Source organism: Rhinoderma darwinii, chromosome 3 (genome assembly GCF_050947455.1).
Source record: "Rhinoderma darwinii isolate aRhiDar2 chromosome 3, aRhiDar2.hap1, whole genome shotgun sequence".
In the NCBI taxonomy this organism is placed as follows: Eukaryota; Metazoa; Chordata; class Amphibia; order Anura; family Rhinodermatidae; genus Rhinoderma; species Rhinoderma darwinii.
This window is the reverse complement of record NC_134689.1, coordinates 828228-972406: the sequence shown is the minus strand read 5'-3', so window position 1 is coordinate 972406 and position 144179 is coordinate 828228. Positions and strand designations below refer to the sequence as shown.

General features: G+C 46.7%; 3 protein-coding genes across 3 annotated transcripts; 2 read left to right on the top strand and 1 right to left on the bottom strand.

Annotated features, from left to right (window-relative positions):
• Positions 1–9874: 9874 nt before the first annotated feature.
• On the top strand, positions 9875–34249 carry LOC142750803 (sulfotransferase 6B1-like). Its single transcript, XM_075859779.1, has 6 exons — positions 9875–10013; positions 27018–27202; positions 28063–28189; positions 32899–32993; positions 33397–33583; positions 34052–34249. Exons 1-6 carry the CDS (start codon positions 9875–9877, stop codon positions 34168–34170), a joined length of 852 nt encoding a protein of 283 aa, XP_075715894.1. The 3' UTR covers positions 34171–34249.
• A 2772-nt stretch (positions 34250–37021) lies between these two features.
• CMAS (cytidine monophosphate N-acetylneuraminic acid synthetase) lies at positions 37022–41779 on the bottom strand. Its single transcript, XM_075855635.1, has 8 exons — positions 41573–41779; positions 41095–41237; positions 40242–40397; positions 39897–40027; positions 39487–39581; positions 38561–38729; positions 38168–38321; positions 37022–37624 (listed from the first exon to the last, which is right to left on the bottom strand). Exons 1-8 carry the CDS (start codon positions 41737–41739, stop codon positions 37449–37451), a joined length of 1191 nt encoding a protein of 396 aa, XP_075711750.1. The 5' UTR covers positions 41740–41779; the 3' UTR covers positions 37022–37448.
• Positions 41780–46335: 4556 nt separating this feature from the next.
• On the top strand, positions 46336–130132 carry ABCC9 (ATP binding cassette subfamily C member 9). The gene is made up of 18 exons (XM_075855596.1): positions 46336–46414; positions 68158–68308; positions 78450–78591; positions 78950–79077; positions 81224–81390; positions 81468–81710; positions 84240–84428; positions 84558–84734; positions 106815–106970; positions 115083–115217; positions 115297–115459; positions 118026–118066; positions 119211–119353; positions 126518–126626; positions 127386–127493; positions 127700–127772; positions 128815–128920; positions 130084–130132. Exons 2-18 carry the CDS (start codon positions 68164–68166, stop codon positions 130130–130132), a joined length of 2274 nt encoding a protein of 757 aa, XP_075711711.1. The 5' UTR covers positions 46336–46414; positions 68158–68163.
• The last annotated feature ends 14047 nt before the right edge of the window (positions 130133–144179 follow it).

Below are 144179 nucleotides of genomic sequence, written 5' to 3'. Positions count from 1 at the left end.
TGGTTGGGAGAAGTTACTCCTGAATGGTTGGGAGAAGTTGCTCCTGGATGTTTGGGAGAAGTTGCTCCCGGATGGTTTGGAGAAGTTGCTCCCGGATGGTTGGGAGAAGTTGCTCCCGGATGGTTGGGAGAAGTTGCTCCCGGATGTTTGGTAGAAGTTACTCCTGAATGGTTGGGAGAAGTTGCTCTTGGAGGATGTTTAGATCCCATTCTTTGTTCATGAAGGTGTTCTTAGGTATAATTGTGAGCCCACTCCCTGGATGAAAACCACCCCCAGACATGAATGGTCTCAGGGTGCTTAACTGGTGACATGACACAGGACTCATGGTAGCGATCACCTTTTCTTCTCCGGACAATTATTCTTCCAGATGTTCCAAACAGTCTGAAGGTGGCTCCATCAGAGAAGATCACTTTACCCCAGTCCTCTGCAGTCCCTGCGGAATGTCACTCTGTCCTTGTTTTTTGGAGAGGTGTTTTTTTGCTGCTTATCTTGACACCAGGCCGGCCTCCAAAAACCCTCACCTCACTGTGCGGTCAGATGCATTAACAACTGCCTGCTGCCATTCCTGAGCACGCTCTGCACTCCTGTTCTACTGATCCCATAGCCTAATCCTCTTTAGGAGATTGTCCTGGCACTTGCTGGACTTTCTTGGGCGCCCTGAAGCTTCTTCACAGCAATTGTACCTCTCTCCTTGAAGTTCTTGATGATCATATAAATGGTTGATTTAGGGGCAGTCTTACCAGTAGCAATGTCCTTGCCTATAAAGTCCTTCTGACGTAAAGCAATGATGACTGCACGTGTTTCCTTGCAGGTAACCATGGTTAACAGAAGAAGACAATGATTTCAGGCACCATCCCCTTTTAAAGCAGTCTGCTCTTATAATTCAATCAGCATGACAGAGTGATATCAGCCACCTTGTCCTCGTTAACCCTTTCTCCTGAGCAAATGAGAAGATCACTGAAATGATGTCAGCAGCTCAGGTTGTGGCTGGGATGAAATGCAGTGGAAATTGGGTTTTTGTGATTGAGTTAATATTCATGGCAAGGAACGAATTTACAATTAATTACAATTCATCAGATCACTCTTCATAACAATCTAGACATAATGCAAACTGGCACTAAAAAAACTTGAATCAGCAAACTCCCATGGTGACTCAGTGGTGTAATGTATACTCCATGGTGCAGGGGTAAGCAACCTTTTTTTGTATGGTGTGCCAATGAAAAAAAAAATCAATGATGAAGTACTGAGTGTGCCACGTGTGTGACAGAAACCAATGAATCAGTTAATTAAAATTACATTTCAGTGTGACCCTTGTCCCTGACTTTTCTATGGAAAGATGATCTATCTGTGCTGCATACGAGGTTACAGAACACCAGCTGGGGGGGCACATAAGAGAGGCTGCGGCTACTGACCACCAGCTGGGGGCACATAAGAGAGACCGCGGCTACTGATCACCAGCTGGGGGGTACATAGGAGAGACTGAGGCTACAGAACTCCAGCTGGGGGCACATAAGAGAGACCACGGCTACTGACCACCAGCAGGGGGGCACATAAGAGAGACTGACGCTACTGACCACCACCTGGGGGGCACATAAGAGAGACTGAGGCTACAGCACACCAGCTGGGGGGAGGCACATAACAGAGACTGAGGCTACTGACCACCAGCTGGGGGGGCACATAGGAGAGACTGAGGCTATAGAACACCTTGCTGGGGTGGCACATAGGAGAGACTGAGGCATCTGAACACCAGTGGGGGGGGGGGGAGCACATAAGAGAGACCATGGCTACTGAACACCAGCTGGGGGGCACATAGGAGAGACTGAGGCTACTGAACACCAGCTGGGGGGCACATAGGAGAGACTGTGGCTACTGAACACCAGCTGGGGGGAACATAGGAGAGACTGAGGCTACAGAACACCAGCTGGGGGGCACATAAGAGAGACCGTGGCTGCTGAACACCAGCTGGGGGGCACATAGGAGAGACTGAGGCTATAGAACACCAGCTGGGGGGGGGGGCACATAGGAGAGACTGTGGCTACTGAACACCAGCTGGGGGGGGGCACATAAGAGAGACCATGGCTACTGAACACCAGCTGGGGGGTGCATAGGAGAAACCGTGGCTACTGAACACCAGCTGGGGGGCAAATAGGAGAGACTGAGGCTACAGAACACCAGCTAGGGGGTACACAGGAGAGACTGTAACTGATGAGCACCAGCTGGGGGGGGGGGGGGTACGTAGGAGAGACAGCGGCTACTGAACACTAGCTCGGGGGAGGGGGAACATACGAGAGACCACAGCTACCGAACACCAGCTGGGGGGCACATAAGTGAGACTGAGGCTACAGAACACCAGCTGGGGGGGGGGGCACATAGGAGAGACCGTCGCTACTGAACACCAGCTGGGGGCGGGCACATTGGAGAGACTGAGGCTACAGGACACCAGCTGGGGGTACATAGGAGGGACTGAGGCTACTGAACACCAGCTGGGGGGGGCACATAGGAGAGACTGAGGCTACAGGACACCAGCTGGGGGGTACATAGGAGAGACTGAGGCTACTGAAACCAGCTGGGGGGGGGGGGCACATGGGAGATACTGAGGCTACAGGACACCAGCTGGGGGGTACATAGGAGAGACTGTGGCTACTCAACACCAGCTGGGGGGCACATAGGAGAGACTGAGGCTACAGAACACCAGCTGGGGGGGGCACATAAGAGAGACCATGGCTACAGAACACTAGCTCGGGGCACATAAGTGAGACTGAGACTACAGAACACCATCTGGGGGGGAAATAGGAGAGACCGTGGCTACTGAACACCAGCTAGGAGGGTACATAGGAGGGTCTGCAGCTACAGAACACCAGCTGGGGGGGCACATAGGAGAGACCGTGGCTACTGAACACCAGCTGGGGGAGTACATAGGGGAGACCGTGGCTACTGAACACCAGCTGGGGGAGTACATAGGGGAGACCATGGCTACTGAACACCAGCTGGTGGGGTACGTAGGAGACACTGTGGCTATTGAACACCAGCTGGGGGGGCACATAGGAGAGACCACGGCTACTGACCACTAGCTGGGGGGTACATAAGTGAGACTGAGGCTACAGAACACCAGCTGGGGGCACATAGGAGAGACCATGGCTACTGAACACCAGCGAGGAGGGTACATAGGAGGGACTGCAGCTACAGAACACCAGTTGGGGGATACAAAGGAGACACCGCGGCTACTGAACCCCAGCTGGAGGGGCACATAAGAGAGACCTTTGCTACTGAACACCAACTGGGGGGTACACAGGAGAAACTGACTGCTGAGCACCAGCTGGAGGGGTACGTAGGACAGACAGCGGCTACTGAACACCAGCTGAGGGGTACATAAGTGAGACTGAGGCTACAGAACACCAGCTGGGGGCACATAGGAGAGATCGTGGCTGCTGAACAAAAGCTGGAAGGGGGCGCTGCACACAGGACAGAGAGCAACTACTGAACAACATTTAGGAGGCGCTGCATACAGGGGAGAACGACTATTGAACAGCTGCTGGGGGGTGCACATAGGAGAGACCGTGGCTACTGAACACAAGAAAGGAGGGGGAGCACATAGGAGGGACTGCGGCTACAAAACAGCAGATTTAGGAGCCTCTGTCCTTGCAGCGCTGATCACCAGGAGAGAGCGGTGCTGCATTGTGTGTTTGCCAAGTGTTCAATAGCGACAAGCACGATGAAGCGCTGCTCTGTTTCCTGGTTATCAGCGCCGCTAAGCATATAATGAAGCTCCGCTCTCTCCCTGTGTTCAGCGCAGCCGAGCACACAACAGGGCTGGACCCCGGAAGAAGTGTGCCAACAAACCATGCCCCAGGTGACGGCTGTGGCACTGGTGCCATTGGTTGCTGACCCCTGCCCTGGTGACTCAGTGGTGTAATGTATAGTCCCTGGTGACTCAGTGGTGTAATGTATAGTCCGTGGACACTCAGTGGTGTAATGTATAGTCCGTGGTCACTCAGTGGTGTAATGCATAGTCCGTGGTCACTCAGTGGTGTAATGTATAGTCCGTGGTCACTCAGTGGTGTAATGTATAGTCCGTGGTCACTCAGTGGTGTAATGTATAGTCTCTGGTCACTCAGTGGTGTAATGTATAGTCCCTGATGTCTCAGTGGTGTAATGTAGAATCCCTGGTGACTCAGTGGTGCAATGTATAGTCCCTGGTGCCTCAGGGGTCCAATGTATAGTCCGTGGTGATTCAGTGGTGTAATGTATAGTCCGTGGTGATTCAGTGGTGTAATGTATAGACTCTGGTTTCACAGTGGTGTAATGTATAGTTCCTGGTGACTCAGTGGTGAAATGTATAGTCCCTGGTGACTCAGGGGTGCAATGTATAGTCCCTAGTATTTCAGGGGTGTAATGTATAGTCTCTGGTGTCTCAGGGGTGTAATGTATAGTCCCTGGTGTCTCAGGGGTGTAATGTATAGTCCCTGGTCACTCAGTGGTATAATGTATAGTCCCTGGTCACTCAGTGGTGCAATGCATAGTACCTGGTCACTCAGTGGTGTAATGTATAGTCCCTGGTGACTCAGTGGTGTAATGTATAGTCCCTGGTGACTCAGTGGTGTAATGTATAGTCCCTGGTCACTCAGTGGTGTAATGTATAGTCCCTGGTGACTCAGGGGTGTAATGTATAGTCCCTGGCGACTCAGGGGTGTAATGTATAGTCCCTGGTGACTCAGGGGTGCAATATATAGTCTCTAGTGTCTCATGGGTGTAATGTGTAGTCCCTGGTGACTCCGGGGTGTAATGTATAGGCCATGGTGACTCAGGGGTTTAATGTATAGTCCCTGGTGACTCAGGGGTGCAATGTATACTCTCTAGTTTCTCAAGGGTGTAATGTGTAGACCCTGGTGTCTCAGTGGTGTAATGTATAGTCCCCGATGACTCAGGGGTGTAATGTGTAGTCCCTGGTAACTCAGTGGTGTAATTTGTAGTCCCTGGTGTCTCAGTTGTTTAATGTATAGTCCCTGGTGACTCAGTGGTCTAATGTATAGTCCCTGGTGACTAAGTGGTGCAATGTATAGTCCCTGATGTCTCAGGGATGCAATGTATAGTCCATGGTGTCTCTGGGGTGCAATGTATAGTCCCTGGTGGCTCAGTGGTGTAATGTATAGTCCCTGGTGACTCAGTGGTGTAATGTATAGTCCCTGGTGACTCAGGGGTGTAATGTATAGTCCCTGGTGACTCAGGGGTGTAATGTATAGTCCCTGGTGACTCAGGGGTGTAATGTATAGTCCCTGGTGACTCAGGGGTGTAATGTATAGTCCCTGGTGACTCAGGGGTGTAATGTATAGTCCCTGGTGACTCAGGGGTGTAATGTATAGTCCCTGGTGACTCAGGGGTGCAATGTATAGTCTCTAGTTTCTCAAGGGTGTAATGTGTAGTCCGTGGTGTCTCAGTGGTGTAATGTATAGTCCCTGATGACTCAGGGGTGTAATGTGTAGTCCCTGGTAACTCAGTGGTGTAATTTGTAGTCCCTGGTGTCTCAGTTGTTTAATGTATAGTCCCTGGTGACTCAGTGGTGTAATGTATAGTCCCTGGTGACTAAGTGGTGCAATGTATAGTCCCTGGTGTCTCAGGGGTGCAATGTATAGTCCCTGGTGTCTCAGGGGTGCAATGTATAGTCCATGGTGTCTCTGGGGTGCAATGTATAGTCCCTGGTGTCTCAGGGGTGTAATGTATATTCCCTTGTGAATCAGTTGTGTAATGTATACTCCCTGGTTTCTCAGTGGTGAATGTGTAATCCCTGGTCACTCAGTGGTGTAATGTATAGTCCGTCCCTGGTCACTCAGTGGTGTAATGCATAGTCCCCGGTCACTCAGTGGTGTAATGCATAGTCCCCGGTCACTCAGTGGTGTAATGTATAGTCCCTGGTGTCTTATTGGTGTAACGTACAGTCCCTGGTCTTTCAGTGGTGTATAGTCCCTGGTGGCTCAGTGGTGTAATGTATAGTCCCTGGTTACTCATTGGTGTAATGTATAGTGCCTGGTGACTCATTGGTGTAATGTATAGTCCCTGGTGACTCAGGGGTGCAATGTATAGTCTTTAGTGTCTCATGGGTGTAATGTGTAGTCCCTGGTGACTCCGGGGTGTAATGTATAGTCCCTGGTGACTCAGGGGTGTAATGTATAGTGCCTGGTGACTCATTGGTGTAATGTATAGTCCCTGATGACTCAGGGGTGCAATGTATAATCTCTAGTGTCTCATGGGTGTAATGTGTAGCTCCTGGTGACTCCGGGGTGTAATGTATAGGCCATGGTGACTCAGTGGTGTAATGTATAGTCCCTGGTGTCTTATTGGTGTAACATACAGTCCCTGGTCTTTCAGTGGTGTAATGTATAGACCCTGGTGGCTCAGTGGTGTAATCTATAGTCCCTGGTGACTCAGGGGTGCAATGTATAGTCTCTAGTGTCTCATGGGTGTAATGTGTAGTCCCTGGTGACTCAGGGGTGCAATATATAGTCTCTAGTGTCTCATGGGTGTAATGTATAGTCCCTGGTGTCTCAGGGGTGTAATATGTAGTCCCTGGTGACTCAGTAGTGTCATGTAAAGTCCCTGGTGTTTCAGTGGTGTAATGTATAGTCCCTGGTGACTCGGTGTAATGTATAGTCCCTGGTGACTCGGTGGTGTTGTGTAGTCCCTGGTGATTCAGTAGTGTAATGTAAAGTCCCTGGTGTTTCAGGGGTGTAATGTATAGTTCCTTGTGGCTCAGTGGTGTCATTTATAGTCCCTGGTGTTGCAGTGGTGTAATGTGTAGTCCCTGGTCACTCAGTGGTGTAATGTATAGTCCCTGGTGGCTCAGTGGTGTAATGTATAGTCCCTGGTTACTCAGTGGTGTAATGTATAATCCCTGGTGACTCAGGGGTGTAATGTATAGTCCCTGGTGACTAAGTGGTGCAATATATAGTCCCTGGTGTCTGAGGGTTGCAATGTATAGTCTCTAGTGTCTCATGGGTGTAATGTGTAGTCCCTGGTGACTCCGGGGTGTAATGTATAGGCCATGGTGACTCCGGGGTGTAATGTGTAGTCCCTGGTGACTCCGGGGTGTAATGTGTAGTCCCTGGTGACTCAGGGGTGTAATGTATAGTCCCTGGTCACTCAGGGGTGTAACGTATAGTCCCTGGTGACTCAGGGGTGTAATGTATAGTCCCTGGTGACTCAGGGGTGCAATATATAGTCTCTAGTGTCTCATGGGTGTAATGTGTAGTCCCTGGTGACTCCGGGGTGTAATGTATAGTCCCTGGTGACTCAGTGGTGTAATGTGTAGTCTCTGGTTTCACAGTAGTGTAATGTATAGTCCCTGGTGACTCAGTGGTGTAATGTATAGTCCCTGGTAACTCAGCAGTGTAATGTATAGTCCCTGGTAACTAAGTGGTGCAATGTATAGTCTCTAGCGTTTCATGGGAGTAATGTGTAGTCCCTGGTGACTTCGGGGTGTAATGTATAGGCCATGGTGACTCAGGGGTGTAATGTGTAGTGCCTGGTGACTCAGTGGTGTAACGTGTAGTCCCTGGTGATTTAAGGGTGTAATGTATAGTCCCTGGTGTCTCAGTGGTGTAATGTGTAGTCCCTGGTGATTCAGTAGTGTAATGTAAACTCCCTGGTGTTTCACGGGTGTAATGTATAGTTCCTTGTGGCTCAGTGGTGTAATTTATAGTCCCTGGTGTTGCAGTGGTGTAATGTATAGTCCCTGGTGACTCAGTGGTGTAATGTATTATCCCTGATGACTTAGGGGTGTAATGTATAATCCCTGCTGACTCAGGGGTGCAATGTACAGTCTCTAGTGTCTCAGGGGTGTAATGTGTAGTCCCTGGTGACTCAGGGGAGTAATGTATAGTCCATGGTGACCCAGTGGTGTAATGTATAGTCCCTGGTCACACAGTGGTGTAATGTATAGTCCCTGGTCACACAGTGGTGTAATGTATAGTCCCTGGTGTCTCAGGGGTGTAATGTATAGTCCCTGGTGTCTTAGGGGTGTAATGTATAGACACTGGTGACTCAGTGGTGTAATTTGTAGTCCCTGGTTATTCAGGGGTGTAATGTATAGTCCCTGGTGACTCAGTGGTGTAATTTATAGTCCCTGGTGACTCAGTGGTGTAATGTATAGTCCCTGGTGTCGCAGTGGTGTAATGTATAGTCCTTGGTGTCGCAGTGGTGTAATGTATTATCCCTGATGACTGAGGGGTGTAATGTATAGTCCCTGGTGACTCAGGGGAGTAATGTATAGTCCATGGTGACTCAGTGGTTTAACGTGTAGTCCCTGGTGACTCAGTGGTGTAATGTATAGTCCCTGGTGACTCAGTGGTGTAATGTGTAGTCCCTGGTGACTCAGTGGTGTAATGTGTAGTCCCCGGTGTTTCAGGGGTGTAATGTATAGCCCATGGTGTCTCATTGGTGTAATGTATAGTCCCTGGCGACTCAGTGGTGTAGAGTATAGTCCGTGGTCACTCAGTGGTGTAATGTATAGTCCCTAGTGACTCAGTGGTGTAATGTATAGTCCCTGGTGACTCAGGGGTGCAATGTATAGTCTCTAGTGTCTCAAGGGTGTAATTTATAGTCCCTGGTGTTGCAGTGGTGTAATGTATAGTCCCTGGTGACTCAGTGGTGTAATGTATTATCCCTGATGACTCAGGGGTGTAATGTATAGTCCCCGGTGTCTCAGGGGAGTAATGTATAGTCCATGGTGTCTCAGTGGTGTAATGTATAGTCCCTGGTGACTTCGTGGTGTAGGTTTTGTCCCTGGTGACTTAGCGGTATAATGTACAGTCCCTGGTGTCTCTGGGGTGTAATGTATAGTCCCTGTTGATTCAGGGGTGTAATGTATAGTCCCTGGTCACTCAAGGGTGTAATGTATAGTCCCTGGTCACTCAGTGGTGTAATGTATAGTCCCTGGTGACCTAATATCTACTATATAGTGAAGTGATGAGGAGGGGGCTAGTGTATGGGTGTGAATAGTGTGATATTAGTATTTGTATATTATACAGTTTCCCCTCCCCCGTAATCCACACATTCACTTTCCCATTAATAAAAGTGTAGAAATGAAGCATCTAAAAACCAGAGGACATTGGATATTTGGATATTTGCTCCTACAAGGACTGATTCCTACAGGTCCTATTACACCGGCCGATGCAGCGATCACCGAGACAGCTGGATGATCGGCGCTCGTTTGCTCCCGTCACACGGAGCTCTGGATGGGGACGAGCGCTCGTTACTCCGGTCCCTACTTTATTATCATGTCGGCAGCGCGTCTCCTGTTTACACACCAAGATGAGCCGCCGACAACCGAAATATTTCACTTTTTTAAAACGTCACGATCAGCCGATGACCCGGCGCTCGCCCCATATTTGGCCGCTGTAAAACCCCCTTTAGAAACCCTGAAGACGCCATTTATGGGGAGTCAGCGTGACAAAGCACGAAACCAAAATCATTACAACTTCATTATTGGCTCTTCCGGGATTTCATATAAATGAATTGATTTCTGTTTTTGTTATCACTGAACCGGGGTGAAAATCCTCGTCATTGAGATAAGGGGGCCATTAGGTTCCTGAGCGTGATAAGGTCACGGGGGTTACTGTGTATAGACGTCCTACTGACGACTCGTTACATAAAGGTTCAGCAATCACCAATATGAACAACGTATCAGCGCCTTGCGGTGTTACCTCCACAGCGATCAGCGGTCATTAGCAGCCATTAAGTCCCTGATTAGTCCTGTTTATAATCAATTAACTACAAGGTAACGAGTGCAGGTGGAGGAGCCGCCCCTTCGGCTCTGCTATATTAACCGTAGTGATTGTGCCGCCGTCACTGCTGCATCCGACAACCTGCGCCAGTCCTCACCATGACTCTCCAGGCAGATCTCATCCACATCTTCAATGGCATCCCCTTCACCACGCGTTCATCTGCCGAGCTGCTCCGATCCTTGGATGGATTCCAGGCCCGGGAGGACGACCTTCTCCTCATCTCCTACCCGAAATCTGGTATTTCCAATATTTCCAGCTTATATTTGTGTAGAACGCCCCAGCTGTGACTATAGTAGACCCCAATATACCGCTCGCGCCCCACATCACAGAAGCTGAGATATAGGGAGCTGTTTGGTGGGGTCCTCACACTGTAAGGCGCCATGTACATGACCGTAACATCGCCCGTAATTGCGGACCCATTCCCTTCTATGGCTGACGGACACTTTCCCATGTATTTTTGGGAAGGTGTCCGTGCCGTAGAAACTTTCCAAAAAATCCTATTTTGTTATTTTACGGACGTGCTGCCATTCTTTATAATGTGAGCACGGCCCGTAAAAGCAAACAGTTGTCCGCGGCCAGCCGTGCCTGTATGTACAGGTACGGTCGTGTGCTGGCGCCTAAGGGTTTGTTCACACAGGGCAGATTAGCTGTGGATTTTCAGCAATGAATTTTATTTAGAAAATCGGAGGGGTATTACAGTAGTAGCAGAGGGGACGAGGGGACGAGGGGTATTACAGTAGTAGCAGAGGGGACGAGGGGTATTACAGTAGTAGCAGAGGGGACGAGGGGTATTACAGTAGTAGCAGAGGAGACGAGGGGTATTACAGTAGTAGCAGAGGAGACGAGGGGTATTACAGTAGTAGCAGAGGGGACGAGGGGTATTACAGTAGTAGCAGAGGAGACGAGGGGTATTACAGTAGTAGCAGAGGGGACGAGGGGTATTACAGTAGTAGCAGAGGAGACGAGGGGTATTACAGTAGTAGCAGAGGAGACGAGGGGTATTACAGTAGTAGCAGAGGAGACGAGGGGGACGAGGGGTATTACAGTAGTAGCAGAGGAGACGAGGGGTATTACAGTAGTAGCAGAGGGGACGAGGGGGACGAGGGGTATTACAGTAGTAGCAGAGGAGACGAGGGGTATTACAGTAGTAGCAGAGGGGACGAGGGGGACGAGGGGTATTACAGTAGTAGCAGAGGAGACGAGGGGGACGAGGGGTATTACAGTAGTAGCAGAGGAGACGAGGGGTATTACAGTAGTAGCAGAGGGGACGAGGGGTATTACAGTAGTAGCAGAGGAGACGAGGGGTATTACAGTAGTAGCAGAGGAGACGAGGGGTATTACAGTAGTAGCAGAGGGGACGAGGGGGACGAGGGGTATTACAGTAGTAGCAGAGGAGACGAGGGGGACGAGGGGTATTACAGTAGTAGCAGAGGAGACGAGGGGTATTACAGTAGTAGCAGAGGGGACGAGGGGGACGAGGGGTATTACAGTAGTAGCAGAGGAGACGAGGGGTATTACAGTAGTAGCAGAGGGGACGAGGGGGACGAGGGGTATTACAGTAGTAGCAGAGGAGACGAGGGGGACGAGGGGTATTACAGTAGTAGCAGAGGAGACGAGGGGTATTACAGTAGTAGCAGAGGGGACGAGGGGGACGAGGGGTATTACAGTAGTAGCAGAGGAGACGAGGGGTATTACAGTAGTAGCAGAGGAGACGAGGGGGACGAGGGGTATTACAGTAGTAGCAGAGGGGACGAGGGGAATTACAGTAGTAGCAGAGGGGACGAGGGGTATTACAGTAGTAGCAGAGGAGACGAGGGGTATTACAGTAGTAGCAGAGGGGACGAGGGGTATTACAGTAGTAGCAGAGGAGACGAGGGGTATTACAGTAGTAGCAGAGGGGACGAGGGGTATTACAGTAGTAGCAGAGGAGACGAGGGGGACGAGGGGTATTACAGTAGTAGCAGAGGAGACGAGGGGTATTACAGTAGTAGCAGAGGAGACGAGGGGTATTACAGTAGTAGCAGAGGGGACGAGGGGTATTACAGTAGTAGCAGAGGAGACGAGGGGTATTACAGTAGTAGCAGAGGAGACGAGGGGTATTACAGTAGTAGCAGAGGGGACGAGGGGACGAGGGGTATTACAGTAGTAGCAGAGGAGACGAGGGGTATTACAGTAGTAGCAGAGGAGACGAGGGGTATTACAGTAGTAGCAGAGGGGACGAGGGGTATTACAGTAGTAGCAGAGGAGACGAGGGGGACGAGGGGTATTACAGTAGTAGCAGAGGAGACGAGGGGTATTACAGTAGTAGCAGAGGGGACGAGGGGACGAGGGGTATTACAGTAGTAGCAGAGGGGACGAGGGGAATTACAGTAGTAGCAGAGGAGACGAGGGGGACGAGGGGTATTACAGTAGTAGCAGAGGAGACGAGGGGTATTACAGTAGTAGCAGAGGGGACGAGGGGTATTACAGTAGTAGCAGAGGGGACGAGGGGTATTACAGTAGTAGCAGAGGGGACGAGGGGTATTACAGTAGTAGCAGAGGGGACGAGGGGTATTACAGTAGTAGCAGAGGGGACGAGGGGTATTACAGTAGTAGCAGAGGAGACGAGGGGTATTACAGTAGTAGCAGAGGGGACGAGGGGTATTACAGTAGTAGCAGAGGAGACGAGGGGGACGAGGGGTATTACAGTAGTAGCAGAGGAGACGAGGGGTATTACAGTAGTAGCAGAGGGGACGAGGGGTATTACAGTAGTAGCAGAGGGGACGAGGGGTATTACAGTAGTAGCAGAGGAGACGAGGGGTATTACAGTAGTAGCAGAGGAGACGAGGGGTATTACAGTAGTAGCAGAGGGGACGAGGGGAATTACAGTAGTAGCAGAGGAGACGAGGGGGACGAGGGGTATTACAGTAGTAGCAGAGGAGACGAGGGGTATTACAGTAGTAGCAGAGGAGACGAGGGGTATTACAGTAGTAGCAGAGGAGACGAGGGGTATTACAGTAGTAGCAGAGGGGACGAGGGGTATTACAGGAGTAGCAGAGGGGACGAGGGGTATTACAGTAGTAGCAGAGGGGACGAGGGGTATTACAGTAGTAGCAGAGGAGACGAGGGGTATTACAGTAGTAGCAGAGGAGACGAGGGGGACGAGGGGTATTACAGTAGTAGCAGAGGGGATGAGGGGTATTACAGTAGTAGCAGAGGAGACGAGGGGTATTACAGTAGTAGCAGAGGAGACGAGGGGTATTACAGTAGTAGCAGAGGAGACGAGGGGTATTACAGTAGTAGCAGAGGAGACGAGGGGTATTACAGTAGTAGCAGAGGAGACGAGGGGTATTACAGTAGTAGCAGAGGGGACGAGGGGTATTACAGTAGTAGCAGAGGAGACGAGGGGTATTACAGTAGTAGCAGAGGAGACGAGGGGTATTACAGTAGTAGCAGAGGAGACGAGGGGTATTACAGTAGTAGCAGAGGAGACGAGGGGTATTACAGTAGTAGCAGAGGGGACGAGGGGAATTACAGTAGTAGCAGAGGAGACGAGGGGGACGAGGGGTATTACAGTAGTAGCAGAGGAGACGAGGGGTATTACAGTAGTAGCAGAGGAGACGAGGGGTATTACAGTAGTAGCAGAGGGGACGAGGGGTATTACAGGAGTAGCAGAGGGGACGAGGGGTATTACAGTAGTAGCAGAGGGGACGGGGGGACGAGGGGTATTACAGTAGTAGCAGAGGGGACGGGGGGACGAGGGGTATTACAGTAGTAGCAGAGGAGACGAGGGGGACGAGGGGTATTACAGTAGTAGCAGAGGGGATGAGGGGTATTACAGTAGTAGCAGAGGAGACGAGGGGTATTACAGTAGTAGCAGAGGAGACGAGGGGTATTACAGTAGTAGCAGAGGAGACGAGGGGTATTACAGTAGTAGCAGAGGAGACGAGGGGTATTACAGTAGTAGCAGAGGAGACGAGGGGTATTACAGTAGTAGCAGAGGGGACGAGGGGAATTACAGTAGTAGCAGAGGGGACGAGGGGTATTACAGTAGTAGCAGAGGGGACGAGGGGAATTACAGTAGTAGCAGAGGGGACGAGGGGTATTACAGTAGTAGCAGAGGGGACGAGGGGTATTACAGTAGTAGCAGAGGGGACGAGGGGTATTACAGTAGTAGCAGAGGGGACGAGGGGTATTACAGTAGTAGCAGAGGGGACGAGGGGTATTACAGTAGTAGCAGAGGAGACGAGGGGTATTACAGTAGTAGCAGAGGAGACGAGGGGTATTACAGTAGTAGCAGAGGGGACGAGGGGAATTACAGTAGTAGCAGAGGAGACGAGGGGGACGAGGGGTATTACAGTAGTAGCAGAGGAGACGAGGGGTATTACAGTAGTAGCAGAGGAGACGAGGGGGACGAGGGGTATTACAGTAGTAGCAGAGGGGATGAGGGGTATTACAGTAGTAGCAGAGGAGACGAGGGGTATTACAGTAGTAGCAGAGGAGACGAGGGGTATTACAGTAGTAGCAGAGGAGACGAGGGGTATTACAGTAGTAGCAGAGGAGACGAGGGGTATTACAGTAGTAGCAGAGGAGACGAGGGGTATTACAGTAGTAGCAGAGGGGACGAGGGGTATTACAGTAGTAGCAGAGGAGACGAGGGGTATTACAGTAGTAGCAGAGGAGACGAGGGGTATTACAGTAGTAGCAGAGGGGACGAGGGGAATTACAGTAGTAGCAGAGGGGACGAGGGGTATTACAGTAGTAGCAGAGGAGACGAGGGGTATTACAGTAGTAGCAGAGGAGACGAGGGGTATTACAGTAGTAGCAGAGGGGACGAGGGGAATTACAGTAGTAGCAGAGGAGACGAGGGGTATTACAGTAGTAGCAGAGGAGACGAGGGGTATTACAGTAGTAGCAGAGGGGACGAGGGGAATTACAGTAGTAGCAGAGGGGGACGAGGGGTATTACAGTAGTAGCAGAGGGGACGAGGGGTATTACAGTAGTAGCAGAGGGGACGAGGGGTATTACAGTAGTAGCAGAGGGGACGAGGGGTATTACAGTAGTAGCAGAGGAGACGAGGGGTATTACAGTAGTAGCAGAGGGGACGAGGGGTATTACAGTAGTAGCAGAGGAGACGAGGGGTATTACAGTAGTAGCAGAGGAGACGAGGGGGACGAGGGGTATTACAGGAGTAGCAGAGGGGACGAGGGGTATTACAGTAGTAGCAGAGGGGACGGGGGGACGAGGGGTATTACAGTAGTAGCAGAGGGGACGGGGGGACGAGGGGTATTACAGTAGTAGCAGAGGAGACGAGGGGGACGAGGGGTATTACAGTAGTAGCAGAGGGGATGAGGGGTATTACAGTAGTAGCAGAGGAGACGAGGGGTATTACAGTAGTAGCAGAGGAGACGAGGGGTATTACAGTAGTAGCAGAGGAGACGAGGGGTATTACAGTAGTAGCAGAGGAGACGAGGGGTATTACAGTAGTAGCAGAGGAGACGAGGGGTATTACAGTAGTAGCAGAGGGGACGAGGGGTATTACAGTAGTAGCAGAGGAGACGAGGGGTATTACAGTAGTAGCAGAGGAGACGAGGGGTATTACAGTAGTAGCAGAGGGGATGAGGGGTATTACAGTAGTAGCAGAGGAGACGAGGGGTATTACAGTAGTAGCAGAGGAGACGAGGGGTATTACAGTAGTAGCAGAGGGGACGAGGGGTATTACAGTAGTAGCAGAGGAGACGAGGGGTATTACAGTAGTAGCAGAGGAGACGAGGGGTATTACAGTAGTAGCAGAGGGGACGAGGGGTATTACAGTAGTAGCAGAGGGGACGAGGGGTATTACAGTAGTAGCAGAGGGGACGAGGGGACGAGGGGTATTACAGTAGTAGCAGAGGGGACGAGGGGATGAGGGGTATTACAGTAGTAGCAGAGGGGACGAGGGGTATTACAGTAGTGGACGAGGGGATGAGAGGACGAGGGGATGAGAGGACGAGGGGATGAGAGGACGAGGGGATGAGAGGACGAGGGGATGAGAGGACCCACGCGCCGCGGAAAAGACCCGCAGAGAAAACGTTCATAAATCGACCTGCGACGCGTATCTTCTCATTCGCAACACGTCACTTCATGCTGCGGAATCGTTGCTCTTCTGTTGCAGGTTTTCCCCATTGAATTAGATAAGACGGAAACAACTACAATAATATCAAAATGAAATAAATGTTGCGATTTTGGTGGTGGAAAAACGGTGATTCTGATGCGGAAAAAGCAAATCAGGAAAAGAACACACGTTTTTTTTTGTTTAAAATGAATGTAAAAGGCAACACTCACCCTGCGGCCGGGGTAAGAGCAGCGCCTCCCTCTGGCCTGTGATGACGTTTCATCCCATGTGACTGCACGGACAGAGGGACGGGCCGCTATGGCAACACCCGGGGGGAAGGATCTGCTCATTTTTTTGTTTTCCGCAGCAGAAATTCCATTGGAAAATCCACACCACAATTTGGGCCGTTTTTTTGTCCAGAATTCCCTTCGGATTCTAGCACGGATATGCGGTGTAGTTTTATGCAGCAGATCTGCCCCGGCTCATCGGCCCTGCTGCAAGAATTCAGTTGAGCGCCCCCTACCCCTCCCCAACACCACTAGACCCCTGCGCACACCTATGCCCAACCGACCCCATGAATGCCCCCATAGCTGACTCCACAATATAATGCCCCCATAGCTGCCACATACAGTACAATGCCCCCCATAACTGCCCCATACATTATAAAGTCCCATACAGTATAATGCCCCCCATAGCTGCCACATCAGTATAATGCCCCCCATAGATGCCACATACAGTATAATGCCCCCATATAGTATAATGCCCTTTCTACAGTATAATGCCCCATAACTGCCCCCACACAGTATAATGCCCCATAACTGCCCCCACACAGTATAATGCCCCCATAACTGCCTCCACACAGTATAATGTCCCCATAACTGCCCCCACACAGTATAATGCCCCATAACTGCCCCCACACAGTATAATGCCCCATAACTGCCCCCACAGTATAATGTCCCCATAACTGCCTCCACACAGTATAATCCCCCCATAGCTGCCCCCACACAGTATAATGCCCCCATAGCTGCCCCCACACAGTATAATGTCCCCATAGCTGCCTCCACACAGTATAATGTCCCCATAGCTGCCTCCACACAGTATAATGCCCCCATAACTGCCCCCACACAGTATAATGCCCCCATAGCTGCCTCCACAAAGTATAATGTCCTCATAGCTGCCTCCACACAGTATAATGCCCCCATAACTGCCCCCACACAGTATAATGCCCCCATAACTGCCTCCACAGTATAATGTCCCCATAGCTGCCTCCACACAGTATAATGCCCCCATAGCTGCCTCCACACAGTATAATGCCCCATAACTGCCTCCACACAGTATAATGTCCCCATAGCTGCCCCCACACAGTATAATGCCCCCATAGCTGCCTCCACACAGTATAATGTCCCCATAGCTGCCCCCACACAGTATAATGCCCCCATAACTGCCTCCACACAGTATAATGTCCTCATAGCTGCCTCCACACAGTATAATGTCCCCATAACTGTTTGCACACAGTATAATCCCCCCATAGCTGCCTCCACACAGTATAATGCCCCCATAGCTGCCTGCACACAGTATAATGCCCCCATAGCTGCCTCCACACAGTATAATGTCCCCATAGCTGCCCCCACACAGTATAATGTCCCCATAGCTGCCTCCACACAGTATAATGCTCCCATAACTGCCTCCACACAGTATAATGCCCCCATAGCTGCCTCCACACAGTATAATGTCCCCATAGCTGCCCCCACACAGTATAATGTCCCCATAGCTGCCTCCACACAGTATAATGCTCCCATAACTGCCTCCACACAGTATAATTCCCCCATAGCTGCCTCCACACAGTATAATGTCCCCATAGCTGCCCCCACACAGTATAATGTCCCCATAGCTGCCTCCACACAGTATAATGCCCCCATAGCTGCCCCCACACAGTATAATGTCCCCATAGCTGCCTCCACACAGTATAATGTCCCCATAGCTGCCCCCACACAGTATAATGCCCCCATAGCTGCCCCCACACAGTATAATGTCCCCATAGCTGCCTCCACACAGTATAATGTCCCCATAGCTGCCTCCACACAGTATAATGTCCCCATAGCTGCCCCCACACAGTATAATGCCCCCATAGCTGCCCCCACACAGTATAATGTCCCCATAGCTGCCTCCACACAGTATAATGTCCCCATAGCTGCCTCCACACAGTATAATGCCCCCATAGCTGCCTCCACAGTATAATGCCCCCATAGCTGCCCCCACACAGTATAATGTCCCCATAGCTGCCTCCACACAGTATAATGTCCCCATAGCTGCCCCCACACAGTATAATGTCCCCATAACTGCCCCCCACACAGTATAATGTCCCCATAGCTGCCTCCACACAGTATAATGTCCTCATAGCTGCCTCCACACAGTATAATGTCCCCATAACTGCCCCCACACAGTATAATGCCCCCATAACTGCCCCCACACAGTATAATGCCCCCATAACTGCCTCCACAGTATAATGTCCCCATAGCTGCCCCCACACAGTATAATGCCCCCATAACTGCCTCCACACAGTATAATGTCCTCATAGCTGCCTCCACACAGTATAATGTCCCCATAACTGCCTCCACACAGTATAATCCCCCCATAGCTGCCTCCACACAGTATAATGTCCCCATAACTGCCTCCACACAGTATAATGCCCCATAGCTGCCTCCACACAGTATAATGTCCCCATAGCTACCTCCACACAGTATAATGTCCGCATAGCTGCCCCCACACAGTATAATGTCCCCATAGCTGCCTCCACACAGTATAATGTCCCCATAGCTACCTCCACACAGTATAATGCCCCCATAGCTACCTCCACACAGAATAATGTCCCCATAGCTGCCTCCACACAGTATAATGCCCCCATAGCTACCTCCACACAGAATAATGTCCCCATAGCTGCCTCCACACAGTATAATGCCCCCATAGCTACCTCCACACAGTATAATGTCCCCATAGCTGCCTCCACACAGAATAATGTCCCCATAGCTGCCTCCACACAGTATAATGTCCCCATAGCTGCCCCCACACAGTATAATGCCCCCATAGCTGCCTCCACACAGTATAATGCCCCCATAGCTGCCTCCACACAGTATAATGTCCCCATAGCTGCCTCCACACAGTATAATGTCCCCATAGCTGCCCCCACACAGTATAATGTCCCCATAGCTGCCTCCACACAGTATAATGCCCCCATAGCTGCCCCCACACAGTATAATGCCCCCATAGCTACCTCCACACAGTATAATGTCCCCATAGCTGCCTCCACACAGTATAATGTCCCCATAGCTGCCTCCACACAGTATAATGTCCCCATAGCTGCCTCCACACAGTATAATGTCCCCATAGCTGCCTCCACACAGTATAATGTCCCCATAGCTGCCTCCACACAGTATAATGTCCCCATAGCTGCCTCCACACAGTATAATGTCCCCATAGCTGCCTCCACACAGTATAATGTCCCCATAGCTGCCTCCACACAGTATAATGCCACATAGCTGCCTCCACACAGTATAATGCCCCATAGCTGCCTCCACACAGTATAATGCCCCCATAGCTGCCTCCACACAGTATAATGTCCCCATAGCTGCCTCCACACAGTATAATGTCCCCATAGCTGCCTCCACACAGTATAATGTCCCCATAGCTGCCCCCACACAGTATAATGTCCCCATAGCTGCCCCCACACAGTATAATGCCCCCATAGCTGCCTCCACACAGTATAATGCCCCCATAACTGCCCCCACACAGTATAATGTCCCCATAACTGCCTCCACACAGTATAATGCCCCCATAGCTGCCACCACACAGTATAATGTCCCCATAGCTGCCTCCACACAGTATAATGCCCCCATAGCTGCCTCCACACAGTATAATGTCCCCATAGCTGCCTCCACACAGTATAATGTCCCCATAGCTGCCTCCACACAGTATAATGTCCCCATAGCTGCCTCCACACAGTATAATGTCCCCATAGCTGCCTCCACACAGTATAATGTCCCCATAGCTTCCCCACACAGTATAATGTCCCCATAGCTGCCTCCACACAGTATAATGCCCCCATAGCTGCCTCCACACAGTATAAGGCCCCCATAGCTGCCTCCACACAGTATAATGTCCCCATAGCTGCCTCCACACAGTATAATGCCCCCATAGCTGCCTCCACACAGTATAAAGCCCCATAGCTGCCCCCACACAGTATAATGTCCCCATAGCTGCCTCCACACAGTATAATGTCCCCATAGCTGCCTCCACACAGTATAAAGCCCCATAGCTGCCCCCACACAGTATAATGTCCCCATAGCTGCCTCCACACAGTATAATGCCCCCATAGCTGCCCCCACACAGTATAATGTCCCCATAGCTGCCCCCACACAGTATAATGTCCCCATAGCTGCCTCCACACAGTATAATGTCCCCATAGCTGCCTCCACAGTATAATGCCCCCATAGCTGCCTCCACACAGTATAATGTCCCCATAACTGCCTCCACACAGTATAATGTCCCCATAGCTGCCTCCACAGTATAATGTCCCCATAGCTGCCTCCACACAGTATAATGTCCCCATAGCTGCCTCCACACAGTATAATGTCCCCATAGCTGCCTCCACACAGTATAATGTCCCCATAGCTGCCTCCACAGTATAATGTCCCCATAGCTGCCTCCACACAGTATAATGCCGCATAGCTGCCCCCACACAGTATAATGTCACCATAACTGCCCCCACACAGTATAATGTCCCCATAACTGCCCCCACACAGTATAATGCCCCCATAGCTGTCCCCACACAGTATAATGTCTCCATAGCTGCCTCCACACAGTATAATGTCCCGATAGCTGCCCCCACACAGTATAATGTCCCCATAGCTGCCTCCACACAGTATAATGTCCCCATAACTGCCCCCACACAGTATAATGCCCCCATAGCTGCCTCCACACAGTATAATGTCCCCATAACTGCCCCCACACAGTATAATGTCCCCATAACTGCCCCCACACAGTATAATGTCCCTATAGCTGCCCCCACACAGTATAATGTCCCCATAAATGCCCCCACACAGTATAATGTCCCCATAGCTGCCTCCACACAGTATAATGTCCCCATAGCTGCCCCCACACAGTATAATGTCCCCATAGCTGCCCCCACACAGTATAATGTCCCCATAACTGCCTCCACACAGTATAATGCCCCCATAGCTGCCTCCACACAGTATAATGCCCCATAGCTGCCCTCCACACAGTATAATGCCCCCATATCTGCCTCCACACAGTATAATGTCCCCATAGCTGCCCCCACACAGTATAATGTCCCCATAGCTGCCCCCACACAGTATAATGCCCCATAGCTGCCCTCCACACAGTATAATGCCCCTATATCTGCCTCCACACAGTATAATGTCCCCGATTTGAATGGACAGCGTTGTTTTCTTTTACGTGTTTTTTAAGCCGTTGAAGCGAATGCAAAAGACGCAGGAAGAAAAAGCTCCAAACGAGCGATGCCGGAATTATCCGCCTCCTACTAATTTCCATTGGAGGTCAGAGGTAGAAACCAGTTGAAGATCATCAGCCCCCCACTCACAGTAATGACCGTCAGCCCCCCCCCACTCACAGTAATGACCGTCAGCCCCCCCCACTCACAGTAATGACCGTCAGCCCCCCCCACTCACAGTAATGACCGTCAGCCCCCCACTCACAGTAATGACCGTCAGCCCCCTCCCCACTCACAGCAATGACCGTCAGCCCCCCACTCACAGTAATGACAGTCAGCCCCCCACTCACAGTAATGACCGTCAGCCCCCCACTCACAGTAATGACCGTCAGCCCCCCACTCACAGTAATGACCGTCAGCCCCCCCCCACTCACAGTAATGACCGTCAGCCCCCCCCACTCACAGTAATGACCGTCAGCCCCCCCTACTCACAGTAATGACCGTCAGCCCCCTCCCCACTCACAGCAATGACCGTCAGCCCCCTCCCCACTCACAGCAATGACCGTCAGCCCCCCACTCACAGTAATGACAGTCAGCCCCCCACTCACAGTAATGACCGTCAGCCCCCCACTCACAGTAATGACCGTCAGCCCCCCCCACTCACAGTAATGACCGTCAGCCCCCCCCACTCACAGTAATGACCGTCAGCCCCCCCCACTCACAGTAATGACCGTCAGCCCCCCACTCACAGTAATGACCGTCAGCCCCCCCCACTCACAGTAATGACCATCAGCTCCCCACTCACAGTAATGACCGTCAGCCCCCTCCCCACTCACAGCAATGACCGTCAGCCCCCTCCCCACTCACAGCAATGACCGTCAGCCCCCTCCCCACTCACAGTAATGACCGTCAGCCCCCCACTCACAGTAATGACCGTCAGCCTCCCCACACTCACAGTAATGACCGTCAGCCCCCCACTTACAGTAATGACCGTCAGCCCCCCACTCACAGTAATGACCGTCAGCCCCCCACTCACAGTAATGACCGTCAGCCCCCCACTCCGGTAATAACCATCAGCCCCCCCCACTCACAGTAATGACCATCAGCCCCCCCACTCACAGTAATGACCGTCAGCCCCCCCACTCACAGTAATGACCGTCAGCCCCCTCCCCACTCACAGTAATGACCGTCAGCCCCCCCCACTCACAGTAATGACCGTCAGCCCCCCACTCACAGTAATGACAGTCAGCCCCCTCCCCACTCACAGCAATGACCGTCAGCCCTCTCCCCACTCACAGCAATGACCGTCAGCCCCCTCCCCACTCACAGCAATGACCGTCAGCCCCCCACTCACAGTAATGACAGTCAGCCCCCCACTCACAGCAATGACCGTCAGCCCCCCCACTCACAGCAATGACCGTCAGCCCCCCACTCACAGCAATGACCGTCAGCCCCCCACTCACAGCAATGACCGTCAGCCCCCCACTCACAGTAATGACCGTCAGCCCCCCACTCACAGTAATGACCGTCAGCCCCCCACTCACAGTAATGACCGTCAGCCCCCCACTCACAGTAATGACCGTCAGCCCCCCACACTCACAGTAATGACCATCAGCCCCCCCACTCACAGTAATGACCGTCAGCCCCCCCACTCACAGTAATGACCGTCAGCCCCCACTCACAGTAATGACCGTCAGCCCCCTCCCCACTCACAGCAATGACCGTCAGCCCTCTCCCCACTCACAGTAATGACCGTCAGCCCCCCCCACTCACAGTAATGACCGTCAGCCCCCTCCCCACTCACAGCAATGACCGTCAGCCCTCTCCCCACTCACAGCAATGACCGTCAGCCCCCTCCCCACTCACAGTAATGACCGTCAGCCCCCTCCCCACTCACAGCAATGACCGTCAGCCCCCTCCCCACTCACAGTAATGACCGTCAGCCCCCCCACTCACAGTAATGACCGTCAGCCCCCCCACTCACAGTAATGACCGTCAGCCCCCCCACTCACAGTAATGACCGTCAGCCCCCCCACTCACAGTAATGACCGTCAGCCCCCCCACTCACAGTAATGACCGTCAGCCCCCTCCCCACTCACAGCAATGACCGTCAGCCCCCTCCCCACTCACAGTAATGACCGTCAGCCCCCCCACTCACAGTAATGACCGTCAGCCCCCCACTCACAGTAATGACCGTCAGCCCCCCACTCACAGTAATGACCGTCAGCCCCCCCACTCACAGTAATGACCGTCAGCCCCCCCACTCACAGTAATGACCATCAGCCCCTCACTCACAGTAATGACCATCAGCCCCTCACTCACAGTAATGACCGTCAGCCCCCCCACTCACAGTAATGACCGTCAGCCCCCCCACTCACAGTAATGACCGTCAGCCCCCCCACTCACAGTAATGACCATCAGCTCCCCACTCACAGTAATGACCATCAGCCCCCTCCCCACTCACAGTAATGACCATCAGCCCCCCACTCACAGTAATGACCGTCAGCCCCTCCCCACTCACAGCAATGACCGTCAGCCCCCCACTCACAGTAATGACCATCAGCCCCCCACTCACAGTAATGACCATCAGCCCCCACTCACAGTAATGACCATCAGCTCCCCACTCACAGTAATGACCATCAGCCCCCTCCCCACTCACAGCAATGACCGTCAGCCCCCCACTTACAGTAATGACCATCAGCTCCCCACTCACAGTAATGACCATCAGCCCCTCCCCACTCACAGCAATGACCGTCAGCCCCCTCCCCCACTCACAGTAATGACCGTCAGCCCCCCCACTCACAGTAATGACCGTCAGCCCCCCACTCACAGTAATGACCGTCAGCCCCCCCACTCACAGTAATGACCGTCAGCCCCCCACTCACAGTAATGACCGTCAGCCCCCTCCCCACTCACAGTAATGACCGTCAGCCCCCTCCCACTCACAGTAATGACCGTCAGCCCCCCCACTCACAGTAATGACCGTCAGCCCCCCACTCACAGTAATGACCGTCAGCCCCCCCACTCACAGTAATGACCGTCAGCCCCCCCACTCACAGTAATGACCGTCAGCCCCCCCACTCACAGTAATGACCATCAGCCCCCCCACTCACAGTAATGACCGTCAGCCCCCACTCACAGTAATGACCATAAGCCCCCCCCACTCACAGTAATGACCATCAGCCCCCCCACTCACAGTAATGACCGTCAGCCCCCCACTCACAGTAATGACCATCAGCCCCCTCCCCACTCACAGCAATGTCCGTCAGCCCCCCACTTACAGTAATGACCATCAGCTCCCCACTCACAGTAATGACCGTCAGCCCCCCACTCACAGTAATGACCATCAGCCCCCCACTCACAGTAATGACCATCAGCCCCCTCCCCACTCACAGCAATGACCGTCAGCCCCCTCCCCACTCACAGTAATGACCGTCAGCCCCCCCACTCACAGTAATGTCCGTCAGCCCCCCCACTCACAGTAATGACCGTCAGCCCCCCACTCACAGTAATGACCGTCAGCCCCCCCACTCACAGTAATGACCGTCAGCCCCCCACTCACAGTAATGACCGTCAGCCCCCCACTCACAGTAATGACCGTCAGCCCCCCACTCACAGTAATGACCATCAGCCCCCCCACTCACAGTAATGACCGTCAGCCCCCCACTCACAGTAATGACCGTCAGCCCCCCCACTCACAGTAATGACCATCAGCCCCCCACTCACAGTAATGACCATCAGCCCCCCACTCACAGTAATGACCATCAGCTCCCCACTCACAGTAATGACCATCAGCCCCCTCCCCACTCACAGCCAATGACCGTCAGCCCCCCACTCACAGTAATGACCATCAGCCCCCTCCCCACTCACAGTAATGACCATCAGCCCCCCACTCACAGTAATGACCATCAGCCCCCCACTCACAGCAATGACCGTCAGCCCCCTCCCCACTCACAGCAATGACCATCAGCCCCCCACTCACAGTAATGACCATCAGCCCCCTCCCCACTCACAGTAATGACCATCAGCCCCCCACTCACAGTAATGACCATCAGCCCCCCACTCACAGTAATGACCATCAGCCCCCTCCCCACTCACAGTAATGACCATCAGCCCCCCACTCACAGTAATGACCATCAGCCCCCCCCACTCACAGTAATGACCGTCAGCCCCCCACTCACAGTAATGACCATCAGCTCCCCACTCACAGTAATGACCATCAGCCCCCTCCCACTCACAGCAATGACCGTCAGCCCCCTCCCCACTCACAGTAATGACCGTCAGCCCCCCCACTCACAGTAATGACCGTCAGCCCCCCACTCACAGTAATGACCGTCAGCCCCCCCACTCACAGTAATGACCGTCAGCCCCCCACTCACAGTAATGACAGTCAGCCCCCTCCCCACTCACAGTAATGACCGTCAGCCCCCCCACTCACAGTAATGACCGTCAGCCCCCCCACTCACAGCAATGACCATCAGCCCCCCACTCACAGCAATGACCGTCAGCTCCCCACTCACAGTAATGACCGTCAGCCCCCCACTCACAGTAATGACAGTCAGCCCCCTCCCCACTCACAGCAATGACCATCAGCCCCCCCACTCACAGTAAGGACCGTCAGCCCCCCACTCACAGTAATGACATCAGCCCCCCCACTCACAGTAATGACCGTCAGCCCCCCACTCACAGTAATGACCGTCAGCCCCCCACTCACAGTAATGACCATCAGCCCCCCCACTCACAGTAATGACCGTCAGCCCCCTCCCCACTCACAGTAATGACCATCAGCCCCCCACTCACAGTAATGACCATCAGCCCCCCACTCACAGTAATGACCGTCAGCCCCCTCCCCACTCACAGTAATGACCATCAGCCCCCCACTCACAGTAATGACCATCAGCCCCCCCCCACTCACAGTAACGACCGTCAGCCCCCCCCCACTCACAGTAATGACCGTCAGCCCCCCACTCACAGTAACGACCGTCAGCCCCCCCCACTCACAGTAACGACAGTCAGCCCCCCCACTCACAGTAATGACCGTCAGCCCCCCACTCACAGTAATGACCGTCAGCCCCCTCCCCACTCACAGTAATGACCATCAGCCCCCCACTCACAGTAATGACCGTCAGCCCCCTCCCCACTCACAGTAATGACCATCAGCCCCCCCCACTCACAGTAATGACCATCAGCCCCCCACTCACAGTAATGACCATCAGCCCCCACTCACAGTAATGACCATCAGCCCCCACTCACAGTAATGACCGTCAGCCCCCTCCCCACTCACAGTAATGACCATCAGCCCCCCCACTCACAGTAATGACCATCAGCCCCCCACTCACAGTAATGACCATCAGCCCCCCACTCACAGTAATGACCATCAGCCCCCCCACTCACAGTAATGACCGTCAGCCCCCCACTCACAGCAATGACCATCAGCCCCCCCCACTCACAGTAATGACCATCAGCCCCCCACTCACAGTAATGACCATCAGCCCCCACTCACAGTAATGACCGTCAGCCCCCCACTCACAGCAATGACCATCAGCCCCCCCCACTCACAGTAATGACCATCAGCCCCCCCACTCACAGTAATGGACCGTCAGACAGAAGTTGTCCCTCCCCCGCAGAACCCTGGGTTTAGCTCCGCCCCATCATGGTTTCCGTCCTTCGCTCGCTGACGTGTTACGTCGTCTTCCTCCAGGCACTCACTGGTTGGCTGAGATCATGAAACATCTTTACCCGTCCAAAGTCTCCCTGACGCCCCCCATTGAGTTTGGAGAAGTTTCGAAACTGGAAGAATTGAACAACATGACGACCAAGAGAATCGTCCCGACGCACCTGAACTACGCCATGCTGCCCAAAGACTTCAAAGCCAAGAAATGCAAGGTGAGGACCACGGGGGGGGGGAGACGCTGCGGGGGGGGAGAGGCTGCGGGGGGTGGGGGGGCGGTCCTTACCGCACCGCAGGCTCCTACAATATGTATAAAACCATCTCTGCATCATGAACATTTCAGCAACTTCAGAAGATACGTTTTTTAAATTCATTTTCAAGATCTCTGTTTGCTGACAGTGAATGGTAATATTAATGGTTTTCATCCAGGGACTAAAAATCACAGAGACCAAATACTTCACAGCAGAGGGTTTGTTACAATGTATCGGTGCAGACAATACTGTGAAGTAAACACATCAGCAGCAAAAATCCCTTTCCCATCCTGATAGTTTGTTACATTGTATCAGTCTGTGGTTTATATCACAAAGGATTGTCTAGACTGGATGCAATTGTAACAAACTGTCAGCAGTGAGAAGTATTAGCTCAGGGTTTTCAGTCTCTCGATATTCCCATTCACTGACAGCAAGATTTTGAGAACAGAGAGGAATTGAAACCCAAAGGCCCAGAATTCTCAATGTATTTGCACCTTTTTTTGGTGCATTTTACTCCAGAATTGCTGCGGTGCGACATTTATTAACCATTTGCGCGTCCACTTGTGAACGTGAAGTGTTAAGTGGGCGGGGCTTGCTGCTCAGACAGGATATAAACACATTTATCAAAAGCAAATTTTTTATATTTTTTTTTCAAAAAACGCCCCAAAATGCAGTAAACACGTGTTTACGATGCGGTATTAGCTGCATGGTGTGAATAGCGCCTGAGTCTACTACAGCTGCAGGGCACGTGACTCATTGTAGCGCTCAGCGAGGTGTTCAGTGGATACGGCGTATCTGACATTATATATTCCGCGTTCCCGCAGGCGATCTACATCATCCGCAATCCGAAGGACACGGCCGTCTCTTTATTTCACTACTACAGAGATAACCCCAACCTGCCGACCATCGAGGGCTGGAGCACCTACCTGGATCTGTTCCTGCAAGGAGAAGGTAACTCCCATCATCTTCATCATTTATCACTGATTCGTGACATCACATGTGGCGACTTACGGCCACGGCTGAGTGAGTGACAGCTGCAGTCCACAAGACCTCGTGTAACGTGTATATCTGGACTGCAGCTGAAGAGTTAAAAATCAATCATTAGCGCTGCAAAGTCTCAGTGAAGCCCCGGCTTTAGCGGCTGCCTCCTGACCTGGGGCTTTAGCGGCTGCCTCCTGACCTGGGGCTTTAGCGGCTGCCTCCTGACCTGGGGCTTTAGCGGCTGCCTCCTGACCTGGGGCTTTAGCGGCTGCCTCCTGACCTGGGACACGTTGCTAGAACGGCTTCTATGGGAATCCCCTGCGCCTGCGGCTTTTATGTGTGAAGGGTTTATATTTTCTTCATCCATTCTTTAGTTCTATCTGGTTCTAGGAAAGCTGGGTGACCTGACAAGCAATATAGCCGCCCGGGTGCTGTAATCTAGTAACGATCGTATGTGGGACATCAACCAACGTAACAATATGTTCAAGTGACTAAAACTGTTAAAGGGCCAGTAACCCTACATTCCGGAGCTCTTAAGGCCGAGTTCACACAGTGCAGACTTTACATGTTTTTTTTTTTTGTTTTTTTTAAGACAAAACCAGGAACGGAACCCAAACAGAAGAAACTTACAAAGGAAGGACTTCTAGTTCTGCAGCAAATCTGCCCTGTGGGATCCCAGCCTAAGAGTGTGTTCACACGGTCTATACAAACGCCCAAAAAACGGCTGAAAAATCGGAAGCGGAGCGCCTCCAAACATCTGACCATTGATTTCAATGGGAAATACGGCGTTCTGTTCCGACGGGGCGTTTTTTTACGCCTCATTTTCAAAAAAACGGCACGTATAAAGACGCCCTGTAAAAAGACGCGCATGTCAGTTCCTGAGCCGTTTTTCATTGGCTCTATAGACAAACCGCTCCAAAAACGGCCGTAAAAAACGCATCAAAAAACGCAAGTTGCTTAAAAAACGGCTGAAAATCAGAGGCGGTTTTCCCTTGAAGCTCCTCCGTATTCTCAGCCGTTTTTAGTTTAGCGCCTGAGTTCGCTCACACAGGGCTCTGAACGCCGCAGGGAATTCCAGCCCAAAAAAAACACCAAATTGTGGTGCAGTTTTTTTGTCCGGAGCGTTCGCTGCAGTAAACAGGCCGTAAAAAAAAAAAAAAGTGCTCATACTTAACCGTAGCCATGGCGACGCGTCCCACCGACGTCCAGCCGCCCGGGAGGATGTTCATCCCATGTGACCGCTGCAGCCTGTGATTGGCCTGTGATTGGCTGCAGCGGTCACATGGGCTGAAACGTCCTCCCAGGAGGCCGGGCGGCTGGACACAGGGGCAGAGAATTCTGGGTAAGCATTGGCGGTTTTTCTTTTTCTGAGTTGCGATTTTTGCCGCGGAGTCGCAGCTTTTCTGCTACAAAATAACGCAACATTTGCTATTTGTTGCGAGTTTTACCTCCATATTAAATTCAACGGGGAAAACCCGCAACAGAAAAGCTGCGATTCCACAACACAAAAGGCGTGCGGCCGATTATATAAACGCTCCGCCGGTCAATTTATGAAGGTTTTTTACGCAGCGCGCGGACGAGATTTGTGGAAATATCCGCTTCGCTGCCGATTTCCCACGATGAAAGATGTTGTAGAAAATCTGCAGAGTTCATGCGACGTGTGACGGACCGGCTACACGCGCACGCTGCAGAAAATAGGCGCCAAAACCGCAGGAAAGTAGCCGGTAAATACCGCGCCAGATTGCGCATTCATTGGTGCGGTTTTGCTGCGTTTTTGTGCTGCAGGTTTCGGGGTGAACCCCCTCAGCGCTGGGCAGATACAATTCTCAAGCGGAAACGCAAAATGAAGACATCTTAAAATGGCGCGTCCGTGGGATCCCTGGATTACCTGGTCCCGTATATAATACGCATCGTGTGCATTGACCCCGGAATCTCCTCGCCCGGGACTTTATCACGGAGCGACACATTGTAACAGAACACAAAGCCAGAATCCGTATCCCCAGCCCCCCCCCCCCCCCCCCCCGTCGGCAGAGCTGCTGGTACTTGTAGTCCCCCCGTCCTCCGGAGAACCTCACACCCTGGTCCAGGCCCCTCCATATAAATAATCATCAGCTTTCTAATAGACTTTTGTGTTTCTATTCCTCCCCATTGTCATACTCTCATGCTTGCTGTCAGTGAATTGAAACATTCTTACATCCAGAGGCTGAAAACTCCTCCTAACACTGTCTCCCAGCTGAGGGTTTGTTACATTTATCTCCAATACAATATTCTTGTGAGGAGAACTAGTCCTGCTCACACAGCAGAGGAGTTTATATAAACCGCGCCGTATGAGGCCTCACGCACACGACTGGAGCCACGAGCACGGCTGGGATTTCCGGGTCACCCGCGAGCCGCCTGCAAATCACGGGCCGCGGCTATTATTTCCTATGAGCCGTAATAAGACAGGTCCGCTCTTTCTGCGCTCCTGGGAACCACGGTCGTGTGATGGCCCCATAGAAATGAATGAGGCCGCCATTCTCCCGTGGATTTTCAGGGGAATCGCGGCCACAAAAGCGCGTTGGTGTGCACGGGGCCTGAGGCAGACTTGTGCTGCTGCCGTGTTCAGTGCAGGAAGGATTTATTAGGCCGTGTTCACACGGCTTATTTTCGGCAGTTTTTCGGGCCTCCAAACATCTGGCCAATGATTTCAATGGGAAAAATGGCGTTCTGTTCCGACAAAACGGCCGCGTAAAAAGAAGTGCATGTCACTTGAGCCGCTTTTCATGGATTATAGAAAAACCACTCCAAAAAAGGGGCGTAAAAAAAGCCACGAAAAACACGAGTTGCTAGAAAAACGGCTGAAAAAGAAAAACCGCTTCGTATTTTCAGACGGTTTTTGCGAAGCGCGTGAACAAACCCTTAGGCTGGATTCACACGAGCGTTGCGTTTTTGCGCGCGCAAACAACGCGGCGTTTTGCGAGCGCAAAAACCATTTGACAGCTGCGTGTGTCATGCGTGTCTGATGCGCGGCTGCGTGATTTTCGCGCAGCCGGCATCATAGAGATGAGGCTTGTCAACGCCCGTCACTGTCCAAGGTGCTGAAAGAGCTAAATCTTTCAGCACCCTCGACAGTGAATGCCGAACACAACAGCGAAAAACCTGTAAAAAAAAAAAGATAAAGTTCCTACTTACCGAGAACTTCCCGGCCGGTGCCTTGGTGACGCGTCCTTGGTGACGCGTCCTTGGTGACGCGCCTCTCTTGACATCGGGCCCCACCTCCCTGGATGACGCAGCAGTCCAAGTGACCGCTGCAGCCTGTGATTGGCTGCAGCCTGTGCTTGGCCTGTGATTGGCTGGAGCTGTCACTTGAACTGAAGTGTCATCCCGGGAGGTCGGACTGCAGGAAGGAGACAGGAGTAATCGGTAAGTTAGAACTTCGTCTTTTTTTTACAGGTTCATGTATTTTGGGATCGCAAGTCACTGTCCATGGTGCTGAAACAGTTTAACTCTTTCAGCACCATGGACAGTGACTGTCTCCTGACGTCGCGGACCGGAAATTTTTTGGCCGAGTTTGGCCGAACCCGGTGAAGTTAGCTTCGGTTGTCGGGGTTCACTCCGTTTGGATGCTTGGAAACAGAAAAGCACGTGGTGCTTTTCTGTTTACATTCTGAGTTTGACAGCTGTTGCGCAAACACGCAGTTCGCACGGAAGTGCTTCCGTGCGACCTGCCTGGTTTTCACGCACCCATTGACTTCAATGGGTGCGTGATGCGTGAAATACGAAGAGTTATTGAACCTGTCGCGTATTTTGCGCAGCGAACAAACGCTGCGCAAAATACACGGACTGTGTGTACTGCCCCATAGACTTCTATAGGGCATTGCGTGCCGCGCGAAAACCACGCGCCCTACACGCTGCCAAATCACGCTCGTGTGAATCCCCACTTAGGCTGGATTCACACGTAAACGTGTATTGCGTCGGCCACGCACAGTCCAATACAAGTCTATGGGGCAGTACAGACAGTCCGTGCTTTTTGCGCAGCGTTTGTCCGCTGCGCAAAAAGTGCGACATGGTCAATATCGCCGCGTTTTTTGCGCATCACGCACCCATTGAAGTCAATGGGTGCGTGAAAACCACGCAGGTCGCACTTCCGTGTGAACTGCCTGTTTCGCGCACCAGCTGTCAAAAGGATGAATGTAAACGGAAAAGCACCGCGTGCTACAAACATACAAATGGCGTGTCATAATGATGGCGGCTGCGCGAAAAGCAGGTAAGTGGCTGTTGCGCAGGCAAAACGCAGCGTGTTTTGCGTGCGCAAAAACGCCACGCACGTCTGAATCAGCCCTTAGACTGGATACAATTATAACAAACCTTCAGCTGTGAAGTATTTAAGCATCCGAATGTAAACTACACAGAAAGCAGAGATCTTATCTTAGAAAGTTGCAGAATTTTTCATATTAATTTACAGAACACTGGCCTGGCCCTATAAATATATTTCTAATCAACCAGCACTGTAATAATCTACAATAATCTGTACTGTATAATAATCCATAATATAATAATCTGTAATATAAAATGTTTAATAACCTGTAATACTGTATAATAATCTAATATAAAACAATCTGAAATCTATAATAATCTCTAATCTGTAATAATCTCTAATCTGTAATCTATAATAATCTGTAATAATGTGTACGTTGCAGTTGTCTGCGGGTCGTGGTTTGATCACGTCTTGGGGTGGGAAGAACACCGGAATGAGATGGGGACGCTCTTCCTCTATTACGAGTCCATGAAAAAGGTCAGAGGATTTATGACGCGGTTCCGAGTAACGACTACGATTCTGCGCGTTTCCAGAGAAGTCAATGGGAAAATCTCATAACATTTGCGCTGCCGCCGGTGGCCGTTCACACCTATTGTAGCGCGACTTTTACATCACCGTCTAGACGGCGCCGTAAAGTAAAGCTGCGGTCTGGAGTAAATCGCTCATACAATGCGGGTGAATGAGTCGCAGAATGCAGGCTGCTGTAAATGACCCCCCCCCACCCCTCCCCCGATATCCCCTCTGCAGGTGATCACTCATTATGTAATTCCCTAATATAGTAAAGTGGCCCCAACCTGCAGCTTCACCTCAAACTACAACTCTCACCCGGTCAGGGCATGCTGGGAGTGGTAGTTTGACGAGCTCTCGCTTCTGTCCTCAGGATCTCTTCCAGTCCGTGAGGAAGATCAGCAATTACCTGGGGATCAACATCAACGACAGCGAAATCCACGACATCTGCAAGAAAACGTCATTCTCCGAGATGAAAGACAACGTGGAGAAGGAAAACAGCGAGCCGGAGAACACGGTCTGCTCCCTGACCTCCAACAAGAGGCTGATCTTCCGGAAAGGTGAGCGCCGCATAATAACCACTGGCGGCCATGTTAGAGCCTACGGACATCTGTATTTGGTCACCCGGTCACCGAGCATAATCCTGGTAGCCGTGCCCCTACCTGGAATAGTATACGATGCGGAGACATGAACAGCCCCATCTGGCGAGACATCATCTAGAATACGGTAACGCGTGTTCTCTGCGACGCCCGAGACGTAAATCCACATCAGACGCAGAAGAAATAGCTGCAAATATCTTATAAAGGGCGTTTCATATAAAAAAAATAATCTGGGAAAGACGAGCGACAACCAACAGGGTCCATGGTAAGAAGGACGACGAGTAGAGTTACCATGCAGGACTGTAGGAAAGCTGGGTCATTAGAAGAGCGGATCAGAGGAGGGAGACGACCTCCGGGCTGACACTTATTAGAACGTTTCTTAAAGTGACAGGCGTCCAGATGGTGAGCGGTGTCGTTTTGTGTTTGCAGGGACTGTCGGGGACTGGAAACATTACTTCACCAACAAGCAGAACCGGCTGTTCGATGAGACGTGCGAAACAAAGATGGATTCCAGCAGCCTGGCCAAGCACATTCTCTACGAGGACTGAGGCCCGGCGACTCCCTCCACGTTACATAGAAAAGGCAACGCGTCAGAGGAACAAACACCTTCCTCTATGAGGCCCAAGTGTAGAGTACAAAGCAACGCTGGGGGGGCCATTAATCCGATCACACCTGGTGGGAGGGGTCAGGGGTGGAGAGCTGGGGCCAAAGGGTATCAGTGCGCTCATATGAGACCGTGTGATTACAGGGGAGGGGGCGACACCTCTCCTGCCCCCGGACCATCATTTCCGTTATTTAGCGCACTATAACAATCCATCGCACGCCGCTGCGTTTTGAGCCGTAGGGTTGACGGTTGTAGCTGCAGAGATAACTGCGCGGTTGGCGTCAGCGCCACGATCCTGACACAGCAAACACAGCTGTATCTACGGCAGAGAACCGCACAGCTCAAAACGCGGCGTCACTTTAAGACGCGATCCCATGATTATCACAGCTACAGAAGGACCGCAGGATGCAGCAAATACCCCAAAATCTGGAGCCGCGTGGACAATAATATTATATCTACATCTGGACGGCGGATGTTCTACATGACAGGACACGTGGGGGACGCCAAATAAACTAATCAATAGACTGATGCAGTTTGCAGTTCAGCCACAAGGCGGCGCCGTGGATCAAGTAGCAGGAAATTAAATAAAAAGTAAAAAGTATTTGTTTACGTTTCGTATTTTCGCCGTCCCGGTCGTGAGAACCGGTTACACGTGTGCGGACAGACTCCGGCCCCAACGATCGGATATTACGTGAAAATACAGAAAATTCCTACAGATTTGATGTTTGTGCCGTTCGTCCGGATGACGTGAATGAGCCGGCGCTGCACCTTCAGGCCGGACACGCAGCGTAAGGCGACGTTCACACGCGAGGCTGAAAGCGGCTGTAAAATATGGGGGCGAAATCAAGGGGCAGACGCTGCTTTTCAGACTTTTTTTAAACTGTTTTTCTATTGAGAATGAAAAATGTCCCCCAGAACGTCTCGCGATGTGACCGGCGCTGCTCATTTATGCTGTTTTGTAAAACCGGCGTATAAAAAAAATAAACCCCATGGGAATAAACGCCATTGAAATCAACGCGCAGATGTTTGGAGGCGTTCTGCTTCCGATTTTTCAGCCGTGTTTTGGGGCGTTTACGGCCCCGAAAACCGTCTTAAGGGTGTGTTCACACGGAGTGTTTTCAAACTCTGGAAGGAATTCTGAGGGAGTTTTTCTTCTGCATAAAACTCAGTGTGAACAGGACCTTAAACTGCACAGTGTATCCAACCGCGAGGCCACGGCACATTCCGACGTGGGTGGGGGGGCCGCAGCACATTCCACCCGTGAAGCCGCAGCACATTCCGCCGGGGGTGGGGGGGGGGCGCAGCACATTCCGCCCGTGAAGCCGCAGCACATTCCACCCAGGGTGGGGGGGCGCAGCACATTCCGCCCGGGGTGGAGGGGGCCGCAGCACATTCCGCCCGTGAAGCCGCAGCACATTCCGCCCGGGGTGGGGGGGGCGCAGCACATTCCGCCCGGGGTGGGGGGGGGGCCGCAGCACATTCCGCCCGTGAAGCCGCAGCACATTCCACCCGGGGTGGGGGGGGCGCAGCACATTCCGCCCGGGGTGGGGGGGGGGGGGCCGCAGCACATTCCGCCCGTGAAGCCGCAGCACATTCCGCCCGGGGTGGGGCCGCAGCACATTGTCACGCAGTTTTTCAGGTGAAATTTCCAATGCAGAAAAATAAATAAGTTGCCGCTCGCATCCTCGTAGTCATGACAACGCCGGGGTTCTGAGCTTTACGTTTTTTGTTTTTGCGGAGCTGCGATTTTTTGCGGCAGAATCTGAATTCCGCCGCAGAAGTCGCAACGCTCGGCTGTTTGTTGTGGGTTTTACACCCCCATGGAATTCAATGGGAAAACCCGCAACGAAAACGCCCCCTAAATAGACGAGGATTTAATATCCGCACCGCCGGTCCATTTATGAGCATTTTTTCCGCAGCGCCGGCCTCGGATTTTCATCCACTGGAAACGCAGCAGAATTTCCACACCGGTAATTCTACGTTTACGCTACGTGGGAGCCCGGCCGTGTGGTCAGACCCTGCAGAGCATTGCACCCGCACCCCCTCCTCCGCGCTGCCGGGTCATTCTCCAGGACAATACTTCGCTCTGTACATCGGCTTACAATAAACATTGGTCGCTCTTCCTCGGCCTCTTATTCGGCAGACGGTCCCGAGGTTTTCGCACTCGTGTCACAGGACAACTCCGATAATCCGGCACCCAGAGGGCCGAGCGCACGTAACACAGCGTCGCCCCCCCCCCCCCCCGATGCGTCAGCGCTCTGGTCTTCATTGTGATTTCAGGAGCCGCCAAATCAAAGATCCCTGTAAATCGTGCACGAGACGCCGGATCATCAGGAGGTGCCGGACTAGAGGACTTGTGCTGTAATCTGGACTATTTCACATTAAAGTTACAGCAGAGGGGAGAGCGGGCGACATGATGACCCGCCGTTCCTGCAGCGGATGGGGGGGGGGTCAGTGCAGTTCCAATAGTCCAGACGCCAGATTATCGGATACACCGCAGGCAGAAGATCCCACATGACCCTGAGCAACAGGCGACCTCCGCACATTGCAGTTACCATGGAGACACGATGCATGTGCGGCCTGTTCTGGGGATCGGTCAGACGGCTCAGCGATCAGGATCTGTCCGTATTACATCCCCCCCCCCGTAGTTTTGTCACTTTGGAGGCTTCTTGTACTACAATGTGTGACATCACTGGCGGGCGGCGATGATGTCATCGGATTTGCAGCAGGAACCAGAAATTTGACATAAGCAAAAGATTCAAATCCATTATAGAAAAACAAACGGCGAGCAGACGGAACGTCGTCCATTAGAAGATTTATTCCGGCCGTTATAACAACAACCGGATCCTCAGAAATAAAATCTCCAGCAAAAGAATAAATTAAAGCGAATCCCCGGAATGATCCGCCGCTTGTAAACAATTATAGAGACGAGGATTTCACAACCGCGATCATCCCACGGAACAACGGCGCACAAATAAAACGCCCTCCACATCCCGCCGTCCTATCATAAAATATACCGTATAAAAAAGGCCACAAATAAAAGGCGTCCGCCTTCCTGATCCGTGCAAATAAAACCGCCACCCACGAGCGGACCGGGCGCCGATCACCATCCGTCCGCGGCCTCGCTCAGAAATAAAACTACAATTCCTATGACCGCTCCAGAATAAAAGATCCGTAAACCATAGCGGGAGGGGCGGCCGGGGGAGGGGCGGCAGCGGCCACTTATCTCCCGCTCCTCATCAAGTCTATAATGTGTTCTGCGAACTCCTGGACCGCGCCACGGCCGCCGCCCCGCGTGCAGATGAAGCTGTCAGACATCTTGGCGGCTGTAGAGGCGTCGGCGGGGACCCCGCTGGTGCCGACGAGCTTCAGGCACTCCACATCCGAGGAGCTGCAGCCTGCAGGGGGCAGAAGAGGAGGTGAAGATTACAGCGCCACAAAGCAAAGTCACCTGCCTGTAGTGGCACTACAACTCCCAGCATGCCGGGCTCCCCGAGCAGCATCAGTCGTCACTTCCTCCATCTGTGAGGCGGCCATATTGGTTGTGGTCACTGTCAAATGTGTCTGAGGAAACGCCCGATGGGACGAGATCCACCTGCGGACGTGCGAGCATGCTGGGGGTTGTAGTTTTAGTGAAGGAGCGGAGGTCGCTGTACACGACCCCTATAAATGATCCTATAAGACGTGGAGTCAGACTGGTGAACATGTGGGTGCCCCTCCCCCAACAACACACGAGGTCCTGCGCGCTTATAGCGCCCCCCGCAGGTTTCTACACTCGTCATTCTTGTGTTTCCCTTCAACTAAAAACCATAAGAAACGGCATCACGGCCGGCACCCCTCCCCCATGTACGCGGCGCCCCTCCCCACGTACGCGGCGCCCCTCCCCCACGTACGCGGCGCCCCTCCCACTCACCCATGTACTCGGCGCCCCTCCCCCTCACCCATGTACGCGGCTTTGTTCAGGGACAGTCCCATCTCGCTCATCCAGCTCCGCAGGACCGCCATCTTGTCGGGGACGTTGGTCTGGACCTCACACTGTAGATTCAGGCTGGAGACCAGCGCGGGGCTGATGTTCCTTTCTGAGATTAAGCGAACCTGAAGGGGAGAACGATGAAGGTTTAGTAACGGGGGTCCCACTCAGCATAAGACGAGAGGGGGGTCTGAACCCCACATGAAAGGGGCTGCGCCACCCCTGAAGCCCAATCCCATCCCCCCGTAGTTCCAGGGTTTGACGCCAGGGTCGCTGCTGCTGCTAAGAGCGGATCTCGGGGTCCACAGTCATCCGCAAATGAAAAGGGGGAACCCAAACTGTACAGAGCCCCCCGAGCACTCACCGTCACCCCGTTATCCTGCAGCATCCGCATCCCGTCCAGATCCCGCACGTTGTAGGAAATGATCTCGTGTTCCTGATTGACGTAGACGCGCCCGTCCGTGAGGCAGCCGTCAATGTTACAGACCAGCAGCTTCACCTCCGTGGGGGTCCCCTTACCAAAATATCCGAACCTGCCGGAAGAGAAAAGAGGCGCGTCACCTCACCTCACCAGCAGGGGCGCGTCGCCTCACCAGCAGGGGCGCGTCGCCTCACCAGCAGGGGCGCGTCACCTCACCAGCAGGGGCGCGTCACCTCACCTCACCAGCAGGGGCGCGTCGCCTCACCAGCAGGGGCGCGTCGCCTCACCAGCAGGGGCGCGTCGCCTCACCAGCAGGGGCGCGTCGCCTCACCAGCAGGGGCGCGTCGCCTCACCAGCAGGGGCGCGTCGCCTCACCAGCAGGGGCGCGTCGCCTCACCAGCAGGGGCGCGTCGCCTCACCAGCAGGGGCGCGTCGCCTCACCAGCAGGGGCGCGTCGCCTCACCAGCAGGGGCGCGTCGCCTCACCAGCAGGGGCGCGTCGCCTCACCAGCAGGGGCGCGTCACCTCACCAGCAGGGGCGCGTCACCTCACCAGCAGGGGCGCAGCTCCATCTATTTACTCACTGTAATGGAGGATGCGCCTGCGCCATCTCTGCTGTAGCGGTAATCTGACAGAACCCGCGCACGCTGCCCTCCAGGACTGTCGCCGGCGCCATCACGTGTTCAGGGCTGAAGATCGGCTGAGGTCATGTGACTCCACAGAACCAGAAGAGCCTTCTTCACAGCAGCACCCCCCCCCCCCCCCCGTTGACACACATTTGGGGGGGGGGGGGGGGCAATAACATTCTCTCTAGTAACAAATATAAGATGATAGGAGGAGCCTGAGTTGGGGGGCGTGGTCTCATCTCACCTTTTAACTCTTTGCTCTGCGATTGGCCAGTCCAGGTCGATGTCAATGTCTATGCTGTGCTCCGGCTTCATCTCGTAATACGCCATCTTCCCGCCCTGAAAGTACGACAATAAAAGTACCGTCAACATCGCCAGCGCCTCACACGCCACGTGATTAATCCTGAGGAGAGGCCAACAACGTATGATCGGAGCGCACTGCGGGCAGTGACTGCAGCACAGCGACTCCATACAAGTGTGGCTGCGTCAGGTACTGCGGCTCAACCATGCTCCGCCCCCTTCACAGGCATGCGCTGAGCCGGTATATTTCCCCTCATATTCCATGTCCACAGCCTGAGAGGCGAGCGAGGGCTGCAGTCAGGAGGGCGCCCCCCACAGGACAGAACGTGTATGACGCTGCGCTGAGACACAGACCTGCAGGAGGCCGCGGACGATCAGCTCTTTGGTGGCGAAGTAGAAGGAGCCGTTCTCGTAGAGTTCCCCCCTCCAGTCCTGGCGACGCGGCCGACACGCTGGGTTCAAGTTCTCCGGCACCGCGGCCTCACCTGTCCGGGACATCATCAGGGGTCACATGACAGCGAGCCGCCCCCTCCCCCACCCTCTGTGTCCTATACATGCTGGGAGTTGTAGTCCTGCAGTCATCCAGGACCCACCTGTCAGCGGCCGGTCCCCGCGCTGCTCCTCCAATCACATCTGATGAAGTCTGCGGCCGTGGTCAGCGACTAATCTCCAGCTAATAACATCCCTGCCCCCGCTCACCTGCAGCTTCCACTTCTCGCCACCGGAACAGGTGATGCCGGACGACAGAAAACACCGAGTCGTAGCCTTGAGCGCGGATCATGTCCACCACCTGGATGAGGTCCTCGGGGTGCAGACACGGAGACGTGGCCTGGATGTTCCCCACGATATCGACCTCTACAGGAGAGAAGCGCGAGCGGTGAGAGATGAGGTCAAGATGGCGGCAGCAGCGACGTCTGACACAACAACATCACATGTTCAGGGGCCGCGCGGGGTCCCAGGGTCAGGGGCCGCGCGGGGTCCCAGGGTCAGGGGCCGCGCGGGGTCCCAGGGTCAGGGGCCGCGCGGGGTCCCAGGGTCAGGGGCCGCGCGGGGTCAAAGGGTCAGGGGCCGCGCGGGGTCAAAGGGTCAGGGGCCGCGCGGGGTCAAAGGGTCAGGGGCCGCGCGGGGTCAAAGGGTCAGGGGCCGCGCGGGGTCAAAGGGTCAGGGGCCGCGCGGGGTCACACAGGGTCAGGGGCCCTCGTCACATGTAAATATTAATCATCAGAGCGGTCCCCGGAGTCGTCCTCTGCGTGTGACCCCAATAATGGCCGCCACTACAGCGCGCACACGGTGGTCACCCCGCTCTCCACACACACAGGTAGCGCTGCACCCCCCCTGATCTCCACTCATGAAGCAGCAGCTCAGGATGAACCGAGTCCAGGGATCGCTGCAGCACAGGCGGGATCAGACCCCGCAGCCACTGATGGAGAGTCAGCTCTTAAGACAACACGTGAAGGAACAGAAGGAGGACGGGGGAGGGGAGCAGAGGGGGGAATAAAGCGATCACATGACAACAAGTAAACATGGCGGCCGCGCCACGGCGTCCGCAGACCTGGATGATGCTGCAGAAACTCTTGGATGGTTTCCAGGGAGGAGGTGTTGTCCTTGGAGACGTCCGCGCTCCTCCGATGGACCTGCGCCCCGTAATCTTTTGCGACTTTCTCGATTTCATCGCTGTCCGTAGAAACCCAAACGCTGCAAGAAAAACAAACAAGGTTTTCTATCAGTCGCTGACAGAACGGTCACAAACATCTCTCACGGTAAATGACTCAACGGCGGCGTTAACGGAGAACGTGCGACAATAAACACCCAGAACATCCGCAGCCACTAGGGGCGTGGTCTAACAGCGAGGACTACAACTCCCATCATCAGAACATCTACAGCGGGATCATTCTGTAAAGGATTATAGGGGGGGGGGAGGAGAAACACTGTGTCCATGGTAACGGGGGTCACATATGGGGCTGTCTAGTCAATATCGAGGTCACATAGAGCTGTCTCCATGGTAACAGGACACGGACGTTTCCTTTTACCTGTCGAACGCGTCACTGTCCAGCGCGGCCCGCAGCACCCAGGCGATGAGCGGCTTCCCGGACAACTTCTTTATGTTCTTTAGCGGAATCCCTTTACTGCCGCCCCGGGCCAGAACTACAGCAGCCAAATGTCCTCTCCTCATCCCGGAACCATTCTCCACCGCCATGTTTACCACACGTGTCAGAACATGTCTACTTCCGGCCACGTCACTTATATCCTCCATCACGTGACAAAAGAAAAGCCGGAAACACCACTTCTACACCAATCACAGGGCGACCCGCCTCCTGATCACATGATGGAGCTCTAGTCAGTAACCCTTCCCTCAAGGGGCAAGTTTTAGGCCGCTGTATCTAATCCTATCATGTGTGATACTGTCTGCTGAGCTGTGTATCTAATCCTATCATGTGTGATACTGTCTGCTGAGCTGTGTATCTAATCCTATCATGTGTGATACTGTCTGCTGAGCTGTGTATCTAATCCTATCATGTGTGATACTGTCGGCTGAGCCCTGTATCTAATCCTATCATGTGTGATACTGTCTGCTGAGCTGTGTATCTAATCCTATCATGTGTGATACTCTGCTGAGCTGTGTATCTAATCCTATCATGTGTGATACTGTCTGCTGAGCTGTGTATCTAATCCTATCATGTGTGATACTGTCTACTGAGCTGTGTATCTAATCCTATCATGTGTGATACTGTCTGCTGAGCTGTGTATCTAATCCTATCATGTGTGATACTGTCTGCTGAGCTGTGTATCTAATCCTATCATGTGTGATACTGTCTGCTGAGCTGTGTATCTAATCCTGTCATGTGTGATACTGTCTGCTCAGCTGTGTATCTAATCCTATCATGTGTGATACTGTCTGCTGAGCTGTGTATCTAATCCTATCATGTGTGATACTGTCTGCTGAGCCCTGTATCTAATCCTATCATGTGTGATACTGTCTGCTGAGCGGTGTATCTAGTCCTATCAAGTGTGATACTGTCTGCTGAGCTGTGTATCTAATCCTATCATGTGTGATACAGTCTGCTGAGCTGTGTATCTAATCCTATCATGTGTGATACTGTCTGCTGAGCTGTGTATCTAATCCTATCATGTGTGATATTGTCTGCTGAGCTGTGCATCTAATCCTATCATGTGTGATACTGCCTGCTGTGCTGTGTATCTAATCCTATCATGTGTGATACTGTCTGCTGAGCCACTGTATCTAATCCTATCATGTGTGATACTGTCTGCTGAGCTGTGTATCTAATCCTACCATGTGTGATACTGTCTGCTGAGCCGTGTATCTAATCCTATCATGTGTGATACTGACTGCTGAGCCGTGTATCTAATCCTATCATGTGTGATACTGTCTGCTGAGCCGTGTATCTAATCCTATCATGTGTGATACTGTCTGCTGAGCTGTGTATCTAATCCTATCATGTGTGATACGGTCTGCTGAGCCGTGTATCTAATCCTATCATGTGTGATACGGTCTGCTGAGCTGTGTATCTAATCCTATCATGTGTGATACTGTCGGCTGAGCCCTGTATCTAATCCTATCATGTGTGATACTGTCTGCTGAGCTGTGTATCTAATCCTATCATGTGTGATACTGTCTGCTGAGCTGTGTATCTAATCCTATCATGTGTGATACGGTCTGCTGAACGTGTATCTAATCCTATCATGTGTGATACTATCTGCTGAGCTGTGTATCTAATCCTATCATGTGTGATACTGTCGGCTGAGCCCTGTATCTAATCCTATCATGTGTGATACTGTCTGCTGAGCTGTGTATCTAATCCTATCATGTGTGATACTCTGCTGAGCTGTGTATCTAATCCTATCATGTGTGATACTGTCTGCTGAGCTGTGTATCTAATCCTATCATGTGTGATACTGTCTACTGAGCTGTGTATCTAATCCTATCATGTGTGATACTGTCTGCTGAGCTGTGTATCTAATCCTATCATGTGTGATACTGTCTGCTGAGCTGTGTATCTAATCCTATCATGTGTGATACTGTCTGATGAGCTGTGTATCTAATCCTGTCATGTGTGATACTGTCTGCTGAGCTGTGTATCTAATCCTATCATGTGTGATACTGTCTGCTGAGCTGTGTATCTAATCCTATCATGTGTGATACTGTCGGCTGAGCCCTGTATCTAATCCTATCATGTGTGATACTGTCTGCTGAGCTGTGTATCTAATCCTATCATGTGTGATACTGTCTGCTGAGCTGTGTATCTAATCCTATCATGTGTGATACGGTCTGCTGAGCCGTGTATCTAATCCTATCATGTGTGATACTGTCTGCTGAGCTGTGTATCTAATCCTATCATGTGTGATACCGTCTGCTGAGCTGTGTATCTAATCCTATCATGTGTGATACCGTCTGCTGAGCTGTGTATCTAATCCTATCATGTGTGATACCGTCTGCTGAGCTGTGTATCTAATCCTATCATGTGTGATTCTGTCTGCTGAGCTGTGTATCTAATCCTATCATGCGTAATACTGCCTGCTGAGCTGTGTATCTAATCCTATCATGTGTGATACTGTCTGCTGAGCTGTGTATCTAATCTTATCATGTGTGATACTGTGCTGAGCTGTGTATCTAATCCTATCATGTGTGATACTGTCTGCTGAGCTGTGTATCTAATCCTATTATGTGTGATTCTGTCTGCTGAGCTGTGTATCTAATCCTATCATGTGTGATACTGTCTGCTGAGTGGTGTATCTAATCCTATCATGTGTGATACTGTCTGCTGAGCTGTGTATCTAATCCTATCATGTGTGATACTGTCTGCTGAGCTGTGTATCTAATCATATCATGTGTGATACTGTCTGCTGAGCCGTGTATCTAATCCTATCATGTGTGATACTGTCTGCTGAGCCGTGTATCTAATCCTATCATGTGTGATACTGTCTGCTGAGCCCTGTATCTAATCCTATCATGTGTGATACTGTCTGCTGAGCTGTGTATCTAATCCTATCATGTGTGATACTGTCTGCTGAGCTGTGTATCTAATCCTATCATGTGTGATACTGTCTGCTGAGCTGTGTATCTAATCCTATCATGTGTGATACTGTCTGCTGAGCCGTGTATCTAATCCTATCATACTGTCTGCTGAGCTGTGTATCTAATCCTATCATGTGTGATACCGTCTGCTGAGCTGTGTATCTAATCCTATCAGGTGTGATACCGTCTGCTGAGCCGTGTATCTAATCCTATCGTGTGATACTGTCTGCTGAGCCCTGTATCTAATCCTATCATGTGTGATACTAACTGCTGAGCTGTGTATCTAATCCTATCATGTGTGATACTGTCTGCTGAGCCGCTGTATCTAATCCTATCATGTGTGATACTGTCTGCTGAGCTGGTGTATCTAATCCTATCATGTGTGGTACTGTCTGCTGAGCTGTATCTAATCCTATCATGTGTGATACTGTCTGCTGAGCTGTGTATCTAATACTATCATGTGTGATACTGTCTGCTGAGCTGTGTATCTAATCCTATCATGTGTGATACTGTCTGCTGAGCCGTGTATCTAATCCTATCATGTGTGATACTGTCTGCTGAGCCGTGTATCTAATCCTATCATGTGTGATACTGTCTGCTGAGCTGTATCTAATCCTATAATGTGTGATACTGTCTGCTGAGCTGTGTATCTAATCCTATCATGTGTGATACTGTCTGCTGAGCCGCTGTATCTAATCCTATCACGTGTTATACTGTCTGCTGAGCTGTGTATCTAATCCTATCATGTGTGATACGGTCTGCTGAGCCGTGTATCTAATCCTATCATGTGTGATACTGTCTGCTGAGCCGTGTATCTAATCCTATGATACTGTCTGCTGAGCTGTGTATCTAATCCTATCATGTGTGATACTGTCTGCTGAGCCGTGTATCTAATCCTATGATACTGTCTGCTGAGCTGTGTATCTAATCCTATCATGTGTGATACTGTCTGCTGAGCCGCTGTATCTAATCCTATCACGTGTTATACTGTCTGCTGAGCTGTGTATCTAATCCTATCATGTGTGATACGGTCTGCTGAGCCGTGTATCTAATCCTATCATGTGTGATACTGTCTGCTGAGCCGTGTATCTAATCCTATGATACTGTCTGCTGAGCTGTGTATCTAATCCTATCATGTGTGATACTGTCTGCTGAGCCGTGTATCTAATCCTATGATACTGTCTGCTGAGCTGTGTATCTAATCCTATCATGTGTGATACCGTCTGCTGAGCTGTGTATCTAACCCTATCATGTGTGATACTGTCTGCTGAGCCCTGTATCTAATCCTATCATGTGTGATACTGTCTGCTGAGCTGTGTATCTAATCCGATCATGTGTGATACTGTCAGCTGAACTGTATCTAATCCTATCATGTGTGATACTGTCTGCTAAACCGTTTATCTAATCCTATCATGTGGGATACTGTCTGCTGATCTGTGTATCTAATCCTATCATGTGTGATACTGTCTGCTGAGCTGTGTATCTAATCCTATCATGTGTGATACTGTCTGCTAAACCGTTTATCTAATCCTATCATGTGTGATACTGTCTGCTGAGCTGTGTATCTAATCCTATCATGTGTGATACGGTCTGCTGAGCTGTGTATCTAATCCTATCATGTGTGCCACTGATTTTGATTGTTATGACCACTGGAGGGCAGTAGAGCATCATCAGGAATCTTCATGGAATTTTGTGGTTCACAGACTGAACTGTCAACACAGAGAAATAAACAATATCCAGAAAGCCTCACTCTGATTGGCTGAGAGAGTCCTGAGAACCGTAACTACGCATTCCCTATCCAATCCTGTACAACACCACAGGTCACCTAATAAGTAATGTATGTACACAGTGACTCCACCAGCAGAATAGTGAGTGCAGCTCTGGAGTATAATACAGGATGTAACTCAGGGTCAGTACAGGATAAGTAATGTAATGTATGTGCACAGTGACTCCACCAGCAGAATAGTGAGTGCAGCTCTGGAGTATAATACAGGATATAACTCAGGATCAGTACAGGATAAGTAATGTAATGTATGTACACAGTGACTCCACCAGCAGAATAGTGAGTGCAGCTCTGGAGTATAATACAGGATATAACTCAGGATCAGTACAGGATATGTAATGTAATGTATGTACACAGTGACTCCACCAGCAGAATAGTGAGTGCAGCTCTGGAGTATAATACAGGATGTAACTCAGGATCAGTACAGGATAAGTAATGTCATGTATGTACACAGTGACTCCACCAGCAGAATAGTGAGTGCAGCTCTGGAGTATAATACAGGATGTAACTCAGGATCAGTACAGGATAAGTAATGTATGTACACAGTGACTCCACCAGCAGAATAGTGAGTGCAGCTCTGGAGTATAATACAGGATATAACTCAGGATCAGTACAGGATAAGTAATGTAACGTATGTACACAGTGACTCCACCAGCAGAATAGTGGGTGCAGCTCTCGGGTATAATACAGGATGTAACTCAGGATCAGTACAGGATAAGTAATGTAATGTATGTACACAGTGACTCCACCAGCAGAATAGTGAGTGCAGCTCTGGAGTATAATACAGGATATAACTCAGGATCAGTACAGGATAAGTAATGTAACGTATGTACACAGTGACTCCACCAGCAGAATAGTGAGTGCAGCTCTGGAGTATAATACAGGATGTAACTCAGGATCAGTACAGGATAAGTAATGTAATGTATGTACACAGTGACTCCACCAGCAGAATAGTGAGTGCAGCTCTGGAGTATAATACAGGATATAACTCAGGATCAGTACAGGATAAGTAATGTAATGTATGTACACAGTGACTCCACCAGCAGAATAGTGAGTGCAGCTCTGGAGTATAATACAGGATGTAACTCAGGATCAGTAGAGGATAAGTAATGTATGTACACAGTGACTCCCCCAGCAGAATAGTGAGTGCAGCTCTGGAGTATAATACAGGATGTAACTCAGGATCAGTACAGGATAAGTAATGTAATGTATGTACACAGTGACCCCACCAGCAGAATAGTGAGTGCAGCTCTGGAGTATAATACAGGATATAACTCAGGATCAGTATAGGATAAGTAATGTAATGTATGTACATAGTGACTCCACCAGCAGAATAGTGAGTGCAGCTCTGGAGTATAATACAGGATATAACTCAGGATCAGTATAGGATAAGTAATGTAATGTATGTACACAGTGACTCCACCAGCAGAATAGTGAGTGCAGCTCTGGAGTATAATACAGGATGTAACTCAGGATCAGTATAGGATAAGTAATGTAATGTATGTACACAGTGACTCCACCAGCAGAATAGTGAGTGCAGCTCTGGAGTATAATACAGGATGTAACTCAGGATCAGTACAGGATAAGTAATGTAATGTATGTACACAGTGACTCCACCAGCAGAATAGTGAGTGCAGCTCTGGAGTATAATACAGGATATAACTCAGGATCAGTACAGGATAAGTAATGTAATGTATGTACACAGTGACTCCACCAGCAGAATAGTGAGTGTAGCTCTGGAGTATAATACAGGATGTAACTCAGGATCAGTACAGGATAAGTAATGTAATGTATGTACACAGTGACTCCACCAGCAGAATAGTGAGTGCAGCTCTGGAGTATAATACAGGATGTAACTCGGGATCAGTACAGGATAAGTAATGTAATGTATGTACACAGTGACTCCACCAGCAGAATAGTGAGTGCAGCTCTGGAGTATAATACAGGATATAACTCAGGATCAGTACAGGATAAGTAATGTAATGTATGTACACAGTGACTCCACCAGCAGAATAGTGAGTGCAGCTCTGGAGTATAATACAGGATGTAACTCAGGATCAGTACAGGATAAGTAATGTCATGTATGTACACAGTGACTCCTCCAGCAGAATAGTGAGTGCAGCTCTGGAGTATAATACAGGATATAACTCAGGATCAGTACAGGATAAGTAATGTAATGTACACAGTGACTCCACCAGCAGAATAGTGAGTGCAGCTCTGGAGTATAATACAGGATGTAACTCAGGATCAGTACAGGATAAGTAATGTAATGTATGTACACAGTGACCCCACCAGCAGAATAGTGAGTGCAGCTCTGGAGTATAATACAGGATATAACTCAGGATCAGTATAGGATAAGTAATGTAATGTATGTACACAGTGACTCCACCAGCAGAATAGTGAGTGCAGCTCTGGAGTATAATACAGGATATAACTCAGGATCAGTATAGGATAAGTAATGTAATGTATGTACACAGTGACTCCACCAGCAGAATAGTGAGTGCAGCTCTGGAGTATAATACAGGATGTAACTCAGGATCAGTACAGGATAAGTAATGTAATGTATGTACACAGTGACTCCACCAGCAGAATAGTGAGTGCAGCTCTGGAGTATAATACAGGATATAACTCAGGATCAGTACAGGATAAGTAATGTAATGTATGTACACAGTGACTCCACCAGCAGAATAGTGAGTGTAGCTCTGGAGTATAATACAGGATGTAACTCAGGATCAGTACAGGATAAGTAATGTAATGTATGTACACAGTGACTCCACCAGCAGAATAGTGAGTGCAGCTCTGGAGTATAATACAGGATGTAACTCGGGATCAGTACAGGATAAGTAATGTAATGTATGTACACAGTGACTCCACCAGCAGAATAGTGAGTGCAGCTCTGGAGTATAATACAGGATATAACTCAGGATCAGTACAGGATAAGTAATGTATGTACACAGTGACTCCACCAGCAGAATAGTGAGTGCAGCTCTGGAGTATAATACAGGATGTAACTCAGGATCAGTACAGGATAAGTAATGTAATGTATGTACACAGTGACTCCACCAGCAGAATAGTGAGTGCAGCTCTGGAGTATAATACAGGATGTAACTCAGGATCAGTACAGGATAAGTAATGTAATGTATGTACACAGTGACTCCACCAGCAGAATAGTGAGTGCAGCTCTGGAGTATAATACAGGATATAACTCAGGATCAGCACAGGATAAGTAATGTATGTACACAGTGACTCCACCAGCAGAATAGTGAGTGCAGCTCTGGGGTATAATACAGGATATAACTCAGGATCAGTACAGGATAAGTAATGTAATGTATGTACACAGTGACTCCACCAGCAGAATAGTGAGTGCAGCTCTGGAGTATAATACAGGATGTAACTCAGGATCAGTACAGGATAAGTAATGTATGTACACAGTGACTCCACCAGCAGAATAGTGAGCGCAGCTCTGGAGTATAATACAGGATATAACTCAGGATCAGTACAGGATAAGTAATGTATGTACACAGTGACTCCACCAGCAGAATAGTGAGTGCAGCTCTGGAGTATAATACAGGATGTAACTCAGGATCAGTACAGGATAAGTAATGTCATGTATGTACACAGTGACTCCTCCAGCAGAATAGTGAGTGCAGCTCTGGAGTATAATACAGGATATAACTCAGGATCAGTACAGGATAAGTAATGTAATGTACACAGTGACTCCACCAGCAGAATAGTGAGTGCAGCTCTGGAGTATAATACAGGATATAACTCAGGATCAGTACAGGATAAGTAATGTAATGTATGTACACAGTGACTCCACCAGCAGAATAGTGAGTGCAGCTCTGGAGTATAATACAGGATGTAACTCAGGATCAGTACAGGATAAGTAATGTCATGTATGTACACAGTGACTCCTCCAGCAGAATAGTGAGTGCAGCTCTGGAGTATAATACAGGATATAACTCAGGATCAGTACAGGATAAGTAATGTAATGTACACAGTGACTCCACCAGCAGAATAGTGAGTGCAGCTCTGGAGTATAATACAGGATGTAACTCAGGATCAGTACAGGATAAGTAATGTAATGTATGTACACAGTGACTCCACCAGCAGAATAGTGAGTGCAGCTCTGGAGTATAATACAGGATGTAACTCAGGATCAGTACAGGATAAGTAATGTCATGTATGTACACAGTGACTCCTCCAGCAGAATAGTGAGTGCAGCTCTGGAGTATAATACAGGATATAACTCAGGATCAGTACAGGATAAGTAATGTAATGTACACAGTGACTCCACCAGCAGAATAGTGAGTGCAGCTCTGGAGTATAATACAGGATATAACTCAGGATCAGTACAGGATAAGTAATGTAATGTATGTACACAGTGACTCCACCAGCAGAATAGTGAGTGCAGCTCTGGAGTATAATACAGGATATAACTCAGGATCAGTACAGGATAAGTAATGTAATGTATGTACACAGTGACTCCACCAGCAGAATAGTGAGTGCAGCTCTGGAGTATAATACAGGATATAACTCAGGATCAGTACAGGATAAGTAATGTAATGTATGTATACAGTGACTCCACCAGCAGAATAGCGAGTGCAGCTCTGGAGTATAATACAGGATGTAACTCAGGATCAGTACAGGATAAGTAATGTAATGTATGTGCACAGTGACTCCACCAGCAGAATAGTGAGTGCAGCTCTGGAGTATAATACAGGATATAACTCAGGATCAGTACAGGATAAGTAATGTAATGTATGTACACAGTGACTCCACCAGCAGAATAGTGAGTGCAGCTCTGGAGTATAATACAGGATATAACTCGGGATCAGTACAGGATAAGTAATGTAATGTATGTACACAGTGACTTCACCAGCAGAATAGTGAGTGCAGCTCTGGAGTATAATACAGGATATAACTCAGGATACTGTAGATCTGTGACATTATATAAAGTTTACATTGAATATGTTACATTCCTTATTCTCACCTTTGCTCATGTCCTCAGTATCAGATCTTTCTTGTTCTGTATAAAGGGGGATTTACAGCGGCCAATTATGGGGCGAGCGCCGGGTCATCGGCTGATCGTGTCGTTTTAAAAAAGTGAAATATTCCGGTTGTCGACGGTTCATCTTGGCGTGTAAACAGGAGACGCGCCGCCGACATGATAATAAAGTAGGGACCGGAGTAACGAGCGCTCGTCCCCATCCAGAGCTCCGTGTGACAGGAGCAAACGAGCGCCGATCAATGATGTTTCATTGATCGCTGCATCGGCCAGAGAAATAGGGGCTATACACGGAGCGAGGGGGATGTTAATGCATTAGACATATTTGCCATTCAGATCTCTGGGAAAGTTAAATATAAGATGTAAAGTCAACATTGCCGCTCTCACAAGGGTCAGACCCAGCTTTCCCAGAGTCCAGAATGACAGATCTGCCTCATTATCCAGCGACACATTCTCCCGGGGGATCTTCACCACAGAGGAGTTTTCTGATAGGAGGCCCCGGATTGTGAGGTGCTGCTCCGGTTTTCTCCAAGGTTTCCATAGTTCACATTTATTTCCGTGGACAATCCTTTTAAGACCCTGTGACTCTCATCAGGGGGTGGACCCCACAACAGAGGGGAGATCAGGGGGTCATCCAGTGTCCGGCCGGGGGGGGACAGAGCGTCCAGTGCTGGGCCGAGGACCAGGGTCGCCCCCAAGACCACAAATATTAAATACACAGATTATCCCCGGGGTAGCAGAGATATTGGAATTATGTAACCCCGGGGTAGCAGAGATATTGGAATTATGGAGATTATGTTTTAACCAAGGAAAAAAAAAAAAAAGAAACGTCAGCGGCGAGAAACACGAAATCCTGTAAATGACGTCGACTGCGTTTACCGAAATAAAAAAAAATAACCCCCCCCCCCGTATCTCCATAGCTGCTGCCAGGGTCACATCTCACACACTGGGGGTCTCTCTCCCATCCGAGAGCAGGAAGTGTCAGCGCTTTCCCACGACCCTGACCCCAATGATGAGATTCACCGCAGGCCGCGCAGCATCTCACCCTCCGCACACCCTCTGGGGATCAGTCCTCAATAGTGGGAGGGTGGACGGGAAAAAGCCCAAATATTTACAGAGAAAAAAGTTGACATAAGCGCCAAAGTTTAAGAAAGCGCCGTGGTTAAAACAGTCGTCAGTCCCAAATACAGAACAGAGGATCACATCCCCCCGACCCACACAGACACCCCCAAATCTGAGGAGCAACCAAGAATAATAATCCAATACAAGTGATGTTATCCATAGTATATATATATATATACACTGCACAGTACCACTTCTCCTGTCCTGTATACTGGGTGTAATTCTCAGTATCTGTATTATTCTGTATATATGGACACTGCACAGTACCACTTCTCCTGTCCTGTATACTGGGTGTAATTCTCAGTCTCTGTATTATTCTGTATATATATATACACTGCACAGTACCGCTTCTCCTGTCCTGTATACTGGGTGTAATTCTAAGTATCTGTGTATATATATACACTGCACAGTACCACTCCTCCTGTCCTGTATACTGGGTGTAATTCTCAGTATCTGTATTATTCTGTATATATATACACTGCACAGTACCACTTCTCCTGTCCTGTATGCTGGGTGTAATTCTCAGTATCTGTATTATTCTGTATATATATACACTGCACAGTACCACTTCTCCTGTCCTGTATACTGGGTGTAATTCTCAGTATCTGTATTATTCTGTATATACACTGCACAGTACCACTTCTCCTGTCCTGTATACTGGGTGTAATTCTCAGTATCTGTATTATTCTGTATATACACACTGCACAGTACCACTTCTCCTGTCCTGTATACTGGGTGTAATTCTCAGTATCTGTATTATTCTGTATATATACACTGCACAGTACCACTTCTCCTGTCCTGTATACTGGGTGTAATTCTCAGTATCTGTATTATTCTGTATATATACACTGCACAGTACCACTTCTCCTGTCCTGTATACTGGGTGTAATTCTCAGTATCTGTATTATTCTGTATATATACACTGCACAGTACCGCTCCTCCTGTCCTGTATACTGGGTGTAATTCTCAGTATCTGTATTATTCTGTATATATATACACTGCACAGTACCACTTCTCCTGTCCTGTATGCTGGGTGTAATTCTCAGTATCTGTATTATTCTGTATATATGGACACTGCACAGTACCACTCCTCCTGTCCTGTATACTGGGTGTAATTCTCAGTATCTGTATTATTCTGTGTATATATGGACACTGCACAGTACCACTTCTCCTGTCCTGTATACTGGGTGTAATTCTCAGTATCTGTATTATTCTGTATATATATACACTGCACAGTACCACTTCTCCTGACCTGTATACTGGGTGTAATTCTCAGTATCTGTATTATTCTGTATATATATACACTGCACAGTACCACTTCTCCTGTCCTGTATACTGGGTGTAATTCTCAGTATCTGTATTATTCTGTATATATACACTGCACAGTATCACTTCTCCCGTCCTGTATACTGGGTGTAATTCTCAGTATCTGTATTATTCTGTATATATGGACACTGCACAGTACCACTTCTCCTGTCCTGTATACTGGGTGTAATTCTCAGTATCTGTATTATTCTGTATATAGACACTGCACAGTACCACTTCTCCTGTCCTGTATACTGGGTGTAATTCTCAGTATCTGTATTATTCTGTATATATGGACACTGCACAGTACCGCTTCTCCTGTCCTGTATACTGGGTGTAATTCTCAGTATCTGTATTATTCTGTATATATACACTGCACAGTACCACTTCTCCTGTCCTGTATACTGGGTGTAATTCTCAGTATCTGTATTATTCTGTATATATATACACTGCACAGTATCACTTCTCCCGTCCTGTATACTGGGTGTAATTCTCAGTATCTGTATTATTCTGTATATATGGACACTGCACAGTACCACTTCTCCTGTCCTGTATACTGGGTGTAATTCTCAGTATCTGTATTATTCTGTATATAGACACTGCACAGTACCACTTCTCCTGTCCTGTATACTGGGTGTAATTCTCAGTATCTGTATTATTCTGTATATAGACACTGCACAGTACCACTTCTCCTGTCCTGTATACTGGGTGTAATTCTCAGTATCTGTATATATGGACACTGCACAGTACCACTTCTCCTGTCCTGTATACTGGGTGTAATTCTCAGTATCTGTATTATTCTGTATATATATATATATATACACTGCACAGTACCACTTCTCCTGTCCTGTATACTGGGTGTAATTCTCAGTATCTGTATTATTCTGTATATATATACACTGCACAGTACCACTCCTCCTGTCCTGTATACTGGGTGTAATTCTCAGTATCTGTATTATTCTGTATATATATACACTGCACAGTACCACTTCTCCTGTCCTGTATACTGGGTGTAATTCTCAGTATCTGTATTATTCTGTATATATATACACTGCACAGTACCACTCCTCCTGTCCTGTATACTGGGTGTAATTCTCAGTATCTGTATTATTCTGTATATATGGACACTGCACAGTACCACTCCTCCTGTCCTGTATACTGGGTGTAATTCTCAGTATCTGTATTATTCTGTATATATGGACACTGCACAGTACCACTTCTCCTGTCCTGTATACTGGGTGTAATTCTCAGTATCTGTATTATTCTGTATATATACACTGCACAGTACCGCTTCTCCTGTCCTGTATACTGGGTGTAATTCTAAGTATCTGTATATATATATACACACTTCACAGTACTACTTCTCCTGTCCTGTATACTGGGTGTAATTCTCAGTATCTGTATTATTCTGTATATATATACACTGCACAGTACCACTTCTCCTGTCCTGTATACTGGGTGTAATTCTCAGTATCTGTATTATTCTGTATATATACACTGCACAGTACCGCTTCTCCTGTCCTGTATACTGGGTGTAATTCTCAGTATCTGTATATATATATATATACACTTCACAGTACTACTTCTCCTGTCCTGTATACTGGGTGTAATTCTCAGTATCTGTATTATTCTGTATATATGGACACTGCACAGTACCACTTCTCCTGTCCTGTATACTGGGTGTAATTCTCAGTATCTGTATTATTCTGTATATATATACACTGCACAGTACCACTCCTCCTGTCCTGTATACTGGGTGTAATTCTCAGTATCTGTATTATTCTGTATATACACACTGCACAGTACTACTTCTCCTGTCCTGTATACTGGGTGTAATTCTCAGTATCTGTATATATATACACTGCACAGTACCGCTTCTCCTGTCCTGTATGCTGGGTGTAATTCTCAGTATCTGTATTATTCTGTATATATATACACTGCACAGTACCACTCCTCCTGTCCTGTATACTGGGTGTAATTCTCAGTATCTGTATTATTCTGTATATATGGACACTGCACAGTACCACTTCTCCTGTCCTGTATACTGGGTGTAATTCTCAGTATCTGTATTATTCTGTATATATACACTGCACAGTACCACTCCTCCTGTCCTGTATACTGGGTGTAATCCTCAGTATCTGTATTATTCTGTATATACACTGCACAGTACCACTTCTCCTGTCCTGTATACTGGGTGTAATTCTCAGTATCTGTATTATTCTGTATATATACACTGCACAGTACCACTTCTCCTGTCCTGTATACTGGGTGTAATTCTCAGTATCTGTATTATTCTGTATATATACACTGCACAGTACTACTTCTCCTGTCCTGTATACTGGGTGTAATTCTCAGTATCTGTATTATTCTGTATATATACACACTGCACAGTACCACTTCTCCTGTCCTGTATACTGGGTGTAATTCTCAGTATCTGTATTATTCTGTATATATACACACTGCACAGTACCACTTCTCCTGTCCTGTATACTGGGTGTAATTCTCAGTATCTGTATTATTCTGTATATATGGACACTGCACAGTACCACTTCTCCTGTCCTGTATACTGGGTGTAATTCTCAGTATCTGTATTATTCTGTATATATGGACACTGCACAGTACCACTTCTCCTGTCCTGTATACTGGGTGTAATTCTCAGTATCTGTATTATTCTGTATATATACACACTGCACAGTACCACTCCTCCTGTCCTGTATACTGGGTGTAATTCTCAGTATCTGTATTATTCTGTGTATATATGGACACTGCACAGTACCACTTCTCCTGTCCTGTATACTGGGTGTAATTCTCAGTATCTGTATTATTCTGTATATATATACACTGCACAGTACCACTTCTCCTGTCCTGTATACTGGGTGTGATTCTCAGTATCTGTATTATTCTGTATATATGTACACTGCACAGTACCACTTCTCCTGTCCTGTATACTGGGTGTAATTCTCAGTGTCTGTATTATTCTGTATATATGGACACTGCACAGTACCACTTCTCCTGTCCTGTATACTGGGTGTAATTCTCAGTATCTGTATTATTCTGTATATATGGACACTGCACAGTACCACTTCTCCTGTCCTGTATACTGGGTGTAATTCTCAGTATCTGTATTATTCTGTATATATGGACACTGCACAGTACCACTTCTCCTGTCCTGTATACTGGGTGTAATTCTCAGTATCTGTATTATTCTGTATATATATACACTGCACAGTACCACTTCTCCTGTCCTGTATACTGGGTGTAATTCTCAGTATCTGTATTATTCTGTATATACACTGCACAGTACCACTTCTCCTGTCCTGTATACTGGGTGTAATTCTCAGTATCTGTATTATTCTGTATATATATATACACACACTGCACAGTACCACTTCTCCTGTCCTGTATACTGGGTGTAATTCTCAGTATCTGTATTATTCTGTATATATATATACACACACTGCACAGTACTACTTCTCTCATTCTGTATATTTATGAGCGTCTTTTATACAGATGAAGGTTTATTTTACATCCATAATGTCGTCTCACATTTCTTTTTATGACTTAAACAATTTATAGTGAGGATTATATACAAATCTCAAGTTGTCCATGTCCAGAGCGTTAAGTGGAAGAAGCAGGATCTCCAGCAGCACAGAGTATGTCAGGAGAGGAGTGTGCTGATCATGTGGGAGGTGACAGGCTGAGCGTTACATAGTGGGAGGAGCAGGATCTCCAGCAGCACAGAGTATGTCAGGAGAGGAGTGTGCTGATCATGTGGGAGGTGACAGGCTGAGAGTTACATAGTGGGAGGAGCAGGATCCCCAGCAGCACAGAGTATGTCAGGAGAGGAGTGTGCTGATCATGTGGGGGGGGGGTCACAGGCTGAGAGTTACATAGTGGGAGGAGCAGAATCTCCAGCAGCACAGAGTATGTCAGGAGAGGAGTGTGCTGATCATGTGGCGGGTCACAGGCTGAGAGTTACATAGTGGGAGGAGCAGGATCCCCAGCAGCACAGAGTATGTCAGGAGAGGAGTTTGCTGATCATGTGGGAGGTCACAGGCTGAGAGTTACATAGTGGGAGGAGCAGGATCTCCAGCAGCACAGAGTATGTCAGGAGAGGAGTGTGCTGATCATGTGGGGGGGGGGGGGTCACAGGCTGAGAGTTACATAGTGGAAGGAGCAGGATCTCCAGCAGCACAGAGTATGTCAGGAGAGGAGTGTGCGGATCATGTGGGAGGTCACAGGCTGAGAGTTACATAGTGGAAGGAGCAGGATCCCAGCAGCACAGAGTATGTCAGGAGAGGAGTGTGCGGATCATGTGGGAGGTCACAGGCTGAGAGTTACATAGTGGGAGGAGCAGGATCCACAGCAGCACAGAGTATGTCAGGAGAGGAGTGTGCGGATCATGTGGGAGGTCACAGGCTGAGAGTTACATAGTGGGAAGAGCAGGATCCCCAGCAGCACAGAGTATGTCAGGAGAGGAGTGTGCGGATCATGTGGGAGGTCACAGGCTGAGAGTTACATAGTGGGAGGAGCAGGATCTCCAGCAGCACAGAGTATGTCAGGAGAGGAGTGTGCTGATCATGTGGGGGGGGGTCACAGGCTGAGAGTTACATAGTGGGAGGAGCAGGATCCCCAGTAGCACAGAGTATATCAGGAGAGGAGTGTGCTGATCTTGTGGGGGGGGGGGGGTCACAGGCTGAGAGTTACATAGTGGGAGGAGCAGGATCTCCAGCAGCACAGAGTATGTCAGGAGAGGAGTGTACTGATCATGTGGGGGTCACAGGCTGAGAGTTACATAGTGGGAGGAGCAGGATCTCCAGCAGCACAGAGTATGTCAGGAGAGGAGTGTGCTGATCATGTGGGAGGTCACAGGCTGAGAGTTACATAGTGGGAGAAGCAGGATCTCCAGCAGCACAGAGTATGTCAGGAGAGGAGTGTGCTGATCATGTGGGGGTCACAGGCTGAGAGTTACATAGTGGGAGGGGCAGGATCCCCAGCAGCACAGAGTATGTCAGGAGAAGAGTGTGCTGATCATGTGGGGGTCACAGGCTGAGAGTTACATAGTGGGAGGGGCAGGATCCCCAGGAGCTTACACTCTATTCACATCCGTGTTGTGGCTTACCGGATATATAACGGATTTGTATATATACCTGAGGACTCCGGGCTGTATATACTGTATGTACCTGAAGACACCGGGCTGTATATACTGTATATACCTGTGGACACTGGGCTGTATATACTGTATGTACCTGAGGACACCGGGCTGTATATACTGTATGTACCTGAAGACACTGGGCTGTATATACTGTATGTACCTGAGGACACCGGGCTGTATATACTGTATGTACCTGAGGACACCGGGCTGTATATACTGTATGTACCTGAGGACACCGGGCTGTATATACTGCATGTACCTGAGGACACCGGGCTGTATATATTGTATGTACCTGAGGACACCGGGCTGTATATACTGTATATACCTGAGGACACCGGGCTGTATATACTGCATGTACCTGAGGACACCGGGCTGTATATACTGCATGTACCTGAGGACACCGGGCTGTATATATTGTATATACCTGAGGACACCGGGCTGTATATACTGCATGTACCTGAGGACACCGGGCTGTATATACTGCATGTACCTGAGGACACCGGGCTGTATATATTGTATGTACCTGAGGACACCGGGCTGTATATACTGTATGTACCTGAAGACACCGGGCTGTATATACTGTATGTACCTGAGGACATCGGGCTGTATATACTGTATGTAGCTGAGGACACCGGGCTGTATATACTGTATGTACCTGAGGACACCGGGCTGTATATACTGTATGTACCTGAGGACACCGGGCTGTATATACTGTATGTAGCTGAGGACACCGGGTTGTATATACTGTATGTAGCTGAGGACACCGGGCTGTATATACCCGAGGACACCGGGCTGTATATACTGTATGTACCTGAGGACACCGGGCTGTATATACCTGAGGACACCGGGCTGTATATACTGTATGTACCTGAGGACACCGGGCTGTATATACCTTAGGATACCGGACTGTAAATACCTGAGGACACCGGGCTGTATATACCTGAAGACACTGGGCTGTATATACCTGAGGACACCGGGCTGTATATACTGTATATACCTGAGGACACCGGGCTGTATATACTGCATGTACCTGAGGACACCGGGCTGTATATACTGCATGTACCTGAAGACACCGGGCTGTATATACTGCATGTACCTGAGGACACCGGGCTGTATATACTGCATGTACCTGAGGACACCGGGCTGTATATAATGTATGTAACTGAGGACACCGGGCTGTATATACTGCATGTACCTGAGGACACCGGGCTGTATATACTGCATGTACCTGAGGACACCGGGCTGTATATATTGTATGTACCTGAGGACACCGGGCTGTATATACTGTATATACCTGAGGACACCGGGCTGTATATACTGCATGTACCTGAGGACACCGGGCTGTATATATTGTATGTACCTGAGGACACCGGGCTGTATATACTGCATGTACCTGAGGACACCGGGCTGTATATATTGTATGTACCTGAGGACACCGGGCTGTATATACTGTATATACCTGAGGACACCGGGCTGTATATACTGCATGTACCTGAGGACACCGGGCTGTATATACTGCATGTACCTGAGGACACCGGGCTGTATATACTGCATGTACCTGAGGACACCGGGCTGTATATACTGTATATACCTGAGGACACCGGGCTGTATATACTGCATGTACCTGAGGACACCGGGCTGTATATACTGCATGTACCTGAGGACACCGGGCTGTATATATTGTATGTACCTGAGGACACCGGGCTGTATATACTGTATATACCTGAGGACACCGGGCTGTATATACTGCATGTACCTGAGGACACCGGGCTGTATATACTGCATGTACCTGAGGACACCGGGCTGTATATATTGTATGTACCTGAGGACACCGGGCTGTATATACTGTATATACCTGAGGACACCGGGCTGTATATACTGCATGTACCTGAGGACACCGGGCTGTATATACTGCATGTACCTGAGGACACCGGGCTGTATATACTGTATGTACCTGAGGACACCGGGCTGTATATACTGCATGTACCGGAGGACACCGGGCTGTATATACTGCATGTACCGGAGGACACCGGGCTGTATATACTGCATGTACCTGTCACCTGCTGCTGTATACTGGACAGTGTCTCTTTATACCCGGCACTGTATTATATTTCTTTGTATATTGGGCTGCATTGTGCTGGTTATACCACCATGTACCGGTAGGGGGCGCTCGGCGATGACATTCTGCAGATGACTGCACATTCCCAGCTGTCATCCCCCCCATGTGACATGTAAATTATGCTGCAGTCCATTCGTTTATGAATCTGGGGCTGGGGGAGGGTGATCATATCTCGTTCTATGTAATGCAGGTGTAATAAATCATGTGCCCCCTACACAGAGCTCTGCCCCTACATGCCACGCATCCTGGCACAGCACTGGGCATCTAAATGTAATACACACGTGTATTAGAGTATTAGCCATGAAACGGCTCCCTATATAATACTCACCCCTATATGATACTGTCCCCTCTGATATACTGCCCCCTATATGATACTCACACCTATGATACCACCCCTATATAATACTCACCCTATATGATACCGCCCCTATATGATACTTTCCCTATATGATATTGCCACTATATAATACTGCCTTCTATATAACACTGCCCCTATATGATATCGCCCCTATATGATACCACCCCATATATAATACTCACCCCTATGTAATACTCAATCCCTATATGATACTGCCCATATAGGATATTGACCCTATATGATACCACCCCTATATAATACACACCCTCTATGATACCAACCCCTATATGATACTGCCTTCTATATGTCATACTGCCTCTATATGATATTGCCCCTATATGATACTGCCCCTGTATGATACCACCCCTATATGCTATTGCCCCTATATGATAATGCATTCAATATAATACTGCCCCAATGTGATATTGCCCCCTATATGATACTGCCCCTATATAATACCCCTATGATACGGTCTCTTAAAATACTGCCCTATATAATACCGCACCTATATAATACTCATCCCTATATCATATGATACTGCCCTCTATATGATACTGCCACTTAGTGAGAAACTAGACCTGGAGCGCACATCCCCCGGTCATACTCCGACCTCTCGCCGCCCGTCCCTACTCTGCTGGTTTTACCCCGAATGGCGGCCACTGCAACACCGCTCCTGCAGTGGGAGCCACACAGAGGTCCAGAAGCACCCATGCTGCCAGACCAAGTCCCCCCACAAGTGCAGCACTACAGCAACCGATACCACCCCACAACATGTGAGCAGATGGAATAATCTCACCATACCAAGCGCCCCTAGTGGCCAACCGAGAGCACAAGCAAGAGCAGAAACACAGAACCTCATGTTTATAAATTATACCGAGCGGCTTAGATCAAAGTATATAGTGGATGTGCTCTAAGTCTAGAGTCTCACTAAGTGACATTATCTATATGATACCGCCCCTATATAATACTGCCCTATATATTATACTGCCCCTATATGATATCACCCCTATATGATACTGCCCCATATACTATGCTGCCCTATATGATACCACCTTCTAAAGGATATAGCCCCCTATATGATATAGCCCCCTATATGATACTGCCCCATATATAATACTGCTCTTTATATTATACTGCCCCCTATATGATAATGCCCATATATAATACTGCCCCTATATGATATCACCCCATATGATACTGCCATCTATAGGATACCACCCATATATAATACTGCCCCCTATATAATACTTCCCCACATATGATACTGACCCCTATGGCATTGCCTTATATGATACTGCCCCATATAGAACACTGCCCCTATATAACACTACCCCTATAGAACACTGTCCATATACGATACTGCCCCTATATAACACTGACACATGCTATACGGTCCCATATATAAGACTGTCCCCTATAGAACACTGCCCCTATAGAGCAATGCCCCTATATAATACTGCTACTATATAACACTGCCCCTATACAATACTGCCCCTATATAATACTGTCCCTATACAATACTGCCCCCTATATAATACACGCAGCAGTTGTCCCATGTGACCCGCTCCCCCAGATCAGCTGCTGACGCTCCGGTTTCCTCTCTGGCTCTTGAGATTCTCACAGATCCTAATAAGTGGAGTCTGGAGCAGGGAGATCTGTGAGGAAACTGGAGAGGAGGCAGCGACTGATCTCACAGCCTAAAAATAATCCCAGCTCCAGCCCCGTCCATGCGATAGAAGCCCCCGGAGCGGGACCTGCCCTGACTGCAACAAGGAGCCCCAGCCCCCCACAAGGTAAGAATCAGGGACAGAATATTGTGGGGTCACAGTCCTGGGGGTGAACAGTCACCCCCTCTCTAGTCAGGATCAGGGTCTGGACCGTCATAAATTGTAGATTAACCCCTGATGTCCCTCGCCCCATCCTCCGCTGCCCTACATTCTCTGTCACTGCAGCTCCTCCATGTTGGGAAATTATTAGTATTTTCCCCAAAACTGTAAATATTATGATGCATTGTATCTATGTGTGACATCGAGCTGGATACATTGTATCCTCTCATACACGTTACACACATTGTATCCTCACATTACACACATTGTATCCCCCCATACACATCACACACGTTGTATCCCCCCATACACATCACACACATTGTATCCCCCCATACACATCACACACATTGTATCCCCTCATACACATCACACACATTGTATCCTCTCATACACATTACACACATTGTATCCCCTCATACACATCACACACATTGTATCCTCTCATACACATCACACACATTGTATCCTCTCATACACATCACACACATTGTATCCTCTCATACACATTACACACATTGTATCCCCTCCTACACATCACACACATTGTATCCCCTCATACACATCACACACATTGTATCCCCTCATACACATCACACACATTGTATCCCCTCATACACATCACACACATTGTATCCTCTCATACACATCACACACATTGTATCCTCTCATACACATCACACACATTGTATCCCCTCATACACATCACACACGTTGTATCCCCTCATACACATCACACACGTTGTATCCCCTCATACACATCACACACGTTGTATCCTCTCATACACATCACACACATTGTATCCCCTCATACACATCACACACATTTTATCCCCTCATACACATCACACACATTGTATCCCCTCATACACATCACACACGTTGTATCCTCTCATACACATCACACACATTGTATCCTCTCATACACATCACACACGTTGTATCCCCTCATACACATCACACACGTTGTATCCCCTCATACACATCACACACGTTGTATCCCCTCATACACATCACACACATTTTATCCCCTCATACACATCACACACATTTTATCCCCTCATACACATCACACACATTGTATCCCCTCATACACATTGTATCCCCTCATACACATCACACACATTGTATCCCCTCATACACATCACACACATTGTATCCCCTCATACACATCACACACATTGTATCCCCTCATACACATCACACACATTGTATCCCCTCATACACATCACACACATTGTATCCCCTCATACACATCACACACATTGTATCCCCTCATACACATCACACACATTGTATCCTCTCATACACATCACACACGTTGTATCCCCTCATACACATCACACACATTGTATCCCCTCATACACATCACACACGTTGTATCCTCTCATACACATCACACACATTGTATCCTCATACACATCACACACGTTGTATCCTCTCATACACATCACACACATTGTATCCTCATACATTACACACGTTGTATCCTCTCATACACATCACACACACGTTGTATCCTCTTATACACATTACACACGTTGTATCCCCTCATACATTACACACGTTGTATCCTCATACATTACACACGTTGTATACCCTCATACATTACACACGTTGTATCCCCCCATACACATCACACACATTGTATCCTCTCATACACATCACACACGTTGTATCCTCTCATACACATCACACACGTTGTATCCTCTCATACATTACACACGTTGTATCCTCTCATACACATCACACACACGTTGTATCCTCTTATACACATCACACACATTGTATCCTCTCATACACATTACACACGTTGTATACCCTCATACATTACACACGTTGTATCCCCTCATACACAGTATATAATGTCTGTACAGTAAACATCAGTTGTGTATAATACACAGGTCAGACATTATATATACATTGTGTTTTGTTACCATTTGCCGCAGTTTCTCTATTGCGTTTGTTTGGGACGTTTATGATCATTTTTGAGGTTTCACAATTTATCTTCATTTACCGTCTGATCTGATGTCATTTGTTTATTTTTCACAATCGTTTACCGTACGATGAGGATGATGAGAGTAGAAGGTCAGATCCTGATCTTACATTATTGGCTGATGCCAGGGACCAAGTTCTTAAGATGTTTCCCTGCTGTGTAACCCGTACTACATGACGTTCATACCCTGCGGACCGGTGATGTCATAAACCATTATAATATTATTAAAGGTCATTGAATCTCATCTCCCATATAAACAGTGCAGCAGATTTATCAAACGGATGAGACACCCGAAGGTGCTGAAAACCCCGGTCACCCCGAATCCCATTATCTACATTACACCTAGAAAGAATCTCCACAGTGGAGTCATTATGTATATACACACAGCACATTACTTATCCTGTATTATACTCCAGAGCTGCACTCACTATTCTGCTGGTGGAGTCACTGTGTACATACATTACATTACTTATCCTGTACTGATCCTGAGTTACATCCTGTATTATACTCCAGAGCTGTACTCACTATTCTGCTGGTGGAGTCACTGTGTACATACATTACATTACATTACTTATCCTGTACTGATCCTGAGTTATATCCTGTATTATACTCCAGAGCTGCACTCACTATTCTGCTGGTGGAGTCACTGTGTACATACATTACATTACTTATCCTGTACTGATCCTGCGTTATATCCTGTATTATACTCCAGAGCTGCACTCACTATTCTGCTGGTGGAGTCACTGTGTACATACATACATTACATTACTTATCCTGTACTGATCCTGAGTTACATCCTGTATTATACTCCAGAGCTGCACTCACTATTCTGCTGGTGGAGTCACTGTGTACATACATTACATTACTTATCCTGTACTGATCCTGAGTTACATCCTGTATTATACTCCAGAGCTGCACTCACTATTCTGCTGGTGGAGTCACTGTGTACATACATTACATTACTTATCCTGTACTGATCCTGAGTTATATCCTGTATTATACTCCAGAGCTACACTCACTATTCTGCTGGTGGAGTCACTGTGTACATACATTACATTACTTATCCTGTACTGATCCTGAGTTATATCCTGTATTATACTCCAGAGCTACACTCACTATTCTGCTGGTGGAGTCACTGTGTACATACATTACATTACTTATCCTGTACTGATCCTGAGTTACATCCTGTATTATACTCCAGAGCTGCGCTCACTATTCTGCTGGTGGAGTCACTGTGTACTTACATTACATTACTTATCCTGTACTGATCCTGAGTTACATCCTGTATTATACTCCAGAGCTGCACTCACTATTCTGCTGGTGGAGTCACTGTGTACATACATTACTTATCCTGTACTGATCCTGAGTTACATCCTGTATTATACTCCAGAGCTGCACTCACTATTCTGCTGGTGGAGTCACTGTGTACATACATTACATTACTTATCCTGTACTGATCCTGAGTTATATCCTGTATTATACTCCAGAGCTGCACTCACTATTCTGCTGGTGCAGTCACTGTGTACATACATTACATTACTTATCCTGTACTGATCCGGAGTTATATCCTGTATTATACTCTAGAGCTGCGCTCACTATTCTGCTGGTGCAGTCACTGTGTACATACATTACATTACTTATCCTGTACTGATCCTGAGTTATATCCTGTATTATACTCCAGAGCTGCACTCACTATTCTGCTGGTGGAGTCACTGTGTACATACATTACATTACTTATCCTGTACTGATCCTGAGTTACATCCTGTATTATACTCCAGAGCTGCACTCACTATTCTGCTGGTGGAGTCACTGTGTACATACATTACTTATCCTGCACTGATCCTGAGTTATATCCTGTATTATACTCCAGAGCTGCACTCACTATTCTGCTGGTGGAGTCACTGTGTATATACATTACATTACTTATCCTGTACTGATGCTGAGTTACATCCTGTATTATACTCCAGAGCTGCACTCACTATTCTGCTGGTGGAGTCACTGTGTACATACATTACATTACTTATCCTGTACTGATCCTGAGTTACATCCTGTATTATACTCCAGAGCTGCACTCACTATTCTGCTGGTGGAGTCACTGTGTACATACATTACATTACTTATCCTGTACTGATCCTGAGTTATATCCTGTATTATACTCCAGAGCTGCACTCACTATTCTGCTGTGAGCCATGAGGTGAAGTACAATGTAGTAATCGTCTGAGTCTTAATGTGGATTTGTGACCCCGTCTTTAGAATAAAGTGTGTAAATGTAGAGAAATGTTGGGGTGCAGCTGCAACACCCTGGAAACCATTAAGAAATTTCCTTCTTACTGTCAGATGTTTAGGAATTACGGATGAGTCTGGGGAAGGATTTTTCTGGTGCACATGAAGCTTCCTGCCTCGTAGAATAGGTTTATAGCTCCACATAATATAATGTTTAGCTTCATCTATCTTCATATGTTTTATACTCTGGTCACCTCTAGAGCTGCAGTCACAATTCTTTTCATGGTCCAGAACCTCACCGGACTTCACCGTTCCCTGCTGGTTCAGTGTCTGTATAAAGCGTGCTCTGCTGTCTTGCATTGTGGGTGCTGTGTGATTTACACCCGGAGCTGCTGATTAGTCTGTGAACAATGTAGGAGTTTAATACATGTGATTGGAGTATAGAACATGATGTAACTACAGCTCTGTATGTGACTAGAGTATAAGATAAGATGTCACCATGGAATAGTGACTACAGCTGTGGATGTGACTGGAGTATAAGACATGATGTAACATAAGAATTGTGAATGCAGCTCTGGATGTGACTGGAGTATGAGATGATGTAACAGCAGAATAGTGTATGCAGCTCTGGATGTGACTGGAGTCATTCCTCTTCCCCGTTGACTACTTATTATTTATTTTTCAGTGAGAAATGAGCCTCTCGTTCTGCGGTGACAACACGACGACCTCGTACAATGTGAATAACGGCGTGCTGAACAACATCTGCTTCCTGGACGCCCTGAACCTCGTGCCCCACGTCTTCCTGCTCTTTATAACCTTCCCGATTCTGTTCATAGGTGAGTGTCCAGGGGCAGAATCTAGTGCCTGGACGGGTAACACCGGGGTAAATACACTGTATGGAGAAAAGATTGTACTTCCCAACCGTCCCCGATTCAGCAAGACCGTCCCGGATTTCAAGCGCTGTCCCGGGCGGCCGGGGGTATGTCCCACTGTCAACTGTATCTGTGTCCTCAGGACGGAGATTTAGTTGAACCTAATGCTGATGCAGGGAACCATGAGCTCCCTGCTTCAGCACTAGTACAGAGGACTCCCCGGCACAGGGCTACTATAAGTCCTTCACTTCTTTATCCTCCAACTCCAGGGTAACCCCCACCCCCGAGTCCAGTGCACCTCGTAAGGGTGGAGGTTCAGCATCCCGGGGGACCCCTACCTCACCCTCCTCCGCACTTTGAAGAGCTGGAACCTCCATGAAGACTTGGTAGCGGTTACGGGAGGGACCCAGGGGGTGCAGGTCCGGCCTTCCATGGTCAGGAACACCCAGATCTTCTTTCCCTGTGTCCCTTTTTCCTTAGGCTGAACCCCCTCCTCCTCACCAACACTTCAGCCACTCGCTCTCCCCAGATCCTCCTGATCTCCTCCAGGGCATCTGTTTCGGGGGCAGGGTCCAGGTCAGGGCCAGAGATCACGCCAGTTGCCTGGGCTTCTCTACGCTCCCTCTTCTCCTGCCTTCGTTGGGTCCTCTCTTAGCGTTCTTCACTTGCCCTTGGGCTCCGCCGTCTCCGCATGCCTCCTCACCTGCAGCAGCCACCGCCCCACTTTCCTCTTCCACAGGTTTAGTGACACCATTGACCACCGACTGAACGGGTGACCTAAGACCCCACACAGGTGGCACCTAATCTGGGCACACGTTGCGGCCAGATGGCTACCTCCTCCGCAATGAGCGCACTTCTGCACCTTGCAGCCCGCCCTCAGGTGCGAAGGGTCACCACACCGGTGAGACAGATTCGGCTGCCCCTGGTAGAAGACAAGGATCCGATCTCTTCCCAGGAAAGCAGACGATGGTATGTGGGACACAGTTTTTCCCAGACGTTTAACTTTGACAATGATCCTGGGATCCCACCAGCATGTTCGGTCCGTAATGGACAAAACAAATTTCCGCCGCAAGTCCCGGACTGAACACAGTGCAGGGAGCCGGGCATCATAGCTATGTACGATGCTAGGAGTCCCTGCCTCGCTGCGGGACACTGTCCCTGTAATCATGTTTTCAGTACAGGACAGTAGTTCCACGGAGAGGCAGGGACTCCTAGCGTCGTACATAACTATGATGCTAGGAGCCCGGCTCTCTGCACTGCGTTCGGTCCAGGACTTGCGGCCGAAATACGTTCCGTCCATTACGGACCGACCATGCGCGTGTGAACCCAGCCTAATGGTCAAACTTAGACGTCTGGGAAAAACTGTGTCTGCGACACCTCTCAAAAACCATCATCATTCTGGAGCTTCATCAGGGCCTCTACCCAGGTACCATGTCACAAACCTGGGCTGATGGTGTAAGGAGAGTCCCCGGTCTGGGCCTGAACGCTGGAGTCCCAGGAGCTTCTGCACACACGACCACACCCGTCAGTCAATGACAAGTGCCGGATGTTATACACCTGGGGGGGAGGAGGAAACACCGGAATACAATGATGAACATGGGGGGGGGGTGTGTGTATACCGTCTCCGTTATACTGGGGCCTCCGTTATATTGCGGTCTCTGTTATATTGCGGTCTCTGTTATACTGCGGTCTCTGTTATACTGCGGTGCGGTCTCTGTTATACTGCGGTCTCTGTTATACTGCGGTCTCTGTTATACTGCGGTCTCCGTTATATTGCGGTCCCTGTTATACTGCGGTCTCCGTTATATTGCGGTCTCTGTTATATTGCGGTCTCTGTTATACTGCGGTCTCTGTTATACTGCGGTGCGGTCTCTGTTATACTGCGGTCTCCGTTATACTGCGGTCTCTGTTATATTGCGGTCTCCGTTATACTGCGGTCTCTGTTATATTGCGGTCTCTGTTATATTGCGGTCTCTGTTATACTGCGGTCTCCGTTATACTGCGGTCTCTGTTATATTGCGGTCTCCGTTATACTGCGGTCTCTGTTATATTGCGGTCTCCGTTATACTGCGGTCTCTGTTATATTGCGGTCTCTGTTATACTGCGGTCTCTGTTATATTGCGGTCTCTGTTATATTGCGGTCTCCGTTATACTGCGGTCTCTGTTATATTGCGGTCTCTGTTATATTGCGGTCTCTGTTATACTGCGGTCTCTGTTATACTGCGGTGCGGTCTCTGTTATATTGCGGTCTCTGTTATACTGCGGTCTCTGTTATACTGCGGTCTCTGTTATACTGCGGTCTCTGTTATACTGCGGTCTCTGTTATACTGCGGTCTCTGTTATACTGCGGTCTCTGTTATACTGCGGTCTCTGTTATACTGCGGTCTCTGTTATACTGCGGTCTCTGTTATACTGCGGTCTCTGTTATACTGCGGTCTCTGTTATACTGCGGTCTCTGTTATACTGCGGTCTCTGTTATATTGCGGTCTCTGTTATATTGCGGTCTCTGTTATACTGCGGTCTCTGTTATACTGCGGTCTCCGTTATACTGCGGTCTCCGTTATACTGCGGTCTCCGTTATACTGCGGTCTCCGTTATACTGCGGTCTCCGTTATACTGCGGTCTCCGTTATACTGCGGTCTCCGTTATACTGCGGTCTCTGTTATACTGCGGTCTCCGTTATACTGCGGTCTCCGTTATACTGCGGTCTCCGTTATACTGCGGTCTCCGTTATACTGCGGTCTCCGTTATACTGCGGTCTCTGTTATACTGCGGTCTCTGTTATATTGCGGCCTCCGTTATATTGCGGTCTCCGTTATACTGCGGTCTCCGTTATACTGCGGTGCGGTCTCTGTTATATTGCGGTCTCTGTTATACTGCGGTCTCTGTTATATTGCGGTCTCTGTTATACTGCGGTCTCCGTTATACTGCGGTCTCCGTTATACTGCGGTCTCCGTTATACTGCGGTCTCTGTTATACTGCGGTCTCTGTTATATTGCGGTCTCTGTTATATTGCGGTCTCTGTTATATTGCGGTCTCTGTTATACTGCGGTCTCCGTTATACTGCGGTCTCTGTTATACTGCGGTCTCTGTTATATTGCGGTCCCTGTTATATTGCGGTCTCTGTTATACTGCGGTCTCTGTTATACTGCGGTCTCCGTTATACTGCGGTCTCCGTTATACTGCGGTCTCTGTTATATTGCGGTCTCTGTTATATTGCGGTCTCTGTTATACTGCGGTCTCCGTTATACTGCGGTCTCCGTTATACTGCGGTCTCCGTTATACTGCGGTCTCTGTTATATTGCGGTCTCTGTTATATTGCGGTCTCTGTTATACTGCGGTCTCTGTTATATTGCGGTCTCTGTTATACTGCGGTCTCTGTTATACTGCGGTCTCTGTTATACTGCGGTCTCCGTTATACTGCGGTCTCTGTTATACTGCGGTCTCTGTTATACTGCGGTCTCCGTTATACTGCGGTCTCTGTTATACTGCGGTCTCCGTTATACTGCGGTCTCTGTTATATTGCGGTCTCCGTTATACTGCGGTCTCTGTTATATTGCGGTCTCCGTTATACTGCGGTCTCTGTTATACTGCGGTCTCTGTTATACTGCGGTCTCTGTTATATTGCGGTCTCTGTTATATTGCGGTCTCCGTTATACTGCGGTCTCCGTTATACTGCGGTGCGGTCTCTGTTATATTGCGGCCTCCGTTATATTGCGGTCTCTGTTATACTGCGGTCTCTGTTATACTGCGGTCTCTGTTATACTGCGGTCTCTGTTATATTGCGGTCTCTGTTATATTGCGGTCTCCGTTATACTGCGGTCTCCGTTATACTGCGGTGCGGTCTCTGTTATATTGCGGCCTCCGTTATATTGCGGTCTCCGTTATATTGCGGTCTCTGTTATACTGCGGTCTCTGTTATATTGCGGTCTCCGTTATACTGCGGTCTCTGTTATATTGCGGTCTCCGTTATATTGCGGTCTCTGTTATACTGCGGTCTCTGTTATACTGCGGTCTCCGTTATACTGCGGTCTCCGTTATACTGCGGTCTCCGTTATACTGCGGTCTCCGTTATACTGCGGTCTCCGTTATACTGCGGTCTCTGTTATACTGCGGTCTCTGTTATATTGCGGTCTCTGTTATATTGCGGTCTCTGTTATACTGCGGTCTCCGTTATACTGCGGTCTCTGTTATACTGCGGTCTCTGTTATACTGCGGTCTCCGTTATACTGCGGTCTCTGTTATACTGCGGTCTCCGTTATACTGCGGTCTCTGTTATATTGCGGTCTCCGTTATACTGCGGTCTCTGTTATATTGCGGTCTCCGTTATACTGCGGTCTCTGTTATACTGCGGTCTCTGTTATACTGCGGTCTCTGTTATATTGCGGTCTCTGTTATACTGCGGTCTCCGTTATACTGCGGTCTCTGTTATACTGCGGTCTCTGTTATATTGCGGTCTCTGTTATACTGCGGTCTCCGTTATACTGCGGTCTCTGTTATACTGCGGTCTCTGTTATACTGCGGTCTCTGTTATACTGCGGTGCGGTCTCTGTTATATTGCGGTCTCTGTTATACTGCGGTCTCTGTTATACTGCGGTGCGGTCTCTGTTATATTGCGGTCTCTGTTATACTGCGGTCTCTGTTATACTGCGGTCTCTGTTATACTGCGGTCTCTGTTATACTGCGGTGCGGTCTCTGTTATATTGCGGTCTCTGTTATATTGCGGTCTCTGTTATACTGCGGTCTCTGTTATACTGCGGTCTCTGTTATACTGCGGTCTCTGTTATACTGCGGTCTCCGTTATACTGCGGTCTCCGTTATACTGCGGTCTCTGTTATACTGCGGTCTCTGTTATATTGCGGTCTCTGTTATACTGCGGTCTCTGTTATACTGCGGTCTCTGTTATACTGCGGTCTCCGTTATACTGCGGTCTCTGTTATATTGCGGTCTCCGTTATACTGCGGTCTCTGTTATACTGCGGTCTCCGTTATACTGCGGTCTCCGTTATACTGCGGTCTCCGTTATACTGCGGTCTCTGTTATACTGCGGTCTCCGTTATACTGCGGTCTCTGTTATATTGCGGTCTCTGTTATACTGCGGTCTCCGTTATACTGCGGTCTCTGTTATACTGCGGTCTCTGTTATACTGCGGTCTCCGTTATACTGCGGTCTCTGTTATACTGCGGTCTCCGTTATACTGCGGTCTCCGTTATACTGCGGTCTCCGTTATACTGCGGTCTCCGTTATACTGCGGTCTCTGTTATACTGCGGTCTCTGTTATATTGCGGTCTCCGTTATACTGCGGTCTCTGTTATATTGCGGCCTCCGTTATATTGCGGTCTCCGTTATACTGCGGTCTCCGTTATACTGCGGTGCGGTCTCTGTTATATTGCGGTCTCTGTTATACTGCGGTCTCCGTTATACTGCGGTCTCTGTTATACTGCGGTCTCTGTTATACTGCGGTCTCTGTTATACTGCGGTCTCTGTTATATTGCGGTCTCTGTTATACTGCGGTCTCCGTTATACTGCGGTGCGGTCTCTGTTATACTGCGGTCTCTGTTATATTGCGGTCTCTGTTATATTGCGGTCTCTGTTATACTGCGGTCTCTGTTATACTGCGGTCTCTGTTATACTGCGGTCTCTGTTATACTGCGGTCTCTGTTATACTGCGGTCTCTGTTATACTGCGGTCTCTGTTATACTGCGGTCTCTGTTATACTGCGGTCTCTGTTATACTGCGGTGCGGTCTCCGTTATATTGCGGCCTCCGTTATACTGCGGTCTCTGTTATAATGCGGTCTCTGTTATACTGCGGTCTCCGTTATACTGCGGTCTCTGTTATACTGCGGTCTCTGTTATACTGCGGTCTCTGTTATATTGCGGTCTCTGTTATACTGCGGTCCCTGTTATATTGCGGTCCCTGTTATACTGCGGTCTCTGTTATACTGCGGTCTCTGTTATACTGCGGTCTCTGTTATACTGCGGTCTCTGTTATACTGCGGTCTCTGTTATACTGCGGTCTCTGTTATACTGCGGTCTCTGTTATACTGCGGTCTCTGTTATACTGCGGTGCGGTCTCTGTTATATTGCGGTCTCTGTTATATTGCGGTCTCTGTTATACTGCGGTCTCTGTTATACTGCGGTCTCTGTTATACTGCGGTCTCTGTTATATTGCGGTCTCTGTTATACTGCGGTCTCTGTTATACTGCGGTCTCCGTTATACTGCGGTCTCCGTTATACTGCGGTCTCTGTTATACTGCGGTCTCTGTTATACTGCGGTCTCTGTTATACTGCGGTCTCTGTTATACTGCGGTCTCTGTTATATTGCGGTCTCTGTTATATTGCGGTCTCTGTTATACTGCGGTCTCCGTTATACTGCGGTCTCTGTTATACTGCGGTCTCTGTTATACTGCGGTCTCTGTTATATTGCGGTCTCCGTTATACTGCGGTCTCCGTTATACTGCGGTCTCTGTTATATTGCGGCCTCCGTTATATTGCGGTCTCCGTTATACTGCGGTCTCTGTTATACTGCGGTCTCTGTTATATTGCGGTCTCTGTTATACTGCGGTCTCTGTTATACTGCGGTCTCTGTTATACTGCGGTCTCTGTTATACTGCGGTCTCCGTTATACTGCGGCCTCCGTTATATTGCGGTCCCTGTTATATTGCGGTCTCTGTTATACTGCGGTCTCTGTTATACTGCGGTCTCTGTTATACTGCGGTCTCTGTTATACTGCGGTCTCTGTTATACTGCGGTCTCTGTTATACTGCGGTCTCCGTTATACTGCGGCCTCCGTTATACTGCGGTCTCTGTTATACTGCGGTCTCTGTTATACTGCGGTCTCTGTTATATTGCGGTCTCTGTTATACTGCGGTCTCCGTTATACTGCGGTCTCTGTTATACTGCGGTCTCTGTTATACTGCGGTCTCCGTTATACTGCGGTCTCTGTTATACTGCGGTCTCTGTTATATTGCGGTCTCTGTTATACTGCGGTCTCTGTTATACTGCGGTCTCTGTTATACTGCGGTCTCTGTTATACTGCGGTCTCCGTTATACTGCGGTCTCTGTTATACTGCGGTCTCTGTTATACTGCGGTCTCTGTTATACTGCGGTCTCTGTTATACTGCGGTCTCCGTTATACTGCGGTGCGGTCTCCGTTATACTGCGGTCTCTGTTATATTGCGGTCTCTGTTATACTGCGGTCTCCGTTATACTGCGGTCTCCGTTATACTGCGGTCTCTGTTATACTGCGGTCTCTGTTATATTGCGGTCTCCGTTATACTGCGGTCTCTGTTATACTGCGGTCTCTGTTATATTGCGGTCTCTGTTATACTGCGGTCTCTGTTATACTGCGGTCTCTGTTATACTGCGGTCTCTGTTATACTGCGGTCTCTGTTATACTGCGGTCTCCGTTATACTGCGGTCTCCGTTATATTGCGGTCTCTGTTATACTGCGGTGCGGTCTCTGTTATATTGCGGTCTCCGTTATACTGCGGTCTCTGTTATACTGCGGTCTCTGTTATACTGCGGTCTCTGTTATATTGCGGTCTCCGTTATACTGCGGTCTCCGTTATACTGCGGTCTCTGTTATATTGCGGCCTCCGTTATATTGCGGTCTCCGTTATACTGCGGTCTCTGTTATACTGCGGTCTCTGTTATATTGCGGTCTCTGTTATACTGCGGTCTCTGTTATACTGCGGTCTCTGTTATACTGCGGTCTCTGTTATACTGCGGTCTCCGTTATACTGCGGCCTCCGTTATATTGCGGTCCCTGTTATATTGCGGTCTCTGTTATACTGCGGTCTCTGTTATACTGCGGTCTCTGTTATACTGCGGTCTCTGTTATACTGCGGTCTCTGTTATACTGCGGTCTCTGTTATACTGCGGTCTCCGTTATACTGCGGCCTCCGTTATACTGCGGTCTCTGTTATACTGCGGTCTCTGTTATACTGCGGTCTCTGTTATATTGCGGTCTCTGTTATACTGCGGTCTCTGTTATACTGCGGTCTCTGTTATACTGCGGTCTCTGTTATACTGCGGTCTCTGTTATACTGCGGTCTCTGTTATACTGCGGTCTCTGTTATACTGCGGTCTCTGTTATATTGCGGTCTCCGTTATACTGCGGTCTCTGTTATACTGCGGTCTCTGTTATATTGCGGCCTCCGTTATATTGCGGTCTCCGTTATACTGCGGTCTCCGTTATACTGCGGTCTCCGTTATACTGCGGTCTCTGTTATACTGCAGTCTCCGTTATACTGCGGCCTCCGTTATATTGCGGTCCCTGTTATATTGCGGTCTCTGTTATACTGCGGTCTCTGTTATACTGCGGTCTCTGTTATACTGCGGTCTCTGTTATACTGCGGTCTCTGTTATACTGCGGTCTCTGTTATACTGCGGTCTCCGTTATACTGCGGTCTCTGTTATACTGCGGTCTCTGTTATACTGCGGTCTCTGTTATACTGCGGTCTCTGTTATATTGCGGCCTCCGTTATATTGCGGTCTCCGTTATACTGCGGTCTCCGTTATACTGCGGTCTCCGTTATACTGCGGTCTCCGTTATACTGCGGCCTCCGTTATATTGCGGTCTCTGTTATACTGCGGTCTCTGTTATACTGCGGTCTCTGTTATATTGCGGTCCCTGTTATACTGCGGTCTCTGTTATACTGCGGTCTCTGTTATACTGCGGTCTCTGTTATACTGCGGTCTCCGTTATACTGCGGTGCGGTCTCTGTTATATTGCGGTCTCTGTTATACTGCGGTCTCTGTTATACTGCGGTCTCCGTTATACTGCGGTCTCTGTTATACTGCGGTCTCCGTTATACTGCGGTCTCTGTTATACTGCGGCCTCCGTTATACTGCGGTCTCTGTTATACTGCGGTCTCTGTTATATTGCGGTCTCTGTTATACTGCGGTCTCTGTTATACTGCGGTCCCTGTTATACTGCGGTCCCTGTTATACTGCGGTCCCTGTTATACTGCGGTCTCTGTTATACTGCGGTCTCTGTTATACTGCGGTGCGGTCTCCGTTATACTGCGGTCTCTGTTATATTGCGGTCTCCGTTATACTGCGGTCTCTGTTATACTGCGGTCTCTGTTATACTGCGGTCTCTGTTATATTGCGGTCTCCGTTATACTGCGGTCTCTGTTATACTGCGGTCTCTGTTATACTGCGGTCTCTGTTATACTGCGGTCTCTGTTATACTGCGGTCTCCGTTATACTGCGGTCTCTGTTATACTGCGGTCTCCGTTATACTGCGGTCTCTGTTATACTGCGGTCTCTGTTATACTGCGGTCTCTGTTATACTGCGGTCTCTGTTATACTGCGGTCTCTGTTATATTGCGGTCTCTGTTATACTGCGGTCCCTGTTATACTGCGGTCTCTGTTATATTGCGGTCTCTGTTATACTGCGGTCTCTGTTATATTGCGGTCTCCGTTATACTGCGGTGCGGTCTCTGTTATATTGCGGTCTCTGTTATATTGCGGTCTCCGTTATACTGCGGTGCGGTCTCTGTTATATTGCGGTCTCTGTTATACTGCGGTCTCTGTTATATTGCGGTCTCTGTTATATTGCGGTCTCTGTTATATTGCGGTCTCTGTTATACTGCGGTCTCTGTTATACTGCGGTCTCTGTTATACTGCGGTCTCTGTTATACTGCGGTCTCTGTTATATTGCGGTCTCTGTTATATTGCGGTCTCTGTTATACTGCGGTCTCTGTTATACTGCGGTCTCTGTTATACTGCGGTGCGGTCTCTGTTATATTGCGGTCTCTGTTATATTGCGGTCTCTGTTATACTGCGGTCTCTGTTATATTGCGGTCTCTGTTATACTGCGGTCTCCGTTATATTGCGGTCTCTGTTATACTGCGGTCTCTGTTATATTGCGGTCTCTGTTATACTGCGGTCTCTGTTATACTGCGGTCTCTGTTATATTGCGGTCTCTGTTATATTGCGGTCTCTGTTATACTGCGGTCTCTGTTATACTGCGGTCTCCGTTATATTGCGGCCTCCGTTATATTGCGGCCTCCGTATCTGCAGGGGGGCTTCATATCGCTGGGTCGGTGACCACTTTGCGCCTCTCGTTTATTTGACATTTTTGGATTATTTTCAGGATGGGGAAGTCAAAGCTCAAAGGTCCAAATCCATCACAACACGTGGCTGCACTTCCCGGGGCACAACCTGCGCTGGATCCTGACCTTCGTGCTGCTGTTTGTCCACGTGTGCGAGATCGCAGAGGGGATCATGTCAGACTCGTGAGTCCGCAACAAACACGCATCTTATACTCCACTCACATCCAGAGTTGCAGTCACTATTCTGCTGTGTATATTATATACTCCACTCACATCCAGAGCTGCAGTCACTATTCTGCTGTGTATATTATATACTCCACTCACATCCAGAGCTGCAGTCATTATTCTGCTGTTTGTATTATATACTCCAGTCACATCCAGAGCTGTAGTCACCATTCTGATGTTTATATTTTATATACTCCTGTCACATCCAGAGCTGCAGTCACCATTCTGTGCATACATCCTGCCTGTCATGCAGCTTTGGTTGTGTATGGTGGTATCTCTCCGCTCAGGATTTGTGTTGTCACCTTGTTGTGTGCAGGAACATGATGTCGCAGCACCTCCACCTGCACCTGTTCATGCCGGCGATTGTGGGATTTATTGCAGCAACGACCTCCATAATCTATTACCACAACATCGAGACCTCCAATTTCCCCAAACTGTTACTAGGTGAGAGCGCAAAAGGAGCGATGTAGCGAGAGTGCGGGAGAGACGGATGTAGCGAGAGTGCAGGAGAGACGGATGTAGAGAGAGTGCGGGAGAGATGGATGTAGAGAGAGTGCGGGAGAGACGGATGTAGAGAGAGTGCGGGAGAGACGGATGTAGAGAGAGTGCGGGAGAGACGGATGCAGAGAGAGTGCGGGAGAGACGGATGCAGAGAGAGTGCGGGAGAGACGGATGCAGAGAGAGTGCGGGAGAGACGGATGCAGAGAGAGTGCGGGAGAGACGGATGCAGAGCGAGTGCGGGAGAGACGGATGCAGAGCGAGTGCGGGAGAGACGGATGCAGAGCGAGTGCGGGAGAGACGGATGCAGAGCGAGCGCGGGAGAGACGGATGCAGAGCGAGCGCGGGAGAGACGGATGCAGAGCGAGCGCGGGAGAGACGGATGCAGAGCGAGCGCGGGAGAGACGGATGCAGAGCGAGCGCGGGAGAGACGGATGCAGAGCGAGCGCGGGAGAGACGGATGCAGAGCGAGCGCGGGAGAGACGGATGCAGAGCGAGCGCGGGAGAGACGGATGCAGAGCGAGCGCGGGAGAGACGGATGCAGAGAGAGCGCGGGAGAGACGGATGCAGAGAGAGCGCGGGAGAGACGGATGCAGAGAGAGCGCGGGAGAGACGGATGCAGAGAGAGCGCGGGAGAGACGGATGCAGAGAGAGCGCGGGAGAGACGGATGCAGAGAGAGCGCGGGAGAGACGGATGCAGAGAGAGCGCGGGAGAGACGGATGCAGAGAGAGCGCGGGAGAGACGGATGCAGAGAGAGCGCGGGAGAGACGGATGCAGAGAGAGCGCGGGAGAGACGGATGCAGAGAGAGCGCGGGAGAGACGGATGCAGAGAGAGCGCGGGAGAGACGGATGCAGAGAGAGCGCGGGAGAGACGGATGCAGAGAGAGCGCGGGAGAGACGGATGCAGAGCGAGCGCGGGAGAGACGGATGCAGAGCGAGCGCGGGAGAGACGGATGCAGAGAGAGCGCGGGAGAGACGGATGCAGAGCGAGCGCGGGAGAGACGGATGCAGAGAGAGCGCGGGAGAGACGGATGCAGAGAGAGCGCGGGAGAGACGGATGCAGAGAGAGCGCGGGAGAGACGGATGCAGAGAGAGCGCGGGAGAGACGGATGCAGAGAGAGCGCGGGAGAGACGGATGCAGAGAGAGCGCGGGAGAGACGGATGCAGAGAGAGCGCGGGAGAGACGGATGCAGAGAGAGCGCGGGAGAGACGGATGCAGAGCGAGCGCGGGAGAGACGGATGCAGAGCGAGCGCGGGAGAGACGGATGCAGAGCGAGCGCGGGAGAGACGGATGCAGAGCGAGCGCGGGGAGAGACGGATGCAGAGCGAGCGCGGGAGAGACGGATGCAGAGCGAGCGCGGGAGAGACGGATGCAGAGCGAGCGCGGGAGAGACGGATGCAGAGCGAGCGCGGGAGAGACGGATGCAGAGCGAGCGCGGGAGAGACGGATGCAGAGCGAGCGCGGGAGAGACGGATGCAGAGCGAGCGCGGGAGAGACGGATGCAGAGAGAGCGCGGGAGAGACGGATGCAGAGAGAGCGCGGGAGAGACGGATGCAGAGCGAGCGCGGGAGAGACGGATGCAGAGCGAGCGCGGGAGAGACGGATGCAGAGAGAGCGCGGGAGAGACGGATGCAGAGAGAGCGCGGGAGAGACGGATGCAGAGAGAGCGCGGGAGAGACGGATGCAGAGAGAGCGCGGGAGAGACGGATGCAGAGCGAGCGCGGGAGAGACGGATGCAGAGCGAGCGCGGGAGAGACGGATGCAGAGCGAGTGCAGCTCCGCAGTTGGGTGTTACTCAGTGTACGGTTTTCTGCTGTAGTAGTCGGGTCGGGCTGGTTTCCTCGGGTTCGGAGATCTTCCTCTTCCTCGTGTTGCAGCACTCGGTGATCGCGCTCTTATTATCTTGTACTTGTGGGCGGCCGGGGCGCAGCTATAGGGGGTGCAGATGTCGCCCCCGTGCCCTGATGCCTGATTTGCCCCAAGGACCCTCCACCTTATAACAAGATATGAGTATTATAAGGGGCAGGTGGGGGTCCTGGTGCCTCTGGTGGGGGTGATGTGGATTTTAACCCTTGTGTGTCTCTTTACAGCGCTCTTCCTCTATTGGGTCTTGGCATTTCTCTCTAAAACCATCAAGCTGGTGAAGTATTATGAGAATGACATTGGGGTGCACCAGTTACGGTTCTGCATCACGGGGGCCATGGTGGTTCTGTACGGGCTCCTCATGGCGGTGGAAATCAATGTCATCTGGATCCGGGTATGTCGTGGCGGTCTCTGCGCTCCTCCTGTCCGTACTCAGCCGCTCTCTCATATTGCTGTGCCCTCTCCTTCCAGAAATACGTCTTCTTCATGAGCCCCCAAAAAGTGAAGCCCCCCGAGGATCTCCAGGACCTGGGAGTGCGGTTCCTGCAGCCGTTCGTGAACTTACTGTCCAAAGCAACGTACTGGTGGATGAACCCGCTGATCATCGCTGCGCACAAGAGACCCATCGACCTGAAGACCATCGGGAAACTCCCCATCGCCATGAGATCGCTCACCAACTACGTCAGCCTGAAAGACGCCTACGACCAGCAGAAGGTAAAAGAGACTGCAGGGGGCGCTCACTGCTGCACCCCCACACATGTAGATAGTCGCTATACAGGACATCCCTGTGACTTATAAGGGGCCGGTGGGGAGAGGGGCCCAGCTCACAGTCCTGCACACGACTCTACCTTTATACAGCAGAGGCAACAATGTTACCAAGACGAGCTAAAAACACTGATACATTGTAACAAACCATCAGGACAGGAGAGAACTGCAGGACTAGGTCAGGATGGGTTTCAGCCTCTTGATGTAAATAAGAGTTTTCCCATTCACTTACAGCAAGCAGAGATCTTAAATATGGCAAAAAAAAATGGAGACACCAAGTCTATTAGAAAGTTCTACTATATGATTTATTATACAAGGAGTAAACGTGATGGTGATGATTATGATGATGAGGATGAAGGTGATGAGGATGATGATGAGGATGAAGGTGATGATGAGGATGAAGGTGATGATTGTGATGATGGCGATGATAAGGATGAAGGCGATGAGGATGAAGGTGAGAATGATGATGGTGATGAAGATGATGAGGATGATGGTGATGATGATGATGAAGATGATGGGGATGAAGGTGATGATGAGGATGAAGGTGATGATGAGGATGAAGGTGATGACAAGGATGAAGGTGATGATGAGGATGAAGGCGATGATGAGGATGAAGGTGATGAGGAGGATGATGAGGATGAAGGTGATGAGGATGATGATGAGGATGATGGTGATGATGAGGATGAAGGTGATGATGAGGATGAAGGTGATGATGAGGATGAAGGTGATGATGAGGATGAAGGTCATGATGAGGATGAAGGTGATGAGGATGAAGGTGATGATGAGGATGAAGGTGATGATGAGGATGAAGGTGATGATGAGGATGAAGGTGATGATGAGGATGAAGGTGATGATGAGGATGATGGTGATGATGAGGATGATGAGGATGAAGGTGATGATGAGGATGATGGTGATGATGAGGATGATGAGGATGAAGGTGATGATGAGGATGAAGGTGATGATGAGGATGAAGGTGATGATGAGGATGAAGGTGATGATGAGGATGAAGGTGATGATGAGGATGAAGGTGATGATGAGGATGAAGGTGATGATGAGGATGAAGGTGATGATGAGGATGAAGGTGATGATGAGGATGAAGGTGATGATGAGGATGAAGGTGATGATGAGGATGAAGGTGATGATGAGGATGAAGGTGATGATGAGGATGATGGTGATGATGAGGATGATGGTGATGATGAGGATGATGAGGATGAAGGTGATGATGAGGATGAAGGTGATGATGAGGATGAAGGTGATGATGAGGATGAAGGTGATGATGAGGATGAAGGTGATGATGAGGATGAAGGTGATGATGAGGATGAAGGTGATGATGAGGATGAAGGTGATGATGAGGATGAAGGTGATGATGAGGATGAAGGTGATGATGAGGATGATGATGATGATAGTGATGATGATGATGAAGATAGTGAGGAAGATGATGATGATAGTGAAGATGATGATGATGATGATAGTGAGGATGATGATGATAGTGAGGATGATGATGATAGTGAGGATGATGATGATGGTGAGGATGATGAGGATGATGATGATGATGAGGATGATGATGATGATGAGGATGATATGATTTATAAATCCCTGGGGTCACAGATGGTACATGTAATTCCTGTGTTCGCCGCGTGTTCCGCCGGGCGCTGTGGCGGGGGGTTGATGACGTTGTCGCCTCTTGCACGCTGATATTTGGCACTCGCTGCATTTTTCCATTATGAGGTGAGCCGCGATTCTCTGCCGACGTTTACACAAGTGTCTGGGAGGCGGCCAATCAGATTAGTGTAAAGTCTACTGCTCGGGAGACGTCACCAACTGGGGAGGGGCAAATGTTAAAGGGGCACTCCACCCATAATAGTGTCTGACAGGAAGGGAGGTCTCTGTATCTAATCCTATCATGTGTGATACTGTCTGCTGAGCTGTGTATCTAATCCTGTCATGTGTGATACTGACGGCTGAGCTGTGTATCTAATCCTATCATGTGTGATACTGTGCTGAGCCATGTATCTAATCCTATCATGTGTGATACTGTCCGCTAAACTGTGTATCTAATCCTATCATGTGTGATACTGTCTGCTGAGTGGTGTATCTAATCCTATCATGTGTGATACTGTCTGCTGAGCTGTGTATCTAATCCTATCATGTGTGATACAGTCTGCTGGGCAGTGTATCTAATCCTATCATGTGTGATACTGTCTGCTGAGTGGTGTATCTAATCCTGTCATGTGTGATACTGTCTGCTGAGCTGTGTATCTAATCCTATCATGTGTGATACTGTCTGCTGAGCTGTGTATCTAATCCCATCATGTGTGATACTGTCTGCTGAGCTGTGTATCTAATCCTATCATGTGTGATACTGTCTGCTGAGCCGTGTATCTAATCCAATCATGTGTGATACAGTCTGCTGGGCAGTTCCCGGAGATGATGGGGGTTGTAGTGCGGGCTGTTGATATTTGTCTTCCCTCCGTACAGAAGAAGGTGATTGATCGGCCTCACAAGACTCCGTCCATCTGGTTCGCCATCTATAAGGCGTTTGGTCGTCCGATCCTGTTGAGCAGCACGTTCCGCTATTTGGCGGATCTCTTGGGGTTCGCCGGTCCTCTCTGTATCTCGGGGATCGTCCAGCGTCTCGGAGCCACCAGTGAAACCAAGACGGAAGAAGTGAGTCCGGTCCTGCTGGTGATGGGGCCGCGGGGGAGGGGATGGCAGATGTGCAGATCGCAGTCCTGAGTGAGGTCAGTAAGCAAGCAGAGTTACTGTAAGATTAACCTTCATCTCCTCCGTCTCCAGGTCCTGCCCAGCACGGCCTTCATCAGCGTTCACTTCCTCTCCTCCAAGGGGTTTCTGGAGAATAACTTTGTTTTGGCCGTTCTCTTATTTTTGGCTCTAATTCTCCAGAGGACGTTCCTGCAAGCGTCGTATTACGTGACCATCGAGACCGGGGTCAACCTCCGCGGAGCGCTAATGGTGCGTAATAACATTCATAGCGACAATAACCCCACCGCCCCCTCCATCCGCTCACCTGCTCAGTCATATCTATTGCTCCCTGTTATCAGCTATTGTGGGCAGGGGAGACGCTGACCATAGTGATGAGTGACGGGGGGTGCGGAAATATCCCCTCCCCCATGATCACCCCTTTATATCACATATCATATATTCATCATATGTGACTGATATCAGCCGCTCCTCTTATATCACTCCAGCACTATTATATCCTCCAGAGACATTACATCATATGTGACTGATATCAGCCGCTCCTCTTATATCACTCCAGTACTATTATATCCTCCAGAGACATTACATCATGTGTGACTGATATCAGCCGCTCCTCTTATATCACTCCAGTACTATTATATCCTCCAGAGACATTACATCATATGTGACTGATATCAGCCGCTCCTCTTATAACACTCCAGTACTATTATATCCTCCAGAGACATTACATCATATGTGTGACTGATATCAGCCGCTCCTCTTATAACACTCAGTACTATTATATCCTCCAGAGACATTACATCATATGTGTGACTGATATCAGCCGCTCCTCTTATATCACTCCAGTACTATTATATCCTCCAGAGACATTACATCATATGTGTGACTGATATCAGCCGCTCCTCTTATATCACTCCTGTACTATTATATCCCCCAGAGACATTACATCATATGTGACTGATATCAGCCGCTCCTCTTATATCACTCCAGTACTATTATATCCTCCAGAGACATTACATCATGTGTGACTGATATCAGCCGCTCCTCTTATATCACTCCAGTACTATTATATCCTCCAGACATTACATCATATGTGTGACTGATATCAGCCGCTCCTCTTATATCACTCCAGTACTATTATATCCTCCAGAGACATTACATCATATGTGACTGATATCAGCCGCTCCTCTTATATCACTCCAGTACTATTATATCCTCCAGAGACATTACATCATATGTGACTGATATCAGCCGCTCCTCTTATATCACTCCAGTACTATTATATCCCCCAGAGACATTACATCATATATGTGACTGATATCAGCCGCTCCGCTTATAACACTCCAGTACTATTATATCCCCCAGAGACATTACATCATGTGTGACTGATATCAGCCGCTCCTCTTATATCACTCCAGTACTATTATATCCTCCAGAGACATTACATCATATGTGACTGATATCAGCCGCTCCTCTTATATCACTCCAGTACTATTATATCCTCCAGAGACATTACATCATATGTGTGACTGATATCAGCCGCTCCTCTTATATCACTCCAGCACTATTATATACTCCAGACATTACATCATATGTGACTGATATCAGCCGCTCCTCTTATAACACTCCAGTACTATTATATCCTCCAGACATTACATCATATGTGTGACTGATATCAGCCGCTCCTCTTATATCACTCCAGTACTATTATATCCTCCAGAGACATTACATCATATGTGTGACTGATATCAGCCGCTCCTCTTATATCACTCCAGTACTATTATATCCTCCAGAGACATTACATCATATGTGACTGATATCAGCCGCTTCTCTTATATCACCCCAGTACTATTATATCCTCCAGAGACATTACATCATATGTGTGACTGATATCAGCCGCTCCTCTTATATCACTCCAGCACTATTATATCCTCCAGAGACATTACATCATATGTGACTGATATCAGCCGCTCCTCTTATATCACTCCAGTACTATTATATCCTCCAGAGACATTACATCATATGTGTGACTGATATCAGCCGCTCCTCTTATATCACTCCAGTACTATTATATCCTCCAGAGACATTACATCATATGTGACTGATATCAGCCGCTCCTCTTATATCACTCCAGTACTATTATATCCTCCAGAGACATTACATCATATGTGACTGATATCAGCCGCTCCTCTTATATCACTCCAGCACTATTATATCCTCCAGAGACATTACATCATATGTGACTGATATCAGCCGCTCCTCTTATAACACTCCAGTACTATTATATCCCCCAGAGACATTACATCATGTGTGACTGATATCAGCCGTTCCTCTTATATCACTCCAGCACTATTATATCCTCCAGAGACATTACATCATATGTGTGACTGATATCAGCCGCTCCTCTTATATCACTCCAGTACTATTATATCCTCCAGAGACATTACATCATATGTGTCTGATATCAGCCGCTCCTCTTATATCACTCCAGCACTATTATATCCTCCAGAGACATTACATCATATGTGTGACTGATATCAGCCGCTCCTCTTATATCACTCCAGTACTATTATATCCTCCAGAGACATTACATCATATGTGACTGATATCAGCCGCTCCTCTTATATCACTCCACTACTATTATATCCTCCAGAGACATTACATCATATGTGACTGATATCAGCCGCTCCTCTTATATCACTCCAGCACTATTATATCCTCCAGAGACATTACATCATATGTGACTGATATCAGCCGCTCCTCTTATATCACTCCAGCACTATTATATCCTCCAGACATTACATCATATGTGACTGATATCAGCCGCTCCTCTTATATCACTCCAGTACTATTATATCCTCCAGAGACATTACATCATATGTGTGACTGATATCAGCCGCTCCTCTTATATCACTCCAGCACTATTATATCCTCCAGAGACATTACATCATATATGTGACTGATATCAGCCGCTCCTCTTATATCACTCCAGTACTATTATATCCTCCAGAGACATTACATCATATGTGACTGATATCAGCCGCTCCTCTTATATCACTCCAGCACTATTATATCCTCCAGAGACATTACATCATATATGTGACTGATATCAGCCGCTCCTCTTATATCACTCCAGTACTATTATATCCTCCAGAGACATTACATCATATGTGTGACTGATATCAGCCGCTCCTCTTATATCACTCCAGTACTATTATATCCTCCAGAGACATTACATCATATGTGTGACTGATATCAGCCACTCCTCTTATAACACTCCAGTACTATTATATCCTCCAGAGACATTACATCATATATGTGACTGATATCAGCCTCTCCTCTTATATCACTCCAGCACTATTATATCCCCCAGAGACATTACATCATATGTGACTGATATCAGCCGCTCCTCTTATATCACTCCAGTACTATTATATCCTCCAGAGACATTACATCATATGTGACTGATATCAGCCGCTCCTCTTATAACACTCCAGCACTATTATATCCTCCAGAGACATTACATCATGTGTGTGACTGATATCAGCCGCTCCTCTTATATCACTCCAGCACTATTATATCCTCCAGAGACATTACATCATATGTGTGACTGATATCAGCCGCTCCTCTTATATCACTCCAGCACTATTATATCCTCCAGAGACATTACATCATATATGTGACTGATATCAGCCGCTCCTCTTATATCACTCCAGCACTATTATATCCTCCAGAGACATTACATCATATGTGATTGATATCAGCCGCTCCTCTTATATCACTCCAGTACTATTATATCCTCCAGAGACATTACATCATATGTGACTGATATCAGCCGCTCCTCTTATATCACTCCAGTACTATTATATCCTCCAGAGACATTACATCATATGTGACTGATATCAGCCGCTCCTCTTATATCACTCCAGTACTATTATATCCTCCAGAGACATTACATCATATGTGACTGATATCAGCCGCTCCTCTTATAACACTCCAGTACTATTATATCCTCCAGAGACATTACATCATATGTGACTGATATCAGCCGCTCCTCTTATATCACTCCAGCACTATTATATCCTCCAGACATTACATCATATGTGACTGATATCAGCCGCTCCTCTTATATCACTCCAGTACTATTATATCCTCCAGAGACATTACATCATATGTGTGACTGATATCAGCCGCTCCTCTTATATCACTCCAGTACTATTATATCATCCAGAGACATTACATCATATGTGTGACTGATATCAGCCGCTCCTCTTATATCACTCCAGTACTATTATATCCTCCAGAGACATTACATCATATGTGACTGATATCAGCCGCTCCTCTTATATCACTCCAGTACTATTATATCCTCCAGAGACATTACATCATATGTGTGACTGATATCAGCTGCTCCTCTTATATCACTCCAGTACTATTATATCCTCCAGAGACATTACATCATATGTGTGACTGATATCAGCCGCTCCTCTTATAACAGTCCAGCACTATTATATCCTCCAGAGACATTACATCATATGTGTGACTGATATCAGCCGCTCCTCTTATATCACTCCAGTACTATTATATCCTCCAGAGACATTACATCATATGTGTGACTGATATCAGCCGCTCCTCGTATATCACTCCAGTACTATTATATCCTCCAGAGACATTACATCATATGTGTGACTGATATCAGCCGCTCCTCTTATAACACTCCAGCACTATTATATCCTCCAGAGACATTACATCATATGTGTGACTGATATCAGCCGCTCCTCTTATATCACTCCAGTACTATTATATCCTCCAGACATTACATCATATGTGTGACTGATATCAGCCGCTCCTCTTATAACACTCCAGTACTATTATATCCTCTAGAGACATTACATCATATGTGACTGATATCAGCCGCTCCTCTTATAACACTCCAGCTCTATTATATCCTCCAGAGACATTACATCATATGTGTGACTGATATCAGCCGCTCCTCTTATATCACTCCAGTACTATTATATCCTCCAGAGACATTACATCATATGTGTGACTGATATCAGCCGCTCCTCTTATATCACTCCAGCACTATTATATCCCCCAGAGACATTACATCATATGTGACTGATATCAGCCGCTCCTCTTATATCACTCCAGCACTATTATATCCTCCAGAGACATTACATCATATGTGACTGATATCAGCCGCTCCTCTTATATCACTCCAGTACTATTATATCCTCCAGAGACATTACATCATATATGTGACTGATATCAGACGCTCCTCTTATAACACTCCAGCACTATTATATCCTCCAGAGACATTACATCATGTGTGACTGATATCAGCCGCTCCTCTTATAACACTCCAGCACTATTATATCCTCCAGAGACATTACATCATATGTGTGACTGATATCAGCCGCTCCTCTTATAACACTCCAGCACTATTATATCCTCCAGAGACATTACATCATATGTGTGACTGATATCAGCCGCTCCTCTTATAACAGTCCAGCACTATTATATCCTCCAGAGACATTACATCATATGTGTGACTGATATCAGCCGCTCCTCTTATATCACTCCAGTACTATTATATCCTCCAGAGACATTACATCATATGTGTGACTGATATCAGCCGCTCCTCTTATAACACTCCAGCACTATTATATCCTCCAGAGACATTACATCATATGTGTGACTGATATCAGCCGCTCCTCTTATAACACTCCAGCACTATTATATCCTCCAGAGACATTACATCATATGTGTGACTGATATCAGCCGCTCCTCTTATATCACTCCAGCACTATTATATCCTCCAGACATTACATCATATGTGTGACTGATATCAGCCGCTCCTCTTATATCACTCCAGTACTATTATATCCTCCAGACATTACATCATATGTGTGACTGATATCAGCCGCTCCTCTTATAACACTCCAGTACTATTATATCCTCTAGAGACATTACATCATATGTGACTGATATCAGCCGCTCCTCTTATAACACTCCAGCTCTATTATATCCTCCAGAGACATTACATCATATGTGTGACTGATATCAGCCGCTCCTCTTATATCACTCCAGCACTATTATATCCTCCAGAGACATTACATCATATGTGTGACTGATATCAGCCGCTCCTCTTATAACACTCCAGTACTATTATATCCTCCAGAGACATTACATCATATGTGTGACTGATATCAGCCGCTCCTCTTATATCACTCCAGTACTATTATATCCTCCAGAGACATTACATCATATGTGTGACTGATATCAGCCGCTCCTCTTATATCACTCCAGCACTATTATATCCCCCAGAGACATTACATCATATGTGACTGATATCAGCCGCTCCTCTTATATCACTCCAGCACTATTATATCCTCCAGAGACATTACATCATATGTGACTGATATCAGCCGCTCCTCTTATATCACTCCAGTACTATTATATCCTCCAGAGACATTACATCATATATGTGACTGATATCAGACGCTCCTCTTATAACACTCCAGCACTATTATATCCTCCAGAGACATTACATCATGTGTGACTGATATCAGCCGCTCCTCTTATAACACTCCAGCACTATTATATCCTCCAGAGACATTACATCATATGTGTGACTGATATCAGCCGCTCCTCTTATAACACTCCAGCACTATTATATCCTCCAGAGACATTACATCATATGTGTGACTGATATCAGCCGCTCCTCTTATAACACTCCAGCACTATTATATCCTCCAGAGACATTACATCATATGTGTGACTGATATCAGCCGCTCCTCTTATATCACTCCAGTACTATTATATCCTCCAGAGACATTACATCATATGTGACTGATATCAGCCGCTCCTCTTATATCACTCCAGCACTATTATATCCTCCAGAGACATTACATCATATGTGTGACTGATATCAGCCGCTCCTCTTATAACACTCCAGTACTATTATATCCTCCAGAGACATTACATCATGTGACTGATATCAGCCGCTCCTCTTATATCACTCCAGTACTATTATATCCTCCAGAGACATTACATCATATGTGACTGATATCAGCCGCTCCTCTTATATCACTCCAGTACTATTATATCCTCCAGAGACATTACATCATATGTGACTGATATCAGCCGCTCCTCTTATATCACTCCAGTACTATTATATCCTCCAGAGACATTACATCATATGTGTGACTGATACCAGCCGCTTCTCTTATATCACTCCAGTACTATTATATCCTCCAGAGACATTACATCATATGTGTGACTGATATCAGCCGCTCCTCTTATATCACTCCAGCACTATTATATCCTCCAGAGACATTACATCATATGTGTGACTGATATCAGCCGCTCCTCTTATATCACTCCAGTACTATTATATCCTCCAGAGACATTACATCATATGTGTGACTGATATCAGCCGCTCCTCTTATATCACATCAGTACTATTATATCCTCCATACATTACATCATATGTGACTGATATCAGCCGCTCCTCTTATAACACTCCAGTACTATTATATCCTCCAGAGACATTACATCATATGTGTGACTGATATCAGCCGCTCCTCTTATATCACTCCAGTACTATTATATCCTCCAGAGACATTACATCATGTGTGTGACTGATATCAGCCGCTCCTCTTATATCACTCCAGCACTATTATACCCTCCAGAGACATTACATCATGTGTGTGACTGATATCAGCCGCTCCTCTTATAACACTCCAGCACTATTATATTCTCCAGAGACATTACATCATATGTGTGACTGATATCAGCCGCTCCTCTTATAACACTCCAGTACTATTATATCCTCCAGAGACATTACATCATATGTGTGACTGATATCAGCCGCTCCTCTTATATCACTCCAGTACTATTATATCCTCCAGAGACATTACATCATATGTGTGACTGATATCAGCCGCTCCTCTTATAACACTCCAGCACTATTATATCCTCCAGAGACATTACATCATATGTGTGACTGATATCAGCCGCTCCTCTTATATCACTCCAGTACTATTATATCCTCCAGAGACATTACATCATATGTGTGACTGATATCAGCCGCTCCTCTTATATCACTCCAGTACTATTATATCCTCCAGACATTACATCATATGTGACTGATATCAGCCGCTCCTCTTATATCACTCCAGTACTATTATATCCTCCAGACATTACATCATATGTGTGACTGATATCAGCCGCTCCTCCTATAACACTCCAGCACTATTATATCCTCCAGAGACATTACATCATATGTGTGACTGATATCAGCCGCTCCTCTTATATCACTCCAGCACTATTATATCCTCCAGAGACATTACATCATATGTGACTGATATCAGCCGATCCTCTTATATCACTCCAGCACTATTATATCCACCAGAGACATTACATCATATGTGACTGATATCAGCCGCTCCTCTTATAACACTCCAGTACTATTATATCCTCCAGAGACATTACATCATATGTGACTGATATCAGCCGCTCCTCTTATATCACTCCAGTACTATTATATCCTCCAGAGACATTACATCATATGTGACTGATATCAGCCGCTCCTCTTATAACACTCCAGTACTATTATATCCTCCAGAGACATTACATCATATGTGTGACTGATATCAGCCGCTCCTCTTATATCACTCCAGCACTATTATATCCTCCAGAGACATTACATCATATGTGTGACTGATATCAGCCGCTCCTCTTATATCACTCCAGCACTATTATATCCTCCAGAGACATTACATCATATGTGTGACTGATATCAGCCGCTCCTCTTATAACACTCAAGTACTATTATATCCTCCAGAGACATTACATCATATGTGTGACTGATATCAGCCGCTCCTCTTATATCACTCCAGTACTATTATATCCTCCAGAGACATTACATCATATGTGTGACTGATATCAGCCGCTCCTCTTATATCACTCCAGTACTATTATATCCTCCCGAGACATTACATCATATGTGTGACTGATATCAGCCGCTCCTCTTATATCACTCCAGTACTATTATATCCTCCAGAGACATTACATCATATGTGACTGATATCAGCCGCTCCTCTTATATCACTCCAGCACTATTATATCCCCCAGAGACATTACATCATATGTGACTGATATCAGCCGCTCCTCTTATATCACTCCAGCACTATTATATCCTCCAGAGACATTACATCATATGTGACTGATATCAGCCGCTCCTCTTATATCACTCCAGCACTATTATATCCTCCAGAGACATTACATCATATGTGACTGATATCAGCCGCTCCTCTTATATCACTCCAGCACTATTATATCCTCCAGAGACATTACATCATGTGTGACTGATATCAGCCGCTCCTCTTATAACACTCCAGCACTATTATATCCTCCAGAGACATTACATCATGTGTGACTGATATCAGCCGCTCCTCTTATATCACTCCAGCACTATTATACCCTCCAGAGACATTACATCATGTGTGTGACTGATATCAGCCGCTCCTCTTATAACACTCCAGCACTATTATATCCTCCAGAGACATTACATCATATGTGTGACTGATATCAGCCGCTCCTCTTATAACACTCCAGTACTATTATATCCTCCAGAGACATTACATCATATGTGTGACTGATATCAGCCGCTCCTCTTATATCACTCCAGTACTATTATATCCTCCAGAGACATTACATCATATGTGTGACTGATATCAGCCGCTCCTCTTATAACACTCCAGCACTATTATATCCTCCAGAGACATTACATCATATGTGTGACTGATATCAGCCGCTCCTCTTATATCACTCCAGTACTATTATATCCTCCAGAGACATTACATCATATGTGTGACTGATATCAGCCGCTCCTCTTATAACACTCCAGCACTATTATATCCTCCAGAGACATTACATCATATGTGTGACTGATATCAGCCGCTCCTCTTATATCACTCCAGCACTATTATATCCTCCAGAGACATTACATCATATGTGACTGATATCAGCCGCTCCTCTTATATCACTCCAGCACTATTATATCCTCCAGAGACATTACATCATATGTGTGACTGATATCAGCCGCTCCTCTTATATCACTCCAGCACTATTATATCCTCCAGAGACATTACATCATATGTGACTGATATCAGCCGATCCTCTTATATCACTCCAGCACTATTATATCCACCAGAGACATTACATCATATGTGACTGATATCAGCCGCTCCTCTTATAACACTCCAGTACTATTATATCCTCCAGAGACATTACATCATATGTGACTGATATCAGCCGCTCCTCTTATATCACTCCAGTACTATTATATCCTCCAGAGACATTACATCATATATGTGACTGATATCAGACGCTCCTCTTATAACACTCCAGCACTATTATATCCTCCAGAGACATTACATCATGTGTGACTGATATCAGCCGCTCCTCTTATAACACTCCAGCACTATTATATCCTCCAGAGACATTACATCATATGTGTGACTGATATCAGCCGCTCCTCTTATAACACTCCAGCACTATTATATCCTCCAGAGACATTACATCATATGTGTGACTGATATCAGCCGCTCCTCTTATAACAGTCCAGCACTATTATATCCTCCAGAGACATTACATCATATGTGTGACTGATATCAGCCGCTCCTCTTATATCACTCCAGCACTATTATATCCTCCAGACATTACATCATATGTGTGACTGATATCAGCCGCTCCTCTTATATCACTCCAGTACTATTATATCCTCCAGACATTACATCATATGTGTGACTGATATCAGCCGCTCCTCTTATAACACTCCAGTACTATTATATCCTCTAGAGACATTACATCATATGTGACTGATATCAGCCGCTCCTCTTATAACACTCCAGCTCTATTATATCCTCCAGAGACATTACATCATATGTGTGACTGATATCAGCCGCTCCTCTTATATCACTCCAGCACTATTATATCCTCCAGAGACATTACATCATATGTGTGACTGATATCAGCCGCTCCTCTTATATCACTCCAGCACTATTATATCCCCCAGAGACATTACATCATATGTGACTGATATCAGCCGCTCCTCTTATATCACTCCAGCACTATTATATCCTCCAGAGACATTACATCATATGTGACTGATATCAGCCGCTCCTCTTATATCACTCCAGCACTATTATATCCTCCAGAGACATTACATCATATGTGACTGATATCAGCCGCTCCTCTTATATCACTCCAGCACTATTATATCCTCCAGAGACATTACATCATGTGTGACTGATATCAGCCGCTCCTCTTATATCACTCCAGCACTATTATACCCTCCAGAGACATTACATCATGTGTGACTGATATCAGCCGCTCCTCTTATAACACTCCAGCACTATTATATCCTCCAGAGACATTACATCATGTGTGACTGATATCAGCCGCTCCTCTTATATCACTCCAGCACTATTATACCCTCCAGAGACATTACATCATGTGTGTGACTGATATCAGCCGCTCCTCTTATAACACTCCAGCACTATTATATCCTCCAGAGACATTACATCATATGTGTGACTGATATCAGCCGCTCCTCTTATAACACTCCAGTACTATTATATCCTCCAGAGACATTACATCATATGTGTGACTGATATCAGCCGCTCCTCTTATATCACTCCAGTACTATTATATCCTCCAGAGACATTACATCATATGTGTGACTGATATCAGCCGCTCCTCTTATAACACTCCAGCACTATTATATCCTCCAGAGACATTACATCATATGTGTGACTGATATCAGCCGCTCCTCTTATATCACTCCAGTACTATTATATCCTCCAGAGACATTACATCATATGTGTGACTGATATCAGCCGCTCCTCTTATAACACTCCAGCACTATTATATCCTCCAGAGACATTACATCATATGTGTGACTGATATCAGCCGCTCCTCTTATATCACTCCAGCACTATTATATCCTCCAGAGACATTACATCATATGTGACTGATATCAGCCGCTCCTCCTATAACACTCCAGCACTATTATATCCTCCAGAGACATTACATCATATGTGTGACTGATATCAGCCGCTCCTCTTATATCACTCCAGCACTATTATATCCTCCAGAGACATTACATCATATGTGACTGATATCAGCCGATCCTCTTATATCACTCCAGCACTATTATATCCACCAGAGACATTACATCATATGTGACTGATATCAGCCGCTCCTCTTATAACACTCCAGTACTATTATATCCTCCAGAGACATTACATCATATGTGTGACTGATATCAGCCGCTCCTCTTATAACACTCCAGCACTATTATATCCTCCAGAGACATTACATCATATGTGTGACTGATATCAGCCGCTCCTCTTATATCACTCCAGTACTATTATATCCTCCAGAGACATTACATCATATGTGTGACTGATATCAGCCGCTCCTCTTATATCACTCCAGTACTATTATATCCTCCAGAGACATTACATCATATGTGTGACTGATATCAGCCGCTCCGCTTATATCACTCCAGTACTATTATATCCTCCAGAGACATTACATCATATGTGTGACTGATATCAGCCGCTCCGCTTATATCACTCCAGTACTATTATATCCTCCAGAGACATTACATCATATGTGTGACTGATATCAGCCGCTCCTCTTATAACACTCCAGTACTATTATATCCTCTAGAGACATTACATCATATGTGACTGATATCAGCCGCTCCTCTTATAACACTCCAGCACTATTATATCCTCCAGAGACATTACATCATATGTGTGACTGATATCAGCCGCTCCTCTTATATCACTCCAGTACTATTATATCCTCCAGAGACATTACATCATATGTGACTGATATCAGCCGCTCCTCTTATAACACTCCAGTACTATTATATCCTCCAGAGACATTACATCATATGTGTGACTGATATCAGCCGCTCCTCTTATAACACTCCAGCACTATTATATCCTCCAGAGACATTACATCATATGTGTGACTGATATCAGCCGCTCCTCTTATATCACTCCAGCACTATTATATCCTCCAGAGACATTACATCATATGTGTGACTGATATCAGCCGCTCCTCTTATAACACTCAAGCACTATTATATCCTCCAGAGACATTACATCATATGTGTGACTGATATCAGCCGCTCCTCTTATATCACTCCAGTACTATTATATCCTCCAGAGACATTACATCATATGTGTGACTGATATCAGCCGCTCCTCTTATATCACTCCAGTACTATTATATCCTCCCGAGACATTACATCATATGTGTGACTGATATCAGCCGCTCCTCTTATATCACTCCAGCACTATTATATCCTCCAGAGACATTACATCATATGTGTGACTGATATCAGCCGCTCCTCTTATAACACTCCAGCACTATTATATCCTCCAGAGACATTACATCATATGTGACTGATATCAGCCGCTCCTCTTATATCACTCCAGTACTATTATATCCTCCAGAGACATTACATCATATATGTGACTGATATCAGACGCTCCTCTTATAACACTCCAGCACTATTATATCCTCCAGAGACATTACATCATGTGTGACTGATATCAGCCGCTCCTCTTATAACACTCCAGCACTATTATATCCTCCAGAGACATTACATCATATGTGTGACTGATATCAGCCGCTCCTCTTATAACACTCCAGCACTATTATATCCTCCAGAGACATTACATCATATGTGTGACTGATATCAGCCGCTCCTCTTATATCACTCCAGCACTATTATATCCTCCAGACATTACATCATATGTGTGACTGATATCAGCCGCTCCTCTTATATCACTCCAGCACTATTATATCCTCCAGAGACATTACATCATATGTGTGACTGATATCAGCCGCTCCTCTTATATCACTCCAGCACTATTATATCCCCCAGAGACATTACATCATATGTGACTGATATCAGCCGCTCCTCTTATATCACTCCAGCACTATTATATCCTCCAGAGACATTACATCATATGTGACTGATATCAGCCGCTCCTCTTATATCACTCCAGCACTATTATATCCTCCAGAGACATTACATCATATGTGACTGATATCAGCCGCTCCTCTTATATCACTCCAGCACTATTATATCCTCCAGAGACATTACATCATGTGTGACTGATATCAGCCGCTCCTCTTATAACACTCCAGCACTATTATATCCTCCAGAGACATTACATCATGTGTGACTGATATCAGCCGCTCCTCTTATATCACTCCAGCACTATTATACCCTCCAGAGACATTACATCATGTGTGTGACTGATATCAGCCGCTCCTCTTATAACACTCCAGCACTATTATATCCTCCAGAGACATTACATCATATGTGTGACTGATATCAGCCGCTCCTCTTATAACACTCCAGTACTATTATATCCTCCAGAGACATTACATCATATGTGTGACTGATATCAGCCGCTCCTCTTATATCACTCCAGTACTATTATATCCTCCAGAGACATTACATCATATGTGTGACTGATATCAGCCGCTCCTCTTATAACACTCCAGCACTATTATATCCTCCAGAGACATTACATCATATGTGTGACTGATATCAGCCGCTCCTCTTATATCACTCCAGTACTATTATATCCTCCAGAGACATTACATCATATGTGTGACTGATATCAGCCGCTCCTCTTATAACACTCCAGCACTATTATATCCTCCAGAGACATTACATCATATGTGTGACTGATATCAGCCGCTCCTCTTATATCACTCCAGCACTATTATATCCTCCAGAGACATTACATCATATGTGACTGATATCAGCCGCTCCTCCTATAACACTCCAGCACTATTATATCCTCCAGAGACATTACATCATATGTGTGACTGATATCAGCCGCTCCTCTTATATCACTCCAGCACTATTATATCCTCCAGAGACATTACATCATATGTGACTGATATCAGCCGATCCTCTTATATCACTCCAGCACTATTATATCCACCAGAGACATTACATCATATGTGACTGATATCAGCCGCTCCTCTTATAACACTCCAGTACTATTATATCCTCCAGAGACATTACATCATATGTGTGACTGATATCAGCCGCTCCTCTTATAACACTCCAGCACTATTATATCCTCCAGAGACATTACATCATATGTGTGACTGATATCAGCCGCTCCTCTTATATCACTCCAGCACTATTATATCCTCCAGAGACATTACATCATATGTGTGACTGATATCAGCCGCTCCTCTTATAACACTCAAGCACTATTATATCCTCCAGAGACATTACATCATATGTGTGACTGATATCAGCCGCTCCTCTTATATCACTCCAGTACTATTATATCCTCCAGAGACATTACATCATATGTGTGACTGATATCAGCCGCTCCTCTTATATCACTCCAGTACTATTATATCCTCCAGAGACATTACATCATATGTGTGACTGATATCAGCCGCTCCGCTTATATCACTCCAGTACTATTATATCCTCCAGAGACATTACATCATATGTGTGACTGATATCAGCCGCTCCGCTTATATCACTCCAGTACTATTATATCCTCCAGAGACATTACATCATATGTGTGACTGATATCAGCCGCTCCTCTTATAACACTCCAGTACTATTATATCCTCTAGAGACATTACATCATATGTGACTGATATCAGCCGCTCCTCTTATAACACTCCAGCACTATTATATCCTCCAGAGACATTACATCATATGTGTGACTGATATCAGCCGCTCCTCTTATATCACTCCAGTACTATTATATCCTCCAGAGACATTACATCATATGTGACTGATATCAGCCGCTCCTCTTATATCACTCCAGTACTATTATATCCTCCAGAGACATTACATCATATATGTGACTGATATCAGCCGCTCCTCTTATAACACTCCAGCACTATTATATCCTCCAGAGACATTACATCATGTGTGACTGATATCAGCCGCTCCTCTTATATCACTCCAGCACTATTATATCCTCCAGAGACATTACATCATATGTGTGACTGATATCAGCCGCTCCTCTTATAACACTCCAGCACTATTATATCCTCCAGAGACATTACATCATATGTGTGACTGATATCAGCCGCTCCTCTTATATCACTCCAGCACTATTATATCCTCCAGAGACATTACATCATATGTGTGACTGATATCAGCCACTCCTCTTATATCACTCCAGCACTATTATATCCTCCAGAGACATTACATCATATGTGACTGATATCAGCCGCTCCTCTTATAACACTCCAGTACTATTATATCCTCCAGAGACATTACATCATATGTGTGACTGATATCAGCCGCCCCTCTTATATCACTCCAGTACTATTATATCCTCCAGAGACATTACATCATATGTGTGACTGATATCAGCCGCTCCTCTTATATCACTCCAGCACTATTATATCCTCCAGAGACATTACATCATATGTGACTGATATCAGCCGCTCCTCTTATATCACTCCAGCACTATTATATCCTCCAGAGACATTACATCATATATGTGACTGATATCAGCCGCTCCTCTTATAACACTCCAGCACTATTATATCCTCCAGAGACATTACATCATGTGTGACTGATATCAGCCGCTCCTCTTATATCACTCCAGCACTATTATATCCTCCAGAGACATTACATCATATGTGTGACTGATATCAGCCGCTCCTCTTATAACACTCCAGCACTATTATATCCTCCAGAGACATTACATCATATGTGTGACTGATATCAGCCGCTCCTCTTATATCACTCCAGTACTATTATATCCTCCAGAGACATTACATCATATGTGTGACTGATATCAGCCGCTCCTCTTATATCACTCCAGCACTATTATATCCTCCAGAGACATTACATTATATGTGACTGATATCAGCCGCTCCTCTTATATCACTCCAGTACTATTATATCCTCCAGAGACATTACATCATATGTGACTGATATCAGCCGCTCCTCTTATATCACTCCAGTACTATTATATCCTCCAGAGACATTACATCATATGTGACTGATATCAGCCGCTCCTCTTATAACACTCCAGCACTATTATATCCTCCAGAGACATTACATCATATGTGTGACTGATATCAGCCGCTCCTCTTATATCACTCCAGCACTATTATATCCTCCAGACATTACATCATGTGTGTGACTGATATCAGCCGCTCCTCTTATATCACTCCAGCACTATTATATCCTCCAGAGACATTACATCATATGTGACTGATATCAGCCGCTCCTCCTATAACACTCCAGCACTATTATATCCTCCAGAGACATTACATCATATGTGTGACTGATATCAGCCGCTCCTCTTATATCACTCCAGCACTATTATATCCTCCAGAGACATTACATCATATGTGACTGATATCAGCCGATCCTCTTATATCACTCCAGCACTATTATATCCACCAGAGACATTACATCATATGTGACTGATATCAGCCGCTCCTCTTATAACACTCCAGTACTATTATATCCTCCAGAGACATTACATCATATGTGACTGATATCAGCCGCTCCTCTTATATCACTCCAGTACTATTATATCCTCCAGAGACATTACATCATATGTGACTGATATCAGCCGCTCCTCTTATAACACTCCAGTACTATTATATCCTCCAGAGACATTACATCATATGTGTGACTGATATCAGCCGCTCCTCTTATAACACTCCAGCACTATTATATCCTCCAGAGACATTACATCATATGTGTGACTGATATCAGCCGCTCCTCTTATATCACTCCAGTACTATTATATCCACCAGAGACATTACATCATATGTGACTGATATCAGCCGCTCCTCTTCTAACACTCCAGTACTATTATATCCTCCAGAGACATTACATCATATGTGTGACTGATATCAGCCGCTCCTCTTATATCACTCCAGTACTATTATATCCACCAGAGACATTACATCATATGTGACTGATATCAGCCGCTCCTCTTCTAACACTCCAGTACTATTATATCCTCCAGAGACATTACATCATATGTGTGACTGATATCAGCCGCTCCTCTTATATCACTCCAGCTCTATTATATCCTCCAGACATTACATCATATGTGTGACTGATATCAGCCGCTCCTCTTATATCACTCCAGCACTATTATATCCCCCAGAGACATTACATCATATGTGACTGATATCAGCCGCTCCTCTTATATCACTCCAGTACTATTATATCCTCCAGAGACATTACATCATATGTGTGACTGATATCAGCCGCTCCTCTTATATCACTCCAGTACTATTATATCCTCCAGAGACATTACATCATATGTGACTGATATCAGCCGCTCCTCTTATATCACTCCAGTACTATTATATCCTCCAGAGACATTACATCATATGTGTGACTGATATCAGCCGCTCCTCTTATATCACTCCAGTACTATTATATCCTCCAGAGACATTACATCATGTGTGACTGATATCAGCCGCTCCTCTTATATCACTCCAGCACTATTATATCCTCCAGAGACATTACATCATATGTGACTGATATCAGCCGCTCCTCTTATATCACTCCAGTACTATTATATCCTCCAGAGACATTACATCATATGTGTGACTCATATCAGCCGCTCCTCTTATATCACTCCAGTACTATTATATCCTCCAGACATTACATCATATGTGTGACTGATATCAGCCGCTCCTCTTATATCACTCCAGTACTATTATATCCTCCAGAGACATTACATCATATGTGTGACTGATATCAGCCGCTCCTCTTATAACACTCCAGTACTATTATATCCTCCAGAGACATTACATCATATGTGACTGATATCAGCCACTCCTCTTATATCACTCCAGTACTATTATATCCCCCAGAGACATTACATCATATGTGTGACTGATATCAGCTGCTCCTCTTATATCACTCCAGTACTATTATATGCTCCAGAGACATTACATCATATGTGACTGATATCAGCTGCTCCTCTTATAACACTCCAGTACTATTATATCCTCCAGACATTACATCATATGTGTGACTGATATCAGCCGCTCCTCTTATATCACTCCAGTACTATTATATCCTCCAGAGACATTACATCATATGTGTGACTGATATCAGCTGCTCCTCTTATATCACTCCAGCACTATTATATCCTCCAGAGACATTACATCATATGTGTGACTGATATCAGCCGCTCCTCTTATATCACTCCAGCACTATTATATCCTCCAGAGACATTACATCATATGTGACATATCAGCCGCTCCTCTTATATCACTCCAGTACTATTATACCCTCCAGAGACATTACATCATATGTGTGACTGATATCAGCCACTCCTCTTATAACACTCCAGTACTATTATATCCTCGACAGACATTACATCATATGTGTGACTGATATCAGCCGCTCCTCTTATAACACTCCAGTACTATTATATCCTCGACAGACATTACATCATATGTGTGACTGATATCAGCCGCTCCTCTTATATCACTCCAGTACTATTATATCCTCCAGAGACATTACATCATATGTGACTGATATCAGCCGCTCCTCTTATAACACTCCAGTACTATTATATCCTCCAGAGACATTACATCATATGTGTGACTGACATCAGCCGCTCCTCTTATATCACTCCAGTACTATTATATCCTCCAGAGACATTACATCATATGTGTGACTGATATCAGCCGCTCCTCTTATATCACTCCAGCACTATTATATCCTCCAGAGACATTACATCATATGTGTGACTGATATCAGCCGCTCCTCTTATATCACTCCAGTACTATTATATCCTCCAGAGACATTACATCATATGTGTGACTGATATCAGCCGCTCCTCTTATAACACTCCAGTACTATTATATCCTCGACAGACATTACATCATATGTGTGACTGATATCAGCCGCTCCTCTTATATCACTCCAGTACTATTATATCCTCCAGAGACATTACATCATATGTGACTGATATCAGCCGCTCCTCTTATAACACTCCAGTACTATTATATCCTCCAGAGACATTACCTCATATGTGACTGATATCAGCCGCTCCTCTTATAACACTCCAGTACTATTATATCCTCCAGAGACATTACATCATATGTGACTGATATCAGCCGCTCCTCTTATATCACTCCAGTACTATTATATCCTCCAGAGACATTACATCATATGTGTGACTGATATCAGCCGCTCCTCTTATATCACTCCAGCACTATTATATCCTCCAGAGACATTACATCATATGTGTGACTGATATCAGCCGCTCCTCTTATATCACTCCAGTACTATTATATCCTCCAGAGACATTACATCATATGTGTGACTGATATCAGCCGCTCCTCTTATATCACTCCAGTACTATTATATCCTCCAGAGACATTACATCATATGTGTGACTGATATCAGCCGCTCCTCTTATATCACTCCAGTACTATTATATCCTCCAGAGACATTACATCATATGTGACTTATATCAGCCGCTCTTCTTATAACACTCCAGTACTATTATATCCTCCAGAGACATTACATCATATGTGTGACTGATATCAGCCGCTCCTCTTATAACACTCCAGTACTATTATATCCTCCAGAGACATTACATCATATGTGACTGATATCAGCCGCTCCTCTTATATCACTCCAGTACTATTATATCCTCCAGAGACATTACATCATATGTGACTGATATCAGCCGCTCCTCTTATATCACTCCAGTACTATTATATCCTCCAGAGACATTACATCATATGTGACTGATATCAGCCGCTCCTCTTATATCACTCCAGCACTATTATATCCTCCAGAGACATTACATATGTGACTGATATCAGCCGCTCCTCTTATATCACTCCAGTACTATTATATCCTCCAGAGACATTACATCATATGTGACTGATATCAGCCGCTCCTCTTATAACACTCCAGTACTATTATATCCTCCAGACATTACATCATGTGTGACTGATATCAGCCGCTTCTCTTATATCACTGCAGCACTATTATATCCTCCAGAGACATTACATCATATGTGTGACTGATATCAGCCGCTCCTCTTATAACACTCCAGTACTATTATATCCTCCAGAGACATTACATCATATATGTGACTGATATCAGCCGCTCCTCTTATATCACTCCAGCACTATTATATCCTCCAGAGACATTACATCATATGTGACTGATATCAGCCGCTCCTCTTATAACACTCCTGTACTATTATATCCTCCAGAGACATTACATCATATGTGACTGATATCAGCCGCTCCTCTTATAACACTCCTGTACTATTATATCCTCCAGAGACATTACATCATATGTGTGACTGATATCAGCCGCTCCTCTTATATCACTCCAGCACTATTATATCCTCCAGAGACATTACATCATATGTGTGACTGATATCAGCCGCTCCTCTTATATCACTCCAGCACTATTATATCCTCCAGAGACATTACATCATATGTGTGACTGATATCAGCCGCTCCTCTTATATCACTCCAGTACTATTATATCCCCCAGAGACATTACATCATATGTGACTGATATCAGCCGCTCCTCTTATATCACTCCAGTACTATTATATCCTCCAGAGACATTACATCATATGTGACTGATATCAGCCGCTCCTCTTATATCACTCCAGTACTATTATATCCTCCAGAGACATTACATCATATATGTGACTGATATCAGCCGCTCCTCTTATATCACTCCAGCACTATTATATCCTCCAGAGACATTACATCATATGTGACTGATATCAGCCGCTCCTCTTATAACACTCCTGTACTATTATATCCTCCAGAGACATTACATCATATGTGTGACTGATATCAGCCGCTCCTCTTATATCACTCCAGCACTATTATATCCTCCAGAGACATTACATCATATGTGTGACTGATATCAGCTGCTCCTCTTATATCACTCCAGTACTATTATATCCTCCAGAGACATTACATCATATGTGTGACTGATATCAGCCGCTCCTCTTATAACACTCCAGCACTATTATACCCTCCAGAGACATTACATCATATGTGACTGATATCAGCCGCTCCTCTTATATCACTCCAGTACTATTATATCCCCCAGAGACATTACATCATATGTGACTGATATCAGCCGCTCCTCTTATATCACTCCAGTACTATTATAAGCTCTGGATTGTGAGGGTTGTCGTCCCTTTTAGGTTATAGCTGATGGTAATGATACGGTGACTTTTCCTTTACTTTCAGGCCATGATCTACAACAAAATCCTGAAGTTGTCCACCTCCAACATGTCCATGGGAGAGATGACTCTTGGGCAAATCAATAATTTGGTTGCCATCGAGACCAATCAGCTGATGTGGTTCCTTTTCTTATGTCCGAATCTGTGGGCGATGCCTGTTCAGGTACAGCATCCAAGTAAGGGAATCTATAATAAAGGGGCAAAATAAAAATGGGCACAAAACCACTAAACACATGTAAATAGATGATGTGGTGGTCACAATGTAACTATAATGTTATATATCAGTGATGTCAGTAACAGGGGGCGGGGCTGTGACAACCTCTCACACATGATATACAGGCTGGTTGTCAGTAGTAATAGATGAATAGCTGTGACTGTATATAAGATGTGTGGATCTCATGTCTGATCACAGTGTAATTATATTATATATCAGTGATGTCAGTAACAGGGGGCGGGGCTGTGACAACCTCTCACACATGATATACAGGCTGGTTGTCAGTAGTAATAGATGAATAGCTGTTACTGTATATAAGATGTGTGGATCTCATGTCTGATCACAATGTAATTATATTATATATCAGTGATGTCAGTAACGGGGCGGGGCTGTGACAACCTCTCACACATGATATACAGGCTGGTTGTCAGTAGTAATAGATGAATAGCTGTTACTGTATATAAGATGTGTGGATCTCATGTCTGATCACAGTGTAATTATATTATATATCAGTGATGTCAGTAACAGGGGGCGGGGCTGTGACAACCTCTCACACATGATATACAGGCTGGTTGTCAGTAGTAATAGATGAATAGCTGTTACTGTATATAAGATGTGTGGATCTCATGTCTGATCACAGTGTAATTATATTATATATCAGTGATGTCAGTAACAGGGGGCGGGGCTGTGACAACCTCTCACACATGGTATACAGGCTGGTTGTCAGTAGTAATAGATGAATAGCTGTTACTGTATATAAGATGTGTGGATCTCATGTCTGATCACAGTGTAATTATATTATATATCAGTGATGTCAGTAACAGGGGGCGGGGCTGTGACAACCTCTCACACATGATATACTGGCTGGTTGTCAGTAGTAATAGATGAATAGCTGTTACTGTATATAAGATGTGTGGATCTCATGTCTGATCACATGTAATTATATTATATATCAGTGATGTCAGGAACAGGGGGCGGGGCTGTGACAACCTCTCACACATGATATACAGGCTGGTTGTCAGTAGTAATAGATGAATAGCTGTTACTGTATATAAGATGTGTGGATCTCATGTATGATCACAGTGTAATTATATTATATATCAGTGATGTCAGTAACAGGGGGCGGAGCTGTGACAACCTCTCACACATGATATACAGGCTGGTTGTCAGTAGTAATAGATGAATAGCTGTTACTGTATATAAGATGTGTGGATCTCATGTCTGATCACATGTAATTATATTATATATCAGTGATGTCAGTAACAGGGGGCGGGGCTGTGACAACCTCTCACACATGATATACAGGCTGGTTGTCAGTAGTAATACATGAATAGCTGTGACTGTATATAAGATGTGTGGATCTCATGTCTGATCACATGTAATTATATTATATATCAGTGATGTCAGTAACAGGGGGCGGGGCTGTGACAACCTCTCACACATGATATACAGGCTGGTTGTCAGTAGTAATAGATGAATAGCTGTTACTGTATATAAGATGTGTGGATCTCATGTCTGATCACAATGTAATTATATATCAGTGATGTCAGTAACAGGGGGCGGGGCTGTGACAACCTCTCACACATGGTATACAGGCTGGTTGTCAGTAGTAATAGATGAATAGCTGTTACTGTATATAAGATGTGTGGATCTCATGTCTGATCACAGTGTAATTATATTATATATCAGTGATGTCAGTAACAGGGGGCGGGGCTGTGACAACCTCTCACACATGATATACAGGCTGGTTGTCAGTAGTAATAGATGAATAGCTGTGACTGTATATAAGATGTGTGGATCTCATGTCTGATCACAATGTAATTATATTATATATCAGTGATGTCAGTAACGGGGCGGGGCTGTGACAACCTCTCACACATGATATACAGGCTGGTTGTCAGTAGTAATAGATGAATAGCTGTTACTGTATATAAGATGTGTGGATCTCATGTCTGATCACAGTGTAATTATATTATATATCAGTGATGTCAGTAACAGGGGGCGGAGCTGTGACAACCTCTCACACATGGTATACAGGCTGGTTGTCAGTAGTAATAGATGAATAGCTGTTACTGTATATAAGATGTGTGGATCTCATGTCTGATCACAATGTAATTATATTATATATCAGTGATGTCAGTAACAGGGGGCGGGGCTGTGGCAACCTCTCACACATGGTATACAGGCTGGTTGTCAGTAGTAATAGATGAATAGCTGTTACTGTATATAAGATGTGTGGATCTCATGTCGGATCACAATGTAATTATATTATATATCAGTGATGTCAGTAACAGGGGGCGGGGCTGTGACAACCTCTCACACATGGTATACAGGCTGGTTGTCAGTAGTAATAGATGAATAGCTGTTACTGTATATAAGATGTGTGGATCTCATGTCTGATCACAGTGTAATTATATTATATATCAGTGATGTCAGTAACAGGGGGCGGAGCTGTGACAACCTCTCACACATGGTATACAGGCTGGTTGTCAGTAGTAATAGATGAATAGCTGTTACTGTATATAAGATGTGTGGATCTCATGTCTGATCACAATGTAATTATATTATATATCAGTGATGTCAGTAACAGGGGGCGGGGCTGTGACAACCTCTCACACATGATATACAGGCTGGTTGTCAGTAGTAATAGATGAATAGCTGTTACTGTATATAAGATGTGTGGATCTCATGTCTGATCACATGTAATTATATTATATATCAGTGATGTCAGGAACAGGGGGCGGGGCTGTGACAACCTCTCACACATGATATACAGGCTGGTTGTCAGTAGTAATAGATGAATAGCTGTTACTGTATATAAGATGTGTGGATCTCATGTATGATCACAGTGTAATTATATTATATATCAGTGATGTCAGTAACAGGGGGCGGAGCTGTGACAACCTCTCACACATGATATACAGGCTGGTTGTCAGTAGTAATAGATGAATAGCTGTTACTGTATATAAGATGTGTGGATCTCATGTCTGATCACATGTAATTATATTATATATCAGTGATGTCAGTAACAGGGGGCGGGGCTGTGACAACCTCTCACACATGATATACAGGCTGGTTGTCAGTAGTAATACATGAATAGCTGTGACTGTATATAAGATGTGTGGATCTCATGTCTGATCACATGTAATTATATTATATATCAGTGATGTCAGTAACAGGGGGCGGGGCTGTGACAACCTCTCACACATGATATACAGGCTGGTTGTCAGTAGTAATAGATGAATAGCTGTTACTGTATATAAGATGTGTGGATCTCATGTCTGATCACAATGTAATTATATATCAGTGATGTCAGTAACAGGGGGCGGGGCTGTGACAACCTCTCACACATGGTATACAGGCTGGTTGTCAGTAGTAATAGATGAATAGCTGTTACTGTATATAAGATGTGTGGATCTCATGTCTGATCACAGTGTAATTATATTATATATCAGTGATGTCAGTAACAGGGGGCGGAGCTGTGACAACCTCTCACACATGATATACAGGCTGGTTGTCAGTAGTAATAGATGAATAGCTGTTACTGTATATAAGATGTGTGGATCTCATGTCTGATCACAGTGTAATTATATTATATATCAGTGATGTCAGTAACAGGGGGCGGGGCTGTGACAACCTCTCACACGTGATATACAGGCTGGTTGTCAGTAGTAATAGATGAATAGCTGTTACTGTATATAAGATGTGTGGATCTCATGTCTGATCACAATGTAATTATATTATATATCAGTGATGTCAGTAACAGGGGGCGGGGCTGTGACAACGTCTCACACATGATATACAGGCTGGTTGTCAGTAGTAATAGAGGAATAGCTGTTACTGTATATAAGATGTGTGGATCTCATGTCTGATCACAGTGTAATTATATTATATATCAGTGATGTCAGTAACAGGAGGCGGAGCTGTGACAACCTCTCACACATGATATACAGGCTGGTTGTCAGTAGTAATAGATGAATAGCTGTGACTGTATATAAGATGTGTGGATCTCATGTCTGATCACAGTGTAATTATATTATATATCAGTGATGTCAGTAACAGGGGGCGGGGCTGTGACAACCTCTCACACATGATATACAGGCTGGTTGTCAGTAGTAATAGATGAATAGCTGTCACTGTATATAAGATGTGTGGATCTCATGTCTGATCACAATGTAATTATATTATATATCAGTGATGTCAGTAACAGGGGGCGGGGCTGTGACAACCTCTCACACATGATATACAGGCTGGTTGTCAGTAGTAATAGATGAATAGCTGTTACTGTATATAAGATGTGTGGATCTCATGTCTGATCACAATGTAATTATATTATATATCAGTGATGTCAGTAACAGGGGGCGGGGCTGTGACAACCTCTCACACATGGTATACAGGCTGGTTGTCAGTAGTGATAGATGAATAGCTGTTACTGTATATAAGATGTGTGGATCTCATGTCTGATCACAGTGTAATTATATTATATATCAGTGATGTCAGTAACAGGGGGCGGGGCTGTGACAACCTCTCACACATGATATACAGGCTGGTTGTCAGTAGTAATAGATGAATAGCTGTTACTGTATATAAGATGTGTGGATCTCATGTCTGATCACAGTGTAATTATATTATATATCAGTGATGTCAGTAACAGGGGGCGGGGCTGTGACAACCTCTCACACATGGTATACAGGCTGGTTGTCAGTAGTGATAGATGAATAGCTGTTACTGTATATAAGATGTGTGGATCTCATGTCTGATCACAGTGTAATTATATTATATATCAGTGATGTCAGTAACAGGGGGCGGGGCTGTGACAACTTCTCACACATGATATACGGGCTGGTTGTCAGTAGTAATAGATGAATAGCTGTTACTGTATATAAGATGTGTGGATCTCATGTCTGATCACAATGTAATTATATTATATATCAGTGATGTCAGTAACGGGGAGGGGCTGTGACAACCTCTCACACATGATATACAGGCTGGTTGTCAGTAGTATTAGATGAATAGCTGTTACTATATATAAGATGTGTGGATCTCATGTCTGATCACAGTGTAATTATATTATATATCAGTGATGTCAGTAACAGGGGGCGGGGCTGTGACAACCTCTCACACATGATATACGGGCTGGTTGTCAGTAGTAATAGATGAATAGCTGTTACTGTATATAAGATGTGTGGATCTCATGTCTGATCACAGTGTAATTATATTATATATCAGTGATGTCAGTACAGGGGGCGGGGCTGTGACAACCTCTCACACATGATATACAGGCTGGTTGTCAGTAGTAATAGATGAATAGCTGTTACTGTATATAAGATGTGTGGATCTCATGTCTGATCACATGTAATTATATTATATATCAGTGATGTCAGTAACAGGGGGCGGGGCTGTGACAACCTCTCACACATGATATACAGGCTGGTTTTCAGTAGTAATAGATGAATAGCTGTTACTGTATATAAGATGTGTGGATCTCATGTCTGATCACAATGTAATTATATTATATATCAGTGATGTCAGTAACAGGAGGCGGGGCTGTGACAACCTCTCACACATGATATACAGGCTGGTTTTCAGTAGTAATAGATGAATAGCTGTTACTGTATATAAGATGTGTGGATCTCATGTCTGATCACAATGTAATTATATTATATATCAGTGATGTCAGTAACAGGGGGCGGGGCTGTGACAACCTCTCACACATGATATACAGGCTGGTTGTCAGTAGTAATAGATGAATAGCTGTTACTGTATATAAGATGTGTGGATCTCATGTCTGATCACAGTGTAATTATATATCAGTGATGTCAGTAACAGGGGGCGGGGCTGTGACAACTTCTTAGTAACGGGGCTGTGACAACTTCTTACACATGATCAGGTGTAGTATTAGGTGTGTGGATCTCTGCGCAGGTTACACTGTGATGAATTTGTGAATTGATGCTGATTTCTGCCTTTGTTCTTGGTTATTTCTTGACGCTTCTTCTCTGTAGAGGTTTCTGGCTCTTGACGCTTCTTCTCTGTAGAGGTTTCTGGCTCTTGACGCTTCTTCTCTGTAGATGTTTCCGGCTCTTGACGCTTCTTCTCTGTAGATGTTTCTGGCTCTTGACGCTTCTTCTCTGTAGATGTTTCTGGCTCTTGACGCTTCTTCTCTGTAGATGTTTCTAGCTCTTGACGCTTCTTCTCTGTAGAGGTTTCTGGCTCTTGACGCTTCTTCTCTGTAGAGGTTTCTGGCTCTTGACGCTTCTTCTCTGTAGATGTTTCTGGCTCTTGACGCTTCTTCTCTGTAGAGGTTTCTGGCTCTTGACGCTTCTTCTCTGTAGAGGTTTCTGGCTCTTGACGCTTCTTCTCTGTAGATGTTTCTGGATCTTGACGCTTCTTCTCTGTAGATGTTTCTGGCTCTTGACGCTTCTTCTCTGTAGAGGTTTCTGGCTCTTGACGCTTCTTCTCTGTAGAGGTTTCTGGCTCTTGACGCTTCTTCTCTGTAGATGTTTCTGGATCTTGACGCTTCTTCTCTGTAGATGTTTCTGGCTCTTGACGCTTCTCTGTAGAGGTTTCTGGCTCTTGACGCTTCTTCTCTGTAGAGGTTTCTGGATCTTGACGCTTCTCTGTAGAGGTTTCTGGCTCTTGACGCTTCTTCTCTGTAGACGTTTCTGGCTCTTGACGCTTCTTCTCTGTAGAGGTTTCTGGCTCTTGACGCTTCTTCTCTGTAGATGTTTCTGGCTCTTGACGCTTCTTCTCTGTAGAGGTTTCTGGCTCTTGACGCTTCTTCTCTGTAGAGGTTTCTGCCTCTTGACGCTTCTTCTCTGTAGATGTTTCTGGCTCTTGACGCTTCTTCTCTGTAGAGGTTTCTGGCTCTTGACGCTTCTTCTCTGTAGAGGTTTCTGGCTCTTGACGCTTCTTCTCTGTAGATGTTTCTGGATCTTGACGCTTCTTCTCTGTAGATGTTTCTGGCTCTTGACGCTTCTCTGTAGAGGTTTCTGGCTCTTGACGCTTCTTCTCTGTAGAGGTTTCTGGATCTTGACGCTTCTCTGTAGAGGTTTCTGGCTCTTGACGCTTCTTCTCTGTAGACGTTTCTGGCTCTTGACGCTTCTTCTCTGTAGACGTTTCTGGCTCTTGACGCTTCTTCTCTGTAGAGGTTTCTGGCTCTTGACGCTTCTTCTCTGTAGATGTTTCTGGCTCTTGACGCTTCTTCTCTGTAGAGGTTTCTGGCTCTTGACGCTTCTTCTCTGTAGAGGTTTCTGGCTCTTGACGCTTCTCTGTAGACGTTTCTGGCTCTTGACGCTTCTTCTCTGTAGAGGTTTCTGGATCTTGACGCTTCTTCTCTGTAGAGGTTTCTGGCATTTGACGCTTCTTCTCTGTAGATGTTTCTGGCTCTTGACGCTTCTCTGTAGAGGTTTCTGGCTCTTGACGCTTCTTCTCTGTAGAGGTTTCTGGCTCTTGACGCTTCTTCTCTGTAGAGGTTTCTGGCTCTTGACGCTTCTTCTCTGTAGAGGTTTCTGGCTCTTGACGCTTCTTCTCTGTAGAGGTTTCTGGCTCTTGACGCTTCTTCTCTGTAGAGGTTTCTGGCTCTTGACGCTTCTTCTCTGTAGAGGTTTCTGGCTCTTGACGCTTCTTCTCTGTAGAGGTTTCTGGCTCTTGACGCTTCTTCTCTGTAGATGTTTCTGGCTCTTGACGCTTCTCTGTAGACGTTTCTGGCTCTTGACGCTTCTCTGTAGACGTTTCTGGCTCTTGACGCTTCTTCTCTGTAGACGTTTCTGGCTCTTGACGCTTCTTCTCTGTAGATGTTTCTGGATCTTGACGCTTCTTCTCTGTAGAGGTTTCTGGCTCTTGACGCTTCTTCTCTGTAGAGGTTTCTGGATCTTGACGCTTCTTCTCTGTAGAGGTTTCTGGCTCTTGACGCTTCTTCTCTGTAGATGTTTCCGGCTCTTGACGCTTCTTCTCTGTAGAGGTTTGTGGCTCTTGACGCTTCTTCTCTGTAGAGGTTTCTGGCTCTTGACCCTTCTTCTCTGTAGATGTTTCTGGCTCTTGATGTCTTCTTTCTCTTTACAGATCATTATGGGGGTCATCCTCTTATACAAGTTGCTGGGTGTCAGCGCTCTGGTTGGCGCGGCGGTCATCGTGTTGCTCGCTCCAGTACAATACTTTATTGCTACAAAGCTGGCAGAGGTGCAGAAGAACACCCTGGTGAGCGTGACCCCCGGGGCCCCCGGCCGGTGACTTTCAGTCTCTGTGGTAACATTTGTCTTGTTCTTTGATACTTCAGGATTATTCCACTGAGAGGTTAAAGAAAACAAACGAGATATTGAAAGGCATTAAACTTCTGAAGCTGTACGCCTGGGAGAACATCTTCTGCTCCAGCGTGGAGGAGACCAGGATGAAGGAGCTCACTAGTCTCAAGACATTTGCACTTCACACCTCACTCTCCAGTAAGTGTCTGGTGCTAATAAAAAAGGGGAGACGGGGACTTGTGGGACAGGTATTAAGTGGGACAGGTATTAAGTGGGACAGGTATTAAGTGGGACAGGTATTAAGTGGGACAGGTATTAAGTGGGACAGGTATTAAGTGGGACAGGTATTAAGTGGGACAGGTAGGGAGCATGCAGGTCAGGAGAGGGCAGGTAGGGAGCCGGACAGGTAGGGTGGAGTTCAGGTATTGAGCGGGACAGGTATTGAGCGGGACAGGTATTGAGCGGGACAGGTATTGAGCGGGACAGGTACTGAGCGGGACAGGTACTGAGGGGGCCAGGTACTGAGGGGGCCAGGTACTGAGGGGGCCAGGTACTGAGGGGGCCAGGTACTGAGGGGGCCAGGTACTGAGGGGGCCAGGTACTGAGGGGGCCAGGTACTGAGGGGGCCAGGTACTGAGGGGGACAGGTACTGAGCGGGACAGGTACTGAGGGGGACAGGTACTGAGGGGGACAGGTACTGAGGGGGACAGGTACTGAGGGGGACAGGTACTGAGGGGGACAGGTACTGAGGGGGACAGGTACTGAGGGGGACAGGTACTGAGGGGGACAGGTACTGAGGGGGACAGGTACTGAGGGGGACAGGTACTGAGCGGGACAGGTACTGAGGGGGCCAGGTACTGAGGGGGCCAGGTACTGAGGGGGCCAGGTACTGAGGGGGCCAGGTACTGAGGGGGCCAGGTACTGAGGGGGCCAGGTACTGAGGGGGCCAGGTACTGAGGGGGACAGGTACTGAGGGGGACAGGTACTGAGGGGGACAGGTACTGAGCGGGACAGGTACTGAGCGGGACAGGTACTGAGCGGGACAGGTAGGGAGGAGTTCAGGCGGTGGGCAGGACATGTTGGGAGGGAGCCAGGTAGGGAGCGGGGCAGGCAGGGAGCGGGGCCGGCAGGGAGCGGGGCAGGTAGGGAGGGCTGCAATATCTTCCATCTCTAGGGGCAGTGGAGAATGTGGAAACAATCAGTATGGTGTGTTGAGATGATAGGGACTAATAGAACTATGTGACCTGAGAGCGGATGATGGGAGTATATGGTCCAGTGGAGGGGGGGACTCTGCTGCCGGGGATTACATTCCGCTGACCTCTCAGAAACTGGGTCATTAGAACAGATGGGAAGATACCGGGCGATGCCGCAGCCTCAGCACATCCCGGGATAGAGAAAGCGGGGCAAGAGGGGCCGGGGAACAGGAGGGGTTAATAATGACCCTTTATTGACTGGACTGTATGCTACCTGGGGCTCAGGAAGGGTTCACATTGACCCTTTACTGACCAGTCCTCTCCAGCTCCTCCTCATTGTCATTGGTTGAACTTGCTGGCGATCAGTGGGTCGATCTTCCACCGGATCCGATCATTTTCCACCTATAAGATGCAGCAATTTTTGAAAACGAATCAGAAACATGACATGACTTTTCGCTGACGGCGGCTGGGTCTGTCAGTGCATGCTGGGAGTTGACTTGTCGCTGACGGCGGGTGGGTCTGTCAGTGCATGCTGGGAGTTGACTTGTCGCTGACGGCGGGTGGGTCTGTCAGTGCATGCTGGGAGTTGACTTGTCGCTGACGGCGGCTGGGTCTGTCAGTGCATGCTGGGAGTTGACTTTTCGCTGACGGCGGGTGGGTCTGTCAGTGCATGCTGGGAGTTGACTTGTCGCTGACGGCGGCTGGGTCTGTCAGTGCATGCTGGGAGTTGACTTTTCGCTGACGGCGGCTGGGTCTGTCAGTGCATGCTGGGAGTTGACTTGTCTCTGACGGCGGGTGGGTCTGTCAGTGCATGCTGGGAGTTGACTTTTCGCTGACGGCGGGTGGGTCTATCAGTGCATGCTGGGAGTTGACTTGTCGCTGACGGCGGGTGGGTCTGTCAGTGCATGCTGGGAGTTGACTTGTCGCTGACGGCGGCTGGGTCTGTCAGTGCATGCTGGGAGTTGACTTGTCGCTGACGGCGGGTGGGTCTGTCAGTGCATGCTGGGAGTTGACTTGTCGCTGACGGCGGCTGGGTCTGTCAGTGCATGCTGGGAGTTGACTTTTCGCTGACGGCGGCTGGGTCTGTCAGTGCATGCTGGGAGTTGACTTGTCTCTGACGGCGGGTGGGTCTGTCAGTGCATGCTGGGAGTTGACTTTTCGCTGACGGCGGGTGGGTCTATCAGTGCATGCTGGGAGTTGACTTGTCGCTGACGGCGGGTGGGTCTGTCAGTGCATGCTGGGAGTTGACTTGTCGCTGACGGCGGCTGGGTCTGTCAGTGCATGCTGGGAGTTGACTTGTCGCTGACGGCGGGTGGGTCTGTCAGTGCATGCTGGGAGTTGACTTGTCGCTGACGGCGGCTGGGTCTGTCAGTGCATGCTGGGAGTTGACTTTTCGCTGACGGCGGCTGGGTCTGTCAGTGCATGCTGGGAGTTGACTTGTCTCTGACGGCTGGGTCTGTCAGTGCATGCTGGGAGTTGACTTGTCGCTGACGGCGGGTGGGTCTGTCAGTGCATGCTGGGAATTGTACTTCTACAGACCTTTAATGCCTGTTACCTTGTGTATTTTGCAGTATTCATGAACGCAGCCATCCCCATAGCGGCCGTGCTGGCGGTAAGACCGGATCCCGTCACTGTATTGTCTGTACTGCAGTAACATTCCTTTACGCCGGCATCAATGGGAGCGGACGGCTGCCGGATTATCAGATATTCCGGATTACAGGACTTGCACTTTATATCTGTGTCTCTCTTTGGCTAAATTCAATTCAGCGCTTCCCCCTCCCCCCACTATTTTGGGGCTACTTATGACCATTTATAGATGGGGTGGTCGGGCTAATATTGGGGGTGACCTGAGTGGCATCTCCCTGGCAGAAGAGTCCAAAGTGAACTATGACCAAAAACATTTACCACCTTCATGGTTCATCTCTTTCCTGCTCTCCTCCTTTACTCTGCTGTCCTGCATTGTAGGAGATGTAGTGCTTACACCAGACACCCTACATTATAAGAGTATGTGCCTGGAGTATAAGACATGATATTACTGCAAATCTGTGACTGCAGCTCTGTAGGTGACTGGAGTATAAGACATGACGTAACAGCAGATCTGTGACTGCAGCTCTGGAAGTGACTGGAGTATAAGCCCTGACGTAACAGCAGATCTGTGACTTCAGCTCTGGATGTGACTGGAGTATAAGACATGACGTAACAGCAGATCTGTGACTGCAGCTCTGGAAGTGACTGGAGTATAAGACATGATGTAAAAGCAGAATACTGACTGCAGCTCTGGATGTGACTGGAGTATAAGACATGATGTCACAGTAGAATAGTGACTCCAGCTCTGGATGTGACTGGAGTATAAGACATGATATTACTGCAGCTCTGGATGTGACTAGAGTATAAGACACTTACACTCCAGTCACTTCCCCTAGTGATTGGCTGCAGCGGCAGGGAAATAAACAAAGATCAGCGGGAAATACCGGAGCATCGGCGCTGGAGCGGAATTGTCCCATAGATAGATACTTAGGATGAGAAGGGTCATAATACTAATCTGTGGGGTCTGACGACGGGGCACCCAACAATCCTGACATAGAGGGGGGCAGGTTATGTGTGCGCAGCCCCTCTACATAGAAATGATGGGAGTGCTGCCCCCACAGTCTGACCCCCATCATGTCCGTGCGGCTTCTCTCCCTATTGATAAGTCATTATGGGGGGCCCTCTTTGCTTTGATTGTCTAACCTTCTTCTTTGCTGTGTGATCCTCAGACGTTTGTGACCCATGAATACGTGGAGAACGAGGCCCTGACCCCGGCCAACGCCTTCGCCTCGCTGTCCTTGTTCCACATCCTGGTCACGCCGCTCTTTCTTCTCTCCACGGTGGTCAGGTTTGCGGTGAAGGCGCTGGTCAGGTGCGTCGTTACATTCCTTATTGGTATAGGGCACTTGTAAAGAGCAGTGATGGCCACTAGGGGCGCTGTTCTGACAGTCATGATACACAAGGTTAACGTTTGACTCCACCCAGAACGTAGTCAAGACTGAGCAACTTTCCGAGTAATGTTTTGGATGGGGCGTCCCCTCACTACTGTGATGTCACAGGTCAGACCTGTACGGAGACAATGGGGAACATTTATCAGTGGCGTCATCTACACACACTTTATTTCCACCTTTTTCCACCTTGTCATTTTTCAAACCTATGTTGTATGCTGATTCATTTCATAACATGTCTTTACAGTGACCAGAGAACCGGTTTTCTGAGACAGAGCTCCAAATCCCCTGCACAGACAGAGTTACAGGATAAATTCTCACTGCTTGCAGTTACCACCAGGGGGAGATCACTACATACAGATATATACAGCTCCCATAGAGTTACATGATAACTTTCTGCTGCCTGCAATCACCACTAGGGGGAGCTCACTACATACAGATATATACATCTCCCATAGAGTTAGGCCTCATGCACACGACCGTAAAAACACCTGTTATTGCGGGTCGTTATTACGACCCGCAATAACGGGCTCATAGGCTTCTGTTAGCCACGGGTACCTTCCCGTTTGCTCACGGGAAGGTACCCGTGCCGTTAAAAAAGATAGAACATGCCCTATTTCATGCCGTAATAACGGCACGGGCATCCCATAGAAGTCTATGGGGCTCCCGTAATCATGGGTGGCTCCGTGTGTTCACCCGTGATTACGGGAGCGTTGCGAGGTGAGGCGAGGTCAGGGGACTACCCGGTCTGCAGGCCACAGCCCAGTGGCGTAACTACCGCCGGGACTACAATGAAAACTATGGCAGAGCGGGGAGGTATCTCCCCGCTCTGCCATAAACAAGACATGTATCCCCTATCCTGTAAAAAATAAAAATAAAAGACGTTCATACTTACCGACAACTTCCTGCTTCTCCAGTCCGGTCTCCCGCCCGTTGCCTTGGTGACGCGTCCCTCTCGACATCCGGGCCGACGTCCTGGATGACGTTTCAGGCCATGTGACCGCTGCAGCCAATCACAGGTCAATCACAGGCTGCAGCGGTCACATGGACTGCCGCGTCATCCAGGGATGTCAGGCTGGATGTGAAGAGAGGGACGCGTCACCAAGACAACGGCCGGTAAGTATGAATTTCTTTAACTTTTATTACAGAAAAGGCTGTCCCTTCTCTCTATCCTGCACTGATAGAGAGAAGGGGCTGCCGATTAGTGCAGTGCTATTTTGCTGCCAAAAACGTGCTCGTAAATACGGGTGGAATACGGGTGACACAGGACCCATATTTACGCCAGTATTTACGGGTGTGAAAAAATACGGTCGTGTGCATGAGGCCTTACATGATAACATTCTGCTGCCTGCAGTCACCACTAGAGGGAGCTCACTACATACAGATATATACAGCTCCCATAGAGTTACATGATAACATTCTGCTGCCTGCAGTCACCACTAGAGGGAGCTCACTACATACAGATATATACAGCTCCCATAGAGTTACATGATAACATTCTGCTGCCTGCAGTCACCACTAGGGGGAGCTCACTACATACAGATATATACAGCTCCCATAGAGTTACATGATAACATTCTGCTGCCTGCAGCCACCACTAGTCGGAGCTCACTACATACAGATATATACAGCTCCCATAGAGTTACATGGTAACATTCTGCTGCCTGCAGTCACCACTAGGGGGAGCTCACTACATACAGATATATACAGCTCCCATAGAGTTACATGGTAACATTCTGCTACCTGCAGTCACCACTAGAGGGAGCTCACTACATACAGATATATACAGCTCCCATAGAGTTACATGATAACATTCTGCTGCCTGTAGTCACCACTAGGGGGAGCTCACTACATACAGATATATACAGCTCCCATAGAGTTACATGATAACATTCTGCTACCTGCAGTCACCACTAGAGGGAGCTCACTACATACAGATATATACAGCTCCCATAGAGTTACACGATAACATTCTGCTACCTGCAGTCACCACTAGAGGGAGTTCTCTACATACAGATATATATAGCTCCCATAGAGTTACATGATAACATTCTGCTGTCTGCAGTCACCACTAGGGGGAGCTCACTACATACAGATATATACAGCTCCCATAGAGTTACATGACTGGTGGTGACTGCAGGCTGCAGAATATTGTCATGTAACTCTATGGGAGCTGTATATATCTGTATGTAGTGAGCTCCCCCTAGTGGTGACTGCAGGCAGTAGAATGTTATCATGTAACTCTATGGGAGCTGTATATATCTGTATGTAGTGAGCTCCCCCTAGTGGTGACTGCAGGCAGCAGAATGTTACCATGTAACTCTATGGGAGCTGTATATATCTGTATGTAGTGAGCTCCCCCTAGTGGTGACTGCAGGCAGCAGAATGTTATCATGTAACTCTATGGGAGCTGTATATATCTGTATGTAGTGAGCTCCTCCTGGTGGTGGCTGCAGGCAGCAGAATGTTATCATGTAACTGTATGGGAGCTGTATATATCTGTATGTAGTGAGCTCCCCCTAGTGCTGACTGCAGGTAGCAGAATGTTATCATGTAACTCTATGGGAGCTGTATATATCTGTATGTAGTGAGCTCCCCCTAGTGGTGGCTGCAGGCAGCAGAATGTTATCATGTAACTCTATGGGAGCTGTATATATCTGTATGTAGTAAGCTCCCCCTAGTGGTGACTGCAGGCAGCAGAATGTTATCATGTAATTCTATGGGAGCTGTATATATCTGTATGTAGTGAGCTCCCCCTAGTGGTGGCTGCAGGCAGTAGAATGTTATCATGTAATTCTATGGGAGCTGTATATATCTGTATGTAGTGAGCTCCCCCTAGTGGTGGCTGCAGGCAGTAGAATGTTATCATGTAATTCTATGGGAGCTGTATATATCTGTATGTAGTGAGCTCCCTCTAGTGGTGGCTGCAGGCAGTAGAATGTTATCATGTAACTCTATGGGAGCTGTATATATCTGTATGTAGTGAGCTCCCCCTAGTGGTGACTGCAGGTAGTAGTAAGAATGTTATCATGTAACTCTATGGGAGCTGTATATATATCTGTATGTAGTGAGCTCCCCCTAGTGGTGGCTGCAGACAGCAGAATATTATCATGTTACTCTATGGGAGCTGTATATATCTGTATGTAGTGAGCTCCCCCTAGTGGTGGCTGCAGGCAGTAGAATGTTATCATGTAACTCTATGGGAGCTGTATATATCTGTATGTAGTGAGCTCCCCCTAGTGGTGACTGCAGGTAGTGAGAATGTTATCATGTAACTCTATGGGAGCTGTATATATCTGTATGTAGTGAGCTCCCCCTAGTGGTGACTGCAGGCAGCAGAATGTTATCATGTAACTCTATGGGAGCTGTATGTAGTGAGCTCCCCCTAGTGGTGACTGCAGGCAGCAGAATGTTATCATGTAACACCATGGGAGCTGTATATATCTGTATGCAGTGAGCTCCCCCTAGTGGTGACTGCAGGTAGTGAGAATGTTATCATGTAACTCTATGGGAGCTGTATATATCTGTATGTAGTGAGCTCCCCCTAGTGGTGACTGCAGGCAGCAGAATGTTATCATGTAACTCTATGGGAGCTGTATATATCTGTATGTAGTGAGCTCCCCCTAGTGGTGACTGCAGGCAGCAGAATGTTATCATGTAACTCTATGGGAGCTGTATGTATCTGTATGTAGTGAGCTCCCCCTAGTGGTGACTGCAGGCAGCAGAATGTTATCATGTAACTCTATGGGAGCTGTATATATCTGTATGCAGTGAGCTCCCCCTAGTGGTGACTGCAGGTAGTGAGAATGTTATCATGTAACTCTATGGGAGCTGTATATATCTGTATGTAGTGAGCTCCCCCTAGTGGTGACTGCAGGTAGTGAGAATGTTATCATGTAACTCTATGGGAGCTGTATATATCTGTATGTAGTGAGCTCCCCCTAGTGGTGACTGTAGGCAGCAGAATGTTATCATGTAACTCTATGGGAGCTGTATGTATCTGTATGTAGTGAGCTCCCCCTAGTGGTGACTGCAGGCAGCAGAATGTTATCATGTAACTCTATGGGAGCTGTATATATCTGTATGTAGTGAGCTCCCTCTAGTGGTGGCAGCAGGCAGCAGAATGTTATTATGTAACTCTATGGGAGCTGTATTTATCTGTATATAGTGAGCTCCCTCTAGTGGTGGCTGCAGGGAGCAGAATGTTATCATGTAACTCTATGGGAGCTGTATATATCTGTATGTAGTGAGCTCCCCCTAGTGGTGACTGCAGGCAGCAGAATGTTATCATGTAACTCTATGGGAGCTGTATATATCTGTATGTAGTGAGCTCCCCCTAGTGGTGACTGCAGGTAGTGAGAATGTTATCATGTAACTCTATGGGAGCTGTATATATCTGTATGTAGTGAGCTCCCCCTAGTGGTGACTGCAGGCAGCAGAATGTTATCATGTAACTCTATGGGAGCTGTATGTAGTGAGCTCCCCCTAGTGGTGACTGCAGGCAGCAGAATGTTATCATGTAACACCATGGGAGCTGTATATATCTGTATGCAGTGAGCTCCCCCTAGTGGTGACTGCAGGTAGTGAGAATGTTATCATGTAACTCTATGGGAGCTGTATATATCTGTATGTAGTGAGCTCCCCCTAGTGGTGACTGCAGGTAGTGAGAATGTTATCATGTAACTCTATGGGAGCTGTATATATCTGTATGTAGTGAGCTCCCCCTAGTGGTGACTGCAGGCAGCAGAATGTTATCATGTAACTCTATGGGAGCTGTATATATCTGTATGTAGTGAGCTCCCCCTAGTGGTGACTGCAGGCAGCAGAATGTTATCATGTAACTCTATGAGAGCTGTATGTATCTGTATGTAGTGAGCTCCCCCTAGTGGTGACTGCAGGCAGCAGAATGTTATCATGTAACTCTATGGGAGCTGTATATATCTGTATGCAGTGAGCTCCCCCTAGTGGTGACTGCAGGTAGTGAGAATGTTATCATGTAACTCTATGGGAGCTGTATATATCTGTATGTAGTGAGCTCCCCCTAGTGGTGACTGCAGGTAGTGAGAATGTTATCATGTAACTCTATGGGAGCTGTATATATCTGTATGTAGTGAGCTCCCCCTAGTGGTGACTGTAGGCAGCAGAATGTTATCATGTAACTCTATGGGAGCTGTATGTATCTGTATGTAGTGAGCTCCCCCTAGTGGTGACTGCAGGCAGCAGAATGTTATCATGTAACTCTATGGGAGCTGTATATATCTGTATGTAGTGAGCTCCCTCTAGTGGTGGCTGCAGGCAGCAGAATGTTATTATGTAACTCTATGGGAGCTGTATATATCTGTATGTAGTGAGCTCCCCCTAGTGGTGGCTGCAGGGAGCAGAATGTTATCATGTAACTCTATGGGAGCTGTATATATCTGTATGTAGTGAGCTCCCCCTAGTGGTGACTGCAGGCAGCAGAATGTTATCATGTAACTCTATGGGAGCTGTATATATCTGTATGTAGTGAGCTCCCCCTAGTGGTGACTGCAGGTAGTGAGAATGTTATCATGTAACTCTATGGGAGCTGTATATATCTGTATGTAGTGAGCTCCCCCTAGTGGTGACTGCAGGCAGCAGAATGTTATCATGTAACTCTATGGGGGCTGTATATATCTGTATGTAGTGAGCTCCCCCTAGTGGTGACTGCAGGCAGCAGAATGTTATCATGTAACTCTATGGGAGCTGTATACATCTGTATGTAGTGAGCTCCCCCTAGTGGTGACTGCAGGTAGTGAGAATGTTATCATGTAAGGCTACATTCACACGAGCGTATCAGATTCACGCAGGTGAAAACGCGCCTGATTCTGGTCCGTTACGCATCAGTGTGCTCAACTTATGGCATACGTTATTTACGCACTCGCAAAGCACATCTTTTTTTATTCTTTTCAATTGAATTGATGGGCAAATCCCGGATCACACACGCATGTGCGTCCTTGTGCGGTGCAGGGTTTTCACGCACCCATTGACTTCAGTGAGCGCGTTGGTTTGTGATAACGCACCAGTATAGGACATGCAGTGACTTTCACGCCATGGACTCTCGCTGCGTGCAAACTCCTGCATGTGTGAACCGCCCCGCCGAAATCAATGGCTCCTTGTTCTGTGCGTGATTTCTCTGCGCAGCACGCGGACGCACTTACTCTGTTTATGCAGGGGATTCGGAGCTCTGTATCAGAAAAATGAATTAGACCGCTATATAGATCTATTATGGGATCAACTCACGATGTTCAACCTATTTAGATCACACATTTTATTGTCCGTGTGGATCTTCTAAACCATTCTCTAAAACCGCCGTATCCGTCACCGTGTACTCAGATACAGCGATTGTGCGCCGGCCTCACATGGCTCCTCCTGAGGAAGTCTGGAGAAACTCCGGCATCTGATGATGATGATGATGATATTGATGATGGTGATAATAATGATGATGATGATATTGATGAGGATGATAATGATGATGATTTTACTGATGATGATGATGATGAAGATGATAATATTGATGATGATGATATTGAGGAGGATGATGATATTGATGATGATGATATTGATGATGATGATATTGATGATGATGATATTGAGGAGGATGATGATATTGATGATGATGATATTGAGGAGGATGATGATATTGATGATGATGATATTGAGGAGGATGATGATATTGATGATGATGATATTGATGATGATGATATTGATGATGATGATATTGAGGAGGATGATGATATTGATGATGATGATATTGATGATGATGATATTGAGGAGGATGATGATATTGATAATGAGGATGATGATATTGATGATGATGAGGATGATGATATTGATGATGATGATGATGATGATGATATTGATGATGATGATATTGATGATGATGAGGATGATGATATTGATGATGATGATGATATTGATGATGATGACATTGATCATGATGATATTGATGATGATATTGATGATGATGATGATGATGGTGAAGTCTCCTGTATTCATCACACAGTTATTTATGTAATGTCTCTGCGTCCTGTCGGAGTTGTGATTCCGTCTCGCTTCTCTCCCTCCAGTGTTCAGAAATTAAACGAGTTCTTCACGAGTGATGAGATCCGGGACGACAGCGCGAGGAATGAAGATTCTCCCGGCCTGTTCGACGCCTGCAGGAAACATCCTGGAATTGTATGTAGTGAGGGGACGGGTGACGCTGCTCTCCATAGACCTCACCGGAGAAACCATGTAACCGATGAGGAGACTTGTAATACCCTGATAATTAATAAATAACCCCCCGCAGACATGACCTATTCCTTATGCTTCAATTCCTCACCGTTTTTAAGATGTCTGCTTGCTGTCAATAAATGAAAACATTCTTGAGGCTGAAAACCTGTCCTGACCCGGTTACTTCTCAGACTTGGGGGTTGGTTACAATTATATCCAGCCTAGACAATCCTCTATGAGCTAAATGAATCAGAAACTTCCAGACTGATACATTGTAACAAACTATCAGGACAGGATAGAGATTTGTGTTGCTAATGTGTTCATCTCACAGACGATTGTCTAAAATGGATACAATTGTAACAAACCCCCCCAGCTGTGAGAAGTATTCGATTAGGACGGGTTATCAGCCTCTGGATGTAAAGTAGTGTTTCCATTTACTGACAGCAAGCAGGCATATTGAAAATGGTGAGGAATTGGGACATGAATACAGTAGAACTGAAAACATGGACTGAGGACATTGCAGGGTTATGACTGGAGGGTCATACACATTTCCTGCCTGCGGTACCGTAATGGGGTCTCCAGAGGTGCAGAGTGACCCCCTCGCTGTACCCCGGCCAGGCTGCAGGTATTACTCTGTATGCACAGCTCGTTCTGAGTACATCACATAGAGGGGGCGCTGTCTGTGACTCTTGTGTATACAGCATTTCGTTCTCTTTTTTGTAGCATTCAAGAGCCATCAACAGAAAACAGCCCCTGAGGTTCCAGCTGGACCGGTACGAGTCCCCGCGGAGACAGATACGCCCGCAAGACGGCGAGGAAGCCGCAATCAAGGTCCCTAGCATCCCATATCTCCGATTCACCTTATTAGCATGTTCTGGGGGGCAGCGTCCAGTACCAGAGACCCTCAATACACCGAACAAGGACAAATACCATGAATGATAACACTTTACATTGTCCCTCTACTGTTACGCCTGTCAGTGGGAGGCGTTAGATCTTCAGATTGCAGCACAGTCACGGCGGCTTCCATTCTCTTACAGGTGTATGGTGGATACTTCTCCTGGGGGACCGGATTAGCAACGTTATCCAATATAGATATTCAAATACCTACAGGTAAGAGCGCCTCCGCCCCAGACACCCACAGAGACACCCGCAGAGACACCCCACACACCCGCAGACACCTCACACCCTACCAAACACCCCCCCCCTGATTGTGTTAGATCATGTTTTATACTCCAGTCACATTCAGAGCTGCAGTCACATTTCTTTGAATTCTCCAAGTAGCCCCTGCTGCTTTAGTGCCTATACAGAGTTTGCTATGCGGTGGTGCATTGTGGGAGATGTAGTGTTTACACCAGACTGCATAATAGTCAGACGCTACATTTTCCACAATGCAATGCAGCAACAGAAACTTCTGAGGTGGGAAGAAAACGTCATCCGGCGCCATTCTTAAAAATATTCTTATAATTTTTGCTTAAAATTTCTGCCATTTTCCAGACGTCCTAATAACTCCTCAGTACGGGGCGCTACGACCTCCAGGGTGTGGAGAGGAGCGGCTCATACAGTGTAGGCCTCGCCCCTTTGTTTGTTATAACCAATCAGAGGAGCTAACAAGGGTCACATGACACACTTCCTGCAGCCAAACCTCCTAAGAAACAGCCAATTAACAGCCAGCAGGACACATGTTATAGGAAGTGTCCTCTCCACCAATCAGCAGAGCCCAGAGGAGTGACATGAAAATTCCCTTTAGCTCTGGCTCCATAGTAACTGGAAGAATCCCCTCATCCAACCAGCAGAGACTGAGAGGAGTCACATGACACGCTCCCTGCAGCTGTGATAGGAAAGACTGAGACTCTCCAGCCAATCAGCAGAACTAAGAGGTCACATGACCCATTAGAAACCGGAAGTGTCTCCTAAACCAATTAGCAGGCTTGAGTCAATCACATGACACACCTCTGTGGTGACCAATCAGCAGAGCTGAGAGGGGTCACGTGTCATATTTTCCTGAAGATGCGCAGGAAGGGGCGGAGTTGACATGACTTGTAAGCTTTTCTTTTATAGGCTCCTCCCATGTCTGTCACATGATAAGCCTGTCTTCATAGGGCTCTGTTGCTATGGAGACGCTGTGTAATAATCTCTGTGTTTTTTGGCGCAGGTCAGCTGACCATGGTGGTGGGACAGGTCGGATGCGGTAAATCCTCGCTGCTGCTCGCCATCCTCGGAGAAATGCAGACGCTGGAAGGAAGAGTTTGTTGGAACGAGTAAGTGGCGCAAAAAGCGTTTACTGTAATGGAACGTTATTTTGCAGACCGTCCGGCGGCGGCGGTGATATTACAGCGTTATACACAATAGATCGGTAATAACCTGACGCGAGGATGAATACGGCGGATCGCTGCGCTCACCCGTGTAATATCCCTTCAGCATTGAGCGAGTGTCCGCCGCGCGTCCAGCGGTAACGATGAGGGACGGCGCGCTCTACAGCTCATGTTTCTCTTTGTACGACACGTTGTGGCGCCCATATCGCAACATATTTTGTAATGACCTCACGAGAAGACGCTACGTCAAGTCCCGCCCACGTGAAAATGGCGCAGTGCAGTAATGGACACGCAGTACGCTCTGAGCGCCGCGGTGTAAGTCGATTTGTCGACATTTTTCTGCAGCGGTGATTCTGGCGCTCTTTCGTATTCCGCTCCCGCTCCTCCATGTTCCTCTTTTATTATTTTCTCCGTATTTTTGATCCTTTTCCGTCTCTGTATCCGGAATCCGTTCTGCATTTTATCCCTTTTATTAGACGCACGGGAAGACACGACGGCGGCGGCAGCGCTTTTCTTGTATGTCGCGTTCCGTTTTATGTTTGAGGTTATTTCGGATATTACCAGGATGTCCCCAGGACCGGCTCGCGGAGGTTACGGTGATGCGATATCTGATTAGATACGGTTTCCAGGGGCAAGACTTAGCCCCGCCCCTCAGAACCATGACACTTCCTGTTTCTAAGGAGTCAGGGCTGCAGGGGAACGAGTCATGTGACCCCTCTTACTGTGCTGATTGGCTGAGAGCTCACAGGGGGCGGAGTCTTGGAGGACACTTCCTGGGGCTGTTTCACGGGTGTCCGCGTGTCCTCTAGTTCTGGGTTATTATACTGTATCTAAGCCTCATGTGTGATACAGTCTCAGAAAACCAAGCAGCTCTACATTCCCCATCACGTGCTCCTGAGCCGGTGTATCTAAGCTCATCCTGTGTGATACAGTCCTGAATACTATAATGACCTCTGTTTTTCCTCCAGTGTAATAACAGATCAGTTTTTTCTAGACTTCTGTTCGCCTCGCGTTCCTCCGCCGCCGTGGTACCGGTGATTACGGTCAGAGGTGACGGAGGGTTATTTGCAGGACTCTCATATATAATCACTCTTTGCTGCACATTTCAGGCTCCCCCCTGAAGGTGAATGTGATGCAGACGAACTCCTCAGGTACTGACGTGTCCAGCGCGATAATCTCCAATCACACATCATTCCGGAAACCGCAAATCGCTGCTATTACGTGTAACACGGCGCGGAGTCCACGTATGTGGGGGGGGGGGGGGGGGGGACTACGATGCCATCCGTCCGGGACACGGCGCCGCCTAAATATTATATCAGTCACACATATGATGTAATGTCTCTGGAGGATATAATAGTACTGGAGTGATATAAGAGGAGCGGCTGATATCAGTCACATATGATGTAATGTCTCTGGAGGATATAATAGTACTGGAGTGATATAAGAGGAGCGGCTGATATCAGTCACATATATGATGTAATGTCTCTGGAGGATATAATAGTACTGGAGTGATATAAGAGGAGCGGCTGATATCAGTCACACATATGATGTAATGTCTCTGGAGGATATAATAGTACTGGAGTGATATAAGAGGAGCGGCTGATATCAGTCACACATATGATGTAATGTCTCTGTAGGATATAATAGTACTGGAGTGATATAAGAGGAGCGGCTGATATCAGTCACACATATGATGTAATGTCTCTGGAGGATATAATAGTACTGGAGTGTTATAAGAGGAGCGGCTGATATCAGTCACATATGATGTAATGTCTCTGGAGGATATAATAGTGCTGGAGTGATATAAGAGGAGCGGCTGATATCAGTCACACATATGATGTAATGTCTCTGGAGGATATAATAGTACTGGAGTGATATAAGAGGAGCGGCTGATATCAGTCACAGATGATGTAATGTCTCTGGAGGATATAATAGTGCTGGAGTGATATAAGAGGAGCGGCTGATATCAGTCACATATGATGTAATGTCTCTGGAGGATATAATAGTGCTGGAGTGATATAAGAGGAGCGGCTGATATCAGTCACACATATGATGTAATGTCTCTGGAGGATATAATAGTACTGGAGTGATATAAGAGGAGCGGCTGATATCAGTCACAGATGATGTAATGTCTCTGGAGGATATAATAGTGCTGGAGTGATATAAGAGGAGCGGCTGATATCAGTCACATATGATGTAATGTCTCTGGAGGATATAATAGTACTGGAGTGATATAAGAGGAGCGGCTGATATCAGTCACATATGATGTAATGTCTCTGGAGGATATAATAGTGCTGGAGTGATATAAGAGGAGCGGCTGATATCAGTCACACATATGATGTAATGTCTCTGGAGGATATAATAGTACTGGAGTGATATAAGAGGAGCGGCTGATATCAGTCACACATATGATGTAATGTCTCTGGAGGATATAATAGTACTGGAGTGATATAAGAGGAGTGGCTGATATCAGTCACATATGATGTAATGTCTCTGGAGGATATAATAGTACTGGAGTGTTATAAGAGGAGCGGCTGATATCAGTCACACATATGATGTAATGTCTCTGGAGGATATAATAGTACTGGAGTGATATAAGAGGAGCGGCTGATATCAGTCACATATGATGTAATGTCTCTGGAGGATATAATAGTACTGGAGTGTTTATAAGAGGAGCGGCTGATATCTCTCTGGAGGATATAATAGTACTGGAGTGATATAAGAGGAGCGGCTGATATCAGTCACATATGATGTAATGTCTCTGGATGATATAATAGTGCTGGAGTGATATAAGAGGAGCGGCTGATATCAGTCACACATATGATGTAATGTCTCTGGATGATATAATAGTGCTGGAGTGATATAAGAGGAGCGGCTGATATCAGTCACACATATGATGTAATGTCTGTAGGATATAATAGTGCTGGAGTGATATAAGAGGAGCGGCTGATATCAGTCACAGATGATGTAATGTCTCTGGAGGATATAATAGTGCTGTAGTGATATAAGAGGAGCGGCTGATATCAGTCACATATGATGTAATGTCTCTGGAGGATATAATAGTACTGGAGTGATATAAGAGGAGCGGCTGATATCAGTCACATATGATGTAATGTCTGGAGGATATAATAGTACTGGAGTGATATAAGAGGAGCGGCTGATATCAGTCACATATATGATGTAATGTCTCTGGAGGATATAATAGTGCTGGAGTGATATAAGAGGAGCGGCTGATATCAGTCACACATGATGTAATGTCTCTGGAGGATATAATAGTACTGGAGTGATATAAGAGGAGCGGCTGATATCAGTCACACATATGATGTAATGTCTCTGGAGGATATAATAGTACTGGAGTGTTATAAGAGGAGCGGCTGATATCAGTCACACATATGATGTAATGTCTGGAGGATATAATAGTACTGGAGTGATATAAGAGGAGCAGCTGATATCAGTCACACATATGATGTAATGTCTCTGGAGGATATAATAGTACTGGAGTGATATAAGAGGAGCGGCTGATATCAGTCACACATATGATGTAATGTCTCTGGGGGATATAATAGTACTGGAGTGATATAAGAGGAGCGGCTGATATCAGTCACATATGATGTAATGTCTCTGGAGGATATAATAGTACTGGAGTGTTATAAGAGGAGCGGCTGATATCAGTCACATATGATGTAATGTCTCTGGAGGATATAATAGTACTGGAGTGTTATAAGAGGAGCGGCTGATATCAGTCACACATATGATGTAATGTCTCTGGAGGATATAATAGTACTGGAGTGATATAAGAGGAGCGGCTGATATCAGTCACACATATGATGTAATGTCTCTGGAGGATATAATAGTACTGGAGTGATATTAGAGAAGCGGCTGATATCAGTCACATATGATGTAATGTCTCTGGAGGATATAATAGTACTGGAGTGATATAAGAGGAGCGGCTGATATCAGTCACACATATGATGTAATGTCTCTGGAGGATATAATAGTACTGGAGTGATATAAGAGGAGCGGCTGATATCAGTCACATATGATGTAATGTCTCTGGAGGATATAATAGTGCTGGAGTGATATAAGAGGAGCGGCTGATATCAGTCACACATATGATGTAATGTCTCTGGAGGATATAATAGTACTGGAGTGATATAAGAGGAGCGGCTGATATCAGTCACATATGATGTAATGTCTCTGGAGGATATAATAGTGCTGGAGTGATATAAGAGGAGCGGCTGATATCAGTCACACATATGATGTAATGTCTCTGGAGGATATAATAGTACTGGAGTGATATAAGAGGAGCGGCTGATATCAGTCACATATGATGTAATGTCTGGAGGATATAATAGTACTGGAGTGATATAAGAGGAGCGGCTGATATCAGTCACACATATGATGTAATGTCTCTGGAGGATATAATAGTACTGGAGTGATATTAGAGAAGCGGCTGATATCAGTCACACATATGATGTAATGTCTCTGGAGGATATAATAGTACTGGAGTGTTATAAGAGGAGCGGCTGATATCAGTCACACATATGATGTAATGTCTCTGGAGGATATAATAGTGCTGGAGTGATATAAGAGGAGCGGCTGATAACAGTCACACATGATGTAATGTCTCTGGAGGATATAATAGTGCTGGAGTGATATAAGAGGAGCGGCTGATATCAGTCACATATGATGTAATGTCTCTGGAGGATATAATAGTACTGGAGTGTTATAAGAGGAGCGGCTGATATCAGTCACACATGATGTAATGTCTCTGGAGGATATAATAGTACTGGAGTGTTATAAGAGGAGCGGCTGATATCAGTCACACATATGATGTAATGTCTCTGGAGGATATAATAGTGCTGGAGTGATATAAGAGGAGCGGCTGATATCAGTCACACATATGATGTAATGTCTCTGGAGGATATAATAGTACTGGAGCGTTATAAGAGGAGCGGCTGATATCAGTCACATATGATGTAATGTCTCTGGAGGATATAATAGTGCTGGAGTGATATAAGAGGAGCGGCTGATATCAGTCACATATGATTTAATGTCTCTGGAGGATATAATAGTACTGGAGTGATATAAGAGGAGCGGCTGATATCAGTCACACATATGATGTAATGTCTCTGGAGGATATAATAGTACTGGAGTGATATAAGAGGAGCAGCTGATATCAGTCACACATATGATGTAATGTCTCTGGAGGATATAATAGTACTGGAGTGATATAAGAGGAGCGGCTGATATCAGTCACATATGATGTAATGTCTGGAGGATATAATAGTGCTGGAGTGTTATAAGAGGAGCGGCTGATATCAGTCACACATATGATGTAATGTCTCTGGAGGATATAATAGTACTGGAGTGATATAAGAGGAGCGGCTGATATCAGTCACACATATGATGTAATGTCTCTGGAGGATATAATAGTACTGGAGTGTTATAAGAGGAGCGGCTGATATCAGTCACATATGATGTAATGTCTCTGGAGGATATAATAGTGCTGGAGTGTTATAAGAGGAGCGGCTGATATCAGTCACACATATGATGTAATGTCTCTGGAGGATATAATAGTACTGGAGTGATATAAGAGGAGCGGCTGATATCAGTCACACATATGATGTAATGTCTCTGGGGGATATAATAGTACTGGAGTGATATAAGAGGAGCGGCTGATATCAGTCACACATATGATGTAATGTCTCTGGAGGATATAATAGTACTGGAGTGATATAAGAGGAGCGGCTGATATCAGTCACACATATGATGTAATGTCTCTGGAGGATATAATAGTACTGGAGTGATATAAGAGGAGCCGCTGATATCAGTCACATATATGATGTAATGTCTCTGGAGGATATAATAGTACTGGAGTGATATAAGAGGAGCGGCTGATATCAGTCACACATATGATGTAATGTCTCTGGAGGATATAATAGTACTGGAGTGATATTAGAGAAGCGGCTGATATCAGTCACATATGATGTAATGTCTCTGGAGGATATAATAGTACTGGAGTGATATAAGAGGAGCGGCTGATATCAGTCACATATGATGTAATGTCTCTGGAGGATATAATAGTGCTGAAGTGATATAAGAGGAGCGGCTGATATCAGTCACATATGATGTAATGTCTCTGGAGGATATAATAGTACTGGAGTGATATAAGAGGAGCGGCTGATATCAGTCACACATATGATGTAATGTCTCTGGGGGATATAATAGTACTGGAGTGATATTAGAGAAGCGGCTGATATCAGTCACATATGATGTAATGTCTCTGGAGGATATAATAGTACTGGAGTGATATAAGAGGAGCGGCTGATATCAGTCACATATATGATGTAATGTCTCTGGAGGATATAATAGTACTGGAGTGATATAAGAGGAGCGGCTGATATCAGTCACATATATGATGTAATGTCTCTGGAGGATATAATAGTGCTGGAGTGTTATAAGAGGAGCGGCTGATATCACTCACACATATGATGTAATGTCTCTGGAGGATATAATAATACTGGAGTGATATAAGAGGAGCGACTGATATCAGTCACATATGATGTAATGTCTCTGGAGGATATAATAGTACTGGAGTGTTATAAGAGGAGCGGCTGATATCAGTCACACATATGATGTAATGTCTCTGGAGGATATAATAGTGCTGGAGTGATATAAGAGGAGCGGCTGATATCAGTCACATATATGATGTAATGTCTCTGGAGGATATAATAGTACTGGAGTGATATAAGAGGAGCGGCTGATATCAGTCACATATATGTAATGTCTCTGGAGGATATAATAGTACTGGAGTGATATAAGAGGAGCGGCTGATATCAGTCACACATATGATGTAATGTCTCTGGAGGATATAATAGTACAGGAGTGATATAAGAGGAGCGGCTGATATCAGTCACACATATGATGTAATGTCTCTGGAGGATATAATAGTACTGGAGTGTTATAAGAGGAGCGGCTGATATCAGTCACATATGATGTAATGTCTCTGGAGGATATAATAGTACTGGAGTGATATAAGAGGAGCGGCTGATATCAGTCACATATGATGTAATGTCTCTGGAGGATAAAATAGTGCTGGAGTGATATAAGAGGAGCGGCTGATATCAGTCACATATGATGTAATGTCTCTGGAGGATATAATAGTGCTGGAGTGATATAAGAGGAGCGGCTGATATCAGTCACATATATGATGTAATGTCTCTGGAGGATATAATAGTGCTGGAGTGATATAAGAGGAGCGGCTGATATCTAGTCACACATATGATGTAATGTCTCTGGGGGATATAATAGTACTGGAGTGTTATAAGAGGAGCGGCTGATATCAGTCACATATGATGTAATGTCTCTGGGGGATATAATAGTGCTGGAGTGTTCTAAGAGGAGCTGCTGATATCAGTCACACATATGATGTAATGTCTCTGGAGGATATAATAGTGCTGGAGTGATATAAGAGGAGCTGCTGATATCAGTCACACATATGATGTAATGTCTCTGGAGGATATAATAGTACTGGAGTGATATAAGAGGAGCGGCTGATATCAGTCACATATACGATGTAATGTCTCTGGAGGATATAATAGTGCTGGAGTGATATAAGAGGAGCGGCTGATATCAGTCACATATATGATGTAATGTCTCTGGAGGATATAATAGTGCTGGAGTGTTATAAGAGGAGAGGCTGATATCAGTCACACATATGATGTAATGTCTCTGGGGGATATAATAGTGCTGGAGTGTTATAAGAGTAGCGGCTGATATCAGTCACACATATGATGTAATGTCTCTGGAGGATATAATAGTACTGGAGTGATATAAGAGGAGCGGCTGATATCAGTCACACATATGATGTAATGTCTCTGGAGGATATAATAGTACTGGAGTGTTATAAGAGGAGCGGCTGATATCAGTCACATATGATGTAATGTCTCTGGAGGATATAATAGTACTGGAGTGATATAAGAGGAGCGGCTGATATCAGTCACATATGATGTAATGTCCGGAGGATATAATAGTACTGGAGTGTTATAAGAGGAGCGGCTGATATCAGTCACATATGATGTAATGTCTCTGGAGGATATAATAGTACTGGAGTGTTATAAGAGGAGCGGCTGATATCAGTCACATATGATGTAATGTCTCTGGAGGATATAATAGTGCTGGAGTGTTATAAGAGGAGCGGCTGATATCAGTCACACATATGATGTAATGTCTCTGGAGGATATAATAGTACTGGAGTGATATAAGAGGAGCGGCTGATATCAGTCACATATGATGTAATGTCTCTGGAGGATATAATAGTACTGGAGTGATATAAGAGGAGCGGCTGATATCAGTCACACATATGATGTAATGTCTCTGGAGGATATAATAGTACTGGAGTGATATAAGAGGAGCGGCTGATATCAGTCACATATGATGTAATGTCTCTGGAGGATATAATAGTACTGGAGTGATATAAGAGGAGCGGCTGATATCAGTCACACATATGATGTAATGTCTCTGGAGGATATAATAGTACTGGAGTGATATAAGAGGAGCGGCTGATGTCAGTCACATATGATGTAATGTCTCTGGAGGATATAATAGTACTGGAGTGTTATAAGAGGAGTGGCTGATATCAGTCACATATGATGTAATGTCTCTGGAGGATATAATAGTGCTGGAGTGTTATAAGAGGAGCGGCTGATATCAGTCACACATATGATGTAATGTCTCTGGAGGATATAATAGTACTGGAGTGATATAAGAGGAGCGGCTGATATCAGTCACATATGATGTAATGTCTCTGGAGGATATAATAGTACTGGAGTGATATAAGAGGAGCGGCTGATATCAGTCACACATATGATGTAATGTCTCTGGAGGATATAATAGTACTGGAGTGATATAAGAGGAGCGGCTGATGTCAGTCACATATGATGTAATGTCTCTGGAGGATATAATAGTGCTGGAGTGATATAAGAGGAGCGGCTGATATCAGTCACATATGATGTAATGTCTCTGGAGGATATAATAGTGCTGGAGTGATATAAGAGGAGCGGCTGATATCAGTCACACATATGATGTAATGTCTCTGGAGGATATAATAGTACTGGAGTGATATAAGAGGAGCGGCTGATATCAGTCACATATGATGTAATGTCTCTGGAGGATATAATAGTACTGGAGTGATATAAGAGGAGCGGCTGATATCAGTCACACATATGATGTAATGTCTCTGGAGGATATAATAGTACTGGAGTGTTATAAGAGGAGCGGCTGATATCAGTCACACATATGATGTAATGTCTCTGGAGGATATAATAGTACTGGAGTGATATAAGAGGAGCGGCTGATATCAGTCACACATATGATGTAATGTCTCTGGAGGATATAATAGTACTGGAGTGTTATAAGAGGAGCGGCTGATATCAGTCACATATGATGTAATGTCTCTGGAGGATATAATAGTGCTGGAGTGTTATAAGAGGAGCGGCTGATATCAGTCACACATATGATGTAATGTCTCTGGAGGATATAATAGTACTGGAGTGATATAAGAGGAGCGGCTGATATCAGTCACATATGATGTAATGTCTCTGGAGGATATAATAGTACTGGAGTGATATAAGAGGAGCGGCTGATATCAGTCACACATATGATGTAATGTCTCTGGAGGATATAATAGTACTGGAGTGATATAAGAGGAGCGGCTGATATCAGTCACACATATGATGTAATGTCTCTGGAGGATATAATAGTGCTGGAGTGATATAAGAGGAGCGGCTGATATCAGTCACACATATGATGTAATGTCTCTGGAGGATATAATAGTACTGGAGTGTTATAAGAGGAGCGGCTGATATCAGTCACATATATGATGTAATGTCTCTGGAGGATATAATAGTACTGGAGTGATATAAGAGGGGCGGCTGATATCAGTCACATATGATGTAATGTCTCTGGAGGATATAATAGTACTGGAGTGTTATAAGAGGAGCGGCTGATATCAGTCACATATGATGTAATGTCTCTGGAGGATATAATAGTACTGGAGTGTTATAAGAGGAGCGGCTGATATCAGTCACATATGATGTAATGTCTCTGGAGGATATAATAGTACTGGAGTGATATAAGAGGAGCTGCTGATATCAGTCACATATGATGTAATGTCTCTGGAGGATATAATAGTACTGGAGTGTTATAAGAGGAGCGGCTGATATCAGTCACATATGATGTAATGTCTCTGGAGGATATAATAGTACTGGAGTGATATAAGAGGAGCGGCTGATATCAGTCACACATATGATGTAATGTCTCTGGAGGATATAATAGTACAGGAGTGTTATAAGAGGAGCGGCTGATATCAGTCACATATGATGTAATGTCTCTGGAGGATATAATAGTGCTGGAGTGATATAAGAGGAGCGGCTGATATCAGTCACATATATGATGTAATGTCTCTGGAGGATATAATAGTACTGGAGTGATATAAGAGGAGCGGCTGATATCAGTCACATATGATGTAATGTCTCTGGAGGATATAATAGTACTGGAGTGATATAAGAGGAGCGGCTGATATCAGTCACACATATGATGTAATGTCTCTGGAGGATATAATAGTACAGGAGTGTTATAAGAGGAGCGGCTGATATCAGTCACATATGATGTAATGTCTCTGGAGGATATAATAGTGCTGGAGTGATATAAGAGGAGCGGCTGATATCAGTCACATATATGATGTAATGTCTCTGGTGGATATAATAGTACTGGAGTGATATAAGAGGAGCGGCTGATATCAGTCACATATGATGTAATGTCTCTGGAGGATATAATAGTGCTGGAGTGATATAAGAGGAGCGGCTGATATCAGTCACACATATGATCTAATGTCTCTGGAGGATATAATAGTACTGGAGTGATATAAGAGGAGCGGCTGATATCAGTCACACATATGATGTAATGTCTGGAGGATATAATAGTACTGGAGTGATATAAGAGGAGCGGCTGATATCAGTCACACATATGATGTAATGTCTCTGGAGGATATAATAGTGCTGGAGTGATATAAGAGGAGCGGCTGATATCAGTCACACATATGATGTAATGTCTCTGGAGGATATAATAGTACTGGAGTGATATAAGAGGAGCGGCTGATATCAGTCACACATATGATGTAATTTCTCTGGAGGATATAATAGTGCTGGAGTGATATAAGAGGAGCGGCTGATATCAGTCACATATGATGTAATGTCTCTGGAGGATATAATAGTGCTGGAGTGATATAAGAGGAGCGGCTGATATCAGTCACACATATGATGTAATGTCTCTGGAGGATATAATAGTACTGGAGTGATATAAGAGGAGCGGCTGATATCAGTCACATATGATGTAATGTCTCTGGAGAATATAATAGTACTGGAGTGATATAAGAGGAGCGGCTGATATCAGTCACATATATGATGTAATGTCTCTGGAGGATATAATAGTGCTGGAGTGATATAAGAGGAGCGGCTGATATCAGTCACACATATGATGTAATGTCTCTGGAGGATATAATAGTGCTGGAGTGATATAAGAGGAGCAGCTGATATCAGTCACACATATGATGTAATGTCTCTGGAGGATATAATAGTACTGGAGTGTTATAAGAGGAGCGGCTGATATCAGTCACACATATGATGTAATGTCTCTGGAGGATATAATAGTACTGGAGTGATATAAGAGGAGCGGCTGATATCAGTCACACATATGATGTAATGTCTCTGGTGGATATAATAGTACTGGAGTGATATAAGAGGAGCGGCTGATATCAGTCACACATATGATGTAATGTCTTTGGAGGATATAATAGTGCTGGAGTGATATAAGAGGAGCGGCTGATATCAGTCACACATATGATGTAATTTCTCTGGAGGATATAATAGTGCTGGAGTGTTATAAGAGGAGCGGCTGATATCAGTCACACATATGATGTAATGTCTCTGGAGGATATAATAGTACTGGAGTGATATAAGAGGAGCGGCTGATATCAGTCACACATATGATGTAATGTCTGGAGGATATAATAGTACTGGAGTGATATAAGAGGAGCGGCTGATATCAGTCACACATATGATGTAATGTCTGGAGGATATAATAGTACTGGAGTGATATAAGAGGAGCGGCTGATATCAGTCACACATATGATGTAATGTCTCTGGAGGATATAATAGCGCTGGAGTGATATAAGAGGAGCGGCTGATATCAGTCACATATGATGTAATGTCTCTGGGGGATATAATAGTACTGGAGTGTTATAAGAGGAGCGGCTGATATCAGTCACATATGATGTAATGTCTGGAGGATATAATAGTGCTGGAGTGATATAAGAGGAGCGGCTGATATCAGTCACATATATGATGTAATGTCTCTGGAGGATATAATAGTACTGGAGTGTTATAAGAGGAGCGGCTGATATCAGTCACATATGATGTAATGTCTCTGGGGGATATAATAGTACTGGAGTGTTATAAGAGGAGCGGCTGATATCAGTTTCACATATGATGTAATGTCTCTGGAGGATATAATAGTACTGGAGTGTTATAAGAGAGCGGCTGATATCAGTTTCACATATGATGTAATGTCTCTGGAGGATATAATAGTGCTGGAGTGATATAAGAGGAGCGGCTGATATTAGTCACACATATGATGTAATGTCTCTGGAGGATATAATAGTACTGGAGTGATATAAGAGGAGCGGCTGATATCAGTCACACATATGATGTAATGTCTCTGGAGGATATAATAGTGCTGGAGTGTTATAAGAGGAGCGGCTGATATCAGTCACACACATGATGTAATGTCTGGAGGATATAATAGTGCTGGAGTGATATAAGAGGAGCGGCTGATATCAGTCACATATGATGTAATGTCTCTGGAGGATATAATAGTGCTGGATTGTTATAAGAGGAGGGCTGATATCAGTCACACATATGATGTAATGTCTCTGGAGGATATAATAGTACTGGAGTGATATAAGAGGAGCGGCTGATATCAGTCACATATGATGTAATGTCTCTGGAGGATATAATAGTACTGGAGTGTTATAAGAGGAGCGGCTGATATCAGTCACACATATGATGTAATGTCTCTGGAGGATATAATAGTACTGGAGTGATATAAGAAGAGCGGCTGATATCAGTCACACATATGATTTAATGTCTCTGGAGGATATAATAGTACTGGAGTGATATAAGAGGAGCGGCTGATATCAGTCACATATATGATGTAATGTCTCTGGAGGATATAATAGTACTGGAGCGTTATAAGAGGAGCGGCTGATATCAGTCACACATATGATGTAATGTCTCTGGAGGATATAATAGTACTGGAGTGATATAAGAGGAGCGGCTGATATCAGTCACACATATGATGTAATGTCTCTGGAGGATATAATAGTACTGGAGTGATATAAGAGGATCGGCTGATATCAGTCACATATGATGTAATGTCTCTGGATGATATAATAGTGCTGGAGTGTTATAAGAGGAGCGGCTGATATCAGTCACACATATGATGTAATGTCTCTGGAGGATATAATAGTACTGGAGTGTTATAAGAGGAGCGGCTGATATCAGTCACACATATGATGTAATGTCTCTGGAGGATATAATAGTGCTGGAGTGATATAAGAGGAGCGGCTGATATCAGTCACATATGATGTAATGTCTCTGGAGGATATAATAGTACTGGAGTGTTATAAGAGGAGCAGCTGATATCTGTCACACATATGATGTAATGTCTCTGGAGGATATAATAGTGCTGGAGTGATATAAGAGGAGCGGCTGATATCAGTCACATATATGATGTAATGTCTCTGGAGGATATAATAGTACTGGAGTGTTATAAGAGGAGCGGCTGATATCAGTCACACATGATGTAATGTCTCTGGAGGATATAATAGTACTGGAGTGATATAAGAGGAGCGGCTGATATCAGTCACACATATGATGTAATGTCTCTGGGGGATATAATAGTGCTGGAGTGATATAAGAGGAGCGGCTGTTATCAGTCACACATATGATGTAATGTCTCTGGAGGATATAATAGTACTGGAGTGATTATAAGAGGAGCGGCTGATATCAGTCACACATATGATGTAATTTCTCTGGAGGATATAATAGTGCTGGAGTGATATAAGAGGAGCGGCTGTTATCAGTCACACATATGATGTAATGTCTCTGGAGGATATAATAGTACTGGAGTGATTATAAGAGGAGCGGCTGATATCAGTCACACATATGATGTAATTTCTCTGGAGGATATAATAGTGCTGGAGTGTTATAAGAGGAGCGGCTGATATCAGTCACATATGATGTAATGTCTCTGGGGGATATAATAGTACTGGAGTGTTATAAGAGGAGCGGCTGATATCAGTCACACATATGATGTAATGTCTCTGGAGGATATAATAGTACTGGAGTGATATAAGAGGAGCGGCTGATATCAGTCACATATGATGTAATGTCTCTGGAGGATATAATAGTACTGGAGTGATATAAGAGGAGCGGCTGATATCAGTCACATATATGATGTAATGTCTCTGGAGGATAAAATAGTACTGGAGTGTTATAAGAGGAGCGGCTGATATCAGTCACATATGATGTAATGTCTCTGGATGATATAATAGTGCTGGAGTGTTATAAGAGGAGCGGCTGATATCAGTCACACATATGATGTAATGTGTCTGGAGGATATAATAGTACTGGAGTGTTATAAGAGGAGCAGCTGATATCTGTCACACATATGATGTAATGTCTCTGGAGGATATAATAGTGCTGGAGTGATATAAGAGGAGCGGCTGATATCAGTCACATATGATGTAATGTCTCTGGAGGATATAATAGCACTGGAGTGTTATAAGAGGAGCGGCTGATATCAGTCACACATATGATGTAATGTCTCTGGAGGATATAATAGTACTGGAGTGTTATAAGAGGAGCGGCTGATATCAGTCACACATGATGTAATGTCTCTGGAGGATATAATAGTACTGGAGTGATATAAGAGGAGCGGCTGATATCAGTCACACATATGATGTAATGTCTCTGGGGGATATAATAGTGCTGGAGTGATATAAGAGGAGCGGCTGTTATCAGTCACACATATGATGTAATGTCTCTGGAGGATATAATAGTACTGGAGTGATTATAAGAGGAGC

What these genes read in the sequence shown, in the direction of transcription:
- ABCC9 (XM_075855596.1), top strand. Translation starts at nt 68,164, where the DNA reads ATGAGCCTCTCGTTCTGCGGTGACAACACGACGACCTCGTACAATGTG. An exon ending in CCATAGCGGCCGTGCTGGCG is followed by an intron (nt 118,067 to 119,210) that starts GTAAGACCGGAT and finishes TGTGATCCTCAG; the next exon opens with ACGTTTGTGACCCATGAATA. An exon ending in AGATATTCAAATACCTACAG is followed by an intron (nt 127,773 to 128,814) that starts GTAAGAGCGCCT and finishes TTTTTGGCGCAG; the next exon opens with GTCAGCTGACCATGGTGGTG.
- LOC142750803 (XM_075859779.1), top strand. Translation starts at nt 9,875, where the DNA reads ATGACTCTCCAGGCAGATCTCATCCACATCTTCAATGGCATCCCCTTC. An exon ending in CATCTCCTACCCGAAATCTG is followed by an intron (nt 10,014 to 27,017) that starts GTATTTCCAATA and finishes GTCTTCCTCCAG; the next exon opens with GCACTCACTGGTTGGCTGAG. An exon ending in ATTACGAGTCCATGAAAAAG is followed by an intron (nt 32,994 to 33,396) that starts GTCAGAGGATTT and finishes TTCTGTCCTCAG; the next exon opens with GATCTCTTCCAGTCCGTGAG.
- CMAS (XM_075855635.1), bottom strand. Translation starts at nt 41,739, where the DNA reads ATGGCGGTGGAGAATGGTTCCGGGATGAGGAGAGGACATTTGGCTGCT. An exon ending in GTTTCTGCAGCATCATCCAG is followed by an intron (nt 40,398 to 41,094) that starts GTCTGCGGACGC and finishes TCTCTCCTGTAG; the next exon opens with AGGTCGATATCGTGGGGAAC. An exon ending in GCGAGAAGTGGAAGCTGCAG is followed by an intron (nt 40,028 to 40,241) that starts GTGAGCGGGGGC and finishes TGTCCCGGACAG; the next exon opens with GTGAGGCCGCGGTGCCGGAG.